At 35.8% G+C, this 144179-nt stretch overlaps 3 protein-coding genes across 3 annotated transcripts; 2 read left to right on the top strand and 1 right to left on the bottom strand.

Annotated features, from left to right (window-relative positions):
• Positions 1-29719: 29719 nt before the first annotated feature.
• Positions 29720-30768, bottom strand: LOC140744280 (aspartate aminotransferase, mitochondrial-like). The gene has a single exon (XM_073075835.1). The coding sequence runs from the start codon at positions 30294-30296 to the stop codon at positions 30036-30038; it is 261 nt and encodes an 86-aa protein (XP_072931936.1). The 5' UTR covers positions 30297-30768; the 3' UTR covers positions 29720-30035.
• A 23824-nt stretch (positions 30769-54592) lies between these two features.
• On the top strand, positions 54593-124554 carry LOC140744279 (uncharacterized). Its single transcript, XM_073075834.1, has 6 exons — positions 54593-54935; positions 93677-93843; positions 95925-96108; positions 99720-99859; positions 115101-115320; positions 123467-124554. Exons 1-6 carry the CDS (start codon positions 54905-54907, stop codon positions 123547-123549), a joined length of 825 nt encoding a protein of 274 aa, XP_072931935.1. The 5' UTR covers positions 54593-54904; the 3' UTR covers positions 123550-124554.
• LOC140744278 (uncharacterized) lies at positions 109600-112230 on the top strand. The gene is made up of 2 exons (XM_073075833.1): positions 109600-110435; positions 111283-112230. The coding sequence occupies exons 1-2, from the start codon at positions 109845-109847 to the stop codon at positions 111325-111327; spliced, it is 636 nt and encodes a 211-aa protein (XP_072931934.1). The 5' UTR covers positions 109600-109844; the 3' UTR covers positions 111328-112230.
• Positions 124555-144179: the final 19625 nt, after the last annotated feature.

Genomic DNA, 144179 nt, shown 5'->3' with positions numbered 1-144179 from the left:
TTCGATTACCTATAGGTTCATTTCATAGAAAAGAGTATGCAAGAAACAATACAAGATACTATTAGATATACAATAAACCTCCAACGCACTACAACATCCTCCAAAAAGATTATTTCAGACAGGAACCCGAAAGAAGTAACGATGTCATTCATAAGATTCCTTTAGAAGCTGGGAAGACAGTAACTTCTCTGAACATCACAAAGACAAATGGTTGTTGTTGACAAACGATCCTACTTGATTGATTTCGGGATGGTGTATATTTTTTTGATAAATAGATATGGAGGTTCTTATCGTACACAAATTCCTACGTTTCGAATCTTTTTTGAAAAGTGAATTCATTTGAAGCGAAAGTGTCATGGTTATCGCTTGTCATCAACTTTTTTAATGGGTTCCAGACCTATATCTAAAGTAGGGTCCCTTTTTTTTGTTTACGAGGGGGAACCTTCAAAAAGTACCCAGTGTCGTAGGAGGGACACGGAGTTATATGGAATTCTTACCGCACTAAAACCCCCCCGGTGGCCGTCCTCAGCGTTGCCAAGAGGACTCCGGGATCTCCTACGGAACGCAACCGGAGTCCTCTGAACGCGTTGCCCCTTCGGGCTCCTCCTAGGCGAGCTTCAGGAATCACCACACCGTCTGGTGTTTACGACGGTATGCGACCACACGGTATGCGGTAAGGTCCCTATTACTAAGTCTATCAAAGAGTACTGTCTCTTGTATCGTAATAAATAAACTTAATTTTCAACAGTGCTTAGTGTACTATGGTCCCTATAATAACAATTCTAGAAATAAGTAAAAGTTAAAAATAAAGAAGGGTTTGGTTTACTCAATTTAAAGGTTCTTTGGTAAAATTTTGCTCCATTAACCACGCATTTATTAAATCCAATTAAATCAAATAAGACAAAACGAACAATCTTTTAACGTTTTCGTCGAAATTGTAATGTAGGTTTGCTTAATCAAGATTTCAGTCGTATGTTTCATGTTAATAACATGAATTTGATTTGACCTGTAATTAAAATATGCTTCGCGATGCGCAAATATTCTTCTCATCGTAAATTACTTCAAACGTCCCGAATAATTTCCCATTGGAATTAACTTAACTGCAAAACAAAGATAATAGATACGAGGAAGTTATTATTAAATCAACAATAACATTAGAAGGTAATTTTCCATTGGTACATCCTCTCTTTGAACCTACTCGTAATTCTATATATCTACCCGATTGTGGATCGTAATGTTCTTCGAGCATGTATACGAATGTATGTACCTGTACAAGTATGCCTCATTATTTCGCACGCTTTGCAGCCCAATTGACGAAACTGAGAATAGGAAGTAAGAAAGATAATTGTATTATGTGCTCACAGTCTTTGCTGACGTCACAGTGCTAACGTCAATCCTCTTAATGCCCGATTTCCGTAAAATTTGAGTACATAAGCAAAAAGAAACAGGAGTAATTTCAATGTTTATTTCTGCGTTTTACCAGTAGTCGGACCAATTAACAAACATGTTTGTAACGGACCAATGATTGAGATAATGAATAAACACGGAGAATCTGGATATTGTAGCCATTAAACACGAAAAACACAATATTGTTAACGCAACATCTAATTTTATATTTCGGCAAAAGTACTTTATCACTTTTATTTATTCTCTCCACATCTGTGTTTATGTACAAATTAATTATTTAGGATTTGACTGCTAGGCCTTGTGTTGTAATTAATATTTTGTAGAATCAAGCAACAATTTCACGACTTTTTGTAGCGTTGGTCACTTTATTGGATTTTTCTTTTGATTTTAGTTAAATAATTAGTTATTGGTAATTCTATGTTTCGATTGTTTGAAAGTTACCCGTCACGTGGTCGTAAACTGCCTACTAAAAAGTTAGTTTAAGACATTAATGACATTAGAACGGCATGTGTCAAAATGGGCCTATTAAATTGTGACGACTATAATCATCAGTAGGATAATATATCTATGACTATAATACATATATTGTGAAAACCTACTGACAGACGTCATCGGAAGGCAGTGTCCACTTACTATTAAGTGGACTATACGATCGTTTCCTACTTTAATCTTATAGAAAAAAGGAAAATCCTATCGTATTGCAGACTTTAGAACTGATGGATATATAGGATAGAGCATGCAGTCCACCTGATGGTAAGTGGCTGCTGCCGCCCATGGAAATCTGTAATCAACCCCAGCTAGGATTAGATATTCCTACCTGAGGTCGGCCACAGATGCGCCGCTACTCCTGAGGACTAGGCTGTATCGCCTCGAAAAAGTCTGTCTCCCTTACCACACCCTTCAAACCGGAACACAGCAGCGCCTAACACTGCTGTTATTAGGTAGATATAGGTGTGGCGGTGGTGCCGCCGGAGTCGAACCACAAAGGGTTCTACCACCTTCAAACTAACACATCCTATGTTATCATGTTATCTGAGACATTCCAAATTAGTCCTCAGTTGTAGCAAGTTGCTCGTAGCAACACATTTGTGGCCGTACTTCAGATAGGACTCTAATCTTATTTGCTTACTAACAGAAATGGGCAGCAGTAGCCACTTATCACAATGCACTGCATCCTTGTCTCGACATCTCCTAAAAAAATAAAAAATGTCTGGTAGTGTAAAAGGAAGGGTTCACCCGTTACCTGTCACTGAAATTCACACACACAAAATTACAATACAATACAATACAATACAAAAAAGCTTTATTGCACACCAACTAATACATGAATAATATACAGAAACATAATGAAAAATACAACCGGCGGTCTTATCACTTAAAAGCGATCTCTTCCAGACAACCATAAAGTTGTTGAAAGAAAACATTTAAAAAGTAAGAAATACAGGGTACGGGTGTACAATGTAATACATACCGACTCGAAATTATCTTTGAACATATCAGCAGCTAGTGTAGAAGGTAAAGAAAGTAAGATAGAGATAGTGGTAATACACAGAATAGGATAGAAGGATAGAATAAACACATACAAATAATCATAAATGTAAAATTAGTAAGTAATTAGTAATTAGTAGTTCCATGTCTATGCTTTAGAGAGATACTGTTCCAGCATAATATCTAGATTATCTAGCCTAAGTGATAGTCAACTACCGAGAACTACTAAGTGCCGAACTCTTGAGACGCCAAATTACTGTTATTAGCGAGCGCCTCCGATCGCCAATTCAAAGACAATTGCGGCGAAGTTAGAACTGATTCTTATGTTCTATTAGTAACTAGTCAATTCTTCAGATTTTTTAAATAGATTGTTAAGACTCCGTACCAAAGGGTTAAAACAGAATCCTATTAATACGCCTCTGGTGTCTGTCCGTTTGTCACGGGGCTTTATCTGTTGAACCGTAATAGATAGACAGTTTACATTTTCACAGTGCATTTAGTTCTACTACTACGATAAGAATAACTAAGGGGTAAAGAAAAAATAATGTTGTTGGTACGGAACCCTCCGTGTGCGGGTTCGACACGCTCGGTATTAATAATCAATCTTTTAAGTTTCTTGACGAATAACAACGCGTCGATTGCCAATATTAGGTGGATTTATCACTCCTATGAATGTATTAGTCATTAGAAAATTAGTCTAATATAAATGCCACTCCGATCATTAGGGAATCCTTTTCATTACAAACAAACTGACACTTTCTTAGCACTTTATATTAAAAAATATTATTATCAAGGTTACTGTTATCTTCTGAAGTTATGTTCAAGAAACTAATTTAAAGTTTGAAGGGCGACGTTATTTATTCGCTTGCAAGTGGCTCCCTCTACTAATTTCCATTGAGTACATGACTGCTCCTCTCGCCTAATTTTGTGTATCCAAGCTCAAGTTTAAATTAACTAGCAATTTGACTTCGTCTCAGAGAATGTTCGAGATAATTCGCAGTAACTTTGGAAGGAAGGTTGATTCATGAACATGAGTGATCTGATGGTTTGTAACACGAGGTTTGGGATTTTAATGTGCTACTGTTAACGATATGTTATTTATTATTTGACTAGCGCTTGTTATTAAAAATATATCTTTTCGATATTTTAAATGTATCTACAAATTGGATAGATAAATCCTAACTAATATTGTAAATGCGTATGAGAGCTTGTTTCTTAACTACATTTTCTAAACTAATTACTAATTAGATTCTTTAAATGTAAACACGTTGTCAGGGATACGTTCAGACATAATTTAAATAAGTTAATGGTTTTTAAGCTCATATAAATATTTTTAACAATATCTGTATAACAACATATTTTTAAATATTTTGTCTGTTTTTCTTTTCACGGTAAACTCAAAATTTGTTGAATCAATTTTACTCGAAGATAGATAATTTTACCACGAGTGATACATATCTACTTTTACTCTAAAATATCTAGGGTTCCTTTGCAAGAATGGATAAATAACGAAACCCCTCGAAGCAGACGGAGCCGCGCGTATAAGTTTGTAGCTCATAAATTATTTCGTAAAGTGAATATTTAAACGGATACAAACAAATGTTCCCGGTCGTGTTGCGGATATCCTTGTGACGTCAAACGGATTCGGGAGGGATGATCCGTTTGTAAGTTAAATGGTTTAATGTAACGAGCTTTTGCTTGTGGTTCCGCAGGTTGTTTTTACGAATTAAAAGTAATAAACGCATATGCAGTCCATTTTATGAAAAGTGACTACTGAGTACTGCCGTCCATGGACATCTGTAACCTCAGATAAAATTAGATTCCTACCAGCTTCGCCCATGCGCCATGCATCTCTAATCGTTCCCAGATAAGATTGCAGTCCTACTTGTGGTCGGCCACACATTCGACGCTACCTATGAGGACTAAGCTGGAATGCCTCAGAAAAGTATATCTCTCTTACCACACCCTTTAAACCAGAACGCAGCAGCGCTTAACACTGCTGTTATTAAGCAGAACTAGGTGTAACGATGGCTGTCCCTGTAGTCCCGGGACTAGACTATTCTAGCCCTATGGCTACGGTATCACCTGCCTTTCGTAAGAGGCGACTAAAAGGAGGCTTCCGGGGTTGCAGGCGGCAAGATTGGGAGGTCGAGCCGTCCGGTAAGTAACTCCGGGAAGGACGGCGGTGTGTGTGGTCGCATACCGTCGTAAATACCAGATGGTGTGGCGAGTCCTGAAGCTCATCTGAGTGGAGCCAGTGGAGAAGGGGCAACGCGATCAGAGGACTCCGGTTGCGTTCCGTAGGAGATCCCGGAGTCCTCTTGGCAACGTAGAGGACGGCCACCGGGGGGTTTTAGTGCGGTAAGAATCCCACGTAACCCTGTGTCGCTACCACGGCACTGGATACCTTTTGAAGGTTCCCCCCTCGTAAACAAAAAAAAAAGGTGTAACGATGGTGAGTTTGGAGCCGAACCAACAAAGGGTTTTTCCATCATTGACTGTTATTTAAAAATAATAATAATTGAATCGTACGCTAGTTCACCTCTTAACACAAAAATGTTTCAATGTTATTGAATTCATTAATAACGTGGTCGTTACAAGAATTAGTAGGTAAAATGTAGTGAGAATAAATTTATTACGCCTGTCTTTTATGTGGAAATAGTGCCTACAGAAGACAAATAGTGGCAAGGAAAATGTGAACGCAAGCACTATACGTAATTCGGTCATCTGTTTCGTATCTGGCGTAGGGCGTGTTTAGACTTACTATTACGAATACCGTAAATAATTTAATACACGTATACATGTGAGGGTTATTTAGCTAACACCGCGTATCTACCGTGTGTTTTATGCTGTGTGCTTGTGTGAGCTACTGTGCTAAGCAGTGATAGGTTAGTGGTAGAAACTCGGCTCAATTAGGGCATCAGTTCAAACTCCAGACGTTTTTTGACGTGACAACGTCTTAAATTAGGTTGCGGCTGGGAGTCACTTATGAAAAAGTGTAACGCCCGGTAACGTTACGATGAGTCACCGAACGAGAGAGAGGCCCGCCGAATGCCTTGCGTCTCTCTCCCACTCAACTATGATCGGTCTGCCGCGCGCGCAGCACACTCTGCGTTTGAACGCCAGACCGAGCAGCCCCGCCTGCTCGCGCTCTAAGTGTTCGCTAACCCAGATTTTTTGTCTGGCCTTTCGGCCGGTTCTCGACTACTCGATTTTTATCGGTAGCGGTCCGTGCTTTGTTTATTGCCAATTTATTGGGAATAAACAAAACTCACGTCCCGACGCGTTTGAGTTGGTGGATACCTAACGGTGCCAACGAAACCAGCTAGCGTTGACCCGGTGCGCTTCTCAGACCTCTCGGTCTGAGAGAAACCGGCAGACCCGATCCCACTGCACTTGGGCTATCCCAAGGGTGACGGTAGCAGTTACTTTCCCTTAGGGGTAATTGCATTTCCCTCCCCCTCCCCGCTAGCTCCCTGCCTCGGCAGGGAGGCATCCCCGGTTACCATGGCCTACATGGTAACGGATAGGTTTTTCGAGGCTCTGTCCTCCCTCTTGAGCAAGGAGCTCAACCGCCCCATTGACGCTGTCAAACTCCGCTCCCTTTGCGAGCCCTTAAAGTCCGTAACGGATCCCCTGTCCGTTACTGATTCACCCGCATCCCCTGATGCCACCCCGAGACACGAGATGGACTTCGATGCCATCTCGCTCAAACGCCCCGCCTCCTCCGACGAATCGTCGGAGCACACCCTCATCACCGCCCCCTCCTCCGACGACGACCAGGGTTTCACCCCTGTCAAGTCGAGGAAGACCAAGAAACGACCGGTGAAACGCGTCGCTAAGGCGACAAGTGAAACCTCTTCCGAGGCCTCTTTCGAAGCCACCCCAGCCCCAGCGGCCCCCGCTCTGGCCCCCGTGCCAAAAGCCTCCACTCTGGCCCCCGTGCCAAAAACCTCCACCGAGCCCCAGAGCTCAACCCCCGCGGCTAAGCCCGCCAAGCCAGCCACGCGCTGCGAACCGGCACTTGCCAAGTGCAAACCGCCCCCACACATTTTCTTCAGAGATAAGTCGAAATGGTCCGACTTCTCTAAAACCCTAGTGGAAAAACAGATCCACTACACCAAGGCACGTAACCTTCGCGACTCTATTCGCGTTTCATGCCCCACCACCGAGGACTTCAGGAGCCTCATTAGGCTCCTAACTCACCTTCAACTCCCGTACCACACGTACGCTTTAGAAGAGGACCGCAAAATCAAAGCGGTCCTTAGGGGTCTCCCCTATGAGCTCCCCACCGACGAAATCCTAACGGATCTAGTCAACCAAGGGTTCCCCGTAGAAGGTGTACACAAGCTGTACAACCGCAAAGGGGTGAAATACCCTCTAGCCCTGGCCATTCTAGCCAAAACTCCGTCCTCCAAGGACATCTTCAAGGAGAAGGAGCTCACAATCTGTGGCCTTTCTGAGATCAAGGTGGAACCACCTAACAAGCGTGGCTACCCTGCCCAGTGCCACCGCTGCCAGCTTTACGGCCATGCAGCGGCGAACTGCACTGCCCCCCCAAGGTGCGTCAAGTGCCTAGAACCCCACGCCACACGTGAGTGCAAGAGAACTCGTGAAGACGAGTCCCCTCCTGCCTGCGTGCTATGCACCACTTCAGGGCACCCGGCTAACTACCGTGGCTGCCCTAAAGCCCCCCGTCCCGCTCAAAAGAAGGTTGCTAAAAAGCAGCCCTCGAAAGCAGGCCCACCTCCGGTCAACTCGACCAATTTCCCGCGGCTAGGGGCCTCCAAAACCCCAACCGCTCCCATGAGTTGGAGGAAAGTCGCACCCGCGACCGCCCCACCAACCCCGACCCCTAAGGCCACTCCCACTCCCCGTCCCACCCAAGACGCATCGGTTAGGGAACATATCATGTTCCTTAAGGACTGCGTTAAGGGCGTGAACCTCGACGAGATCATACTCGTCTCGCAAAAGATGCGTAACGCCAGCCAGGCGGAGCGCATCGCAATCTACTCTGAACACCTAGCGTTGTTCAAGTCCATTCAATGAGTAACGTTCATACTCAACCCCTTCATCCCGGTCGTCAAAAACCTAAAGGCGTCTCGCTTATCTCCTTCAATGCACGAGGTCTTAAGCCTTGCATTCCCGAACTCAAAGAGTTCGTCCGCAACAGGGATATCGACCTGTTGCTTGTTCAGGAAACTTTCCTCAAGCCCTCCCTTAAAGGCGTAAGTCTCCCCTCTTACGCACTTGTACGTAATGACAGAGCCGACGACCGTCGTGGCGGAGGCACTGCCATCTACTACAAGAGATCCTTCCATTGCACCCCTCTGGAAACACCCAAACTCACCAATTTGGAAGCCACCATATGCAAATTAGGCATGACAGGACACCCGTCCCTGATCATAGCCTCAATTTACCTCCCCGCCAATAAAGCCCCTCTCCAAAGCGACTTGGAGGCCCTCCTCTCGCTCGGAGACTCTGTCGTACTATTTGGAGATTTCAACTGCAAACATACCGTTTGGAACAGTCGGCTGACTAACACCAACGGTAAGAAACTCTTAACCATTTCCCGCGCACTGGACTTTGATATCTTCTCTCCAACAGCGCCAACCCACTACCCCGATCGGGAAGACCAAGAACCCGACGTGCTGGATTTCGCCCTCCTTAAAGGCGTCGCGCTCAATACAAGAGCGATCGAAACACTGGACGATCTGGGCTCAGACCATCGTCCAGTCTCTCTACAGTTAGGTCCCTATGATCCAACTCCCCATACCTCCTCGAAAACCTTCACTAATTGGGAAGGGTACGAGAAATCTCTCACCTCGGCCATAGAGGCCCCCGATTCACCGTATACTATTCCCCCAGACTACCTTGTTAGCTCGGAGAAAATAGACAGTACGGTGAACTCATTCACCCAGCTAGTTCAGACTTCGCTTCATGACAACGCGAAGGTGGTAGAGGTCCCGAACCGCAAACTATCTCGCGAGGTCAGGAAGCTAATCCAAACTAAAAACGCAGCCCTCAGATGGGCCGCCAAGTATCCCACCCCTGTCCTTAGGAGGCGCGCTAACGCCCTCCAAAGGAAAGTCAGATCCCGGCTAGCCGAACTGAGGGACTCCAACTGGAACTCTCTCATGGAGGATATCCAACCTTCTCATAAGGCATTCTACAAAATCGCTAGACGATTTCGTACCGAAGCCTTCTCAAGCACTCCCCCTCTCACGCGTCCCGACGGCAGCATAGCCTTCGAAGACGCTGAAAAGGCCGAGTGCTTCGCAGATAGCATCGCTGCGCAGTGCTCCCCCAGCACTCAACCGTGCGACCCTATCCACATTCACAAGGTGGAGGAGGAGGTCCTTAAAAAGATCTCTCTCCCTGTCACCTCTGCTCCCATTAAAATCACTACAGACGAGGTCCGGACCGTCATCCGCGGTTTGAAACCTCGTAAAGCCCCAGGTCCGGATGGTATCTCCAACCTGGCGCTCAAACACTTCCCCGAGCAGGCACTGACCCTTCTGGTCATTATCTTCAATGCCTGCCTCGATCTCAGCTTCTTTCCAACAGCCTGGAAGACAGCAACAGTTATCGGTATTCCCAAGCCTGGGAAACCGAAACATATTCCCTCCAACCACCGCCCCATTAGCCTCCTCAATGCAATGGGCAAGGTTTTCGAACGGGTGATCCTCGTTCACATAAGAGGGCACCTCTTCCCAATAGATGCTCCCCCACTCATCATTCCTCACCAATTTGGCTTTCGCCTCCAGCACTCGTGCCCCCAACAAGTCCACCGCATTGTCGAGTACATCACAAGCGGGTTTTATCCAAGACGTAACAAGACACTAGCAGTCTTCTTCGACGTCGCCAAGGCTTTTGACAAAGTCTGGCATGGAGGACTGGTATACAAGCTATACCATTCTGGTCTCCCTGATCGCCTAGTCCGCATCGTGGCTTCCTACCTTCAGGACAGAACCTTCCGCTACAGGCACGAAGGTATCCTCTCTCCCCCACGCCCCGTAACAGCCGGAGTCCCTCAAGGCTCAGTGCTCGCTCCTACATTATTCATATCGTACTCCAACGATATTCCTATCCCCAAAAATGGGGTGCAGCTCTCACTCTTCGCCGATGACACCGCCCTTTACATCCAAGGGCAAAAGGAGTCATCTGTCCTCGCCAAACTCCAACGCTCGGTCAACGAGTTAGGAGATTGGTTTAGGAAATGGCGCATCGAAGTCAATGCGGAGAAAAGCTCCGCAATGCGCTTCGACCACAAACGCAGGCGCTTAAACAACCTGCCCTCCGTCAAATTACTTGGGGCCCCCATTCCATGGAGGCCCACAGTAAAATACCTAGGAGTTACCCTTGACCCGGGCCTCACCTTTAGACCCCACGTCTCTAAGGTCACCCATACCGCCCGCTCTTACATGAGCCGCCTCAACGCCATGATTGGCAGACACAGCAAGTTGTCAGCCAGGAATAAGCGAACGCTGTATAAGGTTTGCATTCGACCGGTGTTAACATACGCCTCTCCAGTCTTCGCTCACGCGAATCCCACCATCCTAGACAAACTCCAGGTCATACAAAATCTCTTTTGTCGTCGGGCACTTAATGCCCCCTGGTATGTCAGAAACGCTGACCTCCACCGCGACCTGGAGCTCGCTCCAATACAACAAGTCCTCAGACAATTCTCTGAAGCGTTCTTCGACCGCTCAGAAAACCATTCCAACCCCTTAATCAAGGGTGCAGCGGACTATGCTGCCCCTCTTCCTACCCGTTACAATTGCCGTCGGCCAAGAAATATCTTGACCGACGCTCCTAACAAACTCTCCACCGATGTGGAGAATCTTCTGGCCGCCCACAGGGGCGTACAACTCTCCATAGAGAATCGTCTTCCCGACGATTCTAATCTTATTCATGATACGTTGACACCTTCAGTGTCATCTATCCAGCGGTAGCTCTCTAGGGAGCGCCGCTAGCGCCTCTCGCTCCGCAAACGAGAGGTCGCTATCCGATGTCGGCTGTACGGTCCCCTTGGACGAATGCCTTAAAGGAGTTTTTAGTGGGATGGTCCTCCCTTCAGGAGGACCTTTCAGTCAGCCCCACACGACGCAGGCACCGGCCGTCGCGGCCTGTAAGTGCTTGGACGCATTTTTTGCTCCTCCCTCTCCGTAGAGGGTCAGCCCTTTTTCCACCTACATCTGGGCGCCAAAAAAAAAAAAAAAAAAAAAAGCGCGCAGCACTAGAGAATTAGGCGCATTGAATCGGCGCATGCTTGTGTCTCTGTCTTTGTCTTTCTCGAACGTTCTTGGCGTTGGAAAAACAAGAAAGCGTCACAATACAAGTTCACACGTGTGGTTAAAGTATCGTCAGCTGTGTCTGTAGTGAAAATATTTATATTCATATCAATAAATATTCTACCGAGAAAAAGACGTTGTCACGTAAAATCTTCGCCCGTAAAACCGACTTTACAGGCAACCATTTTTTTTTCGAAATTATGAACCTATTAAAAATAATTAACACTTGATATAACCTCGTGAGGAAATCTAAACACACCTGAGAGCCAAAAGATGTTATTAAAGGAGTATGAACTGCGTATTTGTCTGATCTTTCTCATTCTGAGAGGAGACACGTGCTCAACAGTAGGACAGTAACGAGTTGGCTACTACGACTAGCTATTCTGGGAAATACGAGCTCGAATTCGATCATGGGTGTTCTGTAATGCTTGAAATTATGATAAATAAATTCATGTTTCGATAACAATTAAAAAAACACCGTATGTGTAATGTCAGAAATCCTCATATTCAGCACCGTTATTAATAAATTTATTAATACAAATATAACCTATCAAAGATAAAATGTTGACTATAAGAGATATAGTGAAATGAATGTCGAGCTTTGGCTGGGAAAACATTGGATTGATTGGATAGTGTAACGGGCTGTCATGCCATTTTTAAACTGAAAAGTGCATCGCCACTGGTGCTGTCAACTTTGACTTAAACGCATTTGACAGTTCAGCGTGGACGAGCTGTAGAGGCCAAAAAAACTTTAGAATCAGCCCAGATTTGGATTTGGATGTATGAATGATTTGTTAAACTTTATTTGATACTTCAGCGCAGAAACGAAAAAATCGGAATGAAGGCCAACGCTCCCAAATCCGGTGTGGTATATCAACTTTACTCGTCAACGTAACGACAACAGACGGGTCGCTGAAAAGGATGGAGTGTAGTTATTAAATTTCAATTTTAAGCTTTATGCATCTGGGCGATAAGAGGATTTTGATACCCGCTCCAATTTTTCGATATTCACATCTGGGCATAGCGTAAAAACGTCCCCTCCGGATTACAATGTCAATGTAAACAAGATCAGTGGAAATATTTTTCGTGCTACACAAATGGTAGTCGCTCCATCATTTCGCTCCATCTTCGCTTCGCATGCTAACATTTATTTCATTTCATTGTTTTGTTATTTTATGCGCGAAAGAATTTCCGTTTGTATTGTGTTATGAAGGGACGTTTCACTCGCAGGAATTATTGTTTGTCAGGCATATTTGGGATGAAAGGACGACGTTGCTGAAATTGAATAATATTTAATTAAGAGGGCTACGAATATTATTTTTGTTTTATTTTGCAATTAAAGCGAAATTTGATTTGCGAAATTGTCTCAAAAAAAAATAATTATAAAGTGAAACGAGTGTGGGCCGGCCGGGGAGGCTTCACCTATATTTGTAGCATGACGAAGTTCTTGAGTTTCGCTGAAAGGTAATGCGAGCTGACTTATATCTTATAAGAGTAGTGTTAACTTCACATAGAATCCTTGGTCTATATGGAGATGATTACAATTGTCTATGGGTGGTAGCGATCACTTACCATTAGACTACATTAATGTGCAACTTTAATCGTATGAAAAAAATCTTAATCATTTTACGTGCCAGAATAAACATTTAAATATTCGATTAAGCAAGTTGTGTTCAACCATTTTCAATACAAAGAAAACGTCGTTTTGAATTAATCCACTTAATATAAAAGCTATTGAAAGTTAATAGCCCTATCCTATTTATAGCCTTAGCTATTCATAACCACTTTTCAAAGTTATTATTACTTTATCAATTATAAATCTAATTTATCTGCGACAATGAGCTGATAGGAAGTTAATTGATTACCCCTCTTAATTAGTATGTCGTCTTCACGCTCACGTAATTGGCTCGTTTTAATTATCGTCTAATTCCTGTTTTACGATTAAATTTTTGCTGACGCTACGACAAAATAATGGGAAAAGGAGAACCATATTTCTTATAGTCACAATAATAAATAACAAAGTTAATTACTAAAACTACAGGGGGAGATCATCTTGTATATGTATGTGGTCTCTATTTAATTAACTGTGAACTTATAACCTATTTCCAGGTTATTATCCTAATTAATAATAGCGGGGATATTGTTTTTTAGATTTCATCTATTGACTTATTGGTACAAGTTATATAAAAGTTTATGTATGTCTCATTCCATATCATTTTTTTGTACTACTTTTAGTTGTATCAAACTTCCTCACTATTACCATTATTAAAGCAAGCATCTATTGGAGATGACATCTGCAATGTTGAAAGTAAAATTATTTTACATTATTGTACGGCGTTGTTCTCCGTTCTGAATGAGAAATGATTAGAAGTCTATCACCCGTTGAGTAGGTACGGATCGGTAGACTTTACATAACTTTGAGATTGATTTAGTAACTGTAAGCCATGAATTTTTTATAATTTATTTTGACACAGCAAGTGATGATAAAGTAATATAAATCAATAAACTCACGCTATGTATTATAATCAAAGAATAGGTATATAATTATAGAATAAGGAATAAGGGAAAATTAGATCAACACCAAACCCTAAGGGTCTACCAGCAACGTTCCATTAAGTCCATTACGTGAATTATCTTTTTGCGGATTCGTTCGCACACAATAGCGAGAGATATTTCCAACAATCGTATGAATATTCGGAATAATTGGAGAATTGTGTGTAGGGAATTATTTCCGGAATATGTTTGAGCGAGCAATTTATTTTAAATCTGGAGGACTATTCTGGAAATTACGAAATCGAACTCGAGACGTATTAATATTGACTGATTTGAGGACGACTGTAATTGAAGTAAATGACTTCATATGTTGAAAAAGATTAATCACAACTTGCAAGAAGTTTATTCCCTACATAATTCCCTATGCGTATAATAACAGAATTCTTGATATACTCTGAAAAGTCAAAAAATACTGGTTCCCTTTTTCAAGATAACGATTCTACAAACTTGGGTGTACATTTTTAACTCAACTCTTCTTTGGAGTATAAAAAAATTGCTCTCTCTGATTTTTGCACGCTAAGCATAAATACGCATATTTTTAACATTTCAAAAAGTTATCTCATGGTCTTATGTGCCCTATTGGATCCAAAATATGATTTATTCAAAAGCTGTTTCGAGATCATAAAATGATCTTGTAGAATAGGACTCCTTATAGAGAAATGTGGTTCGTTGAAGTTTAATTCTGTTGTGTTGTGTACACAAATTATTATTACACAGACATATTACTACGGTCCTTTCAACTTATGTATGACTTATATATTTGATCGATTAATAAATTTGAACTGTTTTGTATTTTCAGTATTAAAATATGAAGTTTTGAATGGGATACCTATGTAAGGGTAAGAAAATATTAACCAACAAATGTTTAAGATGTAAAGCGTAAAAAAAAGAAAAAGTGTATGAAAGGGATTAATATACATAACGGCGCGAGCTATTATTTTCAATTAATTTTAGTTAATTTTGAGTTGAAGCTATTTAATCTTATTTTATGATTTCCATTCAAATTACTTTATTAACAATTATTTTAGTAGACTATATTTTTGGAGCGGGTAACTCCGGATGGGGTTGCAAGTGTCGCCTTTTTGTTATAAGAACTATGATTATTGTTTCGTTTTTGAGAGTGAGTTGACAATTGACGTTGATGGCGTGTGGACTTGTAAATCCATCGGCTCCGAATTTATTATTTTCTTGTGTGCTTCTTTGTTGGAACCGAAAGCAGTTGGTGCACTATGAAGGAACGCCATCTGGCATTTCTATATCGGTCAGACGCGAGGCTCGGCGATCTGACATCAGAAGCGGGACGCCCAGGAGCTCCACAGCGTAGTGAGAGTGACAGTTGGAAAATTTTATTTGAAATGCAGAAAAAGCAAATGATGGAATTCGTTCGTGTAATTAGAGAACCAAGCTCTTATAATTCTAAGGTCACATTTGGTGCACGGAAGCGACGCACGCGTCTGGTGTAATATAGTGGATTTAATCTTTGCAAGAGAAGCCATTATCGGGTATTCATGTTATTATTACAATGAGTAAAGCCCTCAAAGGATCTTCGACCTCATGGTTAGCACAAAATAGCTTTAATGAAATAACTTGGCCTCAGTTGGGAGACCTATTTTTGGCAGGTTTTGTTAAAACTCCGGCAGCCTTTGTGTAGATTGTGTATTGAGACCCCTACGGAAGGAGAATGCATGTCCTCGTATGCCACTCGTTTTCTTAGTACACTAATGAGTTAGTGGCGATCTTTAGCGGTGGAACAAATTGCCATTGCTGTTACTATAGCACATGCTTCCAAATTGACACAACTAACTTGCCTAGTGAAGAAACCACGAATGTATCACGCTAGAAGATGATAAAGTTGTGGCAAGATGGGCCACGTTTCTGCTGAAATTTCTGCGTTTTTAATAAAAGCAAAAGAGATGTAATAACTAATCCCCGTTCTGAGTTTTTAGGTAATCGTACGCCACAACAAACTATGGAAGCAGTAGCCACTAAGAGACCCCTTATCTGCTATTCCTGCGGTGAAAAGGGTCACATGGTGACACACTGCCCGAGGAAGGTCGATTCCGGTGCTGAATGATCCTTACTTAAAGAAAGTGTAGCTAACATATTCTCAGGTAAACGACAAAATACCAGAGTTATTAGGAGTGGTATTTAAGGACCCGCGTGGCGGGGCGGTCACCATACCGGTCTGAGGCGCGGAGGGCCCCGGGTTCGATCCCCGGCCAGACGGATGTCTAAGTGATAAATTTAGGTTTCTGGTCTGGGTGAATCTATGTTTGTCACTGTGTGAGTCCATGGCACCCGCGAAACAGGTAGTAAGCTGATGTTGGGTTGTGAGTGTAGAAGGCGTTTTATTTTTTTTCATTTATTTATTCAAATGTTAACTGTAACTTGCAATTATTAACGACAGTAGTGTTACAGGGCATTGCGTTTATCTAGTTGTTTCACGTTGTACCTAACCTGTGTATTTCACATGATATTATGATAGGTAGAGATTTACTCTCATTGGGGATTTCCTTTGAAGTATGTCAACTTATTCTGAAGATACGACGACTATACCGACTTAGCCCTGAAGAGCGGCAAATGGCCCTAAATAAAATTAACGAACTATTGGACTCCGGTATTTTACGAGAAAGCTGAAGAATGGTTCTCGAGTCCTATTCTATTAGTTAGGAATAACTTATAATTTAAAAATAAAACTAAAAAAAATACACTTATAGTTAAACTAACAGGTAATGATTTTTGCAATCTAGTTACGAACTTTTATCTCAATAATAATTAACGCCATCTAGCGATTCGGTGGTGAACTTTGTGGATCGATAACAGCATCACTTGGTTAATTAGTTGTGATTTAGTCCGCACCGCGTTGCTGCGGCGCCACTTACCTCGAACACTGCTACGAAAATAATGTATTATCATAGGACCTTGATAGTTGTTCAAAATTTTGAATTGAACTTACTTAGAAATGGGTGGGTATCGGGTTCTGAGATTCCGTTACATGCATTCATACCTAGATACATGCAGGTAAAGCTGATAAAAGCGTAGTAAAAAGGGTGAGTGTTCATTATTTCATGTCCCTGAATATGGCGAGCGAGTACCACCAGATTCTCGTTCATAAAGACTCTATTGAGCGTATTGCTTTCGTTATACCTGATGGATAGTTCGAATATCTCTCCATGTCTTCTGGTTTACGTAAGGCTCCTTAATAGAGCCATTCGCTGTAATTTACATTGATTGTGTTATTGTCCCGGCTTGTACTGTAGAAGAAGCTTCTGACAGGCTTCAGTAAGTTTTAAAAGCTCTAACAGAAAATAGTTTATCATTGAATTCAAAACAAAAATGCTGGTTTATGAATCTAGGGTTGAATTTTTAGGATACGCTTCATATTTGAGATTGTACCCAGTTTCTTTCAAAAGACAGGCCATTTATATAGGTGAACAGGAAAAGGCAAATGTAATTGGACACCCAACGTTGAAAACAATAGGAAAGAAATATGAGTGATAGCCTAGTGGTTGATAAACTCGGCCTCTTGATCGAGAGGTCCGAGGTTTGAATCCCGGGCACGCACCTCTGATTTTTCGAAGTTATGTGCGTATTGGAATTTGATTATCACTTGCTTAAGCGATGGGAAATATTGTGAGGAAACCTGCATACCTGAGAAATCTTTCCAAGTGTAAACTTGATAAGCGCGGTGCATTGTGACCTGGTCCTTCTCGTTCTGGGAGGAGACTCGTGCAGTGGGACAGTGACGGGTTAATGATGATGATGGTGAGAAAAAAAAAAATTAAAATATTAACAGACAAACCGGTCGTATCGATTTTATTTTTTTGATGTCGATAAATCAATCGAACTGCACACAGATGTGAGTGCCGATGGGTACGGAGCCGTTGTTCTCAGTCACCAGACAAAACAACAATCTAGCAATTGGTTACAAGCAAAACAGAACAAGATTCTTAAAATAAAATCAATAATAATGAAGTTAGAGGTAAATGCCAGATTTTCATGTTCCAACAGAATTAGATATTGGCCTGGAATTATCTACTGACAGAGAATCAGGATGCACCGATAACGGCGATGGTATGTTATAGAATATTGCCTCCTATTTAGGCAAGACCCGTATCTGAATTAATCGTATGATGTAAGTATTCTTGCTGTGTGGTATTTTTAGCGAACGAAACTTTAATGAGAAGTGTAACTTAAGTGGGGTGGTGCGGGAAGCCTGTGTGGCGAAGAAGCCTGTGTGGCATAAAAGCCTGTGTGGCGTAGATGCCTGTGTGGCGTAGAAGCCTGTGTGGCATAGTAGCCTGTGTGGCATAGTAGCCTGTGTGGCATAGTAGCCTTTGTGGCAGAGTAGCCTGTGTGGCATAGCAGCATGTGTAGCGTAGTAGCCTGTGTGTCATAATAGCCTGTGTGGCAGAGTAGCCTGTGTGGCATAGCAGCTTGTGTAGCGTAGTAGCCTGTGTGGCATAGTAGTCTATGTGGCAAAGTAGAATGAATGGTATAGTGACCTGTTTGGTATAGTGGCCTGTGTGGTATAGTAGCTTGTGTGGCACAGTAGCCTGTGTGGCACAGTAGCCTGTGTGGCACAGTAGCCTGTGTGTCGTAGTAGCCTATGTGGCAAAGGAGTATGTATGACACAGTGGTTCTGAATATATATCGGGTGAGTATGAGTTGTAATCGTAACCACTTAGTATTTTGTGAATTTGTACAGTTCATAGTAAGGGGTAAGACTCTTGTCACGTAAGTTTATACGAGATTAATACCCAGTATGTACTTTGTTTATAATTTGCTCTCTGCGTTAATTTAGTAAAGGGTCAGTATGGCCGAGTGTATCGAGGTACGCAGTGTGGTATTGTTTGTTTTCAAAAGGCATCGAAGAAGCACACACGAGGACGTGTGATGATGCAGGACGGCCGTAACGGCGCGAGCTATTATTTTCAATTAATTTTAGTTAATTTTGAGTTGAAGCTATTTAATCTTATTTTATGATTTCCATTCAAATTACTTTATTAACAATTATTTTAGTAGACTATATTTTTGGAGCGGGTAACTCCGGATGGGGTTGCAAGTGTCGCCTTTTTGTTATAAGAACTATGATTATTGTTTCGTTTTTGAGAGTGAGTTGACAATTGACGTTGATGGCGTGTGGACTTGTAAATCCATCGGCTCCGAATTTATTATTTTCTTGTGTGCTTCTTTGTTGGAACCGAAAGCAGTTGGTGCACTATGAAGGAACGCCATCTGGCATTTCTATATCGGTCAGACGCGAGGCTCGGCGATCTGACATACATATAGAAATGACGACATTGTTTATAGTCCTATAAACAATGTCGTCATTTCTGCAAATAAGTATTGCAAAATTGAAATAAAACTTACTACTCTGAGTGAGTACACACTATTTGAAGTTGATATCCCCTTTGTTCTTATTAGTTCATAATTTTCGCGATCAATATTCACTAATCAAAACGAAGAGCTTTAATTTATGTTCAAAATCGATAAATAATTTACGTTCCTCCAATTTCCACCAGAGTACCCACATCCGTAAATTAAATAAACACTCTTGCCCCTAAGGGTTCGAAACAGGGCGACGTTCCATCAAGCCCATTACGCTCATTCTCTTTTTATTGAGTGCGAACCAATTCTCGTTCAGATATTTTCAACGCTCGTATGAATTTTCCAACATTATTGAGTTGCTTAAAGCAGTTATTTGACTAGTATATTTGAGCTGGAAATTTATATGTCACGAGCTTTTTTCGAACGAGATTTTTTGGATTAAACAAAACTTTTTGAAGAGGACTAGTAACATACGTCGGCCCTTGTATAACTCCCTATATTTGCATATAAGGCTCGTGTGATTCAGCTCAGTGATTTCCACGATTATACGAAATAGAAACAAGCAAACTGAAATAAGAGCAAATTAAAAACGGCGAAGGAAATAAATCATAAGGAAATCTGGCGAATTAAAAAAAAATTGTCAAAGTTAAGTATATGAAATCGAGCCAAACGCATTTGGCCTGCGCATAACTAATGACGGTGTTAACCTTCTTATCAGCAATGGGACATAATTATTGGTGATGTTGATACAATTGAAAGTCAAAACAATCAAAAGCCAAAAAAATAAAACGCTAATGCAACTTATATAAAATATACATTAAATGGAATCATAATCATCAAGCATCATAAATTAGTGGAAATGTGGGAGTTCAGGTTGAAGAGGATTTCAAGTGAGACTCATAAATAGTAAGACATTTAAATTGTGAGTTTTGATCTGATCTGAGTACTTATGTAAGTGCCTTGTGTAGTGTACTTATAACAAAGAGATTAATTATATGATGCTACAGTTATTAAAGAGCTTTGCAGTAGAAAACGATGTTAATATTATATTCATTTTGCCGCCTCTTCTGCATAAAGAAACACTTAACAAAGTGGTGTTAGGTTACTGATGTTAAAAACATTTAGTAAAGAATCTAATTTACTATTACTAAATTAAATATTTTGATTTTTGGTTAAAAGTATCAAGATAAAAAAAATCAATTCCAAATATAAATTTGAGATGCTCAGATATCTCCATGACTTTATAAGCTGGAGAGGAGAAAATGTATAAAGGTCTTAGAACCCTCTGTAGTTCCAATCTGGCGGCGCCACAACCACACGTATACTGTCACCTATTCTGTCTAATAACAGCAATATTGAAGGGTGTGATAAAGGGACATACTTTTCCGAGGCATTCCAGCTTAGTCTTCAGAGGTAGCAGTGCATCTGCGGTAGACCTCAGCTAATCAGAAATTTTAATATGTCTGGGGTTGATAATCTGTAATATCCATGGGTGGCAGTAACCAGTTACATGAAATGGACTGCATGCTCGTCTGCTACTTCTACATTATAAGAATACTTTGCGTAACTTCCTTGGTATTACTCACTGGTAGTTTTTTTTATAAAAAAATACGATTGTAACAAATTCGTCTCTACACCAGTAGCTCATCATAGCTCTGTATTTCATTTTCAATTTTTCTTCCTTTTCACCCAAAGTGAGAGGAAATTGAATGTTCGTGATGGACCGGACCGTGATCACGGCCAGTCAATTTTGAAACGGAATCAAAATATATTTTATTTCTTCGCAGAAAAATCTTCATTATGTCTTATTCGAGGAAGTTCATAAAATGGCAACAAAGCAACTTGTTAAGATGTTTGTAAGTTTGTTACAATTTTATGAGACCAAGAATATTTTAGAAATACTTTAATAAAATAACAAGTTTTAACTATTTCAATCAATGTCCAAAGAATAATGTGATACAATAATATGTTCGTGTGGTATATAAATAAAGTATCAAATCAGATTCATAAATCATATTCAGAGTAATACAAATAAATTATCTTTCGATAAAAATACAATTTAAATATAAAAATTAAAATGGCACACAATAGAAGTAAAAATATCTAGAAGCTTCAAAGTCGTTTATGGATCAATGTATATATTTAGTAATGTCCTTGAAATGCCAGTATGTGTCAAAATGCCCCATAAATTTTATTTAGATGCGCAAACCACTCTGTAGATGCCACAAACCTAAGCATTCATACGGATCATCATAAAACACGCTTTGCTGTATCAAATTATCGTTTTACCGTCCACAATCGAGGTAAGTCCTTAAAAAATCGTCGCATTTCCATTTATATTAGAAAATATACTTAGTAATGTCAGTCGTACACTAGCACCGAATAAATGGCACGACATTCAGAGTCGCATTTGTCAGGAGACCCTTGGCGGGCTGTGAAATTGTGCTCATATTGTAAGGGCTAATCCTCGAGGAGAATTCATCAGGTTCAAACCGGCCGTTATCAACGCGACCCGCACTAGCGACATCTATCACCATTACCTTTTTGTCCGGGAAGTTTTTGACAACGTACGTGTGAAAGGTTTTAAGCAAGGTTTACGGGATTTACGAGTTCGTAATTCAAAATTTTAGTTTTTTGTAGAGCTTATGATGTGAAATGAAATCGAAATACAGATATTATTTAGAAAAGATTACTAAGATTTTTATGTTTAGATTATAAAAATATTTTTGCTTGCAAAAATTAGCTATCAAAACATTAAATTATGACTAATTCATTGATGACATAATAAATTAATTATATTCTATGCTTATTTAGTTATTTCCGCTAGGTAACGAAAATTCTGAGTTAAGCTTGGGCACCCTGCTAACTAATCATTCAGGTAAGATCTTCAGTATGCGATTACAATTTCATAGCATCTAGCGCATGACGTTAAATTTATAAAAGGAGCACATAACATAAAATTGTCTTCATTCAGAGATAGGGGCTTAGATTCGAAAAAATAAAATTTATCAGCGGTACCTTGCCGAGTTAATGAGCCGACATTGTGGTGATAATTTCGGCGGCCCGGTGTTTAATGTTACGACGTAGTGAAAGGGAAAAATATGGCCACCATGTTTTTTGGGATTTGCCTCAGAAATGTTGCGGGTGACCCAAAAAATTATGTCACCTCAAGAGAGAAATTGACGCTTTTTTACTTATGTATTTTTTTAATTATCGTTATTAGTATAAACAAATATTTTTGGGAATTGACTCAAGTCCTACTTATGCGATGGTGGTTACGACGGCTAGTGAATATGTGAAATATTACATTAATCGGTAGTTCTACAAGTCACGAAGAAATACATCTTAAAATTTATTCATTGGTATTTTCGTAAATGGTTAATGATATTTATGCATATATTCAAAACATATTTATGACAAAATTAAATTGCGCTCTCTGAAAACTACTTGTAAGAAGAGTTTAGCTTGGGTGAAATTTTTTATTGGTACAATTGTACCACTCTTACATTGATCTGTTTTCTTTGGGATTAACTACTTAGTAACTATTGGCGCCGATTCTATTATTTGAGGTTAATTTCACACTAAAATCCGAAAATTTCTGACAAAGATAAAGGCTTTCGACGTCGTCATTAAACCTCATTTGCAGTAGAAGACCCGTTTAGATCGATCTGTAGCCCACTAGCATCGTAAACGTCACTTGATAAGGCGGCGCTCGTAAAAAAGCCCTAAGTCGAGCTCTGGAGTTAGGGGACTTTCGGAAAACCCTACTAACATTTACGAACTGCGCACTCACATACAATTCTATTAGCCATAGATATACGCATCTACTAAGGCGTTAAGAACATTACTTTTTCACGTTTTCCACAATATATTCCAGTAAGTGTCGTATAAAAAGGTATAAAAGCCACTTAAGTCCCGCTCTATACAAACTCAACGGTATAAAAAGTTCCGAATTGTAGTAACTTTTCAGTTGAATAAAATTATGTTGCCATTTGTTCTCACTAACTACTCTTTATGGCACGCATTAATAGCCCGGCTTCGTCTGCAAATGATCGCAGACAAGACTAGATTTTTTTATACCTAAAGCCTAAATTACATACTTCTGTACCCTTAGTATGAGATTTTACGTTTTCACAATCAGCGACCCCAGCGAACTGTATCAGAATTGATTGGAAATGTATGGGAAAAATAAATATAAAAATAGTCATTTTTGTAAAAACGTAAAAACTCATACTAAGAGTACTGTCTCTTTGGTTAAAATAGGTAGAGTACCCTAAACTTCCTTTCTGTTCGACTACAGGTTTTCATGAAATAAGCCTTTGAAATGATCGTTTTAGAAAAGCATTATTTCGCGTGCCAAAATTATCTAGTTTTGCGAATTACATACAATGAAAATGACCACTTAGTAGCCGCGCGGTCCGTCCCATTTCTTGTACCTGGGTATTTTCAACCGGCATTTAGTTATATGAAACTAAAAGAATAGGTAACAGTATAGAGCTCAGTTACTTACAATAGATTTATTTGTAAAAGGATTCTATTAATTAGGTAATTTTTGAATGACCCACTCATTTATAATTTTGGTTCCTACGTTAAAAGTTATGGCATCATTTAATACCATATGTGTACCGATAAAAAAAATGGAAAATCCGTCTATAATTTATAAAACATACGATACTAAGATCCCTATGTCTAAGGTCCATATTTTCTTTTTCAAAAAATTTCCAGAATACCTACTTTAGCATCAATCTTAACACTTACTCTATGATAATATGATTAAAACATCCATCATTAACCGAGCACATAGATTAGTAAAGATTACATACTCCTAACACGAAAATATATACTGTTTTGACAATTGAAATTGTCACTGTCATCTATTTTCGTGTTTGAAAAATATTTAAAAGTAGTAGTTTTTAGATCATTTACGAATAAAACGACATTTCTCCGCACTTTTTCTTCGATTTCGTTTTTTGCACCAATTAACTGCACATGTCGGCATTGTTCCGCGTAAATTACACCATGAGAGCCATTGAATCTGATACATTTGTCATCCGTTTAAGCCATTGAATGGCTTCCTTCAATTACAAGGCGGTGAGATATCTATGACCGTCGCTACCTTTCACAAATATTCGTAACCATTTATTTAACTCAGTCAAGTTCAGTTTCCAAAATAACACAAAATAAACTGCGGTGTTGTGTGTGTCGGGCACATTCGGCCCACAACTAGGGTTGCCACCTTTTTTTTCTACAGATAAAGTATATTGATTATTTATTATAGGTGAGAAAAAAAAAACTACATAGTATCAAAATAAAGTACACTTTATTTTTCTCTATTAATATATTTTAAGTTAAGGGATGTCGCGCTGGCGAGTGACGACATCGATTCAGCACCAATCGATAAATGTCGTTTAAAGAAAAAATACTTACGACTAAACTTTTAAGTCAAATCATGCGAAATAAAGTATTTTCGTGTACTTTATTGTTCTCATTTATAATAGAGTACAATTACCTAAAATAACGTACAATACTTTATTATAAAGTACGGATGGCAACCCTAACCACAACACGGAAAAGGTCGGCCACCCGCGGGGCATGTTATCGTTGTACGAGTAATTATAGAAAAACTTCCGCTTTCTGCACTTTTTCAGATTCCTTTAAGTGCCTTCTGGCAGTGGTAAGAATAACTTTTAACTGATATCTTCCGATATATTTTGATCGGATATTAGGTGCATTGTAAGGTATTTAGGTACGTCATAATTGATTTTCGTTTACTACTTTTACTAGTAACTCCAAATGAAGATGGGAAAATTCTTTATTTGAGTAAAAAGATACATACGAGCAATGTGTAATCTTAGACAAACTGATTCTTGTAGGCCACATTTCAAAAGATTAAATAACTTTACCAGCCCTGTATATACTAGAATGTGCAATATTTGTTAAGGCAAACAGTCAAATGTTTACAATTAAATCTCGAGCACGCCATGCACATAAACTTACTAGTATAGATGCCTACACTCGCTTACTCAGAAAAAGTTTTTTCGGAATGGTCGCGAATGTATTCAATAAAATTCCGTTAGAAATACGAACATTGTCAGATATTTTCGTATTTAAACAAAAGTTTCGAACATAGCTTGTAGAGAAATGTTTCTACACAGTTAATGAATATCTTAATGACAAGTAATACACGCAACACATATATCTGACTTATTAAATAGCGCAAAATGTTTAAATTTAAATTATTTTTCATTGTTATCATAATTTGTAAGTAAGTAAGTTGTAAGTGTTTGTAATTGTGGTGTTTGTTTGTAATCATTTGACATAAACTTGTAATTATTGTTGTAATTTTAATTAGATTAGAAATTTTGTTATCATTTGTAAGCCAATATTTGGTACAGTAAGCGTTGTTCCCAAAATGCAAACATCCAATATTGTAATCCTTACTAATAAATGATTATAGGTATAGGAAACGGGCGTGCAGCCGGTCTAATATTAAGTGGTCACTGCTGCCCATGGAAATTTATTCCCAATTTCATATAGAAGGAGTGCTACTAAATATCTATCACAAATCGAAAAATAAAAATTCTCAGGACATCCTTCAAATTCGAACTTAGTAACGCTATACAAAAAAGTTCACAAAAATATAATATATGTTTTAAAAGTATATCACATGCGAACGTCAAATAACTCTATCCTCTGATTACATCAGATATTTTGAATGCAGTTGAACCTAAATATAGAACCTAATTTTGCTTAGAATGATCCACCGAATCACAACGCAATGTATTAAGAGGTGTGGTTCCAAGAGGCATTTCTCTCGGCTCTCATTAGCCTTCTCTGCATTATCAAGTAAATGTGTGCGATTTAGGAAGTTTATCACGTTCCACAACTTGGCGTCAGTTTTCAAGGGCTAATTAGGTATAAGGGTTAATTATATAAAACAGACATACAAGTATTTATCATGATTTTTCATTTTACCAAATTTCTTTAAGTATTTTTTTATTCCGCGTATAATTGGTTTTTACACGTTTTTAAGTGCCCTTCATAATAATTAAATATTTTAGAAGTCTATGTTATCGTATTGGCAATATAATGCTTCTAAAAGTCAAATATTGTAGCACTTAAAGTTTGTTTAATACGGCAGCTCGTATAGTTTAGCACAGTACAAACTATTCGATCGACAAAGTTTAGATGAAACGCATTAAAAATTCTGGGAGTAGGGTGCTTAATTTCAAACGATTTGTTTAAAATAAAAGCGTGTGCATAAAACGCATAGATATATTTGTTTGTTAGCCGGCACGTGCCTGTCAAGTACACATCTAATTTAAAAAAAACAAGACATCTTTAGTATGACTTTTATTCCTTGAGTTGGATTTAATACTATATTTATTAAGCGCATTATGAAAAATATACTTAGGATTGTTAATTTTAATTTCTGTTTATAAATTTATTAGCATTAATAAAAGTTTGAACTTCATAACATGCACATTATTGCACATACCTTCTAATAAATATTTTCTGTTCCTCTGACGAAACATTTTATAATCTCATATTTTTATTCATTTCATAATGTAAATTTTTCTCATTTGCCTAAGATCGTCAAGGTCCTTTTATTAAGATGATTTAAATTTGAAGCTTGTGAGTTCCAGCAACTTTTATAGGATAAAGCTTGGCTTTCCAACTGAATTATGAAACTGACGTCGGTAATTGTAATGATATTATTATATAGCGAGTTAATTTTTGTACGCGCGTGGGCCGCGCGTGGAGGCCTAAACATGGACAGGAAATTTATCCTCACAGTGAAACACCAATCAATTTCAGATAATATTTATTTTTCTATTTGAATTTAGATTTACAAAATCGCCAAAGACCACACAAAATCGAGGTTTTGTGTTTGCTTTAATTAAAGCAATCGATCGTATAATAGTAATTATTATTAGCACGAATTCGGGATGGAAATCCAAGAGAACTTTACTCAGACCCTTACAATTATCTTGTAGCATGTTGGTTCCCAAACGTCTAGAACACTGCCCTCGCTAAAATCCTCTTAGAGCAATAGGGTTAGGTGGGAAACTACTCGTATAATAAGGCGCTAGGGGCACGCACGATTTATAAGGTCGACGTGCTTTAAGCCGGCAAAGCTCAAATTCATTCCCTCCAAAGGTTAACACCATTGAATACATAGGTAGAGAAATCACAGTAGATACAAGATGTATTTAGTGGAACTAAGGCCGTGAGATCTTTATTTCTTATTTGGCTGCAATGAAAACATAAAATGCATTTTCTATCAGGTGGGTTTGGGCCCGTATCCAGATCAGTTCCGCATGAGTCCGCTAACGTCCTATCATTAAATACATTTAACGTAATATTTGAGTTACACACTTGCGGACATAAGCCCGCGTGACAAGAAAGATGCCCTGACGGATCTTAGTATACTTAGTATACATACTTCACGGAGTGTATATTAGTCCTTATAAAATGTATCTATTTCTGTCCAACAACAGCAGTGTTAGGCGCTGCAGTGTTCAGGAGGCAGTGCGTTTTGAAAGGTGTGGTAAGGGAGATATACTTTTACGAGGCATTCCAGCTTAGTCCTCAGGGGTAGCGCCATTGGTGGCCGACCTCAGGTAGTTATATCTAATCCTATCTGGGGTTGATTACAGATGTTCATGGGCGGCAGTAGCCACGTACTATCAGTGGACTGCATGCTCGTCTGCTACTCCTATATTATAAAAAAATGTTTAATTGGAAGTTTAAAAGCTTAACTGCCACAATTACACATCAAGAAGTTACCAAAAATATTACACCTATGTATTATTATACACAGAAAACTAGAATATGATATAAAATGTTCATTTCAGTTCATTCATTTTATATCATTATCTAGTTTTCAGAGTTAGAATAAAAATCATGTTAAAATTATTTGGATGAATACTACAAATCATATATACATATGACAAATTACGAAAACAATAAATTAAAAACATTTTATAATATTCTTATCTAAAGTCTTGTTGAGTTCTAACCATTTATCAAGTTAATAAACCTTCAAAAGATAGACCAGGTACCGCTGGCGCGCCGTGTCGACGATGTGTCACTGTCGTGCAGAGTCACTGTGACGGTAAGAACTTATGGAGCGTTTTTCTTCCGCATCAGCTGCGGACGCGGAATCGCAATACTCGAAAAAATATGTAGGTAAATGACAGGTGCATTTTTCATATTTGGTTGCGGCGTGTACGGTTGTCTGTTTTTTTGTCTGTAATGGAGGGCAAATTGTATAATTACTACAAAAACAAAATCCCGACTGTTTAAGAATAGCAATGGGACAATCAGTTGATGATGATCATTACATTTTTTATAACATTAACTGATGATAAATAGACATGGTATCCTGGACATGAAAATATGTATTCATATAAACGGTTCTACTACTTAAAAATACATACATACATACATACGGCTACAATTGCGTAATACGCACGCAGTCCTGATGGTACGAGTAACTACCATACCTACTCCTGCCCATGAACATCTTTCTATATTCAGATAAGAGGTTCTCTCTTCAAATTCATCTTACCACTAGAAAAGAGTGCAGTTTCCAGTAATTAATTCCCCCTATTAGTGATCACACAGGAACGCAGTCGTTGTCCCATAACCTTACCGGCTACGTTAAACTGCTTTCGCGTGAGCTTAAAATTAAACAGTTATTTCACATTTTTTTTACAACATAGGAGTAACAGACGACCATGCAGTCCACCTGCCATCAGCCCATGGACATCTGTAATCAACCCCAGGTAAGATTACATATTCCTACCTGACGTGAGCCACAGATACGCCGCTACCCCTGAAGGCTAAGCTGGAACTTGGAAACGTATGTCTTACCACTTTTTACCAAATACGCTTCAAACCAGAACCCAACAGTACTTAACGTTGCTGTTATGAGGCAGAAATAGGTGTGGCGGTGGATCCGCCGGAGTCGAACAACAAAGGGTTCTACCACCTTCAATAACTACTTCAATTCCATTTTCGTTCTATATACGTAATTGGTTACTTCTCCGATTGTTTGAAATAATCAATCCAATTCCAAAAATAAAGGGAGAGATTCTAATATAACAGTCTCGCTTCTTAAGATAAACGTGCAGATTGTTATACTTTATAAGAAAAGAATTTTAAAATTCCAAGCGATACTCTAACAAAGAAGTGTTCTTCACTAAACGGGTTCCTTCCACCCGGCGACTATCACCTTATTTAAAATGCTATTTCCGTGTGGCGCTCACTCGATAACCGCTCCGTTGCCGTCAATGTCCGCAGTACGTGACTTTGCTAGAGACAGTAGTAGTCCTTCGCATTTTTCATGGGAATAGATTTTACTCGAAACTGCACTCTTTTCTAGTGGTAGCGTGCATTTGAAGGTTGAAACTCTTAATATAGAAAGATGTTCATGGACATAAGTAGCCACTTACATCAGGACTGCATGTTTACTCTTGGAGCTGTTTAGTAAGATGCATTTGAAAGGAGTAGAACTGTTTATATGAATACATATTTTCATGTCCAGGATACCATGTCTATTTACCATCAAGTTATGGGAGCTGGGCGTCGAGGAAATAATTGCAGTCTATTTCGCGAACAAATTAGATTTTTATTTAAATTTAACACAAATTTTACACAAGTTTTAACAAAAATGAAATTAAAAAAATAAATTGATGGGATAGGTCGAGTCACTTTCCGCGATGGAGGTGAACTGATTCCATGGTGGACGGCCACCTGTACGTGGGACGGCCACCCGCGCGTGGGACGGCCACCTGCGCGCCTCGTCAGCGTTGGCCGTTCCGCGAAGGCCCGATGCAGCGCAAGCACGATGCAGCGTGAGAACGGTGTAGGGCTGGCGCGATGCAGCCTTAACGTGTAGGGCTGTCCCTTACACGTAACTTCTCCCGCCCCAGCTGAGCAACTATTTGCCTACGTTTAGTGCAAATATTGCGGCCTTCTTGTCCTCTCGATTGAGGTCGGTGAAGCAGAAGCGATCTGGTCGGCGATGTGTCGCCAGGAGTTCTTCTTGCCGGCGCCCTCGATGCCGGCGCGCAGCTGCGTGCGCATCGCGATGATGCGGTCCACTATCAGCTCCACGTCCGGTAACCACTGCTTCCTGAGGTCAGGCGCGGTGAGGATCTCCTGCACGAGACATGCGCCGTGCAGCGGCGGGCTGGAGTACATGGTGTGCACCATTATTAATGAATTTCGGGTCGACGCCGGTGGGTTTGCGGGCACACGCGTGAAGCAGGATTTTTCGGGGGTTTTGGAGATATCTTAGTTGCCCCACATGGGCGTGGGCATCCAGATCTCCTTTTTCCTCGCATAATGCTTCGTGATGAATTCTAGGCGTAGACGGAGGGTGCCAATGCGGGACAATGTAGTACTAGCTCCATCTCGTACTTGCACATCGTATTTCGGATGTAGCGAGCTGAGCAGGGTTCCCCGACGTCCGGATCTCGTTCAATGGTTCGGTTTCCCGTTTAATAGCGATAGTCCGAAACACGCACAAACCGGGAACTTTCGATTGCGCCAGTTATGGGTTCTGCGCCACTTATGGGTTCCTCGTTTAATTGCGATAGTCCGAAACACGCACAAACCGGGAACTTTCGACTGCGCCAGTTATGGGAGCTGGGCGTCGAGGAAATAATTGCAGTCTATTTCGCGAACAAATTAGATTTTTATTTAAATTTAACACAAATTTTACACAAGTTTTAACAAAAATGAAATTAAAAAAATAAATTGATGGGATAGGTCGAGTCACTTTCCGCGATGGAGGTGAACTGATTCCATGGTGGACGGCCACCTGTACGTGGGACGGCCACCCGCGCGTGGGACGGCCACCTGCGCGCCTCGTCAGCGTTGGCCGTTCCGCGAAGGCCCGATGCAGCGCAAGCACGATGCAGCGTGAGAACGGTGTAGGGCTGGCGCGATGCAGCCTTAACGTGTAGGGCTGTCCCTTACACGTAACTATCAGGACTGCATGTTTGCTACTTTAATGTTATTAAAACTGTAATGATCATCATCAACTGATTGTTCCATTGCTATTTTTTAATAGTCTGTTTTTTTGTTTCTGCAGTTATTATGGTAACCATAAAAAGTTTTAAAACATTTCATTTTTCGAACTTCCATGTATGCAACTTTATTTGCGATTTTCTTCACCGCATAATCAAGTTCTGATTAATTTCTACTACGTACATAACTGTGAAAAATTAAAAGTCCGATGAAGCACATAACCCGAATTTTGTACTTTAATCGAGAGACTGAACTTCAAACCAACCTAGTGATAACTAGTTCACGGGAAAAGATTTGACTCAAGAAAAACAGCATCAACGTAGTGCCGTAAGTTGTTGAGCTATGCGTCGATATAAATATAAATTTGATAGTCAATAAGATTTTCATTATACGCTACGAACAAGCGCTTTCTTCAATTTATTGGGTTTAGTTCGGCGGCAGTCTCCAGGGTACCATTCGGGAACATTTCGTGGACTCACCCTAGCATGTTTACGATCGTCGATGTTTCTGCTGGTCTAGTGTGGTTACGTCCATTTGCAAAGGGTTTGTTTATGATGCAAGTAACTGCGAGAGTAATTGTTTGTGTCTTTACCAGCTGTTCCTTTACTTTTCTTGCGGTCACTTAAAGCTTGGGTAACAATAAAATCGATAAGAATGTTAAAGGCAAATAAGGTATTCTAATATAGGTAAGCAAATAGTGGTTTTTACCTATTTAGATATGTGTACCTAGTGCTACTGCTGTAGTGCCATATTTATTTTTAACAATTAATGGCAAAATGTAATAATAGTACGAGTTTAGCATACAAACGGAGTCATTAGAAATAAAATATGTATTACTTAGGAATATTAGTTTGAAAGGTTTGAAGGTTTAAAAGCTATTCAATGATAACAATAACGACCTACATCTTAATTTGTCCGATGTACTACAACACCCGCATTTAACTACTAGCGGTCACCAATCCAATTCCCGACCGGGCTCTACATTACTTTGTAAATCAGCACCGATCTACCCGAGCGGGGTTACACGCGCTTCGTGTGTTATATGTAGGTCAGATAATAATCCGGTCATTGGGAATAAATGATAACGAATATTTACGGACTCCGAAGGTTTATTAAAACGCTACAATTTATTTACGCAAATGTTTATTTTGTGACTAATGACTTTTCGGTCGAATCTGCATGAATAATTACGGATATAATTTCGTCTCTTTTCAAATAGGTATCATCAAGCCTTATGGGTGATTTATGGGCAACATTTCTACGGCTGCTAACGATATGACGAAAAACGAAGCGTGATTTGGTAAAAAAATCGTAAATGATATTCGTGATTGATTTTTAATTTAACCAAGTATAACATTTTATAGATTAAATTTATTATTCGGAAATGCAGAGTTTTCTTGCGGCTTCTGTAACTGATCTTAAAAGTTAATCAAAGTCAAACAGAGATAGGTTGGATAGATGACCGCTAAATATCATGTACTTACCCTTTAGTGTGTTGAAGGCCATCTTTAACTGTAAATTCTGCTGTAGAATTTAAACAAAGATTAACGACAGGTCAAAGGATACCAGTCGTTAATCTTATGTCAATAACCTTAACCGCCCTCGACTTATTTTGATTGGGGTAACGTGTGTATCATTCAGGCCTCCCCGGGTTATGTACCCATGGCCGTGCTCGGCGGTTGGACATCATAAAGTGTGATTGAAGCCACAGAAGCATAAACTGATGTTTGTAGGCAAAGAAACATAAAGTTATGATTGTAACCATAGAAGCATAAACTGATCGCTTGTCCTGTGAGAAAATCCCATAAAGGAAACTTTATACAGTGAATCTGATTGAAATCTCTTTTACCATTTTGATCTGCTTCATTTCCTACATTGTATAATTATATTTCTGATCAGTTTTTTAATTCAATGAAAAACTACAGTGAAAAATTCGAAATAACTACATCGAATTTATGACAATTAAAATTGTAAGGTTAAAAATGATTATGAAATAATTTGAACAATTTTAGTTTTAATTAGGCTTTCCATAATCAAAAGCTTAGGGAGCCTACAAGGATTATCTGGATTACCTGATTAGCAATTACGTACCTTACTCGTTAGAAGTTGGAACCCGAATATTGTTTCACATGGTTAAAATTTATTAATTAATTAAATTCCTATCCCCAAGTTCAAGACTAGGATCATTTGATATTTAGATTTTTATTTGTGATTTTATTTACTTTTATCTTGTATGATACAATTTATTGAAATGATTTTAAGAAGAAAACGTATATAAGTGATTACTCTATTTTAATACGTAATTCATTACAATCATCATAATGATTTCCATTGTAAATTACCAATTACCAATTGTCTATGGGCGAAAGTAGCCATTTGCCATCATGTGGACTGTATGCTCGTCTGCTAGTTCTATATTATAAAAATTTAGCATAATGACATTGTTCAATTGTTCCTTTGAATGTTTTTATTAAGGTTGGAGAATATTTTATTTTAAGAGATAAAAACTTGTACGTGATAAGAATTTGCTTGAAACACCTTTGGGCTTTACCTAAGACCAGCAGAAAGTGGCGGTTAAAAGCTAGTTATAAATTAAGATTCGCGTCGCAAGGTTCGATAGAAGGCTATATTTCGCGAGTCCCTGAACCGAGCTTGATCTCGATCGGTGTAATGGTGGCGGATAAGTTCCTTTTCTTATTTTGTAATGTAAATCCCTTCGTTCGCTTTAAAGATCTTAGTCGAAATCTTCCCTTTCATCCAGATTTAATGTCACGTGACATAATTATATAAAAGAAAATGATAAGACTAAATCAATAAATCGATTTTGCCAAGGTATCTCGTTTTCGAATTTCTAGTAAGATATAGGTCTTTTTTCAGAATGAACAGGAGAGTTTAGGCTATGACTTTGGTATAACTGCCCAGCCATAAGCGGCACTACAAGCGGCGCGATTTTGGCTCCTTTAAATTTATTCCGTGTCCTATCGCCCGTCGCTCGTCCAGTACATACTTATATACTTTTCAACACATTTGTATAATAAGTTCACCGCCATACCAATTTCTACTTAATAATAGCAGTGTTAAGCGCTGTGTTATGGTTTGAAAGGTGTGATGGTAAAAGAGACATATTTTTCAGAGGCGTTCCAGCTTAGTTCCCGGAGGTAGCGGCGCATCTGTGGCTGACCTCAGGTAGGAATCTAATCCTATCTGTCACTTACCATCACTGCGGTGGACTGCATGGTCGTCTGCTACTTCTATATTATAAAAAAGTGCATAAAGACACAGTTCAATTGTAAACGTTACATTTAAAATGTTACTTGTATTATTACGTTAATAATCATACTTTATAGGAATATTGCCTTAATAATAAGAAAGATAAAAGTACCGTTAGGTTAGTCTGTCTCCATTAATTCATAGGATGGGTTTAATAGGCCAACGACAAACACTTGTCTTTTGTTAGACTCCTCAAGCCAGGAATATTAAATGTTTCTTTGATCTAAATCTATTTTGGAAGCTTATATTCATTATTATTATATTACTAGATTTATATTATGTCTAATAATTGTCTATTTAACGTGTTTAATTCGCTTTAATTTTGTTTACATTTAATAAATTCTCATAGTTGTCTAAATTCAAAATGATTTATAATAGTAATTTATTGGGAGAACTGTTTTGTGGTGCAATTTAAAGTAAAACCAGGTTCATTGAATCATCAGGTATCCTGATAGGCTTTTTTACGGCTCAGTCAATTATGCATATGCCACGTGAAGAATTCTGGGTTCGATTTACGGCCTGACAAATATTATCTTTAATAACATTTTAATAAAAATTTGGATTTTTGTTTTCGGTCAAACCTACCTACGGTATATCTACACTGATTTTACGGAACCGTAAGTAATCTGCCTGAAGAGACTGTGATAGCACCCAAAACTGTTCGTTGATGTGTTATGATATTTTGTACTGCTATGTTATTCATGTTATGTAAGTTTTCATACATAAGGTAAGGCATATTTTGACCCAAAGAAATCCAACAGCACCAATGATATGATATTGCAAGAATAGCCAGTCCTTTAAGGTCCACTTGGAAATAGGTACACGCTAAAAACTCACAGGTACATGGAAAGGGCTGGGCACTGAAGCCATTACGTGGTCATTTCTCACAGTGACCCGTTAAATTCTTACGATTCAGCGTGTCCTATGGAATGTCTCTGTAGAGTGTTTTTTCTTTAACCGCACTTTCTCGTAGGTAAAGTGCCCGCTGGAGACTGCCAACTGATTCGAAGGCTCTGAAAATAAATCCGAAAAGGAAATGAACCAAAATCCTTTATTATTGACTGCTTAAAAAAGAATGTTCTCTGTTGATGGATTGAGTGGTTTTTTACGTAGTTACACCTTAACTAACAATTATTCAATGATATGATTATCAATTAGTGAAATACATGAATTTAGACAATTATCAATTAGAAATACATAAATTTGTCTAGAAAAATTACTAAATCTTTGAACAATTATAGACAAAAACTGGTTAAGGTTCTCTCATATTTTTAAACATTTATTTTTTATCAGTAGCGGGCGATAAACAAACTATTTAAACGAAAATAAACTCGTTTAATTCCCGACTAGGATTTTTTAACCAAATGATTTAGTTTTAATCTTTAATAAATTTCAGTTTTCGCTCCTTATAGTGTCGGATTTCCATCCACGCACAGTAACACACATAAAAAAGCACCCTGTACATCGCGAGCAAACTTCATTTATTCCTTCGCTCCTTGCGCGTATATATTTCAACGGAAACGTTTTTCGTAGTGTCACTTTATTGCCCATCAAAGCTCGTACACACAATTCAATTATACGTTACGCGTCCAGACAGTCGTTTGTGCTGCCACATTGCGCTATAATTTTCATAGCTTATATTGTGCTAATGCATTGCTTATTATTACATAAAGCATTGACGATTCACTGATAATAAACCATATAACAAGCCAATAAGCTAGCCTTGAGCCTTAGATCTAGATAAGTTGAGCTTTAACACAGACATTTATAACAAGTTGGAAATTTTATTTATTTTCCTATCGTTGGTTGGATAAATTCCTCTTTATGTTACATATCTGATATAGATCTCAACTGGGTGGGGATTAAATTGCGCAAGGAATTTACCCCCCTTTATGTCACACCAACGTCTTACCGTGCCCAATATTACTTTATATCACGGCGTGCGTAAATGGACGTTTTACGCACGCTTCGCGTGCGCAAAACCCCCATTTCCGACCCCGTAATATAAAATTTTATACAACACGCGGACGAAAAATGTTTTTCTGACTCGTGTGATTGCAGTCCTCGCCTGCGGCTCGGCCTGCAAACTCACACTTGTCAGAAAAAAATTTTTCGTCCTCGTATTGTAATGTACTATTATTAAAACACCAGTATGGCGCCTATATGCATTTCAGTGCCTGTTTTGTATGAGAAAATAATTAATTTTCGTGAATTAGTTATGCAGGTCTAATTTTCAGATGTCCATAATGTACCCATTTTAGTCATACGGCTAGGCACGGGTCTCCGCTGAGAATAAGGAGGGCTATGTCATAATCCACCTATCATGTCTTGTAGAAGATTTCACTTAATTATGACTTAAGCATGTTTACTCACGGAATTCATGTTTTTATCTCCAATAAATTATTTATAATATTTTTGTATCTGTACATTCTGGGTTTTTCTTACGAAAAATAAAGAATAAAAATGTAGACTAATTAAAATATTTTCTCGTGAAATTTTTAAAATCTTCTTTACGTTTAAACCAAAACGAAGAATATATTACGCAGAGTTTAAAGCTTCGGTCACCTTGTCTGGAGGTCTTGCAAACAAACCGACGCAATTAACCTTTATTGATGAACTTATACGATAAAATATGCGCATAGAAATTTAACACCTACTTATAAGAAGATAAATGATAGACAAGTGGTACTAATTGAGTCGTCTTAAATTAAGAGTTTCATTTGAATCCTAGCTATGATGACTGTTTTTAGTAAATATTAATAGATTCATATCAAACCCGATCTAAAATATAGCCTATGGTTACTCCTACAATTTAGACGACTCAAGGAAAACTCTTATGTTGAAATTAGGTACTCAAGTCCTTTGGGCACAAGGGCGTGCTGAAAAATGAGTCATACAGAAATTTTCATGAAAGACATTATCCAACCTAGCCGGGTAAAAATCGTGAGGAGACCTACATAATTTAAAGGTGGTAGAACCCTTTGTAGTTCGACTCCGGCGGAACCACCGCCACACCTATTTATTCCTAATATCAGCAGTGTTAGGCGCTGCTGTGATCCGTTTTGAATGGTGTGATAAGGGAGACATACTTTTCCGAGACGTTCCAGCTTAGTCCTCAGGGGTAGCAGCGCATTTGTGGCCGACCTCAGGTAGGAATATCTAATCCTATCTGGGGTTGATTACAGTTGTCCATTGGCGGCAGTAGCCACTTCCCATCAGGTGGACTGCATGATCGTCTGCTACTCCTATATTATAAAATAATAAAAATAGATGCTGGAGAATTTCTAACAGAAATTGAAAAGTTCGTGAAGTAGACCGAAAAACCCCTGGTTAGGATGGTAGATGAATTCGTCATAATCTGAGAAGAATTTGGTACCCAGCAACTGTCCTATTACTGTCAATGTGAGGTGGCAGTAACCACTCACCTTGATGTCACCTACATCCATTACATAAAACATTATTCTGAGAATATATGACAGTAGGTACCACATAATTACTGTTACATTAAAGTATAATATTAGTAAGACACAAAAATTTAAAACGTTTTCCATTTTCATTTGGAAACACATTCAACAACGACTATTATCTGACGTGGAACCTGTTATAAAACATTTTAAAATTTCATACGGCAGTCCCGAGACACATGCATTTAACGCTATTTTTCACAATTAAATATGACGTCAGTTGCCATCCGCGCTGTTTAATTTGTGAGCACAATGTTATTTATATTTATGTTCTACATTGTGTTTTATGCGAAATATCTATGGATAAGTAAAATTTGCGTGTTGTATAACAGCACACACAGCACGCATATATAATTACTTATATATTGTTATAATTAACAAATTTTGCCCTAGTTGGTAACATTATGTAGCTTTGGGTACAGACAAAATCTGCACAAACATGTTCTTTTTGGGCTGACGTTGTCTAGATTAAGTAAAATTTATGCTAAAATAGTTAATACAGTTATGGCAAATAGCCGCCCACAATGTCACTCGTGAAAGAATACAAAAATAGTCAAAATCTTCACATTATTCCCATTACTATCGTAATAAAAAAATATTAAACTTACTTGATGGCAACACAAAGGAACACTCCTTAATAGTACGCGGCTACCATAGATATCTGTAATCGATTTTCAACAGATAATTTATTTGATTATGTTATGCTTCGTTCTAGAACCAAATTATTTGATATCGGAAAGGCGTTCATATAAACGAAAACTTTCCATATAAACATAATTATTTTATGACTTTGCCCTGAAAAGCAAAAAGATTTTGTTTTAGGACTTTCTTCTTATTTATCTCCCGGAGATGTCCCGCGGGAGACCTTAAGGTGTCGGAATATTGCTAAGGCTCTCAGGCAACACTCTTTAGGATGTGTTTAGAAGTACGTACTTATCTATTTCCTTATATTTTATAGAAAGGTTTATTTATGATATTGACAAGTACGCGGATAGGTTTTTGACCTTTCTGTTTCGACAACACCTACATATTTCTGCTTAATAACAGTGGTGTTAAGCACTGCTATTATTAAGCAGGTTGAAGGGTGTGGTGAGGGGGAAACACTTACCCGAGATGCTCTAACTTAGTCCTCAGGGATAGGACGTGTCTGTAGTAAACCTCAGGTAGAAACCTAATGTTATCTGGAGTTGATTATAGATGGTCATGTAGGCAATAGCCAATTACCATTAGTTGGACAGCATGCCCGTTTGCTTCATATTATAAAAATGTCAGTCAACTGATTCACTTGATTATTGCTTGCATAGGTAAAGAAGTAAGAAACCTCAAAACACATATTCCTTTAAGAAAAATACAAGACGCAGACAGTAAAAAGATACGACAGAGACAAAGATTCATGTTTATAAGGATTTTATCCTGGAAATCCCGCAGAGGAAAGCCTCAGAATACGAAGCTTTCAATCCGAACACAGAACGCTGTCAAAATGAAACATCTAGATATGTGATCAAGAAAACTAAGATAATATTTTCTTCGTTTCCGAAAGTATTTTAGCAAAATAACCAAAACAATTGTATTTAAATGGGAGAAAAGATCAATGGTTTAATGATTTCTAAGTATCAGCTACAGAAGATTTTTATAAAATAGATGTAAGAACATCAACATTATCATGTTCAGTCAACTCCAGAAGTAGATGGGCAGATTAAAACTTAAAAAATACATATATACCCACACGTTCATAAGCATCTATGGCCAACCTCAGGTACGAATCTAATCTTATCTGGGGTTGATTACAGATGTCCATGGGCGGCAGTAGGCACTTACCATCAGGTGGACTGCATGCTCGTCTGCTACTCCTACGAGTATATTATAAAAAAATCTGAGTGTTCTTTTTGACAAACCCAACCGTTTATAATTATCAAATTTCAAATTCAAAATTCTTTGTTTACTGGAACCTAGAATGCAGGTATTACATAGATATTATGTGTATACTGGACTGTATCCAGTGTGATCTACCTGCATGAGGTTTCCAAAATCGATACTGGTTATACATTTTTGAATAAATATTTATGTGATCCTTTTTAATTTGTTTTCCTGCTACTAGTGTCATTAATTTTGTCAATTGATACACCGAACCAAAAAGTAGGCTTATGATAGTGGTAATTGGTCACTAGCCGCAATTGATGGAATATCCTTCGTGTGAAATCCGTCATAATATATAATAAAATAATTATATACAGTGTACACAGAGACTAACATTTTGTTTATTGTTATGCGATAAATGTAAAATAAATTCATATAAGGATTGTATTTTCATATAAGTTTATTCAGATTTAAAGTTTTTAAAAGGTTTAATGTTACATAATACATTATATCATTATCAACTTTTTATCAATCGGTAAAATTGTAATTATTGTAAAAACAGAATCCCGAGTGTTTGAAGATTTTGACTATAATTTTAATAATTTAGACGAATTTAACGAGACCTCATATGTTTAAATCTATAAAGCCGTTTGCGCGTAGGACATATTAAATGATACATACGTTCGTAAAACATTACCCTCCATAGTCTAGTAAAGAAATATTTTTCTATCTGACAATTATTTCACTCTTGAATTGAAAAAATCTTCTAGATACTTAAATACATTGAACACTGAATTCATTAATAACTTACACACCTAAGTACATACAATACCTAGATTCGTTATCATATCGTACATACGCGATACTAAACGGTTGATGGATGCTGTGATATGACGCCACAAATAACGAGCACAGTATTGTCGGCGCGCATCCTATCGGATTCAGCCAATTATCCAAAGTAGAACTCGTTGGCTCATCGCCGGTGTTTTGTGTGATTGTTGCACATGCGAATGTTCACACGTTTCGATAGTGTGCTGTATTTAGATTTAACTTTATTTGAAAGTATCAACGCAACAAATTGGCACTTTTTTGGTTTCCAATTATAATATTGCTTGCTATATAAGAGTTTTAAATGGTTATTAACTAGTTGTTATTCCTTTTTAAGTGTCTTTGAAGGATGAATTTTCAAAAATCCTTTACTTCTGATACTTTTTGTGTAAGACAGTTAATGCCAGAATGTCAATTTAATGGAATAGTAATGTCTATCCTCGTTTATATTTTAATATCGTTATATATTCCGTAGACCATTATTTTTATAAGTTTATAAATAACTATATTAAGCGGATTTGTAAATAACTTACATAACTACACACAATATATAGATTCGTTATCATACCTTTTACTTAAATATAAACAGCAAACATTTATATACCCGATACTAAACGGTTGATGGATGCTGTGATATGACGCCCCAAATAACGAGCACAGTATTGTCGGCGCGCATCCTATCGGATTCAGCCAATTATCCAAAGTAGAACTCGTTGGCTCATCGCCGGTGTTTTGTGTGATTGTTGCACATGCGAATGTTCACACGTTTCGATATTACAGTTATCCAGATATAACGTTTTGAATTTCGATATTAAAATACTGTGTCCAGATTTAACTTTATGTCAACGAATCGACGCAACAAATTGGCAGATTTTTTGGTTTCCAATTAAAATGTTGTTTGTTGTATACCGTATTAATAGTTATTGAATAAATTAATCCGTCTTTAATGATTTTTATAAATTATTTACATCTTATTTTCTATAGGTTAGTTAATGATAGAATGTCAATGAAATGAAATGGTAATGAAATATTGGATATGTTCAACCTCGTTTATATTTTAATATTGTTACGTATTCCGTAATCGTAATTTTTTATAAGTTTGAAACGAAGAAATCCACATACATTTCGTATTTTTTCAAAATCAAAGTTTCTATGTGGCTAATAAAAATATTCATTTGGTTCTTTCACTATATCCGCTGTATCATCAAGCTGCGTTTTTGCATTACCATCTTCGTTGAATTGGTTTCTGTTCATTTCAACAAGTGTTTTGATAAATCTATAGTAATGGACGATGCGATCGTAATTCTTAGTTAAATTTCTAATGTGCTTCTTTTTATACTCTTTGTACAATTCATCGGCTTTGTATAAATCGTACATTTTCGTAAAATCAATTTCCCGCGGCTTAGTTCGTTCAATATACTTAACTGACGAATTCAATGAAATATTAGTATCTGAAAGATAAACATCATTTTAATGTTAATTGATTTAATAAAAAACAGCGTACTATATTTTTTCAGTTCAAAAAATAATTCTGTCTACACTAGCGTGTATCAAATTGCAAGTGGTTTTGACATTTTAAAACGCGTTTCAATTTAATTACAAATAATTACCTTTTCTTGATAACATTGTCATGCTAATAAGAAAACGTATTCGAAAAATTTATAAGTTGCTTAAAATCTTGTAGCCATTTCGAAATTTTTTACCAGATTAATAAAAAAAAATCTGACGTCGGATCGAAACTTTTTCAAATTGTATCCATAATTTACATATTCGCACGCATGCTCAAATTTAACTTGAACTTTTTACTCACATGGTTTTATGTCTATAGCGTAATGCGCCTCAATGTCCTCAGGATCCAAATCTGCATACTGATTTACAACAAAAAAGGTCGTGTTATCCTTCGCGACTTCATTAAGCTTCGTAACTTTATTCAAATTTTTGACAAAGTTTTTATAGCGACTCCGCTCGTCGCTTATATTTTTGTATGCTTTATTGTATTTCTCTTTGAATGTTTCGAACATTTTAGTCGAATTATCATTAGTGTGAATAAGAGAGTTTTCTAGTATGCAAGTTACAGTAACTAAATATAATACTGTCAGTACAAAATGTTTTATTTGCGACCCATATTGTAAATAAATAGTTCTCTTCATAACGTTAGATAAAAAGTGTATGAGTCTGTTTGAACGTTATTTACGAGATAATCGAAAATAATTTACCACTTTACCTTCGTTATTGTCAAATCACACAGAATGTAATCAATTTCTCGCGTGAAATAATGTGCGTTATCAACTGTTTAAGTGTCTAAGAATTTACTCGTTTCGATATTAAATCTTCCTTTATCCGACATTGAATCGGGACAAAAGGAGAGATTTCGACAAAGTTCTTGGCCTAACGAGGATAATTTACATTACAAAATAAGAAAAGGAACTTCCTCGACACGGAATTACAACGGTTGGGATCAGGCGCGATTCAGCGGAGGCGTCGCGAAATATAGCCTCCTTCTATCGAACGTTGCGCAGCGAACCTTAATTTATCACTAGCTTTTATCCGCCACTTTCTGCCGCTCTTGAGTAACACTGCCAATAGAATGATCGTCTCTGATTTTCACGACTGCATTTCAAATTGATGTTGTAAGATTTTTAATGAGTTTATTAAATAATGCATTTACATAGTTAAGTATATACGATTTGGCTTTAATTTAAATTTTAAATACTGTAAATTAAAAAAGAACAACATTTTGGTACAATAAAGGATCTTATCGTAAGCCTTTAAAAATAACAATCGTAATAAAATATGACATTTTTGAAATTACCTACTATTGAAATGATCTAAGAATCTGAACTGACCTAATCTTTGAATAAATCTAAGCCACCAAGCATAAACATAATAATATGTAAAAGTGTGAACACGAGTGAACATCAAATGATAAGAAAATTATGGAGCACTTTGTTTTATGTTTTTTCTCAATAATCAGCTTACATACGATCGCATTATCCGTTAAAATGTAGTCAAGCACCATAATACGTGACTTTTTCGCAGGAAATTCGAGCGTCAGTATTAGGCGCTTGTCTGACAGTGAACATGTAAGCGATAATATTTTTTCGTTACGATATTATACAAAATACTTTCTCTCTATACTTACTAAACATAAAAAATCTTATTTAAAGAACGAGCTTCAAATTTTCAGATTATAATATCTGAATTATTTAATCTGATATTACTCAACGATTCTTCTTGACTTCAATGAAGATTAGTTGTACCTAATTCCGATATTGTGTCTAGTAGTGAAAAGGTAATTTTTACAAAGCGGTGTAGCAAGCAAGCAAGCATTTAAATACAGCCAGTTCAAATACGAGTAACGTGTTTTGTATACTATTTTTCTTATTACACTTGAAACATTTCAATAACCTAGATGACATGTTTATGCCCTAAATTGGTCGAACTTTACATCGTTTCTTTTTTAACATGCTTTTATTAGCTTGGGTTGTACGTTTGTATGTATGTATGTATGTATGTACGTAACAGTAACGGAATCTTTGAGCCCGATTTCTATCCACTTTGAACGTTGAGCTTAATTCAAAATTTTAAAGAATTATCAAAAACCGATGACAATACACGATTTTAATAATTTTGTACTATTGTCCTTATCAACATCTTCAGGATTAACGATTTTCGAGGTGAGATTTTTCAAGCACCTTCAGCAAAGTTAATCGCAAGTTTAGATTTTAAATAATTATTGCTTTTTAGTTTCAATAGGCGTAACTGTTATAGCGTGATTTTTAGTTTAGAAAATAATAATGTGATTTCCCTATAACTAAAATGTTCTGCACCATATCCATAATGCCCTCTTGTAGAATGATTTTTAGGATTCCGTACTCAAAGGTTAAAACGAAACCCTCTGCGGTCTGTTCGTGTGTCATTGGGCTTTATCTCTTAAATCGTAATAGATAGACTCTTGATTTTTTTACAAACGATGCATAATGGTGGTCGCTATAACAACAAATACTAAAAATGAATAAATAATTATAGTTCAAAAAACTAAAAAATACATAGTATAATTGTGGAAAAAGTGTGGGGTGCTTTTCGAACCTGATAAATGGAGCACCTCACGCCTTTTCCACAATTATACTATTTCCTGTTCCTTAATTGATTCTTAGATTGAAAATTATTTTCTATTTTTTAGATGATTTTATCATAAAAGCGTGTTTTTTAGTTTTTTGAACTATAATTATTTATTAATTCTAAATTTTTTTTGGCTAGCTATAACTAGTCATGGTCTTATCTTTACTCGCTCTCCGAAATTCGTACACTATACGACAAGTGCTAAACTCTACCAAAGTAAATTGATATTGAGCAGGAATATTGTAAATTTTCTACCCGGTTAAGAACGTGCGCCGTGTCAGCAGTGTCAATATATAGGACGTGCGACGGCAAGATCTACACTGACGGTAATCTTGTTATGAACTGTTGTAAAAAGGAGAATGCCCATTCTTGGTACTGATTTTTCTCATGCGTCAAAATGAAAGTAATATTAAAATTATATTTTGATTTTTTTACATAATTTGTCGATCAGAATAGTTTCTTTGAACGGGGGATTCCATTTAAGATAAAATAAGACGAAATGTTGATTGTTGTTCTTAAAAATTAAAATGGCGGAATTTTATACTCGGAATTCAATAAGATCTATTAGTGTTTTGATTAATGATTTTTCTCATGCATCAAAATGAAAGTAATATTAAAATTATTTTTTGATTTTTTTACTATGTCGATGAGAATAGTTTCTTTGAACAAGGGGATTCCTTTTAAGAAAAAATAAGACGAAATGTTGATTGTTGTTCTTAAAAATTAAAATGGCGGTATTTTATACTCGGAATTCATTATTTTAGGTTTTTAGGATTATTTTAGGTTTACCTTTAAAAGTAAATGGAATATGTTAGTCGAACTACATTATAGATACCTACTATCAGTTAAAACCGACCATCAATCTATCGTCGGATATTTTCGATTTTGAGGTTATGTAACATTTCGGTAAATAACTTCAGAACCCGGGTGCTGATCTAAAAAATAATTATTGGTGGTAGTATTTGGTTAATTATACATCGTCCACAACAGGTTTCAATTTGATGCAACTCTGGACGGCGGTCCATACTTTCATGGGCATTGTCCTTTGTAAAAATAATGTTATGATAGTGGCGCTGTTACTGTGTCGTGGGTCCATTAAGTTCTTAGACTTGAAGTAGTAGTTTTTTTTAATATATTTGAGCCTAACGATAAAGCAGACGTGCTACCTGATGGAAAGTAGTCAACATCGCCTATGAACATTTTGCAACACCAGAGGAGTCGCCAATGCATCGCCGGCTTTGAAGGAGAGCTCTTTTTGCACCTTTTTTTAGGAGCCCCATGTCATAGCGCTCTGGGAATACTTCAGGAGGAAGTTCATTCCACATCTTGCACTTTCATGGCAAGAACGTCCGTGCAAACCGAACTATGGAGGACCGCCACGGGTCCAGTTGGTGTGGATTTCTTCATTCCGCGAGTGGTGCGATGGAGGAATGGTGAGGAAGAGTAGTAGTTGAAAAACGGCTCTTCTTAGAATCGGAGGGGCTTAGGTCATAGTGCGCGCTGGCCAAGTGTGAATCGGGGGACTTTGTATACCCTTAGGACCTTTTTTCTTAAGAACTCTCAGGCGTGTTCATTTTCTCACGATGTTTTCCTTTTCCGTTTCTAAAAGTGACAATCGGTTTTGAATATTCACATAACTTAGAAATTGGTACGTGCTTGGGATTCGAACCTCGGACCATCCCAATCAGAGGACCAGTTTCCAACCACTAAGCTTTAACTGCTTGTGATTATTGAAAATATTCGCTAAAATTATTTGAATGTATTTAACAGATATTTGAATCTAATTCAGTTTATTAGTTCAAATGATTTGTTGCAATCCTAAAATTAACTATTTGGAAAATTCATTATTCAATTAGGTTAGCAACGAAACAAAATTTCCTATCAAATAGTAAAGTTAATTTGAAATAATATTCATGTTGCAATGTATTCACTTTTTTGCTTATGAAACGAAGCTCGTACCTTTTAACAAAGAACTTTGATATACCAAAAAATGAAAAAAGTATATATATAGAAAAAGTAAAGAAAAAACCATACAGACGAATATGATAGTAACACTATCTTTTTCGAAGTCAGTAAAGAAACAATAATAATTCAAGCGGCTATAACCAACTACAAAAAACCTCACGATATAAGTAGGTAAATGTAATAGGTTCAGTTTGTGAAGAATTCTAGAAAGTGTTACTGGAAATAGACGAAGGGCTGTCGATAAATTCAAGTGCGCGGCTGTTCCTAGCGTGTAATGAAAAATCCTATCGACTATCGAATTTATCTCGACGTCAGTGCACGGTGCCGTAACAACTTATCAACACCCGTGAAGAAGATTGCAGTTTTTTGTTATTATTTATACGATTACAAAAAAATAAATATTGGAAAATGTTATTTCAATGGACTTAAGAAGTATGAATATATAAAACATGTGAATAGTTAATATAAGAATGAAAATCTGGTAATATCTCATTTACCTTTTTTAATAAACCAAAATACTAAACATTCAAGTATTACGACTAACTTTATTTTACTGTTTTAAGTATATGTAATGTGTGAAGAATTCTAGAAAGATTTACTCGGAATAGACGAAGGGCTGTCGATAAATTCTAGTGCGCGGCTGTTCCTAGCGTGTAATGAAAAATCCTATCGACTATCGAATTTATCTCAACGTCAGTTCACGGTGCCGGAACAACTTATCAACACCCGTGAAGGAGATTGCAGTTTTTTTGTTATTATTCATGCACTATCCTGTCTTTGTTTTCTACGATTTCAAAAAACATATTTAAATGTGTAGTTCTAGAAAAATTAAGCAGTACGAATATGTAAAACAAGTGAATTATTTATTGAGCTTCTTAAATGAAATAAAATAATAAACATTTAAGAATTACGACCGACTTTGTCCCCTGCTATAAGTACATGTATTGTGTCCATGTGAAGAAGTCTAGAAAGTGTTACTGGAAATAGACGAAGGGCTGTCGATAAATTCAAGTGCGCGGCTGTTCCTAGCGTGTAATGAAAAATCCTATCGACTATCGAATTTATCTCAACGTCAGTGCACGGTGCCGTAACAACTTATCAACACCCGTAAGATTGTAGTGGATGTAGAAAATTGCAGTTTTTCTTGTATTATATTTCTGGATAATAAATGTTTCTGACCAAACACAGTTGATGTTTATATTTCACATTCATTGTGATTATTACGATTTTGTTAGCGTATCACTATGAGGATTGATGGAAAATAGGAAACGTTAAACACGTTAAATATATACACACAATTATTTACTACTCTAGTAGATATGTGAGGTTAAGGTAATCAACTAAACGCAAAGTTGTGATAGAATTACTTATAATCATATTCATTTGATTCAAGGATAAAAAAGGATTTCTGGAAATACGTTACTTACCGTATCTTGCTTCATAAGTATAAACGTAACGAAATACTATGTTGCACTTGGATACTAAATTACAATGTAGGACGCCATTCTTCTAAAATAAGGGAATTGATATCGAGTAGAATAAAATAACGTTACTACGATAAACAATTGAAGAGGGGCTAATCGCTTAGTTCAAAACTAACAGGATATTGGGCACTTTAACTTTAGCGTCACCAAGTTACATTAAGTTAGACAACCGAAGCTGCCTATATTTATGACAACTTCCGTGGTTGGATCTAAACAAAGTTCTGAACAAGCTAATCCCTTTGAAATACCCCTCATCTCAACGGAACTTGCAATGATTTAGTCCGAATTGAATATTTGTACTTAAATTTAGAAGCCAACTTTTGTATATTGTAATATATTGTGTTATTCATAATAATGGCTGAGACACTATACGACTGGTTTTAATATGAAAATTTGGTATACTTTAAAATATTTACAGTATTAAGGATTCTTTTCATAACATTAATAATATTAATCATTAAATTTACAAGCTAACAAAACGTATATAATATAAATTAGACTAGTGCTGAATAATTTGTTTTTCTAGAAATACACCTACTATTATAATAATTATCCACCTACATTAAGAATCCTTATGAAATACTCAACCTGAAATGTATCGATAAATTCTGTTATCTCAATAAAATGCCAAATAAATGAGTAAACTTTTTCGTTGTTATTATTATGATATTAATTTTTATAATGGTATCACGTATCAAAGACATTAAGTAGTGACGATACTTTAGGCTCGCCCGGTCTCTTCACCAGAGTCTGAAGATCCTTATCAATTTTGGTCGTATGTTCTATTGCAATACTTTGTCTCTCCTCGTCTGTCATATCCGCATATTGATTGGGCTGAACTTTATGAGGCCCGTGGGCATTAATATTGTTTATAGTTTTGAGTGTTTCCATAAAATTGATATACCGTATTCGGTATTCGCCTTCGTTCTTATGTGTTTTACCATATTTTTCGTTGTACTGTTTAAAAAGTTCAGGGCCATCGCGAAGATTGTAGATGATAGGTGCATACTCTTGTTCTATTGTTTTTTGTGATACTCCGATTGTAAGCAAGAAGAATAGAACTAAATTTACAATTAAAACCAGTCTACACATTTTCTAATTATGTTTCTGCAAGGCTGATTTGTTTTACTCGACCGGCTTGAACGACGGGCGTATTAGAAATTACATCTGGATACCGTAAAGGTTATTAGATTTCAGATTCAATTGATTAGAAGTTATCTTCGAAGACCGTAAAAGCAATTTAAGTGCACTGTAAAATTAATTTAATCCTATATTAGAGGGATATAACTGATTGATTTTGGAAAGGTATTCAAAATGGATGTAAGGTTTTATAAATAATATTTCACATAAAATCTGTAAAATTTTCGCGTGTAAGGTTTAAAATATTTACCGATAAATTACCTTCTCTTTATACCTATTTTCTTTAAGATATTTATATAAACCTTTTATTTTGTTATTTTTTTATTTTTTTATAACTTATCTAAAATTGCTCAAATCGACTGCCTGTATAAATTCCATACACGTGAATAAAAAAGTGAAACTGATCAAAATGTGAGCCAATCGGAATCGTATTCACCTCACGCACGCAATAATTCTGAGCGCGTAAAATTTACACCCCACGCGTTATAGTTACGATGTAGTGTAAAATTTTATATCCCTCTTATATCATAAAATTACCGAACGAGGGTTGTTGAATATTTTTAAAATTCTATGAATATTGATATACGAGTAAGACTAGTAAAAAAGCGTAAATATATTTACGTGTAAAAAGAAAATGAGTTTTTAAAATTTGCGTTGTGAATATTTCCACCTTTTCAATTTCATGTACTAAAATTGTGTCAAAACTAACTTTAGCGATTATAAAACTTTTGGCGACTCGAGTGAATGCAACGAAAGGAGATGTTTCATTTTCGGCCATCTCATGTACACTATATCTAAAAAACACGTATAATTTGTATAATTGAAGAAAAATACACATATATTTTGATAACCTAAAGTATTCCTGTTTAAAAACATTTAAAGTAAGCATTCCTCATTGAAATATTAAATATGGCGGAATATTGTCAATGTCAACTTTTTAAAATTGTCGATGTCGGTCAGGGAACCTATGTGTACCCCACACATAGGTTACTATACTCTTTGGATGTCGGTAATTCTGTATTTCGCTGTTTTTGTCGTAAAGTTATTGTTACCTTAGTACTTTACAACCTGGCTTTTGTTTTGGGTATCCCGTCATTATTTCTGAATTTAAATAATTATTTATAATAATTATAACAAAACCACCTTTTAAATAGTATCTGGTTTTATAGATGTAAGTGACATGTCAAATTAATAAAGAAGAAGTTGTCAATTTGATATGTGTAAAAGTGGATATATACATATTATATAATAGTGAACACTAATGTAAACGTTAAATAAATATGTACTGATGAGAAGATCCCATTTCAATCCTGAATATGGTTCTGCTCTGTGCTGCTTACGATTTTGGACTGATTCTACCTTACTTGTTTACCCAGCTTATGTGTTATGGACTCTTGTGATTTTCGTGCGATCGCTGTGGATTGTGTTGACAAGGATTCAATATCATCAGGTAAAATATACATCAGTAACTAACTGATGAAATTATATATTGTAAATTATAAATTGAATTAATCGTGAAGTAATCGTTAATAATTTTAAACTAGAGAAGCTAATCTTTTTACATTTGTCTTTTTCTAGATAATTATAATAGCAAGAGAAGGACATTCTTGGGATGACAAAATAATCAGTTATTATTGCAACTGCATCGCTGGGCAACGAACCGTACTGGTAGGTAGCTGCGCTCACATTATGACCATTGTTTGAAGTTTGGGCTGAGCTGAACAGGATATTACAGAAGCTGCTACATGATTGGATCAAAATATTGATAAGGGAAGATATTGAAAATGAATAAATAATGTATCTAAGTGAACAATAAATAAAATATTATATAAATGTGTACTTAAAGTTGTTTTATTTACACACTTAAATGTTTTAACTAAAATAAATTGGTATAGAAATACATATTTTGGTACGTTTGTGTTACGTCAGGATTTATGAAAGTAAATATAATTAATGTTTATCAAATATAGGCATTTTTTCTCAATACATACAATACAATATTTATATATCTACGCCCATTCGCGTAAAAAATATGTTAAAAAAATGTATAAAAAGTATATAAAAGTATATAATGTATATAGTAAGTTAAAAGAGAATGACAGATGACATTATTACGGTAATCACTACCGCCATGATGTTTTTCCACTGTTGTGTTGCAAGTTTAAGTGTAAATTATTGTTTTTCAACAATTAAACGAACATGATTTGAAGAAAATGAAACCCTACGAATTGTTTTTTGCATGTTTTCTTAGTTTTTAGTATAATGTACAAAAGGTGGCCGGGAGCCCATACATTTTGAAACATCTCCTTTGAATTTTAGGTTTTGACTACTTTCTCATCTACAACATTTTTGATTAATTGCAATTTAGATCCGAAATAGAACTTAATTAGATATTATTTAAGATAATATAGGACATGGGAATAACAGAGGGAGAAGCTATGTAAACTCTAGTCATTAGTGCAAAGAGAAATCATGTATTAACACTAACCAAGTATCTAAATTGTAAAATAGTAAAATTATAGAACACCATACTTATTGCCAAGCCTAAACCCTATAGGAAAAGCTTACCTTCCCGATATACAATATACATTAGAGTCGTTGAACTTGTCAGGGGACAAACATCCGACAAGCGGGTAATGTAATTTATTCCTCATGCGTCATACTTTGAACCCGAGCCTTCAAACTTTCCCCACGTTACTCAAATTTCATATGTGTCAAATAACAAAAAGTTAGCTCGTCACAACTGTCTATCAGAAACAATAAATAACTTTGAGAAGCGCTTTTAAAGTTTTTGCTTACACCTTTGAAGGTAGGTAATAAATTTTCTATTGTTCTTTTGTAAAAGTTCAGTGTGTCATATTAAAATAAAGTTTATATGTGTTGTATGTCATTTAAAGCTACATTTTCAGGATTATTTTCCTTATAACAAACAGTTAGACGCTTTTCATGCTTACAGCTCCTAACACTGGTTCCTTGTTTCATAAAATAAATAAAATCCATAGATGAATAGTTTGATGAACATTTAAACCAAAAACATATCTAAATTCATCAGTTAGGTCATCAGTGATTGGAGATCGAACCAGGAAACCACTGTGTTCCAAACCGGTATGGTAATGGCTCCGCCACGAAGGTTCTCATGCTCATTTTTTTAGTTAAGAGATATTTCCCGCCAGCCTAGATAGTCTGATGCCAGCAGTCATGCTCCGCCAGTCCCGGTCCGGACCGTGAATATGCAATATGCAAGAAATTTCAAATACTTCTAGAGTAATTCGGGTTCGTCTTGGATCATCTTTGATTTGTAAAAGGTTACTAGTTTTTTTTTATGTATTGCTGCAGTTGCTATTTTACACCAGCAATGTTACATAAGCAATGATGGCTTAGTTTCGAATCCCAAATACCTCTGATTTTCCAAAGTTGTGTGGGTATAAAATTAATTATCACTTTTTCAAACGATGGACGATCATCATTCTTCGGCGTGAGAGATCTACCAAGCTACACTTAGCCAGCAAGGTGGACTATGGTGGAAATTCCGCTTATTCTGGGACTACACCCGTGCCTACCATTAGAACAGTAATGGTTTGACTACGACTTCATTATAATCGTGAGATTGTTTTAAAACGGATCTCCAAACCTATCCCACTATAGCTATTCTATTGCTAAGATTTCTTACGTCAAAAAGTGAGCTCTTTGCAAGTGTCTATCAGAAACAGTAAATAACTTGGAGCACGGACGCTACTACAAGTTTTGTGTTAATACCAAAGAACTTCAGAAAGTAACCAATAAATTTACTGAAGTGTTGCTTTGAAGTGGAAGTCAGTTTTCCTTATTGTTAAAGGAAAGCTTTCTGCTGTATGGCGTCTTTATCTGATAGTTTTCTTTACAATTTTGATATAACGTTTCACAATATATTTTACATGCATGCATGTTTTCTATTCTAACACAGTCACTTCATTGTTAAAATCAATCTGATCTGAACTTACCTGTTCTATAATTTTATAATGACGAAATTTAGCTCTCAGCAACGGTCTATTAAAAGTTATAAGTAGTTTGGTGCATGAATGATTTTACAAAGGAAAATGTTTTCATTAAAGTTCATTAGAAAGTTATAAATAATAAATATGATCTAGTTACAATTTTAACAAGGCAGTGATAGCCTAGTGGTTAAGAAACTCGGCCTCTCGATGGAGGGGTCCGAGGTTCAAATCCAAGGCACGCACCTCTGATTTTTCGAAATTATGTGCGTAATAGAAATTTATTATCACTTGCTAAAACGGTGAAGGAAACCATCGTGAGGAAACCTGATATATTCATTAAAAAAAATCTCAAAGGTATGTGTAGTCTACCAATACACATTTGGCCAGCGCGGTGGACTATGACATAATCCTTCTCATTCTGAGATGAGACCCGTGACCAGCAGTGTGAAAGTAATGGGTCGATGATGATGAACAACTTTTTTTAGCTTTATTAACATGCATTTTATTAATATTTGTATCGTTACAATCATTAATGACATATTATCTTAAATTAGTATTCATTTTAACATACATTTTAATGGTACCTTTGTGAAATTAAAACTTTCTCTACTTCATTAAAATTTCATAGTTGTTACTCTGTTCAAACTTACTTTACTCAGTAACAAAAAGTTGCTTTGTTTATCAACGCAATAAGTAACTTTAAACATGGGCGCATTTTCAAGTTTTATATTTACACCCAAGTATCTTACAAGGTGAGTAATAAATTCTGTTAAGTGTTCCTTGATAAAGAAAGTTCCGTGTGCTTTCATATTTCTAAGCTTTTCTTTGCTTTTTGACGCCATCAGCAATGATTTTGATTGCATTCGCATCGATTACAAATGCTTTATTTTAATTACTTTATATGTATTTTTCCTTTACCTTTATATTTTTTACATTACTGTTTAATTTCAGAGAAAAGGACTAGGAGAATTTTTTGTACAAGAATGCCACTGAGTAGTCAATTTTGACAAATTTTTGATAATGTTAGTGATACGCACTTAATAAGTCATATTAACTTTTATAAAGAAGTATAGTACGCACGCTATATCTGTCTAATCATTTATTATGTTTTTCATATTGTGAAAATATTTTTTGAGTGACATAATATGCATTTTGCGTTCTTTTAAACGCTGTACGCTTCGTCTCTATAGACCAAATTGAATATAGCAACATACAATATTATAAAGATCATTAATTTACAACTTTTCACTTACCGATTCGATCTTAACAATCGCGATCCTATTTTATCAATTGTCGAAGTTTAAAAACTTAATCCACTTAAGGACCCTTTCGGGTGCTTCGTTGTGCGCATGACGTCAGGCCAGCGGGAAAATCAAGGACACAACGCAGTGAGTCTCGGGACGCGTCGGACGCCTGCTCGAGCCCATTCGATAATGGAATACGGACGCGTTCGGTGACTTGTAAACAACAACGTCAGAATTAAAATTTGAATTTCGAACCGATTTGAAATTCTAAAATTGAAGTGTGTTTTTTAAACGATGTAAAGTGCCAGGAATATGTGTAAAGACGACTATTGCAGTGAATTTGTAAAGTGAAAATTTAAAATGATAAAATAATACATAAGTGCCCAGGAATTTGGATATAGCAATATTATGTAATTTTCTACCTAATCTGCAAGCATCACTATGAAGCTACTAATACTAATATTAATATGCGGTAAGTGCGTTAAAGTTTTCTTAACAACCAAGTAAATTAAATTAGCGCCGATAAGTAAATGGAGCAAATTTTTTACAACTATACCTACTATACTTTAAAATTAGCACAGACAATATCTTATGACGTAAAAAGGGAGATAACAGCAAATAAAATGGTGTGGTTCCAATTTTAATCATATGTTACGACTCTCTATGTAGAGATAATGTTTTATAACTTGACTGAGCTGCGTAATACTCTTTAAAACTTTATTTGTAACTACTTTTGTTACTAGTCCATCATGTGTTGTGCTTAATTAAAGTGATACTGACTTACAGACTACCTACAGCTTTTACTCGTAGATCTAATAGCATAAAATTTCGGAAGGGTTTCTTTTGTAAAAGAAGATGAATTGACCAAATAAAATTGAACAATTTAACTAATCCCATTCAAATTTTGCATGGGATAATGTAGTGTGTGCTTTATGCTTTTTAACCCTACTTAGCCTCGTAGATCAATTAAACCCTCTATATTATAAAATCGAATTAAACAAATGAACCTGCTACTGTACTTAATTTACTTCGGAACATTTTAATTTACCCATTTAAATTATCGGTGCGCAATTAATAGATTCAGTTATTTTGTATATGTATACCTACTATTACCATTACCATTATATATAAGATTGGAGTAGCAAACGTGCATGAAGCCCACCTGATTGTATAATTACCATGGTAATACATGAGTGTACTACAGAGATCACACACGAAGTCGATCAAATATACATATGTTGCCACTCCCAAGAACTAACGCCCGTTATTAATAATCAATCTATCCAATATTTTGCATGCCAAAGATCAACATTTGATAGTTTTCATTCTAACAAATTTAAATTTAGCTTTGATCAAACATTATCAAAGTGAAAAAACAGTTGATATAAGTGAAGAAGACGAACTTAATTTATAGCAAGTAAGAAATTTTACGCAAATAATGCTATTTATCTTAATCGACTTTTTTCTCTGGTGTCTGCGGTAGACAGCGAAGGAAATGAGGCTATATTGAGTGAAAACAATTTATTTGCAAAAGAGGACAACCTTTTGAGCGCAATCTAAATATGTAAAAAGAATATTAGGAATAGTTCCGTTATAAATATGAGAACTTTCTATTTCACAGACAAAAGTAAGTGGCATTTTGTATTCCATATCAAATATTCAAACATTGTCGAGAAACTTAGGAATAGTTTCATATTCAAAATAAGAAATTCATAATCTAACAGCCGGATAAACTAAGGTTAATATTTTGTATTGGAAATAAGATTTATATAGATACACAGAATACCTATTTTGTAGCACATTCCTATGTCATTAAAGCAAAGAGATGCCTGTAATCTCTGGGTAATTACTGCAGGAAGATATCAATTACTTATCCCAAGGATTTGTGTCATACATTGAGAGGCCGTTTATCATTTGTGTATAGATGACATCTGTCAATAGGCTGCACATAGGACTCTCAGGAAGTTTACGGTAGGTAATATCGTAAGTTTCTCACAAATGCGTCGCTACTGCTCAGGACTAGCCTGGATTACCGCATGGTTTACATCGCCCTTAACGCCGATTATCAATGTCAAAAGAAATAGATGTGTTACTACCGTGTAAAAGGATTTGTAGATGAAAGAGCTTCTATAAATTTATCAATATTTTCATAATTTTCATTCAATTCATCATCATCATCAAAATCATCATCAACATTATACCTATTGTTAATATGGATTTACGTGTTATCTGATACTTAAAAAAAGTATAAACCGTAGCCATGTGGTCTACATACCAGATATTTTTTCCCAGTATTCTCAAAAGTTTATGAAGTCTACTTATCAATACAGGACAGAGGATCACCTCACGCGCGTCGTTGCGTACAAGATACGTTATCGTTTTTTTATTTTTTATAATATAGGAGTAGCAGACGAGCATGCAGGCCACCTGATGGTAAGTGGTTACTGCCGCCTATGGACATCTGTAATCAACCCCAGATACGATTAGATATTACTATCTGATTTCTGCCATAGATGCGCCGCTACCCCTGAAGACTAAGCTGCAACGCCTCAGAAAAGTATGTCTCCCTTACCACGCCCTTCAAACTGGAACACAGCAGCCGAGCGCCTAACACTGCTGTTATTAGGCAGAAATAGACGTGGCGGTGGTGCCACCGGAGTCGAACCACAAAGGGTTCTACAACCTTCTAACCATACCACATACCATACGTTTAGTGCTTACCACATAACATTTATTTTAATACGCAAAAAATACAGTTGGTATAGACGTAAATTAAATTATTTCTAAATTAGTGAAATAAAACAATGACTTTCATGTTTCTCACAAAAAGTAATTGTTCTTTATTGTATTGTTGCCAATCTTCAAGTCTCAAAATGATAGTCGGTGAAGATAATGAGATAAATTACTACGTAAAAGTTCGTCGGTACGACAAACTGCTTTGATTGTAAGATATTTCTTGGAACGAAATGTGTATATTTTACTCGAGAAGTGTGACTTTGGCGAATTCCCACGTGTTTGTTTGATTTCAGTAATCTCCACAAATTAGTATTTCATGGTAAATTTCAGAATAAGTACCAGTTTTTAGGTTTACTTTCACGGTAACGTGTTTCAAAACCGTAATTTAAAGTGTTTATCTGATATTATATACTGTTCGTCTCAGTTGTGTATCACACTTAGTATGTATTTTTACGTTATTACAGAAATGTTTGTTTTGGTATTTGTTTACGTATTGCCCATACATTACCAATCAGCGCCCCTGCTGATTATATCAGAACTGATTGGAAATATATGGGCAATACGTAAACAAAAACAAAAACAGATATTTTTGTCAAAACGTAAAATTATTAATCATAAATAATATGTTAGAGGGCCCGTGGGTTTTTTCAAATAACACCTTAAAACATCTCAATTAATCGCACATTGAATATTCCTTTGAGAAATGAAAACCTAATCTACACTAGCAGATAAATATTTAATACGCTGAGAATTCTTTTACAGTGTCAGATAATATTTTATCTGTCTAAATTTCGAGACGCCTCGAGTAGTTTCAGAACTGCTATCTAGCTGACAGGGGTACTAAAATAAATTGATTCTATCTGAGCAAAGCTCATACTACTCTCATTTAGTTGTCGAGTGTTGTTGACGTATTTTGTAATTTGTTGTTGAGTGTTGAGTATCAGTTGACCTTTAAGATTTCTTTTAAAATAATCCAATAAACAAGAGGCATATCTTTAAAATAAAGGGAGAGACAATTTAAATAATTCAGATTTCACCTGATCGATAGTGTAGACTAATTTAATGTTATGAGAATTATATAATTTCTAACATAAAACAAACGTTAATACAGCTGTAATTTATTTAAAATAATTGGATAATAACCTGGATTATATATTACAAATAGTTACATTACATAATATTACGAGTACCTATATTCAGATTTGTAATTTAGATTTAAATCTTCAAATAATGACTGACTAGCAGAGTATTCGGTTTTGATGCTGGTTTTGGAGCATTATCATATACTGTACTATACCTTAACCTAATTGTTCATAATATATAGGCTTTGTAGGCATCATTCAACGCGCACTGTAATGTTCGGTTGCTGCCGTAAATATGGAATTTAGTACTGTGCCTGCAATATCTGTAGGTACTGCAGAAATATGTTCATTACCTGATACTACTGAGTATAGGTATCAGTTAATACGTAGGCTGTTATTAGAAAGGAAGAAGTAAGCACTTCTTAATATTTAGACATTTCCACTTAGTTCGCTTTAGTTACATTACACGCGATTTTAATATGTCAGCGAGCGTCAGTGAGATATTCGTAGATCTCAAGATCATCCAATATAGCACTTGTTATTTGATCTGTATAGATTTCAGACGTGATTAAAACTTTTCGTTGTTTCGCTTTTCAAACTAAGTTTGTCAATTCTGATATTGATATAATAGTTACTATTCTTGGGATTAGTTGGATTAAATCATGTCGCTCCAATAAATTTGTCTGACGATTACATGTTACAATAATAATCAAAATCTTCATACAAAATTTACTTTGACGAATTAATTACTAAAATAGTTTGAATTTTTGATTCAATGTTTTTAGATCTTTTGCAGATCTAATGCAGCTTTTAAATATTTATTTTTTTTACAATGCTTAATTATTATGCTTAATCAGAAAATTGTTGAAGAGTACCATCAAGGTTTCATGTAATTTAGAAGTTTTACTATTTGCCTGTGATATTTGACCTATATGGTGGAATTTTTAAATCGAAAGGATGAGAGAACTAATTTTCCGTATTGGTCAAAGATTTTAAATTGAATGTCTTTTTGTGTCTCAATTAGTTTTTAATAATCAGCATTTATTTAAGATGCTTGTGAAATAAATTAAAACCTACCAGTATCTGCTTGGACTTCTCGGTTTCCTTCATATCCTCCTCTGAACCAATCTTATCTGGAGTCACGTGTTAATCTTCAATATGTTCAGTATTAGTAATAGTTTCCCAGGTGTGGTACCCATATGGATCGACAAAGTCACGTGACCCATTTCCTTTATCTAAATTTCTAAATCTAATGTTATCTAAATTAAACATTGAAAAACCAGCTTCAGATTTCGTTCAAAATGGCTAGTTATTTATCTGTCTACGATCTGAAACGTGTTCGGAATTTCTAATAATGCTTTTCGCTTGTCAAAGTTACTTTTATAAAAACTTGGTTATTCTGTTGGTACCGTGATGGCGATTGCTGTTCTTGATATTAATATAAATCTTCTTTATTATTTATTTGCGTCTGAGGCTAAAATTTTATTTGAAATTTCAAAATTTGGAATTAATGCTGGTAAGGTTGCGATAGGATACGAAAGCGTGCCCGTAGCTTCGTCAGTTGGCATAAATATGAACACTGTGATGTTCTAGCCGGAAGGACTCCGCTATAACCAAGTTTCGCCTTAATACGAATAGATAGACTGGCATCTATGATGAATTTACTCGCGAAAAAAATGAAGGAGGGGAATGACCTTAATGAACTATTGAAAGAATCCTCATAATTTTGTTCTTGTTTAGAAATCCTTATAAAAAATGACGCACCCAAATTTGTAAAAATTATACTCATCAAAATTTAATGCCATGGCTTCCCCTATTTAAGTTCAATAACCGTAACTAAATTTGGGGTTCGGAATTAATGTACATCAGCATAAACTACCTTTATAGGGAGAGTCTAATATTCAATATGAAGGGTTCTTGCTTATACATGACTAGGTTAGTTACCCCTCACCCTCCGATGTCGCCCTCTTGTTAACGGCTCAATTGATCCAATCACCTCCACAGTTCTGTGCTACGATATGACAATGTACCATTGTTTATTGATGATTGTTTCTTGATTAGTTCTTTGTTGTGTTTAGTTTACTACTGAACTTGTTTGCCTATGATATGCATAATTACATGCAGATGTTCTGTTGTGGAGTAAATGTAACTTTGTCATAGGTATAATTTTGAGATTGGTGTTGAGCCGTGTAGCAACGGTTTGTCATGAATTGGTTACATGTAAGACATGCTGAGCCAAGCAAACATCTTTATGATGGATTAAGATATTCGTTTTGAAATCGGGGTATTTGTAAACCCTTCTTTGTTTGGGAAAATGTACCTACAACAAGGTATGAGGCTATGCGTTATTTTTATCTAAGAACCTTCTTCGAAAGGCGAAAGGATAGAACCGCGTGATAACTATCGATAGTCATTCGTCTAGATTGTCATACGTAGAGACGTTTAGCGACAAGAGTGACTTGGTGAAACCACCAAGAATTTCACAGTTACCAAAATAGATAAAAAAAATAGCTCTATGGGACAAACATAAACTTATGGAATAGAAAACAAATAATAAAACTATATGAGAAAGACTGGTTGCTGTAGTTTTTAATGCACGTAGACAGGTAGAATATAAAGTAATAGTAGAGTTGTTGTTCTACGTGTATGCAAATTTTGACTGACCCAAAAAAAAGAAGGTGACGGAGAATATTTTAGGTAGTAAATTAGCCAAGTTTTACAGTGTTTATTGTATACTAGCTACGTATTTCTATTTTTTGGAATCCAATATATTTTGTGATTTTGTAAACTACGTTGCCATCCCTGTTATCTAGATTTATATATCCCATCTCTACTATTATCATTCCATACCATATAAACAAAAATATAGCAGCGCCTAATGCTGCTCTTATAAGAAAGACACGTGGTTGATAGTATTGTGTTCAGTACCCTTACCATGAGTTTTGCGTTTTTATAAAAATAACTGTTTTGGTATTTGTTTACGTATTTGCACTTGTATTTCTATTCAGCGCCCCTAGCGGACTGTATCAGAACTGATTGGAAATGTATGGGAAATACGTAAACATATACAAAAACAGTCATTTTTGTAAATATGTAAAAACTCATTCTTAGGGTACAGATGGAAAAGTTTTGCAATACTATTTGATTGCAGTTATATTCGTAAAAAATGTACTTATTTTACTTTTGCTACTTGCAGGTGCATTCCAATATTCATCTACAAAATATAGGTCTCAAAATTTGAAATTCCTGTCTAATAATATTCCTAGATATCTATGCGTTTTACGTTCAAAACCATTTCATATATCTGAAGTGTCTCCATTGGGAAAATATACAATACGATAAAATATTGAAACGGCCTCAGCTGCAGTTATTTATAAGAATGTCGGTTATATTTTCGGTTCACTGAGCTTTATTAATGGAAACGATTTGCTCCAAAAACATTGTATCTATCCAATGCAAGAATCTTAATTGGTAAAATAAAGTTAATTACATTTACTTTAATAATGGATACATTACAGGTCTTTATAGAATAAAGAGATTTGAATAGTTTTCGCTTTAATTAAAAATATATAATTGCATATCTCATTAACGGAGACTGAAATAACTTCATGGTAAATGTAAATGATAAAATGGTAAATGGTTGGTAAACCTTTGTTGTTTTTTGTAAGGTTTATCCCGAAAAGTTTAAACAAAAGTTGCTTAAGAATTTCATAATTTATCTACATAATTTATCTACAGATTTTATGTTTATTAATCGAAATTATTCGTGTGAAAATAAAGTGTACTTAAGCCACTTAAACTTATATAGTGATGATTAAGCTTAACGTTATATAAGCTATTCGTTATATACAGGACATTTAGTTTTATTTTTCAAAATTTAAACGTTATATTATACCGTTATATTTGAAATTTGTTACAGCATTAGTTATCATCATCGACCCATTAGTATCTTACAGCTGATCACGTGTATCGTTACAGAATGTGCGGGATTAGAGCAAATTTCTGGCCAAGTGCAATATAATCATATCATTAATATTATATTAGTTTGCTCGTCTATTTATATATACTATTTTAAGATTTTCAGGTCGCTGGTTTATAAGCAAATGATAATTTTGTATCCTTGTGTGCTAGTGATAATAGTGCAGGTGAAAAAGTATATAAATACCGATGAGTGGTGCCGTCTGCTCCCCTTGGTCGACCGTGATGCAGCACACATACACACACTCGCGTCCTCGGTATATGTCCTCCCGAGATAAATATGATAAATACACCGTCCCGTGACGAGATCCGAATAATGACTGTATGTTTATAATGTCGTATGTTGTGACAGAAACGTCAAAATTTTAAATTTTAAATTTTGAATTTATTTATTTATTATTATTATTCAGCCAGTCCGAAATACTGAATAACTGTATACTCTGATTCATAATTAGGTGTCCAAAACGTAAACAAAGGTGTTGACCTATCAAGAAAATACGTTAGAAATGGTAGTTTTTATTTTTGTCGATATTTAAGTAATACAACAATAATAAAATAATAATCTAAATAAATTAAGATTAATTCACATTTTCTAATATTTATATCACCTCAATTTCGTTCCATACAGTAATAATAATAAAAAACAAAATTATGCTAGAAAATTAAAATGTGATAATGGTAACACAATCGGAATCCAAAATATTTCTTGTGCTGTCATTTTTAAGTTTCGTAACTGATATTATTCATTTTCGTGATTGTGATCAAACTCTAATGTTTTCTCGTTTACATAATGTTTTTGTTAAATTGTGTATATTTGTTAAATTTTCGTTTTTTGTTGAGTTTGTTAAAGTTTGTGTTTCTTCTTAATTTTGACAGTGACATTTCTTTGTTTACATTTTGGACACCTAATTATGAATCAGACTAAAGATAACCTAACTACCAAAACAGTCAAAGTTAAATTTTATACATACAAAACGTAATTAACAAGGTTGCTTCTTTGAGAGCGTTAATTAATGGGTATAAAATGTTGCGTCACACATTTGGTTGTGGTTTTGTTTCATATGAACAGCTTTGTTGTTTGGCCAACCTTGTTGACCTTTTAATTGGCGTAATAAATTACATTATGTAACTATTCAATAGGAAATTGAATTTTGTAAAATGTTCCGTAAACTTTTATTTTTAAGTGTTAAAAATCATTTTGAATATGATTCGTAACTTTAACAAAAGAGGAGTTAGGTACTATCTTCAGCTGTTTTTTTATAATATAAGAGTAGCAGGCGAGCATACAGTCCACCTAACGGTAAGTGGCTACTGCCGCCCATGGGCATGTGTGATCAACCCCAGATAGGATTTGATATTCCTACCGGAGGTTGGCCATAGATGCGCCGCTATCCCTGAGGACTAAGCTGGAACGCCTCGGAAAAGTCTGTCTCCCTTACCACACCCTTCAAACCGGAACACAGCAGCGCCTAACACTGCTGTTATTAGGTAGAAATAGGTGTGACGGTGGTGCCGCCGGAGTCGACCACAAAGGGTTCTGCCACCTTCGTAATTATTATCTTTTTTATGACACGTATACAAATAAGATGGATTTAATCTATATAAGTGAATAGAAGAATTCATTTGATTATAATTCGCTTTTATTATAAATTACATAAGTGGGCTGTTTCGGTTTAATTTCGCCAATAATTCGCTAAATTGTATAAAGCTCACTGTACCACATTTAAAAGATTAGATAGTTCGTATCGGCAAACATTTACTACGTATTACATAAACTTTAATTAGACCAGCTTACCTTTTGTGCCGATATTACATTGGTTTAGGTTTCATTTTGTATATGACTTGTTATTAAGAACACTCATCTATATTTATAGTGCGTAGTTCTTTATAAGACTGGAATAGCAAACGTGCATGTAGTCTACCTGATGGTAAGAGGTAACTTCTGCCCATACTATCAATCCCAGGTAAGATTAGATTCCTACCTGAGGTTGGCGATAGATGCATTGCTACGCGTAAGGACTAAATAGGAAATACCTCGAATCCATATTATCCATAATATCCTCCATAATATCCATAAGTATCAACGCAGAACACAGCAGCGCTCAAGACTGCTGTTATTACGCAGAAATTGGTGTCACGGTAATTGTTGTTACAAAGTTGTTATAATCTAAAATAAGTTGGAACTTTTCGTATCAGTAAGTAAGACCACAGAAATGCTTGATAGTTGCTAAGTACAAGATAGAAATAATATACTTACTATAAACATGATTTAAGAAGATTTATTAGGAGAATTAAGGAAGATTTTCAGCAGATTAAATGCGTTAGCACTATGAACACGATATTAGTGAGTGAGTTCGATTTTGCATACAATTTGGTCGTTAGCTTTGAAGCTTATCTAAATCTACAATGCCTGAAGCTGTGAACGTAGATTAAAACAGGGAGTGCATATTGGGTTGTTTTAATGGGTATTGCATAAGCTTTTAGTTACTACGCGCCTGCTTTATATTATCAGATTAATATCCGCTATATTTTATTTACGATTTAATTTGATACTTATGGTCTAAACCTATTGAGCCCATTATTAATATTCAATCCAATATATGCTACCAATGATCAAAATTTGATAATTATTAGAAAATTTAGAATTATTTTCTTAAAAAATGTTAAACTTTCGTAGGTACAAATTTAACTGATAGATTCATTAATAGTAGAAGGTAGTATGCAGAAATTGTCACAATTAAATCTTTAGTAGTAAAATTAGATTGATTGTTTCACGATATTATATTTATGAAGGACGTAAGACAGCCAAGCGTCGTTAAACGGCAAGTTTTAATAATATTTTATATCGAGAAGTATTCAATAGGTATTCAATTATCATTTCCTCCTAGTACGTAATATTCAACTGGATCGTTTGTGGTTTATAACTGATAGATGGATATGATTTGATTGTATGCTAATGACTGGATTAGTACCTCTATACATTACATTTATGCAAAACAACTGTTTGCCAAAAGTGAATAATTCATTTCATAAGTTCGAAAGTTCGATTGGAGTTAATTAGAAAATTAATTAAATGCTTGTTAAAATAATGTTGATTGATAGACTCTAAAATATAAGTTTATATGGATACTGAAAGATAACAAAAATAACAGTAGATTAGAATATGGCAGTCATAGCCTAGTGGTTAAGAAACTCGGCCTCTCGATCGGGGGTCCGAGGTTCAAATCCCAGGCACGCACCTCTGATTTTTCAGGTTATGGCGTATTAGAAATTAATTATCACTTGCTAAAACGGTGAATGAAAACATCGTGATGAAACCTGCATACCTAAGAGATTTATAAAAAAAATCTCAAAGGTATGTGAAGTCTACCAATACGCACTTGGCCAGCGCGATGGACTATGACCTAATCCTTCTCATTATGAGAGGAGACCCGTGCCCAGCAGTGGGACAGTAATGGGTTGCTGATGATGATGATGAACAGTAGATTATGTATAACGCAAAAAAATATTATGTTCCTAACAATATTTTTACTGAAAAGTCGTAAGTAAATTTAATTAATGTTTAACACGATACTTTCACGTGGTTTCAAACATTCATTTCTAAATTAATAAATTCATTCATTAAAATTATTAAATTAAACATACTCGTATGAATACGAATTTCATCTAAGTAAAGTAATATCATAACTTCATACGATCTCAAAGGCTTACGAAGTTAATATCGGGAAGTTTTCAATAGTAGCATTAAATATGCTTTCATTAGACCGTTTCGTTGCAGTAACAGTATGTTAGTCAGATTAGTATGTTATCTAAACGAATATAGTAGTCGCTTCGCGGGATTGGGTTTAAATTAAATTGGAGTTTGGTTCTGTTAAATTAACCTTTAGTATTCATACGCTTACCTATACCTACCTATATTAAGTAGTAGGATTACCTACTTGTTTTCTAAAAGTGACAAGGTTTTGTGTGATGGTAATCAAAAGCTTTATATGGATTTGTTGAAATTCCTATTTTTTGATTGTATTGTCATATTTAAAAACAATAGATCATTACTAGAGATGCGCCGAATATTCGTTTGGTATTCGACGTATTCGGCATCTTTTTTGCTATTTGTATTCGGCCGAATTATTCGGTTTTGGTGCGGAATATGTTAGGTTCGAGTATTTCTATTTTCTTGTGTACACGACATGGTACAGGACTAAAACACAAAACTTGTTATGCAAGATTTATGTTATATTATTAATCAAAATCAAATCCTATGAAGAATGTGTTGAATAAAGCTAATTATATAATGCTATTAAACTTCAAATCGACATTTATTTAGATACCTCAAGTCAATACATTTATTACTTAATCTATAGTTAGATAGTCAACATTTATTTTAAACCTTAAATCAGTATTTATTTTTAAAACTCAAATCAACATTTTAAGTAATGAACTAATAATAAGTGAATGAAGAGTTAATGAACACACATAACTGGTAAAGAAATGGTAAACCGAATAATTCGGCCGAATATTCTGTTCGGTAAAGGTTAAACCGAATATTATTCGGTATTCGGTTATTCGGTGAAACCACTATTCGGCGCATCTCTAATCATTACTCGTTATAGTGACCACTGGATTCAGCCCATTACTAAAAACAATAGTAGGTAAGTATTCTACTTGACAATATGCAATTGCCCGTATCCGTACCCGTATATTATAAAATCTCAATACCGCGATATTATTTCCAAATATTAATCTTGTATTATTTTGAAATTTTTATTTTTCGAATCTAGTAAACCTATACAAAAAGACGCCTAACGCAACATAGTAAAGAAAAAGTTTTAAATATACAGAAAAAAATATATAATACATTTAACAAAATAATAAGATATTTCAATTTGTAGGTCGACTCGTCTAAAATTCATATAAATTTGATTAACCAATTTAATTCGGTATTGCAGTTTATTACTTAAGGTCATTTTAAAAGTAAAAATCATATTAAAAAATGAGTTATTTCAAGCAGAAACATGTGTGGTTTATAACTGTAAATTAATTAATTGCATCCCACATGCATGTCTTCACAGTAACCTGTAGCAACATATATATTTACTACAAAATATTTTCCAAAACAAGAATATATTACTTCTCCCGACGTTAACACACGTTTAACCCATATTTATATCTAACGCACACTAATACATAAAGAAGTTTTATATAATGCGGTGAGGTATATACTTATGTACAAGACGTTGGAGTCTTTGGAGGTTACGAGATATTATGTTGCTAACTCTGAGTAGGTAACGTCCCTCCGTCGTCGACTTACATATCAAAATCGATGTTTGTTTGCTTATTCTATCAAAACAATATTCCCATAAAACCCCAGAATAGGAAAGATCCATTATTCCAATAAAGGTTACCACGAGCAAAACTTTTAAGAAATCGTTTGTTCAAGTTCAATCAACGAAACGATTGCTTCCGATATGAGCTTCCACACAATGGCGGATTACTTTCTATACTAACATTTATATATAAGCTTACCCTTCGCTTTGGGCAAATAAAGACAACACAGACAATTGGGTCATCGGAATTGCCGAATCCTCCAATAGGATACCAAATATTTGATCACAGATATTGTTTAATTAAACTCAACAATGACACGCTCCGGTCCAAATTGTAGGATCGAGAGGTATTATATATTAATGTAAGGGTTATTGGTAATGTAATTACAGAGCGGAACATTTTAATCCTGTAAGCCCGCAACTCAGACGACATCCATCGAGTTCGTTAACGTCTTAAAATTAATTTCCACTTAAAGTCGTCAATTGTCGGAGAAATTAAACAAAGTTTGCTCCGTAATACGGAATGTTGGCAGAGCGCCCGCTGTATTTTCTGTTTATGCCGTAGGTATCACATTCGGAAACAATGTGCTCGTGAAAAAAGGTGGATGGAGCGAATGATAAATTGTGGATTCTGACGGCGCTGGCTTACGCGATCCACGGAGCTAAAATTGCCGTTATTATTAAGCGAGGTTAATTAATTATTTATGAAAGACACTTTGTTGCGCTGAATATTCTATAAACACTTACCCGGAAGTGATCTGCTGAATTTAAATGAATGAACTTGTTTCGGTTGCTTTGTGTCAAGGTTTTGAATAAATGTAATAATCCTTATCAATTACGTTGAAGTCCTTTTGAGTTATTAAGTAATTCATTTCTAATGCTTATGAAATTATACAGAAAATGGAATGTATATTTTTTATCTATTTTTTGCGTTTGTTCGTACAAAGGTGTGGTCGTAGTCGTTGGCTGTCTTATATATGAGACGACCATCTTATTCCTTAAGACTGAACACGCATCAGCTGCAGGTAGAATTCTTGATCTACCAAAATGGTTTGCAGCGAGCAGTCTTGCAAAGTAGCATACTATTTTATATAATGCATGTGTTACACTTTTATACAAATTAATATGCTACCGACCTATGCTTCCGTCAAATTGGTCTAATTTGGTCTAATTGGTGCGAATAAATTGGTCATTAAAAAATTACTTCAACAAATGTAACAAAAAGCTATAGCAATAAATTTCCCAAACATGACGCCGTTATACGCTGTTATAACAGTTTTTATAACTGCTATTTATAACCGCTATTGCATTACACGACTCATTAACTATGAACTTTAATACAAACTTAAAGATTCATGACTTGAGAATAAGCTGGCAGCATCCAGCGAAGCGAGCTTCATTTGTATTGATAGTTGTGCGCTACTTTATCCAAGTTTGTATTGTATTAATAATTTTAATAAAGTAAAGACGGACTCGGATGCAATCTACCGATACATAATTGGTTTTATTGCACGAAGTAAATGGAAATACTATCCATGTTTTATTATATACCTATACGAGTAGTAGCTTGCGTGCAGTTCATCTGATGGTAAGTGGCTACTGGCGCCCCTGGACATCTGTAATCAATTATAGATAAGAACCTACCTGAAGTCGGCCACAAATGCACCGCTAACCCTGAGGATAAAATGGAATGCCTCGAAAAGATATGTCGACCTTACCACTCCCTTCAAACCATAACACAGCAGCGCTTAACACTGCTGTTATTAGGCAGAAAGCGGTGTGGCGGTGATGCCGGGGTCTAACCACAGAGGGTTTCCGGAAATAATACGTGTCTTATATGAAGTGGTAACAGATGCGACACTTAACACAAAAATATAACATCATTAAAAACAAAAATAAAATCATTGAAAAATAAATGAAAACTATCTACAAATATTGTGCTTCATTAATTCAATTGTGACCAATAACCTCTTAAAATGATTCTGTCACTTACGAGTAACTCTGTACCCTTAGTATGAGTTCTAACTTTTTTACAAAAATGGCTGTTTTTGTATTTGTCTACGTATTTGCCCATACATTTCCAATCAGCACCCCTAACGAACTGTATCAGTGCCCTTACCATGAGTTTTTACGTTTTGACAAATATCACTGCTTTGGTATTTGTTTACGTATTGGCCCATACTATTTCCAAGTTATGATATAATCCGCAACGTAAAAACTCATATTAAGGGTACAGAACTGATTAGAAATCTATGGGAAATACGTGAACAAATACAAAAAAAACATTTTTGTAAAAAAGTAAAAACTTATACTAAGGGTACTGAACCATTTCAAACGTTAACGTCCATAAAAACACCGACATACGGAATGAGATCCATTCCCTAATCAAACAAACCTACTCACACATAGAACGTCCCTAATCTGTAAGAGCTATCTACTTATCGTTCCATTAGGCCGAATTGTCAATCTCATACGTCACGACCTCAATCAAGTCTAAGAGGTCAGGTAGTCGTGTGTTATTTTACAAGCATTGGACCAATTAGTGAAATGTATGCCAGAGCTCAACCATTCATAAGGTAATGTACGATAGTGTGGTAAGGGAGAGGTACTTGTCCGAGACATACCAAGACTAAGTAGTCTTTAGGGGTAGCAACGCATCTGTGGTTACGTAGTAACTATTTATTAAGCTGTGTCTGTGGCAAACCTCAGGTAGAAATTTACTCTTATCTAAGGTTGATTAAGGATATCCACGGGCGTAAGTAACCAAATAAACACAAAAAAAGAAACACTAATTAACACGGTCAACTATAGTCGCATGTTATTTTACAAGGATCAGACCAATTAGTGAAATGTATGCCAGAACCTATGGCCAGAACTTAACAATTGATTTGGTGTCGTTAACAGTCTATAGCTTAAATTCCTCTTGGTTCAGGCTATAGTCTGCTGAGCTGACCAAGCTCGGATTGGTAGAGTTTACATACCTTTGAGAACTTTTTTAAAAACTTTATCTTTATCTTAATTAATATCTGATGTGCTTACACTTCGAAAAATTAATGGCCTAGAATTCGAACTTCGGAAGCCCATTTTTAAACCACCACACTATCGCTGTTGTTCGTGCCAAGCATGTATCTATTAAACACAAATACCTAAATACTGATCAATACCTACCGCACCCTTGCTTTGAAATCTCACTGCGTAGGTAACCTAAAGTTGGAAACTATGAAACGGTCTAATTTCGGCGATAGAACTAGAAATTTATGCGTCGTTTCGTTTTAATGAGATAAGCTCGTTCCAACTTTACAGCTCTAACTATTCAGATTGCTTATTAAGCGTTAGTTTGTGAAGAAGATAGCTAGAGCTGGGTATTCTTTTTTTTTTTTTTTTTTTTATATTTGAACCTGACGATAAAGCAGACGTGCTACCTGATGGAAAGTAGTCAACGTCGCCTATGGACATTTGCAACACCAGAGGAGTCGCCAATGCATCGCCGGCTTTGAAGGAGAGCTCTTTTTGCACCTTTTTTGAAGAGCCCCATGTCATAGCGCTCCGGGAATACCTCAGAAGGAAGTTCATTCCACATTTTGCACGTCCGTGGCAAGAACGTCCGCGCAAATCGATATTCCGAGCGCTTATAAAATTCTTTATTCTTTATTTTACCCATAGAAAAGTATAGATATCTCAAAGCCTTGTAATTGAAGGAAGCCATTAAATGGCTTAAACGGTTGACAATTCTGTCAGCCAATTAATGGCTGTCATGGTGTAATTTACGCCGATCATGCGCAGTAAGGTGGTGCATCAAACACGAAATCGAAAAAAAAGTGCGGAGAAATATCGTTTCATTCGTAAATGATCTAAAAACTACATTTTATTAATATTTTTCAAACACGAAAATAGATGACAGTGACAATTTCAATTGTCAAAACTGGTTGCATTTTCTTGTTAGGAGTGAGTAATCTTTACTAATCTATAATTTACCGGACAACGTATCCACAACTGTATTATTATTCATATAAGATGTAATGTGTTAAAATCGCCATAACACCGACTATAAATCTATAGCAGCATTTTTATTATATAGAAGTACAAACGAGGTTGCATTCCACTTGATAGTAAACGGTTACTGCTGCCCATGGACATCTGTGATCAACCGCAGATTAGATTAGATTCCTACCTAAGATTGGCCACAAACGCGTTTGTACCTCTGAGGAATAAGTTGTAACGACTCGGATAAGCATAAGCTAAGTATAAGATAAGTATAACCCTTCAAAGCTGAACCCAGCAGCGCTTAACACTACTGTTATAAGGCAGTAAGTATGGCTTAGGTGCCTCCGGATTCCAACCACAAATAGTTTACCACTTCCAAATTACAAAATTACTTCGTAGATGTACAGCGATCGGAATAATACGATACACCTATACTTGAGTTTACGAAATTTCCTTACATTTGCTAACTAACTAAGAGACACTAATATATCTGGCAATTCGCGCATGATCGATTTCACATAGAACTTCCGTTCTATTATTGAGCAGTACCCTTAGTATGAGTTTTTACGTTTTGATAAAAATGACTGTTTTTTTTTGTTTACGTATTTCCCATATATCTCCAATCAGTTCTGATACAATCCACTAGGGGCGCTGATTAGAAATGTATGGGTAAATATGTAAACAAATACCAAAATAGTCATTTATGTAAAAACGTAAGAACTTATACTAAGGGTACAGGTTTCTATAGATAGCAGTAGTACTATTCTGTAAAATATAAACACGAATTCGAAACTCAATACGTTGCGATATCGATTTCTCTAATACAATCAAAATGATTAACCTTATGTTTCGAAAATAGCGGAAAAATAAAAATTATAAAAAATATTACATTTAATGTATTTAATAAATTTAATATTTTCAGTACCTACTTGTGTTTTCCCTTTCATTTTATTTATTTTAAGCCGAGGGGTCTTCTGTGTTCATTATATAATATAAATAATAAATCGCAAGTAAGTATAGTCAGTAAACATTGTATGATGACAAATTTACTAGAACACAACACTTCATCACGTTGTTAAATGTTCGTTCACGCGTTAAATTTTCATGTCATTTCAAAGACGCGTAAAATTGGCTTCAACGCAAATTCACCCCATAACTTGACTTAGTCGCACCCAGTGACTTATGGAGATTTTGTTTTACAGCGAACAAACAACTCCAACTTTAAATAAAGGGGACCTAAATTCAACAACAATTAAAGACAATTTATGTTCGCTTGGCTCGTAATTTTTCTTTGCCCGCAAATGGGGCGTTGTCGAGTACCTAGTTACGAACTTCAGCCAAAAGGAAGGCTATGACCTAATGGACCCACCATTAGCATACCAAGTGGTGACAGTCTACATTTTTATTAAGTGTTATTTTTATAGCTGCTAATTTAAGAAACTTCAGAAATGGTGTCGAATGTGTAACTTTATTAAGGCGGAAATAGTTTTACTGTTATTAATATTGTACCTAACGAGATTTCTCTTTAAATAAACATGCGTTTCTAAAACTTTTCAAACATTTAAAAATCAGCAGGAGTAATATTGTTTGTTGTTATTTTTTTTTTCTAATTGTGTTCTAGCTTTACCGGCTCAGTTCAGCGCGTACAAGGGAGGGTTAGTTTATTTAAGCAATTGACTTGACTCACCTGTGAAAAATGCTACGTATGAAAAGTATCAAAACTATCTCAAAAATTATCCAATTACCAGTACAAAGCAAACTACGAATTTTCGTCCGCTACTTATTATTAATCTGAACCTAATATCTAACTAACACAGTTGAAAAATATCTAGTGTCAGTCAGTATCCATATCCAGTAAAATCTGAGATAACAGTGCGAAAATTAGATTTATTTTAACAGGACTTCTACTTGACGGTAACATGGAGTAGCATAAGATAGTTTTATCATAACATCTACGTAAATTGCAAGCGCTCGCGAGTACTCTTAGAATCGCGAGTACAAGATTTCAAATATAAATCCTTTCTAAGTGCTTTTAACAGGAAAGTAGCGTTTACGCAAACGCTATAACCGTTCTACAACGGTCGAGACGTTATATTTGCCAGAATAAACGGCCATCATTACTATCGGTCGATGCGCACGAAAATTCTTTCATATCTATTCACTCGTTCGATCCCAGTTTGAATGGTGCAGTGAGGGCAGTGAAAATAATCGACGTAGTAAAGCACAATCGGTGACTGGACGGCTGCCAAGGCTTCGGCGACGTGGTTTCCTATATGCGTTACGCTCCAACGGAATTAACAATTTACCCTGTAATCGCCTGGGAGATTGCCTGTCAATGATCCCTTTAATATAACGACGACGTCGGGAGAATATTTTTGTTTTATTTTTCAAAATTTATAAAAGTTTTATAATTAACAAGTGGAACAGCTAGAAACCCGTTTTACGATACAACTTCATTAAACGATTCATCATATCATATTTTTTTAACCGACTAAAAAAGGAGGTTATCAATTCGGCCGGTTTTTTTTCTTTTTTTTTATGTATATACTCCGTCGTTAGTGAACCGATTTTAATAATTTTTTTATTGTGTAGATACAATCTCGAAGTTGGTCCCATTTAAATATGGTTAGGATCCATCGATGGGTTCTGGAGAAAATGAGGGGAACTCCTCCACACATGTAAATATAACAGCCATAACTTCGCCGTTTATGAACCTATTTTAATGCCTTTAAAAATATGACATTATAGACAAGAACCGTGGTATATTCGTATGATATTCTTAGTTGTAGGAATATACCTTGTCCAACAGTGGTATTTCAAAGTAAACAAATAAATTCTTTATAATATAGATGTGTTATATGAACCAGTTGACCCTCCGTCATTGAGGTCATAGTGACACATAAGAAAGGAGATTGACAATTTGGCATAATATAGATAAGTGACCAATTTGACTACATTGGAGGATACGTGCTCCAATTTGATTTAATGTTTACTTTGGTATTTTGAAGCTAGCTAGCCCAGAGACTTAAATTGTGGCCAGTCATGGTCTCAGGTTCAAGTTTCAGGCACGTCTGACTTTTCAACGTTGATACAATGTGATATGCGAAGAACATTGTGACAAAATCTACATACCAGAGAGTCATACAAAAATGTTTGTAAGGTATGCAAAGTCTACAAATCCTCCAAAACGGCTTTACCGATATTCACTAAATTTTATATGCATATTCCGTAGGTCTGAAAATCGGCTACTATCTATTTTTCATACCCCTAAGTGATAAGGGATGTTGACTCGTAACATTTTTTATTTATATGGCAACACAAAGTTTGCCGGGTCAGCTAGTTACATATAACATTTAGATATTTGCCTGGCCGGGTAACGAACCTGGACCCCTCTGCAAGCCAGACAATTGACAGCTAATTATGACATCACTTGTGACTACAGGCTTATATACATAAGGCGTTTAACTTAGTCCTCCCAGGTGTGAGGAGTGAGATGCCCTTTGGGGTGGCAATGAATTTGTGATCGCCTACAAATACTATAGGTATTGCTATAACTACTGAACAGGTGGTCAGCATGCTCGTTAGCAATCCAATTACATAAAAAAGCATTGAAGCTAACTTTAATGAACTAAGAACAATTTGTTACAAAGGCCTTTGTAACACAAAAGGCTTTGTAAGCCTCAAACGCCCCGATCAAGTCAAAACAAAGTGTGAACGCTCTATAAGTTTTCCTGTTCCGAACAACTGTATTGTGGAAATCAAACAAATTGTACGCAATAATATGAACATTTCTGTAAATCAGACTGGAACAGAGGAGGGGGAAACCTAGTCAGTTTGAGGTAGAGAAGATGGTTAAAGATGATGGTTAGTTCGAGTGAGGTGAAACCCTTACATATTTCTGCTTTATAATAGCAATGTTAAGGTACTGTTTTTAACTTGAATGGGTTAGGAGGACATATACGAGTTATACCAAGTTAGTCATCAGGGGTAGCAAAGCATTTGTGACCGACCTTAGGTAGTAGATTCCTATCTTATTTAAGATTTAACGATTGCTTGTAGATGCCAGTAAGGAAGCTAATTTCGTCTAATTTTAATAAATCTAAGCTAATTTTAATTAATTAAAGTCATCGATATCGTCGTCATCGTCGATCGTCTATTACTTTACCTAATGTTGCTCGTGTGTTACCCTAAGCGGCAATGACACTTACCATGAGGTCTACGAAATACTCATTTGAATCTAATCCATTGATACTCAATTGAAAGCTATTCTATACCATGCGGACTAGAAACCCATTCAAAGATCCATAACGAAAAACACTATTATTTGTGTTCCGAAATTATGGGTTCTAAAACCTATGGCGTTAGGTTGCAACTTTATTTATAAGCCATGCATAGTTTTATGGTGAGTGGAAAAGTTATTTGACAGTTGCTTTATGTTCCGGTTTACTGTAGCATCGGTACATACGACTGGTCATTTATACCCGTGAAATATTTACGAGGGGGTTTGCCCAAATCTATAAAGATAGCGCCACCGTACCTTTCTACATAAAATTCGTAATATCACAAAGTAGGTGGTTCTTAAGACGGTATTTGGGGTGTTACTTAGTGTTATAAAATTGAAGGTGCCTTGAGCCAGCTATTTTTTTAATAATACAAGAATAGCAGACGAGCATGTAGTCCATCTGATGGTATGTGGCTACTGCTGCCCATGTACATCTGTGATCAAACCCAAATAAGATTACATTCCTGACCTGAGATTAGAGCTAAGATCGGCCACAGATGCGCCGCTACCCCTGTCGACTAATCTAGAATGCCTCAGATAGGTACAAGTATGTCTCCCTTATAACAGAGCTTAACACAGACGTGTAGCAGTAGTAACGCCTGCATCGAACCAATAAGGGCTCTACCACCTAAAAACTAATGCTATTTTTTACCACTACCTTTTATCAGATGCTATTACTTAGTATCGGTTTTATGCTACGCTTCGCTCATTAATGAAGGTAAGGCATTATGCAGTCCCTAAAACCGCATACATACATATAGTACCTTAAGTCCTAACGCTCAGAGCTCTCACTATAAAGGTAATTTACGATACGGTTTTCATCAATACATCAAACATTGCCCCAGGATTCACAGGACCGGTCATTTCTCAGAAAGGTCGGCACGCATCGCCGACTCAATATTCATGAGCGGTCACTACTAGGCAGTCAACTGCGGCCATTTCATGATTTTATTTATGTCCTTAAATGTTCGGGAAATTTTCACTTTTATTATTGATACGAGTATTCAGAATAAAAAACATACAAAGGAGCAAGTTACTTAAGTTGGCAATTATATAAATCCAAGGTTGATTTCTCAAATAAGAAAAGATAGATTTATCCTTTTGAACAAGGTTTTAGAAGCCTAATTTTATCGATTTGCGTAGGATACACAGATTATGTACGTAAACGATACAGTAAAATGCTATAAAATGTAGCCTTTGCTATAATCACAATTAAGACGAATCAGACGACACCTTAAAATCTGTTAAGCCGTTTTGGCTTCAGGGTATGCCAAAGAATGACACAAACATACATACGCTCGAAAAACATTGTCATCCGCAGTCTAATAGTGGCAAAATACAAAAATTAATATTTAAAGAAATACTAAAATAAAATAAAGGTCAATGAGTTCCTAAATTTAACAAAAAATAAGTTTAAAAATTAAATGCAGTGCACGTATTTGTAAAGCATTAAATATTTATCAACTGAACTGAAATTACCTTTTTAAATACTATTGCAGGATTTATTGATAACTTATTTTAATTAACTACTAAATTAGCTTAACATTCTCTAATATTTATTCCCTACGCAATACGCGAATATACAAAAAATAGGTATTTTGTGAATCCTAAAGTGGCGAACCTTTATAGATATTAAACGTGTGCCGAGGTCAGAACAGTAATTATCACTACAAAGCAATTTATTTTCATACGGAGCGACGTTGTTTTGTGCAGCCTGGGGAGAGTAAACTAAGGAAGGTGTTTGACTAGTTGCGCGATAGAGGCAATATCTTTGGCGAATGTAAAAGCTTTTACTGTAATTATTCGTCTGAAGTAGGTTTTGTTGAAGAAATGTTAATATAATTTTAATGGGACGCAACTTAAAGATGGTACAATCTTACCTGAGTCTGGTGGTATTTACTTTTGCCTATATCTTTTTCTGACTAATAATTTATTTATTTATTTATTAAATCATATTCACTAACTTTACAGGAATGCCTAATTCGTTAGTAAATGTAGTCAAATGTGTTAGTATACATATACTATTCATTATTTATAATATTCATTCATTCATTCATTCATTATCATTAAAAAAAAGTTTAATCGTTTTAACATTTGTCAATATTAAGATATAAATGAAATTAATATAAGCCAATATAAGTTCAATCAAATTATTAGTAAAATTATTATTATTTCTTCACAGTCCAAATAAAATGTAAAAGTTATCAAATTATGTCAAACAAGTATATCGAGAACCTTACAAATTCAGGTTAATAAATAATACATTAAAAAAGAAAATATTGAAATAATCTGACGTTGATATTAAATAATTATGAAATAATTAATATCAACGTCAAGTGCTGATGTATTTTACTTTGAAGAGTGAAGTCTATTTAAGACACGATTTTTAAGGCTGTCGAACCACAATAACAGTGTTTAGTTCAGGTTCAGTTGTAGTTCAGGTTTGAAGGGTAAAGGTATCCTCGGACATACTTATCCGAGGCCTTACAACTTCGTCCTCAGGAGTAGTATAACGCATCTGTGCCCGACTTCATTTAGGACTCTAAGCTTATGTGGGATTGATTACAAATGTCTATGGGCGGCAGGAGCCACTTACCGTCAGGTGGAATTCATACTCGTTTGTTACTTGTATATAAAATTAAAGTGACTTAGTTTGTATTTCGATATTTTAAGGAATATTGTTACTAGCATACCGCATACTCCTTCTTAGTGAGACAATTTAGTAAGAAACAAGGTCATATAAAAGTGCCGAGTGACAGTTACTGGGTTCTGGCGTACAGCCAACGGCGGTGGTAATTGTACCTTACGAAATAGTCTCAGAATAATAAGTTTGATTTCTCACAAGGTATAAATGTGTGAGTTTAAGCTGTGTATTTTCTATTGTGGTTTTCTGTGGAGTGCTCTTTAAGAAGAAAGCGGATTATATAGCAGTTCGCCTATTCGGTTATTCTAGCTGCCTTTAAAAGTCTCTTAAATGCAGTAAAGTTTTACAGTTAAAGATTAAAGAGTTAGGAATGATGGTAAGAGTAAAGAAATTAAATTGTCAAATGCGGGTATTAACTAAAAGTGGGCGTATAAAAGGGCACTGTAGATCGTCTACTGGGTAGTTATTTTCCGATCTTTGTAAAGGACGTTACTCTGCCAGATTTATGCTCATTTGTGTTTAATTGTTTTTCTGTTAATTTATTTTGGAAAGTTAATGTTCTCGGCTTATAATATGTTGGTTTTGTAAATAATTTCCTGACGATATGCCTACCAAAATAATAATATACTTAACTAGGAAAAATGTTTACAGGTAAAATTGGGCATACATTCCACAATAATATACTTTTGTATTTTTTCGCTAGTTTTATGAAGATTCGCATAATGTTTTGTCAGTGAAATTGTAAACACACTAAACGTTATTTGTAGATTGTAACTATAACAAACAACAACATAACAACGCCACGACAATAGCAAACAACAACAAAGTAAGAAAGTTAAGCACCTCTGGGTGCAGGAGCTGGATATTTTTTTCTATATTACTTGACAGAAGTAGAACAACATTTTTTTTATAATATAGGAGTAGCAGACGAGCATGCAATCCACCTGATGGTAAGTGGTTACTGCCGCCCATGGACATCTGTAATGAACCCCAGATAGGATTAAATATTCCTACCTGAGGTAGGCCCCAGATGCGCCGCTACCCCTGAGGACTAAGCTGGAACGCCCCGAAAAAGTATGTCTCCCTTACCACACCCTTCAAAACGAAACACAGTAACGCTTGACATTGCTGTTATAACAAGAAGTGGGTGTGGCGGTGATGCCGCCGCAGTCGAACCACAAAGGGTTCTACCACCTTCGACTAGACAAAAATAGAACAACAATACTAAGTAAGTGACAATTGCCAACTATGAACAAACGTAACCAACTCCAAATTGGAGTCTTGTCTGAGATCGAGTAGATTGCTTGCTTATTCTGATGACGAATCTTAAATGCTTCGTATAAGTTTTTTTATAATATAGGAACAGCAGACGAGCTTGTAGTCCTCCTGATGATAAGAAGTTGCTGCCGCCGGAAATATGTGATCAATCCCAGATAAGGTTACATTCTTACTTGAGGTCAGACACAGATGCTACATCTTTGAGGACTGCTGGAACGCATTGGAAAAGAATTTTCCCTTACCAGACCTTCTTCTACTAACTTTAAAACTGGATGAATAACTATTACCAGGTAGTATACAGTAATTGTTTGGCGTCAAATGCATATTAGCCATTGTAAAAAGGCAAAACATCTTTGAATTTTGACTAGTTGTCCCGTTGGAAATGAGTTTGCTCAAAAGCTATCAATGTGACAAGGTGTAATTGTCGCCGCCTGGCGTTACGCCAATTTTCTAGAAATTGTCCCTTTTCTATGCGTCCTTGTTGTTTTCGTTACTTAAGATAATAGATCGTTGTATATACAGAAAAAATGTTTTAAGTGCTTATATTTTTATTTATATATGCTTCTTTCGTGGTATTTTAAAAGGTACGTACTACGAGCATATTTAAATGTGAGAGATATTTTTCAAAGTTAAATGGCTAAAACTATAGTCCTTAAAAATACAACTACATTTACTTAAATTTTGAAGTTACAAAAATAATATGAATATTGGTCAAAGAATTATCGTGGTAGAATTTCTTTCATAATTGTCTTTCATATCACTTCATATATATGTATAGAAAGCAATACAAAATGCAGTGAAGGGTCTAAAGATTTATAAATACTAGTGGAACCACTCAAACCAAAAAGAATATCCGTTTGGCCGCTAAGATTTATGGCCGGTTTGTCACATATGTTGCAATCGACCGTAACCGCAATATGCTGCTAGTTTATATTTTTGCTTTGGAAAACCTAGTCAACTGCTATTGTTAAGAATTTTTATATATTTGTTTTAGAAATATCAGATTTGGAATATTGATGAAAGTACGGTTATTGGTTGAGAAAAGTTTTTGTACTTAGTGTTAACCAAAAAATAAATTACACAATTACATATTTACATTAGGTTGTCTAAATATGTAAAATTACTAAAAGGATATAAATTAGAAAAACTAATAATAAGGACCTTTCGTGGTTTACCAACTGTAACACAGATTCTGTTTAGAAAAGGCATCGATTTTAAGTCAATCATCTATTTGGAGTTGTCAAGATGTGCATTGACATTAACCAATTATCGTGAGGTGAACTATGCTTTATTGATTTTATCCTGTGAATAGGTAAGCAATAGTCTTAAATGTGTATTTACTTAGGTAGTAATGAAATAAATAGATTTTTAACCGACAGTTAACAATACAATTAAAAATTTCCCGTCCTATATAGTGAAAAACTTAGTAAAAACGTTTAGCAACTCTATTTAATTACACCGTTTTATCTTTCCCTTGGCATCATCAGTAAAAACGGCATAATTACCTAATAGGTACAGTATACAGACAGGTAATTAATTGTAACCGTAGACTTCTAATTAGGTCAATTCGAAACTTATTAAGGCTGAAGCCACGTAGTTAATTATAAATTTCTGTTTTTTGTTCCAAATTATACTGATATGCGAAACTCATTACTGGTAAAATGTTCAAATTTTAATGTGACAGAAATTTAATTAGGGAAGTGTAATATTTCATTGCCCACGCCTTATTTAGTTTAAACTTGGGAATACCTGTCGGAATCGTATGTATATTTGTATATGTAAAGATTGAATGAAGCCATGAAGTAAATTCGGGAGCATAACTTATACATTTACAAAAAAGTAACAAAAATAAAACTGACTTGAAATAGCAGTACAAAAGGATAAAAAAAACAATAATTTGAATTATTATCCAAGTTTGGTTAGGCCCACAAGCCTGTAATCCATTTCGAATAAAAGAGAAATTTGAGTTCGATTCAGAAACAATTAAGTGATTTGATGGTATAAGTAACCTTGTTATTCCAGTATTGAAGGAAAACGGCAAAAGAAAAATCATTGTCAATCACATCTCATGAAATGGAACCCACGTGTAATATAAAGTAAAAAAGAATAACCGAAATAATTTTGATCTTTAGTAACTAAAACATTGATTATTAATAAAACGTGATAGGAAATATGGTTAAAATATATATTGTGGTAACTAATGAAATATTAGTTACTTAACCTTTACTTCTCAGAAATTTGAATAAACGCAGTCGGGCATATTTAACTTGTGAATAATACGGTTACATTTATTTCCGTGATAAATTTGAATGTTTAACCATACAAGCGTACTTATCATTCGTGTGTTTCCACTTCCAATTACACGATTGTCGCGAAACATTCGATAAGCTTAACCGGCCCCCCTGGGACCCGATGCCCACACGATACGTGGCACGCAATTGTGTGGTATTTTCCAGCAAATTAGATTAATGTCCACCCTAGCAATAACCTAAATTAGTTCTAGGAATAATATCATCACTCATTGTTGTGGCCTAGGGCTGAGTGCGTTGTCATGTTGTCAGATCATGTAGATTGTAGGTACATGTTTTGTGTGTTTTAGATTTAATAGTTAATGTAATAATTATTAATCCATTATCTTAATTTCGGGTATTCGTCGCTGAATTATTTGAAATGTCCCTTGCTGGGCATCTTTTTCTCAATAAAGAAGTGCCTGGAATTATACAGGTTTGCAGTAATGCGAATTGGTGGAGATTGGTATTGATAGATATTCGATGTTCCTATTTATACCTCATTCAATTAGGTTAAACCACAACTATCTAAAATGATAACAAACGTTACTGACAGTTTAAGTTGCCTCTTGAAGCAGGAAAACTCTGGTGTTTTTTTTATTTTTTTATTTATTTGGGTTAACAAACAGTAAACAACAAAAATTACATTTGAATAACAATTACAAACAACTGTACTATGTCGTTAACCAACACCGTTAACCACGGGTTTCCGGATTGTATTAGAAATCTTGGATTTGTACCCGGTCCTTTAGCGTGCACGGCTGGGACCACTGGGATATTAACGGCATGCGTCAGTTTAATATTAAAGTAGTAATTACAAAACAAGTCTTAGTGTACAAACCGAAATATACGGTTACACAAATCATAAATTTTACGAAACTTACGATCATGTTTAAAACAACAAATAAGATGAACTGTTTCCTGAAATATTCAGTGCAAAGTAACTCAAACAAATTACTAGCTAGAGCCCACCCCATAATTATTATTCAACCTTTATCCGGGCCAAATCGAGTAAATTTGTTCCGAAATTACTTTTATTAAAAGCATTTCTTTCCATCCGCCGAACCAAAGTGCTAAAGTAGAGTAAATGGACTGGAATTTCCGTTTGAGGAATAAATTATCTCGAGGTATTACGCAAATATGTATTTTGAAAAGATTACTGAAAGTGATTGCAGTAAATATTTAAGTTTCGAAACAATTCGCTAGAAATTTTGGCGATGAATTAAAATCTGGGATATTTTTAAGTTTATTGTCTTATGGTATAAGTTGTAGATGAGGTTTGGTTGTATGGTAGGTATAATAGAAGGCCATACTTTTCTAAAAAAATCGTGAAACATTGCGTAATAGAAATTTACGGAAAATTAGATACATTAGTTTTATTTTTTTTATTACCAACTCAACTTTTAAAGATAGATAGGTACGAGTATAAGACTTTATAAAAGTTGCGTTTAATATAAAAAATCAGAAGTATTGAAATTCACAAACCAAAGTTCCAAAAATCGTTAGAAATTCAATTTCGAGTGACGACAAAGTTTTGCGATGGCTTCCGGAGTTTTAATTACTACGCAACCTTACTGATCTCAGCCGGTATTGTCATTTTAAAAGTACTTCCTAAAATCTAAAGTACCACCGTTAAATCTTTCTGGAGTTTCCTAAGTGAAGATGGAATAAATAAGCCGATATTTTGCTTTATAGAGCTAAGTGAGGCTTTTACTGAAATTCAAAATTTCGTCCAAAGACCCTTTACAACTTAGCTGTTTTATTATGTACTGTTTAATGCTCCTTCTAAAAGTTAGCCCAACTTTAAGATATAAGTTATCAACAGAAATTTTAGAGTAATTCATCGTTAATAACTTTCACCTACAGTTACTTTAAATGAAGGCAGCTAAAAAGTGAATTTTCGTCAAATTTGGGGATACGTAATGTTGGCTTTTATGGATTCGTAAGCTTGAAAGGTATTAAAATTTTTATCATTGCGTATGTAAACATTTCAGCTTAGTTCTAAATACAACATAGTATATAACAACATAAACATTTTTACTGTGCGGCTGAAGCACAGATTAATAAATAGTTACTACGTCATCTGAAGTTAGTAGCAACGGCGAACGTAGCGCATGACATTTCTTTATATACACTTAATGCATACAGAATCTATCGGGATTAATCAGTTTGGCTATTCGTTAGGGCAGCAAATATTGTCCCTGTAGTTCCGGGACTAGAATAGGGCTACGGTGTCCCCTGCCTGTCGTAGGAGGCGACTAAAAGGGGGCTTCCGGGGTTGCGGGCGGCAGGAGTGGGAGCTCGAACCATCCAGCAAGCGACCCCGGGAAGGGCGGCGGTATGTGTGGTCGCATACCGTTGTAAACATTACATGGTGTGGGAGGAGCGAAAACTGCTCCCCCAGGATAGAGTCCGTTGGGCATCGCGCTTGGAGGGCTCCGGTTGTGTTCCGTTGGAGATCCCGGAGTCCTCCAACAAGCGTTGAGGACGGCCACCGGGGGGTTTTAGTGCGGTAAAAATCCCACATAACCTGGCGTCGCTCCCACGTCGTCGGGTACCTTTTGAAGGTTTCCACCTCGAGAAAAAAAAGGGCAGCAAATATGCTTTGTTTACTTAAGCGCATCTCTCTTGCAGTTCAGCAACGTTTGGCGCAGTCAGGCGTTGGATAAGTAACCCAGTATGAATGTAGCAGTATATCCAACGCGTTTAAAGGTTTCAAGTTTAGTACTCGTAGAATCCTTTGTGATTCGATTTCAGTGGTATCACCTCACCTACTGCCTGATAACAGCTGTATTAAGCGCTGCTTTGTTTCGGGTCGTAAGGTGCACAAGGGGGTACAGGAAATATATTTACCCGTGGCGTTTCAACTTAGTTTTCAGGGATAGCAACATCGGCCCGTACAATTTATGCTCTATATTGCTACATCCATTTGGTTGCTCCATGACTCCTGTGGCATATACAAACATTTGCAATTACATTTACTTAGCATTTCTAAAATGGTGTATATTACCGAAGACTATTAGATTAAATGAGATTGTTCCACAATCTACTAAGTGCTATACCTAATCATTTATATCACTTCACGGCATATTAACTTAGCATTTAACAGTTCGCCAAACCATACAGGCTTGTATTAGTACCGTTATAGGTTGAGTCTTGCGGAATTAATTAGCAATCAAATCAATAGCAATATAGGCTTTGATCTTAGTCAGTGACGAATTAAGCTAATGATCGCTCAAATTCGTATGCATATTACCGATTATTGTATACGTGCAGCAATATTGTTCGGTGTTTAGTTAGCGATCTATGCATTGTTTGTAAGCCAGGCATGTCTAATGAAAGCTACAACACAATAACTGTACTGTACGATACGACGTCACATCGTGCCATATTATGACGTGGTGTCGAAATATATTTTTTCAGCGATCGTGAAATATGGCGACACGACATCACATTGTATGACGCGCGGCACGACGATGTGCGAATTGGTGATGCAATGTTGCGTTATTTTTTATCAGTGATTTTATTACTCATGATGGGATGAAATTGGTTAAAATGGATTAAGTTCTTTTTTGTATTTTTGGCTCATCTTCTTGACTATGTCAGCAAGAGATACGGAGGTATGGACCGCTCTAGACTCTAGTTAATTAAATATACAAAATACTTAAAGTAAAGGCACAAAATACTTGGTATACCGATTTGTTACCATCTTCACTGATGGATATCAATTAAAAAAAAATGTAGGAATGCGTCACTAATTTTCACGACACGACATCCTGCGACGTGTTAAGATACGTCGTTTAATCGTATGTATAGATATTAATCCTATATATTCATTGTGTGCCGAGCATGATATTCACATTGAGAAATCCAGAAATTCACATTTTGATCTATTTTAGTCCTAGAGACAATAATCTAAATATAACCTGTTGGGGGAGAAACTGTTATATGAGATTCTCATTGAAACCCCGGCGACGGCGTTCATACGAAGCTTTAGTATTTCAAGTGGGATGGAGCAGTATCAGGATACTTGATACACGGGTCTCTTGTAATATTCAGGTTTCTCTCCAGAATACGGGTCTTAATCCTCACATAACAACAATGATATAACAACAATAAAAATATAAAAACAAATACTAAAAATAAAAAAGCAATTTAATAAAATTTAATTTCAATTAAATCGGGATCGCCATACAGGAAATTGCTATTATTCGGCGTACAATTAATACATAAAATATGTGTTCGAAAATTTAAGGAATTGGAAACCCTGATTTATATTGAAGTTAATGAACCCGCTCAATTTCTGGTGAGGTACAAATACATACTTGATTGAATTGATAGAATTACTAAAAATACAAAAGTGATTGGCCACTTATTTCCTTTGCTTCACTGTATTTATTCCCGAATATAAGGTCTTAAATCTACCAATATTATTTTATATAACAACAAAAGCGTTTTTTCAATTAACACAAAGAATGGAATGTTCTCCGGAAATAATTTATTTAATAACGTAGGTACTAATTCCGGACATTATGACGTAATAACAGAATTATCTCGTTTCTTCATTATCTTGTCACGGACCTCACTACAACGCCACCTACATTCCCAATTACTTACTTACACTTGTCTGACATGCAAGCGACAACCAACGAGCGATTTTCATTTTTAATAATTCCTAATTTTATTATTATTGTTCCTATCATATTCAATATTGTTTTTTTTTAATTCTCAATCATTTTATTTAATGTTTTTGTACGTAGTTGCTTTCAGAATGTAGTTTACACCTGTAATTGAGGTGACACTTAGATTTAAGTTCAATGTGATATGTCAAGACAATGTGTAAGTATTCACTTTGTTGGTGTAACCCAATGATAAATAAATAAATAAGTTCTTTAAACTAACGGCGGAGGGTAATGTTTTTCAAACGTGTAATGTGTACCTATGTATGTCTCATTTTTGGCACACTCTAAAGCCCAAACGGCTAGACAAATCCTAACATACCGTTATAGTTGGATTTCTTTAAATTGTTGTTTGTGGCAGTATGTTTAAGCGGTCGGGTTTTTATTTTTTTTTCTAATATATACTAATGATTTTTAATATTGAAGTAACAGACGTCATATTGAAGGAACAGTAGATATTTGTTATATCTAACTATCAGGTAATCAAAACAAACAAAGGACATTTGTAACTAACGTATACGATCATGAGGTTGTGAAACTTGAAACCTCAGTTGTTGAGGTCAGAAATGTCTTATAAAGTATATCCATTGTGTATATGCCTTAACAGTACCTATTTTCTTATTGCTCAACAAACCTTATGTCTAAATTACCGTTCCAGTTACGCTCATGTAAGAAGGGGAAGGCTCCATTCTTCTTGTGAAAACATGCGTAAACACTCACATAAACATGCGTAATCTTATTGGTAACACATATATATTTATTACGATAGAACTTGTACTTTTTGCGAAAATTTCTTACATTAAGATGTTATGCAAAAGTACAATAGATAGTTTCTATATTACTAATCCATTCATAGTAGTGTTGCCTGATTACACCTAAAAAACTATTTTATATAATAAAAGGTTCAATAACAACTCCGTTCTTTATTTTATCTGACCATCCTTTCTATGACACTTTATTCTCTTAACAACACAATATCCTTAATTCTTTTTATATAGTTTCCCCCTAAATTGCTGCTCACCAGTAATTAAGGGTCTATGCCTTATTAGCAAAAAATAATTTAAGAAGTATTGTAACGAAAATATACACCAGAAGGATAGAAGCCTTAGTGGTTCGACTCCAGAAGCACCATTGCAGTCCTCAAGGCAGTGCTATGATCCGGTTTGAAGGGTACGGTACGAAAGACATGCTTATCCAAGGCGTTTCAACGTAGTATTCAGGGGTAGCGGCGCATTCGTGGCCGATTTCAGGTAGGAATCTAATTCTGTCTGGGGTTGATTACAGATGATCATAGGCGGGGCTAGCCATTTACCATCAGGTTCATTTCATGTTCGTCTACTACTCTTATATTATACAAAATTTGGACTGCATTCTCACTTGCTATTAATTTAATAAAAAAACAAAATGGCGAACGCTTTACCATACGGGTGCTCATAATGTTTCGTTACTAATCAAATCAGGCAGTCAAGTGGTCTGTGGGTAGCACTTAAGGGCCCTATTAGAGCATAAAATGTAAGTAGAGGAAATACCTAATTGAGCATACTTAATCTGATATTAAGTAGTCAGTTCCAATTTGTAAACGCTGTAATAAGTCAACTGGAAATGTACTCGATTAAGGAAGATGTTTTGATAATTAAGGGACGTAATATATGAGCAACTATTCATGTTAACGTCAGTCGCTGATTATCGCCACCAATCGTCAATAACTCCGGTTGACTGTCGGTGCCTATTGTTAGTGACTGTTGGCGATTACGTCGACATGGAAAGTCGCTAGTATGTTACCGCCCTAAGTTAGATTGCCTCGAGCGTCAGTGGGATCTGATAGCCATCACTGTGAGAGTTGGTTCTGTTATGCACGTGCTACATAATAAATGGTCACATGATATAATGCTTATGCAAATTTATTGTAGCTAGACTCGGTACCTTACGCTTTCAACTGTATGTTAGTCCTATATACTCAATTCATATGTAATTGACATACCTGTGATGTATACTCGTACAAATAAAAACATTAATTTTGTTTTTGACATCAGAGGACTAATGAAATGGACTCCACAAATTCAAACTTGCATTTGTTTATTAATATATGGAGTTTTTTATTTATACAACTACTACAATCAACATGAATTCGTATTAATCATAAAATCTGTTATTAAGAATTTTCTTTTAAATTAGACATTTACAGTTACAGTTTCAGACAACTTACTTATCATGCGCAGAAATGTAATTAAAAATACATGTTAAGCCTCTTAAACGGTGTTATAAAACAAACATTACAAATTAACGTATAGCGGACATTTATAAAAAATGTTTTAAAAATTATTGTTTCTCGAAAAATTATAATATATTATTAGATCAGACTGACTTACTAGTAACATAACAATCCACTACTACTTTTAATTTTACAACATTGTTATCCAGTTATAACAAACATATTACGAATTTACATCAACATCATATATATCATATTATTAATTGAAAAAGATCTTTACCGTTATAATTTACTTATTATGCGCTCAAAGACGTAATTAAAAATACATGTTAAGCCTCTTAGACGGTGTTATAAAACAAACATTACAAATTAACGTAGAGCGGAGGTTTAAACATATTAACTATTCGTTTGTCGAGACCTCTAGACCTTCGCAAACATTTGCTTCCTTCGTTTATTATGTTTACTTTGCACATATTTTGTATCTAATACCAGTTAGCGAGTAAATTGCTCATTTATAATTGCTTTTCGAAAGTTTGTATCTACAAATCCAAGTTATATTAACATTTCAGAGTTTACGATTAAGAAAATAAAAAAATGGGGAACAGTTTTCAGTGAGTGTGATGAAAAGTATTTATTTCGTTTATGTCTACGGGAGTAGGTACTTAATATTTATATTAGTAACAATATTTTTCATATACTACTACTACGACTACTACTACGGGATCAGAATAAACTACTAATAATATTACTATACCTACTTTTTCATTTTATTACATTGTTATATCGATTTATAACAAATGTTTTTGACAATATTGTTTCTCGAAAAATTATAGTAATACATTACTAGGTCAGAATGACTTACTAGTAACATAACAATCCACTACTACTTTTAATTTTACAACATTGTTATCCAGTTATAACAAACATATTACGAATTAACATCAACATCATATATATCATATTATTCATTTAAAATTAGATCTTTACCGTTATAATTTACTTATTATGCGTTCAAAGACGTAATTAAAAATACATGTTAAGCCTCTTAGACGGTGTTATAAAACAAACGTTACAAATTAACGTAGAGCGGAGGTTTAAACATATTAACTATTCGTTTGTCGAGACCTCTAGACCTTCGCAAACATTTGCTTCCTTCGTTTATTATGTTTACTTTGCACATATTTTGTATCTAATATCAGTTAGAGAGTAAATTGCTCATTTATAATTGCTTTTCGAAAGTTTGTATCTACAAATCCAAGTTATACTAACATTTCAGAGTTTACGATTAAGAAAATAAGAAATGGGGAACAGTTTTCATCAAATTCAGTGAGTGTGATGAAAAATACTTATGTCCCGTATATCTACGAAAGTACTTGCGAAAGTATTACCTAAATCTGTAACAATATTTTTTATAATACGATTAGATTACAATGATCATAATAACATTACTATACTTACTTTTATTACAACGTTTTCCCTATTTATAACGAACATATTACATTACATTTATTCACATTCATAATTTTATTAGTAAGGTACAATATTTTTCTTATGCTATTACTATCAGAATAATCCACAAAGAACATAACAACCCAATACTACTTTTAATTATATAACACTAGTTTTTGGCCGCGGCCTCGCCCGCGTTTAAAAGAAAATAATATGACATACTTACATACATAAAACTGAAAATTCGTACTTTCATTGGAATGGCAGTGGTGCCATCTGGCGAAAATTGGTCGTATCAACTCTGAAACCTTCCATCCTCATGGATGACTTTGCTAAAGATCATCACTCGATCAAATGCATAGTTTACGATTTAATTCTTACTAACTAATCGATCTTAGATTACGATTAATCTTACGATTAATCGATCTTAGATCGCCATGCCTCGGAAATCCCACGGGAAGTATCCCGTGGGATTTCCGAGATAAAAACTATGTCCTTCTCGGGTCTCAGACTATCTTTGTACAAAATTTCATTAAAATCGGTTCAGTGGTTTAGGCGTGAAAAGAGACAACCAGACAGACAGAGTTACTTTCGGATTTATACTATTAGTAAGGATAAGGATAAGGACTAGTAAGGATTGTTATCTACTTCTGTTATAACAAACATATTACGAAATAACATTAGCATCATTAATGTTGTTTACTGTGCTTAGTAGGTACATCTAACAGTAGGTACTATATTTATATATTATTAAATTGATGCTTAATTTCCCCGGTTACGAGATTACGCGGACGGTTATGAGATTAGCGGCGCCCATTTAAAATCTCTTCGCAATTACGTCCGTATGGTTTCCAAAAGGTTTGAAAATACATTTTCTATTTCGCATTCAAAAGGACCTTAGAGGCCGCACAAACTGTCATTTATATTGTGCAATATCATTGAGCGTTTAGGGTTATTATTGGAATTGCGCAATGATTGACTGAAAGTTTCAGCGACTTTAATTAGTAGGGTCAGTATTGTGCAATATATTTACTATTCTCAATCAAAACTATTCTCCGACTGAATACGAAAGCAATGTGCGGTTCGTACTATTGTGCAATATAATTTCTCGTTTGGATTTAAGGCGCCTTTCAATCTTATTGTACAATATATTGTACAATGTTATTGTAGGTCTAGGGGCCGCCTTACACTTATAATTATTTTAATGGTACCTACTGTTATTCATTATTATTATTACATCTAACAGTAGGTATAGTCCGCGTAAAACTGCTAGTCCGCTCTGAATATAGAAATGAATCGAGTCGCCATAGCCAATTGTATGAATACAACTGGTCGCAACTTCTTCAGAGCGGACTAGCAGTTTGGCGCGGAGTATACTATATTTAAAATTGATGCTTAATTTCCCTGGTTACGAGATTACGCGGACGGTAATGAGATTAGCGGCGCCCATTTAAAATCTCTTCGCAATTACGTCCGTGTGGTTTCCGAAATGTTTGAAAATACATTTTCTATTTCGCATTCAAAAGGACCTTACACTTGTACTAATTTTAATAGTACTATTATTATGAACGCGTTATTTGCATAACTTGTTATTGTTGTAAGTATGAATAAATTGACAATAATTATCTGACGTTACTTATATTACCTATATTCCGAATGTTTGTGATGAAGGATGACATTTGTTATTCTTTCACGCAAAGACAGTTCAAAGGTTATGTATAAAATAGAATAGACCACAGACCTACAAACAGGTCTGTGGTATAGAGTTGTAGAGTTTTAGGTCGCTGGTTGATCCGAAATATAATTTGGGATCCTTGTGCGCTAGTGACGATAGTGTAGGTGAATAAATGTATAAATACCGTAGAGTGGTGCGGTGCTCCCTTCGGCGACCGGTCGACCGTGATGCACACACACTCGCGACTCCCAAATGCGTCCCCAGGACCCCCGTAATATACTATATATAATTATATACGTCCCGTGACGAAATCCGAATACCGACTGTCCGTACTATGTGTGTTATGACAGAAACGTCAACCTTTTAAATTTTGAATTTACTCCTTTTACTTATAATCAGTATTTCGACCAGTTCTAAATACTGAACAGAGTATAATCTCACTTTTGTAATTCGTCATCTTATAATGGAGGTCCACGAAGGTCTTGTCGAGATCATTTCTCGTTTGGAAGTCAAGTATTTGTAATTAAGTGAAAGAACTTGAAAAAATCTGTACATGTTTTGATTAATATACCGAAACCTTAAACACCGTCAATTTACTCAAAGTAACAGGGGGAAATAGTTCAAACTACTCACATATTTTCCATTTAAGTTACTACGATGTATGTCATACTCTGCAGTCTGTTTTGTCCGTTCGGTTTTTGCCAAACGGAATCATAAAATTTTAAACGAAAACAACAACCGTTGCTGATTTATGAACAATAAATATTTTAATCCGTTAAATTATTTATCGTTGTCACCGTTTACGAAGAAATAACTTTTTTAAACTTACGTAAGTTGTGAGAGCGGATAAATTCACTGCAATATTTATTTATAGTACCTATCATATTATTTTAAGATCGTTTAAGAATCATAAAGCTACATTGGGGTCATGTTATATTGCATTCGTAATGTGTAAAGCCTCGGCCACAAGTCAGTGTCTAGCGACATGTTCTATTATTAAAACTATATGTTTGATTTTAATCAACTCACCGATAAGAAGTTGTTCTTTATGGTGTCTACGATAATGCCGCTTTAACGACTCTGGTGTCTACCCAATACAAAAAGAAGCTAGTCTTAGCTTCTTTATTATGGGCGCATCGCGTTTTGGCGGTTGCATTCATAAATAATGCATCACATTTTGACGAGTTGATGCTCTCGGTCGAGGTATCGAAAATTCGCGTTTTAGTCACTCCATTAATATTACATCGAGCGTTCGAAAGTAGCGACCGGCGCTTAAATCTATGCGGGGGCGTTTATTAGCTGCATCTTATTCTGCCACACGTATTTCTGCCTAATAACAGCAGTGTTGTGTGCTGCTGTGTTCTGATTTGAACGGAAACATAATTTTCCGAGACATTTCAACTTAGTCCTCAGTGGTATCGACTCATCTGTGGCCGGCTCAGATAGAAATGTAATCTTATCTGGAGTAGATTAGCCACTTACCTTCAGGTGGACTGAATGCTCGTCTGCTACTCGTATATTAAAAAAAACCATAGTATGTGTTAAATGCGTAGTTCTAAAAGAAGTATTCTACCATCTATCATAACAAGTTATTTGTTCCAGCAATAACCACAGCATACAAGATCTCGAACCTGAAGGTGCCGCTCTACGCGGATCCGCGGAGGGCGGCTGAGCTCAGCTGCCACTTCCAGATGGACGACGAGAAACTCCATTCAGTCAAGTGGTACAGGGAAATGAACGAGATCTTCCGATATACTCCGGGTCAAGAAGTAAGTTTTGATAAAATTGAAACTGTAAATGATTTGCTGTCTTAAAAAAGAAACTAGAACTCATCATGGTTCGGATGCGGTGATATCACTTTTATCCTTTATATATATCCAATTTGGTCCTTTGTTAAGATTGAATAAACCAAATTGCAGTCCACCAGATGGTTAATGGTAACCGTCCATGCATATGCAACTCTATATAAAACAGGGGTACTACTTGAAGACACACAGGGCAAAACACGATCACAAAACGGCAATAATGTTTTGTGGTCCAGGACTGTCGCGAGCTGTTGCTGTGATAGCCGCTGATTGTCACGAATTGCCACTGCCCGCTGTCGCCGTCTGTCGTTGGCGACTCCTAGCGACAGTTGGCGACCGTCAGTAGCGCTCATCAGCATGGCTGCCACTCGTAAAACACGAGCTTACTTTTTATATATTATTTGTATAATAATATGTAATTTCCATTAAGTATAATGTTATTATTTATTAGGTTTTAGATTTAAGCCACACGTCGGTTAACTCCTTTGATCTCAGCTTTCACCTTGCGACGTAAAACACGTCTGAGTGTATGATATTTGCACACGTGACTCCAAACCACGTCACGTAACGCAATGTTTGTGCTGTTGTCAAGAAAATGTATTCAGCTCTGAGTTTGCTGTGTACTTGTGTTGTTGTGTATACTATAGTTGTGATTGAATTTGAATTTGTGAATTTTATATGATATTGAAGTAGGAAATGAGTGTAGTCTACTTAATGGTTAGTGGCTACTGCTGCCCACGGAAATCTGTGGTCAACCTTAGATAAGATTAGAATCGAACCTGAGGTCGGCCACAGATGCGTTGCTCCGCTGAATACTAAGTTGGAATGCCTCGGATGAGTACGTCTCCCTTACCACACTTTTCAAACTGGAAAACAGCCTTGCGTAAAACTACTGTTATTAGACTAAAATAGTTGAAGTGGTGGTATCCCGGGAGTCGAACCATAGAGAGTTTTATCACCTTCAAAAGCTTAATAGCTAGTAGCTTAGAATAATCTTTCTTCGAATATATTATAGACCTTAACTATATTTAAGTCAGAACTTAGTTCACATTACTTACATAGTAGCCGATTTCATTACCTTTCATTCTTGTCCAAGTATGACGTACAGTATACATACTTATGTTACTACGTATGGTATTTGCACGTGACCTAGCACCGTCACGTATCGTAGCGCGATGTTTATCCCGTTCCCGAGAAAACGTATTATATTCCAGCGTAGTGATGGATATTCCTTTTTACTGTTAAGTACATTCATTTTTCATGTTTTTGTGCCTTAGGCGTGTTAATCAATCAGTTGTAATCGTTAGACGGTTTCGAGTACATGAAAATTTCTATATACTGATCTTTGTCTATTAAAAGATGTGTATTTAACTAAAGTAGATATTACGGCGCCCCTGCAGACAATCTTCCTTTAGCAACGGCTGTCGACGATTTAGTAGCTTAAAAGCTAGGTGCAGCTATCAAACGTTACATGTAAAATGTTTTAGTGTTGGTCGCAATTGTTGTAGCACACTTGATGCAGCGACCGAATGTGAAAAACGCAATGTAACAAATGAAACACGCGGAACGAGCATTTTTGGTACCAAGACTGAAACTTATTTAGTTTTGTATGTAATCGATAAAACGCGAATCGCCGTTGTTAAAAATAATTAGTCCGTTATGGCCATGATAGCGTTATAATGTAGGATTTATTTATGACCCATTCTTAGGAACAGGAGTCCAGCTATACAAATTTGTTTAAATTATTTAAATAACTCACTGCGAGGCATAAGACTTCTCAAATTCGTGGAATCCAATAGTACGTGCCATAACGTTGCTTCAATACAGATAATTAGATAGATACGGATACAAGTAGAAGGAAGTCGCCAGATTACAATCGAATGATAACAATTGAAACTGACGACTTAACGAAGAGCAGCCACTAGCAATGAATCAAACAGCTCTCAACGTTGTTTAAGTTTCTAGATCAGTTATGATCTTCACAATCTAGTCGACTATGCGGGCTTCGAGCTAGATTCGCTCTAATGACACTTAATCTTTTGCAGCCAGACATTCGCCTGTTCAACATATCAGGCATAGTGGTGCAGGGGGGAGAGTGTCAAGTGGATTCGTGCATGGTGCGGGTGATGCCGCATCCTGTGGCAACGAGAGCAGGGTATACGTGCGAAGTGTCCACTGAAGGGCCGAAGTTCGAGATAGTTCGAGAGACGAAGCAGATGACCGTTGTTGGTAAGATTGCTCCATTATGACTTTTTAAATAAAGTAGCAAGGGTAGCAAATTTTATACAAATTTTATGTTATAGCAATACTCGTAATTGTGGTGTTATTCATAAACAAAATATATATCTAATAGTTTGCCTAACGAAAATCATCACTTTGACAATTTCATCGTACTAGACATTGTCAAATTTCAATCTTTGGTAGGTAAAATTTGGATAGATAAGGTTGATAGGCAAAAATTAGTAGGTAAAATATGTACAGGTATGTAATACAAATGTATCAGATTGCTCAGAGTCTTCATAATTATATAGCGCAGGATCTAAATATCTAATAGTTTGGGATCACACAACATTTCAGCGATTAATGTTTCGGAGAAAAATAATATTTTAGAAATGCAATTGAGACATAAATGCGCCACGTAACAAAATAAAAACAAAAATATCACAAATAATCTATGAAAGTGAAACCTTCAGTACCAGGGCAACATAAATCTATGAAGCATAGACCGATAAGCAAAGCCCCAAATGGGTCAACGTATGAACGTAGTTCCTAAGTAAACGTATGTTTGTTGCCGAATCCGCTTACAAATATCAGGTATTGTGTAAAGTTTGGGCTAGTTATTGTGTAATATTGTATTAATCTTATGTTGGAATTTCAGTAACGATGTCTTTGGAAGGTAAAGTAAACATAAATAGACATAAATATTAATAACGGTTAGATATATCGACTATTCCTTAAAAATTGGTAACAAAACAACTTATTCCAAAATGTCGGCGTTATTGTTAAAGTCAGCCGTTCTCTATAATGTTTGACAAGTTATTTCAACTAGAATAGTAATCACTGTAACAAGTTTTAATTGGCCGTATCTAACTTATATCTTGTTTAAATATATTTTGTACTAGCAGTGTCCCGCTGTTTTACTCGCGTCACAGATTAATAAATAATTACTACGTACTCGCGTTTAAAAATACTTCATCAACAAAAATCTTTTATGCGGAACCCTAATATATATTTTTGATGTGAAACATCTATAGCCGCACGTAAAACCGATTTCTGGCGTGGCGACGCTACGCTATACGATGGTATATATATACAGTCTATATGCAGTAGTGTGTACGGTGTGGCGACGCGTCGCCATGCGCAAAAATCGTAATATTTTATTTTATCATTATGACATATTTAGTTCCTCATCACAATATGTTCTTTTCTGCATATTCCTTTTACAAAATAATGTCGATGTTTCACATCTGCCAGGCGTCCCGTGACGGCTCACATTTTTTTTAATAAAAGTCAAAATCCGTCCGGCCGTTTAGGAGATTGGCCGTAACAGAGAGATGAAAAAAATAATATTTTTAATACATATATCTACCGTATGTACTTTCATGCATATAGTGAAAAACTCTTATTTTGACATTACAAACAGATACTTAAATTTGATTTATGTGTACAGATCTAAACTTTCCATGAGAACTACTCGTACTTTCGTAAGTAATTATGGTGAATGCAATGATTTAGGATAGGATAAAGGATTCTTGGTTCTTGCGATCTATCTTATCGTCTATCACAACTGTAGAAATATAAATAAACAGATGGATAGATTTTCGATGGGCACAAAATTAAAGTGGAAACAGATTAATAAACTAAAAGCCATCTAGTATGACAGTTTGCTTAGATCTCAATCCAGTTTAATGTTTATTTTCAAAAACTTTAACAGTTTCAGCTCCTTCAAGGCGATTAAGTGAGATCGCTCCACTCTGGAAAAACTCATTTGGTGGCTAAATGAGTTTACCAGAGTAAAGCTCAGTCTTAGAACTAAGCTATTAAGCAACAACTGAAAGTGCTATAACGACTTAGTCCTGCGTGCCTTTGACAAACGTTTGTTGGGACTCGAATTGACATTAAATCCTAGCTTTGTATGGTTTTGCTCTGAAATTCCTTTCTTCAATCCTTTGATGTTATGTACCTTTGATATATTTTACTGTAAAGTTTAACTGAATAGTCGTAACAATTTGGTAAGTTTAGAATTTGATTCTCAGACATATACTTTCAGTTATCAGAGAGATTTTGTTTAGACATAAATTATCACCAAAATAAAGTTGATAGTGTTAGAGCTACAACTCTCCTATTGTCCTACCTGAACAGGCTGAAATTTCACCACAAGCCCAGCGCCACACCACTTTAATGCAATCATAATCAAAAGTCTACAGTGTAATGAACATAGACTTTAGCATTTTTAGGCATTGGTACCTATCGAGGTACCAAACAAAATACCCAGGTACCCAAGTAAAATCTTGGTATCTTTACAGATGAATAAAATAATCCAAAGTCCAAATACAATGTTGAAATAAACAAGTAAACACAAATGTCCAAATAAACACAAACATTTAGTCCGCCAGAAGCACCATTATAATCTTCACACTGTGAAACATGTTTTCCAGTTCTTAGCAACAATGTAGTCGCCTTTGAGTTAGTGCGAAATTTATAGCAAGACTTAAAACGTCACCTTTACAAAGTTAAGTTATTCAAACAACATTTTCACCTCCTCCTTCCCAAAACTTTGTAGTGCAAATTCGCGGAGAAAATTTTACCTTTTGATGATAACGAGTTTATGGCGGTTACTCATATTTGAAACATTAATGGGCACATACTTTACGGGTGCCTTACGATGGTTTGCTGCGGCAATATATTGTACGTTTTTGTACAAGAGAAATCTTATCAAAGAAATAAGGCCACATACTTTTTGCATAGTAACGTTCACCGCAATTTTCAAGAAAATCGCATCATTTGATAATGTTTTCGGCTTGCAATGTCGCATTGTATTACATAGTCTTCTTCATACGCCGGATACCACACGTTTTCTTTATCGATGCCAACTTAACGCCAGATACAGATACTAGCGAACAATCGGTTAGTAACTCTTTGAACAATGACAAGTATGTAAAAACCGCGCGCGATGGCAGACGAAAGGACGGACGACCATCGTGGCGAGTGCCGAGTCCACACGAGTGAGTTATTTACGTACTCGCGTTTATTCGTATGTACTCGGCGAGTTTCTAACCTTCGAAAAAATTATGACGTATTTTTTTTACTTTTATAATATAGGAGTAGCAGACGACCATGTAGTCCACCTGATGGTAAGTGGCTACTGCCGCCCATGGACACCTGTAATCAATCCCAGATAGTATTAGATATTCCTACCTGAGGTCAGCCACAGATGCGCCGCCCTTGAGGACTAAGCTGGAACGCCCCGGAAAAGTATATCTACCCCTACCACACCCTTCAAAACGGAACACAGCAGCGCCTAACACTACTGTGATTAGGCAGAAATAGGTGTGGCGGTGGTGCTGCCGGAGTCGAACCACAAAGGGTTCTACCACCTTTAAAATTATTATAATTAAGTATTGATGTATGTAGAATGATTGTCAAACATGAACGAAATTGCCACGTGAACATCGCGATTTCGTGTATAATGTATAATTATGACAAAAACGTGTAATACGTGAACATATGACCAAAATTTTATTCAAAAATCTCCCCAATCTCTAAGACTATTACCAACTTACCGCACCTAGTCCTAATTCGAAATTATCGTGAGGTATTCAAATCTGTTTTCCTTCCAGCGATGCCGGACAAGGACCCAATTATAGTTGGGGCCCCCGAAACAGTGAAGCCTGGGGAGCAAATCCTTCTCAACTGTACATCGGCGCTCTCCCTCCCACCCGCTGAAATTAATTGGTACGTCGACGGCGAACTACAAAAGGTTTGTAACATCTCAAGAGTCTTCTGCCTTTACTTTAATCCACTTAAATCTAGATTCAATGTTCTGTGGAACTGGTATCTGTATTGTTATTCTATAAAATATCAATACAAATTCAAAATTTGATAAATCTTAGACTTGATTGCTTTAAAGGGTTGAAATTGTAAGAGGTGGTTTCGTGTTTCGAAAACGATAAAACTCGAAGTTCAGTACCCTTAGTATGAGTTTTTTAGTTTTTTACAAAAATGACTGTTTTGGTATTTGTTTACGTATTTGCCCATACATTCCAATCAGCGCCCCTAGCGGATTGTATCAGAACTGATTGGAATAGTCTGGGAAATACGTAAACAAAAACAGTAATTTTTGTAAAATCTCATACTAAGGTTACAGAATGTTTTGCTAAGTTTCATGTCTGTTTGACAAATTAGAACTCACAACAACAGCTCAACATTTTTTTTAATATAAAGGTAAACGACCATGCAATCTATCTGGTATAAAGCGATCACACCCATGGATATCTGTAATCAACCACAGATAAGATTAGAGTCCTACAAGAGGTCGCACAGATGTTGACACATCTCCACACTCGAAAGTGCATCGACACAGCCTTTCAAGTAATACGAATTAATATTTCACTTTGAATTCAGCTTTCTAGATTATAGACTGATTTTACAGAATAGCACTTCAGATTCCCAATCTGTGCTGACTAGTACAATTATTGTGATTGAATGCTAAATTATGTTAAGTGGAAATTCAATTGATCAATGCACTACTAAGTATGCAAAGGGCGCCTAAATGTAATAAGCTCATATACCAATCATTATGTTTCATAAGTAAATATAATAATGTACTCTATGTACGCAACATATACGTAATAGCAACATATACGTAATAGTTAACTAATCATTTTAGGGTCCCGTACCCAAAGGGCAACAAGTGATTAATTAAAAAAATCAAAAACCCGACTGCACCAAAAAGGCTGAAGTAGAATTTCCAAAAGCAGTGAAATAGGAATTTCGTTATTTTTATCCAGAAAGCCACATACGAAGTTTCATAGTAGGTGGCTGCTTCAAAAACAAAAGATGTTCAAACAGTATTATCCTATTTTATCCTCGTAGTGCTCATTTACGCTATATAAAGAACTTAAAAGATGTGTAAAATTCCAGCACGCTTAAGTTCAGCGGTTTCCCTTTGCGTTGATCTCTGGTACAGCAACTCACTCATTTAGTCAGACAGTCATCTCGATGTGTATATACGAGTATATATGTACTAGCTGACCCGGCAAACGTTGTGTTGCCAAATAAATAAAAAAACGTTAAGGGTGTACAACCCTTATCACTTAGGGGTAAAAATATAGATAGTAGCCGATTCTCAGACCTACTGAATATGTATAAAAAATTAGGTGAAAATCGGTGAAGCCGTTTCGGAGGAGTACGGTAACTAACATGAGAATTTTATATATAAGATATATTATATAATGCATGTGTAATCTCCTCTTATTTTCCTGTATTTTGACACCCTACTCGATAGGTTTGGTTAACTTTTTTTATAACGTGTTACTACTCGTATTTCGCAAAAAAATCCACCATTTACGGTCTATAAAATATATAACTTCAGTAAATCAAAGTTTCGGTCATTATTTTACCTCGTTAGAGGTATAATTTCATTATTTTTATCTAATAAACCGGATGCAAAATTTCATAGTGTTTGCTTCAAAATTGACGATTGTTCAAATGAACTTTAAACCCTTATTTTACCATCTACGGGGTAGATTTTTCGGAGGGCGATAAATAAGTGCGTCCTTGTTCCTATCCAGAAAGCCAAATATAAAGTTTTATAGTAGTTGCTTCAAAATTAAAGGATTTCAAAAAAACTGTTTTCCCCTATTTTACCCTCTTTAGGGGAGAATTTCCAAAAGGCCTTTCTTAGTACTTATTCACGCTACATAGAGAACCTATATGCAAAATTTCAGAAGTGTAAGATCCTTGGTTTAGGCTGTACGCTGATTTCTGAAAAATGAAAAAAACATTTAGTTAGTCAGTCAGTCAGTCACCTTGCTGTTTTATATATATACAAATATGTTTTTATAATCTCCGTTTAATTTCTTTTCATTTGATACCCTACTCGATAAGTTCGGTTAACTTTTTTTTTTAAATGTGTTACTATTTCGCGCCAAAAATCCGCCATTTTGTTTTTTTTTTACTAACACCTATCTAAGGACACTCGGGTCATTGAGACAAATATAATGACACCTAAACTGTTGAAATTCATCCAGCCGTTTGTTAGATCGGATCAAATAAAGAAAGACAAACATACAAGATACGCGCGAAAAACATAACCTTTCCTTGGCAGTCGGGTAAAAACGGAACTAAGTAATACTAAGCCTTCGCTGTCTGTCCGTTTATCAGTCTGTCACAGGGCGCTATCTCTTGAACCGTAATAGATAGATACTTGTTTTTTTTTTATTTTAGGAAAATTATGCTATTTAATAATAACAATAAGGAATTCTTCTTCAAAACCGGGGAAACATTATTCGCGCTGTAGAGAATGTCCATACGTAAAAGAAAATACTTTTCATAAGTTTCAATAACCACTTTGCCACTATTTATAGGTACTTGGAAATGCTCGCAAGTATAACTAGCTTATAGGAAAAAATGATTGGATGTTAGAAATACGAATAGAAATACTGACACGAATGTTTTTAGTGAAAACTATCCTAAACTGGGATTATTTTGAAACAGGCAAACAGAAAAATAAAAGAAAATAATTTCGGTATTACTATTCATTAAATTATTGGCGTCGATTTTATTCCTAAAGGAAAGTAAGTACTGTAGCAATGGAAATTTCCTGCTTCTTGTTTGTTTGTGCTCGTTCTTGTTATCAACGCTTTATTTCTGGATAAAGTTATTAATGTTTTTGTTGTTAATGTTATTGTGTTTTTATCACATACGCACACTGATACACATACGTACACACACAGGCAAACGACAGTGTCAAAGATTATTTTTCATTAGTTTGATTTAAAAAATATCGGCCATTATATATTATTTTTTTATTTTGTGAAAAATTAATAAATAATTCATGCGCATGTAATTTATTCGATTAATTAATTATTTTACTGAAAGTTAAAATTCGTAGTATTGCAAATATGACCAGTGGCCACGGGCCCACTAACATTTTATGATTAATACGAAATGCAACACAAATTAAAATTCTATACTAATTAAGTTTGCAACTTAATTTGTTTTAGCCGAGACACCCAACCTTTTTACTTACGAAAATTCTTCATGAAGGTAACTTCTTTCGGCTGTAGACCGTACTATACAACGAGATACACATACATACAGTATGTCCGAGAAACATTACTCTCCGCAGTCAAGAAACCGCAGTTTGGTTCGATTCCGGGGGCTCCACCGCCGCACTTATTTCTGCCTCATAACAACAGCGTTAAACGCTGCTGTGTTCTGGTTTGAAGGTTGTGATACGGGAGACATACTTTTCCGAGGCGTTCCAACTCAGTCCTTAGGGATAGCGGCGCATCTGTGGCTGACCTCAGGTGGGAATATCTAATCCTATCTGTGGTTGATTGCAGATGTCCATGGGCGGCAGTAACCACTAACCACCAGGAAGACTGCATGCTCGTCTGCTACTCCTATATAATATAAAAAATCTATCTCGTATTTTTGGATTCAACTCTAAACTTACACAACTTTGGCATGACAAGTCTTTGGGCATAATAAATTACGCAAAGCTACAAATTAGTACAGAAAATCCAGTTTGGCCGTACGAAAGCTTTACCACTGGTCCAGAATAAATAAGTTTTCGCTTAAACCGTCTAATGTTTGCACGTAAAAGCGTCCTGTCGCTAGTTTTCGGGAATAACAAGGTTTTAAATGTAAATGACGTTTCGTGATGTGAATTATAACAGTTTTATTTGTTTGCAAACATTTAATGATGTGAAAGTTATTAGGTTAATATTATTTCTTACAAAAGATAGAACTCGTATTGATTTGACTGGTTCATTCTTACGAGGCGTTCTAATTCATTCCTAAGGATAGGAACGCATCTGTGGTCGATATCACTGTCATATTGAACTGTAATAGATTGATTATAGATGTCCATAACCGCCAGTTACCCCTTAAACTCAGGTGAACACAATGCTCGTTTGCTCCTTCTATGATAAATACGTAATATTCATAAAATAATGGCTTCATCGCATTTAAAATTCCAAAATTTCTAATTTTTAATTTGTGCTATCACACGCTATCATTGTCGTCACCTAATTTCTGTCCTGCTGGGAACGGGTTTCCTCTAAGAGTGAGAGTAGTCCATAATGCACCACGCCAAATGCACATTAGTAGACATCACACACCCTTGATAACTTCTTAAAATAATTCTTAAGAGTGTACATTCGTCACAATGTTTCCCTTCACCGTTTAAGCAAGTGATAATTAATATGTAATACTCACAATGCTCTAAAAACAAAAGTTTGCAAAAACCAGATGTCCTAAGCTCACCAGAGTTTCTAAGTTCTAAGATTCGAATCTCGAATTAAGAGGCCCAGTTTCTATCTACTAGGATATCACTACTTGAAATCTCACCCCGGTATCTCTGCATTTATTTTATTTGAATAACCACCCCATTGTTAAGAGACTTAACAGAGCACTTCTAAATCTTCGCTAATGGTTTTTGAAATGGCTTATATATTTCGTTAATTTCTCTTTATTCTCCATTTCAACTTAATTTATTCATATATTATTTGAGAGTTAGCTGTATTTTGTAGTATTCACCTTTCTGTGTTATAATTGCATTGTTACGCGATGCTGTGTTTTAGTTTGAAGTGAGAATTTCTCGCATATACATATTGGTAAATCTCACTTCAATCTCATTTTTTTAAAGGGATAAGGCATCCTCCCTTCAATCCTATAATTACAAAATTCATTTCAACTTTCTACTATAGATTACAGACACATGTATAATGTAGCCACTCTCGGCAGAAATCCGCTTCAATTTTGTGTTGATTACAGATGTTATTAAGGTCTACTTAAGACTGTGACTGTGACTACTTCACCTTGAGTGAAATACTTACTAATTAACTACATGATTAAAAAATCGTAATGAAATATTGTCTTCAGTAGATAGTATTTACTACTACATTTTTATAAAAATAAATCCTTATCCTTACCATTCCTTATCCTTACTATTAATATTATAAATCCGAAAGTAACTCTGTCCGTCTGTCTGTCTCTTCTTCACGCCTAAACCACTAAACCGATTTTTATGAAATTTTGTACAAAGATAGTCTGTGACCTGAGAAAGGACATGGGATATTTTTATCCCGGAAATCCCACGGGAACTAGGGATGGCGATCTATGATCGATTAATCGGAGAATCGATCTTTTGGACCAAAAAGTCGATTATTTTATTCGATATAAGTAAGGATTGAATCGTAAACTATGCATTTGATCAAGTGATGATCTTTAGCAAAGTTGTTGTCCATGAGCCCACAAAGGTTTAAGAGTTGGTACGACTAATCTTCGCCAGATGGCGCCACTGTCATTCCAATGAAGGTACGAATTTTCAGTTTTATGTATGTTAGTGTGTGATATTATTGTCTTTTAAACGCTGGCTAAGCCGCGGGCAAAAACTAGTCATATTATCATCATAAAATAATGTCTTCAGTTCTAAAATTACTTGTGAAACGTCTTTTATCTATAGCTTTCAGACTTTATGACAACTGAGTTCAACTACCCGAAAGACCCCGAACTTCTTCATTAACCCTTTGTATAAACTCTTGTACCCTTTGTATTAACTCCACAATTCCATCGAAGCAACTATCGAAGTAACTATTTCTATAATATATTTAACACTAATTTTATAGTCATAACTTTACAAGTATCCATTCTTTAGGTCATGGATCCCATTAAAAGTCACAAAGACAAATATAGGGACACCCATACATAATTGTTTAGATATATTTCTATATGTCCGAAGATCAAACTCAGAACCGTCTAAGAAATACTTGTATGGTGATACTATACCTACCTGGGTAATCTAAAATGTCACTGTATTTCATGTGTATCGCTTAACACTGATGTTACTGGGCAAAAAAGTTGCGAGTCGAATTACAATGGGACTTCTATGCATTTAAAAATTCAGTTAAAACCGCTTTAGTTATTTCCGACGAAGCGACGGTATTATACAAAAAAAACTTTCTTAAAACCTTAATTAAAGTTGCTTAATTTTCCCATATCCTGTATTCTTTGAACCTCTTTGAGGTTTTAATGACTTTCTAGATTAATGAAAGGACTAAACTAGCAATTATGTTGCCATTTTATTATTTCAAAATAAATTAATCGATTTTTTATTAGTTCAATTTTGAATCCTAAACATTAGAGTAGGAACAACATAATTATTTAATATTGTCATTTACCTACTTTATATTTTTGTTCATAATTTCAAAATAACTGTGTAAAATATATTAAAAATCATAACAAACCAATACATCCATTTTGTATAACTACATAACATGTGTTTTAAATATATTTGATTTCTTAAACACATACGAACAATACTCAACAAATTTTATATATTTAACACACGATTTATTTATTTTACTATTGTTATTGTTAGCAGATTCTTGTTGTAAACCAAGCCAACTTGGTTTATAATTATTTTATCATAAATGCACTATCATTCTCTTAATGTAATTGCTTTCTTAGCCGTCGGTGGCTATTCAATTACAGCACAAGAAGAATACCCCTTTCCTTATATATAGCTTTCGACAGGTTATTTCAAAAGGAACAATCTATTAAAGTAATATTGTTAACAAGAGAAAAATATATATAAAGTCGGTACATGTCAATCTTAAGGTGAAGGTTGAACAATGATAATTGATAATGAAAAAATAGTAATTAAGTAAGCAAGCATTTATGATATTATAATATATTTAATATTTTTTTTTGTAGAAAAATGACAAAATATTTTTTGGAAATATATTAAACCAGACAAACAGACACATAAACAAAAATGTTTTTTTGGGTTTAGAGTTAATATCTAGAACCTTACAAATTAGTAATAGTATACGTAGATAATACATCTATCTACAAATGTTTATAACTTTTATGGCGTACGCAAAGATAAGTATAAATATCTCACCGCACTGTAATTGAAGGAAGCCATTAAATGGCTTAAACGGCTGACAATTTTGTCAGTCATTTAATGGCTGTCATGGTGTAATTTACGCTTTACAATGCCGACATTAAAGTGGTAAAGTGGTGCAAAAACACGAAATCGAAGAAAAAGTGCGGAGAAATATTGTTTCATTCAAACACGAAAGTGACAATTTCAATTGTCAAAACTGGTGCCATTTTCTTGTTAGGAGTGAGTAATCTTTACTAATCTATGGGCGCACGTGATACCTACTTAGGTATATAACATGCGTTTAAAAAGACAATTACCGCTTCGAAAAAAGAACCGCGAAAAAACATAACTCGTAACATGTTCAAAACCCCTTACATTAACAAATGCCGACAAACCGGATCCTACTCAGCACATTGCGGCAACCCTGCATTACGTGAAGAGCTCCGCCACTTTTTAATTGCTCTGAAAAGATCCTTAAAGCACGTTCATTTTGAACGAGTGGCATTATTCTGGTGTACGTACAATGTATGCTTCGTGTTGAGATGGTGAAACTACAATGGTTCGACCATCAGCGATTATTCAGCGGTAGAACAGTTTTGCTATGTTAACTTGTAAGGTAAATTAATTTTGATCAGGCGTTCCGTCTTACACCCGTTATTAATAATAAACAATCTGTCAAATTTACTTATCAAAGATCGAAATTTGACAACGTCTCGTATAAAGAAATTTCCAAACACCGATCTTTGATAGGAGTCAGTCATTCAGTCAACTGGGACGTCATACCCTCCGGGACTCTCATATGCTAAGGCAATGTTAACATAAGGGCGGTGGGCATGGAATTTCGGGTCTCGAGTATACCCTCTTTGCCCGGGCAGATTCTCAGGTGGTAAATACCCCCCGGATTTTTGATATTTATTCATAATAATATAATGTTGTTTAAAACATTATATAATATATCATCCCACTGTTGAGTGGGTGATTCGGTACGGTCGGCCTCTTGATGGTCGGAGGTCGCCAGTCCAGGGAGTTCCCGTGGTAGCGGGCGCCCCCCAGGTGGTCGATCGTGTAGGGGCGCGAACCCCTTTAAATGGGAGTGTGGTCCGGCCTCCGCCCGCTCATACATTGAGCGTGCGAGGCGGCAAACTCCTCGACCGTCTCGATCTTAAGGTCGCGCCTCACCACGTCGTTCCTGACGTAGCGTCCCGCCCCCACGATTACTCGCAAGGCCAGGTTCAGCTGCGCCTGGAGACGCTCGACCTGGATACCAACGCGTACCATGCCGGTGCCGCGTAGGTAAGTCGTGAACGAATATAGGTCTTGTAGATCCCTAGTTTCTTCCTTAGCGGTAACCTGGATGTAAGTAACGGTCGGAGCATCGCTCGCGTCACTCGGGCCTGGCGGATCGCTTGTTCAAAGATAGAAGTGATTTACTATAGCTATAACTAACATCTTGCTTATGCTGTGGATGGCGCTGTTTGCTTTATCTATCGTACTATAATTCCAAAAATTAGACTTCAGAAAATATTTTTGTTATTAGTCGATATGCCTTTACCCATAAATTATTTCCTTCAGCAACTTTCTACCTAGAAGTTTTTTGTTTCCCCTACACTAAAGAGATACTTTACTTTTATGTATCCAATAAAAACTTCAAACTTTATGGATACCTAATAAAGTAGTAAGTTTCAGCACTTACAGTATTTGGAAGAACGATACAAAAGGTGCCCGGTTCTGACATACAAAAGTTTTAACTAGGGATGATCTAAGATCGATTAATCGAAGAATCGATCTTTTGGACCAGAACATTTGATAATTTTAATCGATCTCAAGAAATAGATCGATTCAGTGAATCGATCTTTCATTCTAGAAAATCGAAAGTCGATCTTTTTGGAATTGATCGAACATTAACAAATGTGATGTAAACATTTTTTCCCCTTTACAGCTGAAAAGATTGAAGATCGATTTTTAGAGAATCGTTTCTTTGGACTTTCATTTTTATGAATCGATTATCACACTTCGATTCAATTCGCTTCGAGAATCAATGTTTTTTGGAAAGAATCCCCATCCCTAGATGTAATCTACTTCTTACATTATGAAATGTAAAAACTTTACATAAGGAAAACAACAAGGAACTCCTCACTTTAATCCTTCTGCTCAGCTCTACTCGCTTTCTTTCAACGTAAAACAGATGCTACCTTTAACATAATGAGTTATAAGCTCAGATTTTTTTTAATTCACGGGGAGAAAGTAAGTTGTATTGTAAATCTTCTTTTCATTAGAAGAAAGTTGTAAAAAAGAAACAAGTACAAATAATCCTAATAAATCATTAAAATACTAGAAATGTATAAATAATACGTCATACATCAAATAGCTATCAGGCACATATCGACGGTAGCAAAGAACAAACGGCTATCAACAAGTAGTGATTTTGTAGATAGACGTTTGTTCCTTGCTGCCGTCGATACGATGAATAAAAATAACTAATATAACTATAAAAATAAGAAAAGTTTATTTATGTGAAACATTTAATGCAGCGGAAGACTGGCTGCTGGCGTGACATCATACATACTCGTATATATAAAGAAAAGTTACAACATCTGTAGGCGACGCACTATTTGCTTATTTATATTATTATTTTAGCGCAGAAGGTTTTAATGTATTTTTCTTTTAATACGTTCTTATGTATATTGTTTTTTCTATGTCATTCCTTCCTTCAAACGTTGTCATTAAATTTTCATCGGTTCTTCTGGCTTTTTCTATTAATGTTCCTCAAATTCCACTAAACCCTACTTTTCTACATGCCTATCACCTATAAAACTGGTCCTTCGAGCCGGATCTTACCACGACTATGTTTCATACTCCGCCTGGTGATAAAAAGGAACTTAGTGACCGCTTGGAAAGTGAGCATGTGGGGAACAATAATAGCGGACAAAGGGTTTGTACAAATGAAATGGTAAGCTCACAAATCCCTTCGCAACAAAATTTACCGATGCCATCAAATGTAAAATTAGAAGTTAAACGAGAGAAGATCGCCTCGGCGTACGCGTCATCTATGTCAACGTCGTTTTCAAACGTAAGGCGCAAGCAGCTTGAGTTGGCTGCAGCTGAAGCCAAGGCGAAGATCCAGCTTGATTTAATTGAGAAGAAACTAGAATATGATTTAGCTGCGAATGATTACGAATCTGAAATTCATGCGCCACATAGCATACATTCATCAAGATGTCGTTCGAATGCTAGCCGAGGTCATGATTGTAGCAGTAAATCACTGGTGAACGAGTGGATGGAGCAAAACGAGGTGCAGCAGTCGCCTATTCTACAAGCGGCAGCGACAGCGACGGAGGCAGCGCGGATACCTACAGTATACCCAATTCGTGCACAGGCTCAGGGCCCTCCTGTCGACAGCATACTGCAGCTCGCGCACACATTGAAGGACATTATGGTAACTTCATCTACTCAACAGGAGGAACGTTTACTCACACGATTATCTACACCGCGTGAACTACCCAGCTTTGCTGGTGACTATATTGAGTGGTTGCACTTTAAAAGTGCATACGAGGAATCTACTCGTGTATGCCATTTTAGCGACTCTGAGAACTTGTGGCGTCTGAGAAGAGCCCTTAAAGGTGAAGCTAGGGAGACAGTAACGGAGCTGCTCATAGGTAACACTTCACCAGATGTTATTATGGAGGCATTACAATTGAGGTATGGCAATGCTGATATTATTATTCAACATCTCATCTCTCAAGTTAAGAAGCTCTCACCGCTACAAAATAATTATCAACACGACATAATAACATTTTCAATTAAAATAAGTAATTGTGTTGCAACCATACAGAGTTTACACAAACTTGACTATCTTCGTAGCCCAGAATTGTTAGCATCAATATTAACTAAGCTACCTAATATATTGTTAAGCAAATATACTGATTACGCTTACACAAGAATGTCGTCCGATATGCCCAAAATCCAGCTCTTAGCCGCATTTCTGAAGAGGGAGGCTGAGATGGTTTCGGTTGTTGGAGTATCACAAGTGCGAGAGTTTAGAAAACAACCTTTATCTTTAGAAACGCAACCAAATAAAAGGTTTGAAGATAAACCTCGTCTTAGTGGCTACAATCGACCTGTATTTGCTACGGCCACGCGGGCTGAGAATCCTTGTAAACTTTGTAACTTTTGTAAAAAATCTATTCATTTGTTACCAGACTGTCGAGCGTTTAAAAGGGCTATGAGGAGAGATCTATGGAGATATGTCAAGTCTAATAATCTATGCTATTGTTGTTTACTAGATAGACACGAACGTAGTAGTTGCACCGCTGCCGTGTGCAATATAAATAATTGTGGACTCCCTCATCATCACTTGTTGCACTACAATAAGCCTAGCGCCACGCAAACAACATCAGCTGCGGAGCGGGAGGAAGAGCCGTCACCATCACAAAATGGTCAATGTGGACCATCGTCAACATTGGGCGAAACAGTGACTCACTCCCTCGTCCCCGCTACGCAAAGTACAGTATTACTTAAAATAGTTAAGGTAAATTTACGTGGGCCTAAAGGTATTGTAAGTACTTATGCTTTATTAGATGATGGCGCTTCTATTTCTATGATAGATAAGGGGTTAGTGCAGGAGTTAGGTCTTACGTCATCACAGAGTAGTTCTATTAAATTTATCGATGCCTTTGGTGTTGAAGTATTTCAATCGGACGCTCCGAAAATATGTACTAATATTAGTGGCTTTTATGAGAATCAATGTTATGATGTAACTTTGAGGCAGGTTGAAAAATTAAATTTACCTAAACATAACTTGTCACCTATTAATGATATTAAATGTGGTCATTTGTTACCTATAAAAGATATTGTTTGTAAAGAATGCATAGTGCCTCGCCTGCTAATAGGGGAAGATAATTATTTTCTAATTGCGCCGTTACAAATTCGTCACGGTAACAAACAGGAACCTTATGCTACGAGATGCCGTTTGGGGTGGTGTATTCATGGTTGCCTTGGTCTCACTCACTCTTCCGTGAACGCACACACATTTCATCTCGCTCATTCCGAGGTGCACGAACATTCAACAGTTATTAATGAACTTAATGATTTAATTAAAAAATCCTTTGAGTTAGATTCCATTGGAGTATCGAACTTACGACGTGAGAATACGGCACATTTGAGAGCGGTACGTATACTAGATGAAACTGCACGTCAAATAGGTAAGCAATGGGAGGTAGGTTTACCCTTCGTCAAGGATGAATTCAAATAAATCTTATATATAAAATTCTCGTGTCACAATGTTAGTTACCGTACTCCTCCGAAACGACTCTTTTTCACAACATTTTATATGCATTTTCAGTAGGTCTTAAAATCGGCTACTATCTATTTTTCATACCTCTAAGTGATTAGGGTTGTTCACCCTTAATATTTTTTATTCATATGGCAACACAACGTTTGCCGGGTCAACTAGTATCTGTAAAAATGTCTAATCACTGTGTCACTAATGAATATTTAAGGAAATAAAAGTTTATCAAATCATTTCCATGTGACCATGAAACTATTAATCGGTAGTAATTGTACTAAACCGCGATTAGTCGTATAATTGTTACTAATTTGTGTATGTTACAATAAAATTGTTTGACCACATTGTTATCGATGGATTAATCGTCATTATGCGTACTAAAATAGCAATAAATCTAAATATATGTATATAACTCAAAGGTGACTGACTGACATATTGATCTATCAACGCACAACCCAAACCACTGGACGGATCGGCCTGAAATTTGGCAGGCAGGTAGATGTTATGACCTAGGCATCCGCTAAGAAAGGATTTTGATCAATTCTACCCCCAAGGGGATAAAATGGGGGATGAAAATATTACTTCGTAACGCGAGCGAAGCCGCGGGCAAAAGTTCGTCTAATATAATTTTAAAAGTAAAAATAATAGGCTTAGGTACTATTTATTGTAACAATATGAAGGATTTCCGTTACTTATATTATTTTATAATTACTTATTATCCTATTAAAGTAAGCACAAAGACAAGAATACAAGAATTGTAAACAAATTAAATATGGTTTTGTTGGCCGGACTTGAACTCGAAAATATTTGCCGCCAGCAATCGCATTTTGTTTTAATTATATTTTTGCATTGTAATAAGACAACGAGCAGCCTAAACATAAAAATACGTATACAGATGAGCATTGTGATAGAAGTTTTGGAAATATCCCATGAAGTGTATTCATCATCAACCCATTCCTGTTCCAGAATGAAAAGGAATAGGCCATAGTCCACCGCGCTGGCCAAATGCGTATTGGTAGACTTCATGTACCTTTGAGATTTTTTTTATATTTTATAAATCTGTTTTAGGTATGCAGGTTTCCTCACGATGTTTTCCTTCGCCGTTTAAGCAAGTGATAATAAATTTTTAATACGCATATAATTTTTGAAAAATCAGAGGTGCATGCCTGGGATTTGAACCTCGGACCCCTCGATCGAGAGGCCGAGTTGCTTAACCACTAGGCTGCTATCACTGCTTTTATAAAGGGTATTGTAAAACTGTAACTCACCCTCCTCGCCATCTCCATCATCGTAGTATTCGCGGAAGAATTAAGTTCCATCCACACCACCCGGATTTATAGCCGTCCTCCACGGTTCGGTTTACATTGTTTTTACCACGAAACTGCAAAATATTAAATGAACTTCCTGCTGAGGTATTCCTGGAGCGCTATAAAGATATGTAAAAAAGATCTTTGACAAAGCTGGCGATGCATTAGCGACTTCTATAAGGCTAATAACGGGCTAAAGCGAACTTAACTTTTATATTTCTTTTTTGTTTTTGTTAGACCGGCAATAGTGTAAAATTGTCAAATATCTAACTATAATTCAAGAGGTATATACATGTGACCCAAGATTAGACGGACAGACATTGGTGGCTTTAATAGTGTCCCGTTTTAGCCGCTGGGCACAGAACCCCAAAGTAACGAATTCAATATATGTACATGCAATTATTCATCCATTAACTGAAAACAGTTCCACATTAAATTATACGAGATGGATCGCTCTTTATAGCGGTTAGCGGTTATCCCATTATCGAAGTATCATTCAGATAATAACTTCATTATACGTCAGTAATTCACGCACGAGTAGCTACGTCTAAATGTTTCGTAATTAATAAAACATGTAATGTTTCACTACATTTTAAATTAAATTTTATGCGACATATTTTTAAATTCTGTAAGTGAAAAAATATTGTAGTATTGTGAAACAAAAATTTACTATTAAACTTAAAACTAAACATATATTTGGCAGAACATAGAATTAATAATCAGAAGTTGATGACGATAATTACACCATATTATGTTTGTGTATTTGTTGGAGTTTACTTCTTAAGAAACGATTTGAGTTATAAGGCCCGGTACGGAAATTTTATGAGTAAAATCAAGTGTAACACGAAAAGTTGAGGCGTAACGTAGAAAGAGACAAACATATATATCTGTAGGATTGAACGTGTAAAAGAATGAGATGGAATACATTACACAGCGTATCTCATTCTCGGGGTCTCCTCTTTGCGCGATACTTCGTAGTCTCACTGTATAGTTCACTACCTCCAGTCTGAGAGTTGAATGTGTGCGTATGTTTGTACGTGTGTGTTGCGCGCCTGCGTATTACGAAGTTCTGCCACAACTTGTGTACTGCTGCCGAGTACAGGGTATGCATGCTGTATAATAAATGCATATAGTAGCATCTATTGTATACATCTATATACAACGTACATAAACAGCAACCTAACCATCAAGTTTTAATGTTTTTATTATTATTATTATTTATATTATTTTGTAACATACTTTATGTAATACGCATTATTGAAGTAATATAAATAATCCAAATAATTACAGATATATGTTTGTTTCTCTTATCATTTTAGCAGATACGTTCATTTACCCATTTTTTCTATTCGATATATATCATAATTATCGTTCGTAAGGAGTAAACTCCAATCGTGCGTCGTAGCTGACACACACACACTTTTTTTTTTTGTGTGTCCATTACAACACTAGGATCAGAAAAAAATCAGATAAGATTGATGACGACAATAACACAGCATTTTTCTTCCAGCCTGAACCCTGGCAGCGTACAGAGCTAGGTCCACCAAGAGACGGCGGCTTGCGGGCATCATGGCGTGTACTCCGGTACACCATGCCGACCACCGCGAGCGGGTCGCTGCGTATCCGCTGCGAGTCTATCCTTGTAGTAGAACCACCAGTAGAGAGAGAAACCACGTCCATTATAACTGTGTTCTCGCATACGGAGAACTCGAAGTTTGTATCTACTAAAGGTATGTATAATTAAAGTGATGATAACTATTGATGCAATATTTGATGTTGTGACTGTTAATAGCAAAAAATCAACAGAAATATAAAAACTAATTGATCTCTTTATGTATTCATTTTTTTTTCTAATATAGAAAGAAATTAGCACGCAGTCCATCTAATGGTAGGTAATTAGCCATTGCCATTCGTAGATACCTTTACTGAACTCTAAATTGGATTAGTGTTTTATATCGACTACAATGGGTTGCTACCCTTTAGGTCTAATTTGGAATGTATGTTTTCACGCCCGTTATTAATAATCAATCTATCGAAATATTTTTACTGACGATTTAAGCCAAAGATTGAAATTTGACAATTACTTAAATGCAGAAATTGTTAAATGTCGATATTTGGTTGGCAAAACATTCGATAGATTTATTCATAACGAGCTTTAATGTATCTAACCTAACCTAACCACACCCTTTACACCAGAACACACTTAACACTGTTTAATGATCAAACGATAAATAGCATAACTTTGTAATGAACGCAACTTTATTGTTATTGTATATCAGATTTCGCGATTCCAAATTGTTATTGAAGTTATTACGCTCCAATACAGATTCCGCGAAGTCGTGAGTATTAGGGAATAATCCTTCTTCTGTGGTAAGCGATTTGTTTCGATCAAACGGCTTCATCTGAACAAATATTGTTCTAGTTTCGAAGGTTCACAAAAACGACGCTTTGTACATTTAGCCTTACACTAGGCTACCTTGTGGCGTGGGTGCGATGGACACAAACTTAGTCGAATACACAAACGCTCAGATCCAGAACAGAAAACTAAATATATCTGTCTGGCCGGGGATCGAACCCTCCACACAGACCAGTATGACAGCTTCGCCACGCGTGTCGTAAGGGTAGTAGGAACCCATTATGGTTCGACACCAGAGACACTGCCTCACCTATGTCTGCCTAATAACAGCAGTGTTATGCGCTGCTGTGTTCCACTTTGAAGAGCGTAGTAAAGGCGACAAACTTATCCGAGGCATTCTAACTTAGTCCTCAGGAGTAGCAACGCGTCTGTGGTCAACCTCAGTTAGGATTTTAATCTTATCTGAGGTTATAACAGATGTCCATGAGCGGCAAGAGCCACACACCACCGGGTGGACTGCATGCTCGTATACAACTTCAATATTATATTATAAAAAAGTTAGTAACTAAATGTTCAAACTTAGAAAATGTGAACATCAAATTATACTGATAAACGAAACATTTTGATAAGTGAGCGCTGAAAACCATTTCCGTAATGCACTATTCTGAATAGAATCTGAATTTAATATCGCTAAACGTAATTCGTACTCGGATATAAGCATAATCCATTTAAACTGATTAAAGATGGACAAACTGCAATTTTGTGACTAAAAAATAACGCTTTCCACGTTCATAATCCAAGCCTGGTATTTTTTTTATGATATAGGAGTACCAGACGAGCATGCAGTCTACCTGATGGTAAGTGGCTACTGCCGCCCATGGACACCTGTAATCAACTCCAGATAGGATTAAACCCCTACCTGAGGTCAGCCACAAAAACGCCGTTACTCCTAAGGAATAAGCTGGAACGCCTCGGAAAAGTATTTCTCCCTTACCACACCCATCAAACCAGAACACAGCAGTGCTTAACAATGCTGTTAATAGGTAGAAATAGGTGTGGCGGTGGTGCTGCCGGAGTCGAGTCACAAAGAGTTCTAGCGCCTGTAAAATTTATTCATGTGTAGGGTTGTATTTATACCTACAAACTACATCGAAAACTCACACCTAAGTCAAAAATTTAATTTCTCTCGATATTTGCCATTTGAATTCGAACCCGGTCTCGTCTTCGTTACAGATAGATATAGTTACCGCTGCGCAACGCCATTCGTCGGTACGACCTAGATTTTCTGATTATATTAATTTTATGAAGGCACCTATACCTAGATTATAGATTACAAGAACTCATATAGTATTGAATCAGTTGAAGTGGGTATGCAATCCATTAATATTATTAGGTCTGTAACCTATAGATATCTCTGCAACGAACATACATGCAAAATTGGTCCGTTTTTTTAAAAGCGGTCATAATTTTTTCAGTCACTCCAAAACAAGTATCACTTAAAAAAACAGAGGCTTGTGCCTATTCGAATCTGCACCCCCAATACTTCTCACAGTACAGAACAAAGGTTTTGGACAAAACGCTATTTTAACGCCAGTGCTACCAAAAAGTAATTCAATTACACCGTTGTATCCGTGTTGATACACGTCAACAATGGAATTCAATTGGACAGTTTGGCAGTTTTTTTAGGGTTCCGTACCCATAAGGTAAAAAAAGAACCCTCTTACTAAGCTTTGTCTGTCGAATATGATATGATAAGTCTTGTATCTTAATAGATAAACACATGACGTTTCTACAGAATGTGTATAAGGGTGGTTGCTATAACAACAAATACAAAAAAAATGAAAATAAAAACGTGTCCCTATATAGAAAACCGCTATTTTTCCGCGTTTTTCGCTTTATATAATAATAATATTGCTAATAAGTAAACAGCTGAAAAGGAGAATGCCCATTCTTGGTACTGATTTTTCTCATGCGTCAAAATGAAGGTAATATTAAAATTATTTTTTGATTTTTTTACATAATTTGTCGATCAGAATAGTTTCTTTGAACAGGGGATTTCATTTAAGATATAATAAGACGAAATGTTGACTGTTGTTCTTAAAAATTAAAATGGCGGTATTTTATACTCGGAATTCAATACGATCTATTAGTGTTTTGACTAATGATTTTTCTCATGTGTCAAAATGAAAGTAATATTAAAATTACTTTTTGTTTTTTTTACATAGTTTGTCGATCAGAATAGTTTCTTTGAACAGAGGATCCCATTTAAGATAAAATAAGACGAAAAGTTGATTGTTGTTCTTAAAAATTAAAATGGCGGTATAATATACTCGGAATTCGTTATTTTAGGTTTTTAGGATTATTTTAGGTTTTTTTACCTACTACCTTTAAAAGTAAATGGGATATGTTAATCGAACTATATTATAGGTGCCTACTATCAGTTAAAACCGACCATCAAACTATCGTCGTATATTTTCGATTTTGAGGTTATGTAACATTTCGGTAAATAACTTCCGAATCCGGGTGCTGATCTAAAAAATAATTATTGGTGGTAGTATTTGGTTAATTATACATCGTCCACAACAAGTTTCAATTTGATGCAACTCTGGACGGCGGTCCATACTTTCATGGGCATAGTCCTTTCACAATGCATTTACTTCTATAGCTACTACATAGATTAGTAAAGATTACTCACTCTTAACTTGAAAATGTGCCCAGTTTTGAGAATTGAAATACTTGCGTAAAAAAGTTTTGCCACGTCTCCGTGCTAAAATATCCCTAAAATATTTGAAATAATTATTTATTTATTGTGTAAATTCATGTAAATTACGCAGTATTAGTTATTTATTCGTAAATTTTCTCTAAAAATGTTTTTATTTGTCAAGAATTCAAAAAAAGAACTTACGATAATAAGCCATTTGTCGCTTCATTCAATTTCAAGGCGGCGAAGTATCTTTACTAATTTATGAGCTACTATGATAACAGACTGAAAATAAAAAATAAAAATTTGGTGCTACAGAACCATCTGTTTGCAACTTGAATCAACTCACACTTTGCCAATTTTTCATACAAAATGCTATATTTTGTTCACACTACATAGAACTGTGTAAAACTATTTGATTAGATTGCTTCAAATGGTGGTACTCAGATAGATGCGTCACGGGCAGACGGTTATTGCATTAGGAAATTGTTGCAGTTGTATTTTATCGTTGAAAGCACGTACGGGACAGGTGATTTAAAGATAAACGCTTCGTATAGAATATTTTTATGAAATTGAAATACATAAAAAATCGAAGAAATGTGGTTTGACACAAGCTTTTATTGCTTGTTAGTAAAATAAGAACTAACTGTTAAAATAATTATTCCAATAGGAAGAAAAGATTTATAAATAACTTAACTTTGTAATTAACGCAACTTTATTGTTATTGTGTATCAGATTTCGCGATTCCGATTTATGATTGAAGTTATCAAGCTCCAATACAGATTCGGCGAATTAAATGTATTAGGGAATAATCTTTTTTATGTGGTAAGCGGTTTTATTTGAACAAACGGCTTCATCTAAATAAATGTTGTACTAATTCCGAAGGTTTAAAAACACACTTTTAACACTCACAGCCCCACACTAGAAAATGTTATGTCATGGGTGCGATGGACACAAACATAGACAAATACACACAAATCCGGAATCTAAATTGATCATTTACATATCTGTCTGGCCGGGGATCGAACCCAGAACCCGGATTAGATTGCTTCAAATGGTGGTACTCAGATAGATGCGTCACGGTTAGTCGGTTATTGTATTAGGAAATTGTTGCACTTGTATTTTATCGTTGAAAGCACGTACGGAACAGATGATTTGAAGATAAACGCTTCGTGTTGTATATTTTTATAAAATTCAAGTATATAAATAATAAAACCATCTTTTAATACAGCTTTTATTGCTTGTTAAAACAAAATAAGAACTAAAACGTTAAAACAACAATTCCGATTGGGAGTAAGCCTTTTTATACTAAAACCTTTTTATACTTGCAATAAAATAAAAAAGGTGTAATTAAAGGCAGACACTGGGACTGGTGAAAGTAAATAAAAGCTTGTGAAAAGCTTGTAAAAATGAGCATGCAGACTTCTGACGGAGATATCAGTAAATAAATCCAATTAGGTAATCCTCAAAACATTGATAGGCTATTGGTTTGAAACTCGATCTGTCAGTTGAGTTTAAATCTCAGGCACCTCTGATTTTCAAAGTCGTTTGCCTCAATTTAACGTTTCACCGGTTCCTTCAGGAAACACTATTAAGAAACCATCATACTGATCAATTTAAAAAATAAATCCACGGTTTGCACTACGGGAGTGCCGGCAGAAGTAATAACCTAAACTGAACAATAAAATATAAAAAAATAAAAATTAAAGTATTTCCATATTTTTCTAACTGACGCCGGATGACATCTAGACTTTTGCAATTGACTTTGCTGTCTTACGAATTTTCGATCAGGCCATGTGTCGTGACGCGAGTTTAACATTTTTTACCCATCACAAAAAGTGCACAACGCCGCTAAAGAAGTTTTCATGTACTACTCGTATGTGAAGTCTACCAATTTGCACTTGCCCAGCGCCTTCGATATTGACCTAATGCTTATTATTCTGAGACGAGACGTGCCCAGCAGTAAAACTGTAATGGCCTACCCAATACTGATTAATTATGGTAATGTATTGATGACCCGCGTGGCGAAGCGGTCACCATATCGGTCTGACGCGCAAAGGGTTCGATCCCCGGCCAGACAGACATCTGAATGATGAATCTGTTCTGGGTCTGGGTGTTTGTGTATTCGTCTGTGTGTGTGTGTGTGCGTCTGTCTGTGTGTGACCATGGTAACCACGCCACAGGGAATCCTGTAGTGTTGTATAGAAAACGCCTTTAAATTTATAATGAAAACGTTCTTCGCCTCTTACTCGTCATATCTACATTTCTGTCTTAGTTATGACAGTAATAATTACGCTATTGTACCGTGGAGGATGTAGGAAGGAATAATTACTAGCAGCTATGCGAGTATCTGTGACCTACTTCAGATCTCCAATCGTTTATTTATGCTTCGTTCCAGATGTTAACAGGGAACAAGATTCGCATTAGTCAGATTGCAAACTGTTAGCTATTTTATTACTTTAAAATATTTTGACGATCCGCGTTGTGGAGGAGTCCCATCTAACACGCAGGGGGTTTCGGGTTCGATCCTAGGCAAGACAAATAAGTAAATATGAATAAAGTTTTCTTTCTGTGTCTGGGTGTTTGTGTTGCCGTCTTCATGTGTGTTCATGACATCCACGACACAAGAGTAACATGAGTGTAACATGTAGTGTGAAAGCGTTATTTATTTATTCATCGTTAATAATAACTTATTGAAATGATTATGGTTCGTACGAATAACAAGGACACTATCAATGAAGGAGTTATAGGATAATATAAACGAACTTGCAGGATTAATCACGATATATTACTTGGAATCTGTACACTACATTAAACATACACTTGACAGACAGACTGATCAAATCAAAGAGTGACACATAGATATATTTAAAAGTAAATTAATTTACATTGACTTTATATATGTATCTTCAACAATCAACCTAAAGACGATATCGATTTCAAAAGGAATTAGCCTAACGAAAGAATAATTTGACATGGGACTCTTCAAGAAGGGTGCAAAAAGAGCTCTCCTTCAAAGCCGGCGATGCTTTGCCGATTCCTCTGGTATTGCAAATGTTTACAGGTGACGGTGGTCGTCCGTCTAACTAACGACAAGGCAGACGGGCCACCTGGTGGAAAGCAGTCACATATAAAACATGTAAAAAATGTCAGCGTATTTTTGAAGACAAATACGTATTTCAGCGATTGTTTGGTCCTGGCGACCTTTTTTTTCTTCAGTGTCATCACATTATATTTTCGCTGATATACGAGTATAGGTACATATTTCACAGACTTTTTGATAATAATGACCTTATTTTTAGCTGATAAATATACATTTCAGAGATTTCTTTGCCTATATACCACCTATCCGGCAGTGTACGTTTTAAAGGCAAATTACGAGATTTTATCTGTTTACGAGAAATAAACCTACACTTGGCAACCCTGCCCTATGGCATTGCTTTAAATAAAACACTTTGATGTTTTTTTAGGGTTCTGTACCCAAAGGGTAAAACGGAACCCTATTTCTAAGACTTCGCTGTATGTCCGTCTGTCACAGGGCTATATCTCCGGAACCGTAATTAATAGACATATGACATTTTTACAGATAATAATGCATAACGGTGGCCGCTATAACAAATACTAAGAATAAAATAAAGTTGAATAATAAAGGGGGGTCATACAACAGACCGGTATTATCCGGCAATTTTCGATCTTACAGTCAAAACGTACTAGGAAGACGGATGAAATTTTTACAATCCGTTTACTACTATAACTGGTTTTATAATAAATACAAATAAAAACCATAAAACATATTTTAATATAGTTAATATAATTTTATTATACGTTGTTTACGTATCATTTATCATCACCCAACGCCATTTATTTTTGTGTCATATAACTAAGTATTGTTGAAAATAATAAAATGAATAAAAATAATGATCTGCGCATTTACCGCTAAAAAAACCCCATTCGTCATAGCGCCACGGTTCCAAGGTATCCCGCTCACCATTGGTAAAAGTGTGGGGATCCTGGGAGTTGACATATCGTGTGACGTGCAGTCCCGGGGTCATTTGGATGTTAAGGCGAAGTTGGCATCAAGAAAACTGGGCGTCTTGAACAGAGCGAAGCGGTACTTCAGCGCGGGGCAACTCCTTCTGCTTTACAAGGCGCAAGTGAGACCCCACATGGAGTACTGCTCACATCTCTGGGCAGGGGCGCCCCAATACCAACTTAACCCACTTGACTCCGTGCAGAAACGCGCGGTCCGAATCGTCAACGACCCGGTGATCTCCGATCGGTTAGAACCTTTGAGTTTGCGGAGGGACATAGGTTCCCTCTGTGTGTTCTACCGGCTTTACAATGGTGGGTGTTCCGAGGAACTGTTTGACCTGGTGCCTACGTCACCATTCCTCCATCGCACCACTCGCCGAACGATGAAGTTCCATCCACACCAACTGGACTCGTGGCGGTCCTCCACGGTTCGGTTTGCACGGACGTTCTTGCCGCGGACGTGTAAGATGTGGAATGAACTTCCTCCTGAGGTATTCCCGGAGCGCTATGACATGGGGCTCTTCAAAAAAGGTGCAAAAAGAGCTCTCATACAAAGCCGGCGATGCATTGGCGACTCCTCTGGTGTTGCAAATGTCCATAGGCGGCGTTGACTACTTTCCATCAGGTAGCACGTCTGCCTAATCGTTAGGTTATAGGATAAAAAAAAAAAAAAAAAAAATGAACATTTGGTGGTACGGAAGCCTCCATGTGCGAGTTTGACTCGTACTTAGCAATTTATTTTATGATATAATCGTTCTAACCATCTAACAGTCTTCTTTTGTTTCAGGTATTAGCGAGGGACATAGTAAAAGTGGGACAAGAGTTACGATCTGGACGCTTATAATAATATTAATGTGTTTGAGCTTATGAGGATCGTTTGGTGAACTGTCTCGTGATACTAGTATAAGTGTAGATATCCAGATTGGCCTGATAACACAAGTGTAACGAACTGAATATTATAAAACGCTCGATAGTAATAATCATTCTGTCTAATTGTGGGTTACTAAGGATCGAAAGTTAATTCCGTCTTCAAACAAATTGTCATTTTTTATCTTTCACAGGCACTAATTGGATGGATTGGTTATTAATAATGATCGTGAATATGTATTGTATATATGTTATACGCGCCAATAAAGAATGTAACTGAAAATGTCCATATTTTGTAAAAAAATTTAGTCGTTTAAATAAATTTGAAGTTTTTAATAATTTAGCGATATTACATTTCTTTGGATTTTTATTTTATGTTTCAATTTCGTGTTAACTCTCTGTCAACTCTCTAAATTATAAAGTGTACAGAAAGTTTTATATGAAATAAAACGTAAAAATATTAAAGTAAATTGTGTGTCGAGTAAAATATATTATGTGTTGCAATTAAAGGCATATAGTTTCAATTCTAATCCAAATACGAATGAACGAAAATTATTAACAAAATAAACGAGATTTATTCGCAATTAATTTGACGTTTACAAACGTTATTAATCTCGTTTTGTCAAAAGCGTAATGTGTCATTTTCAATTTAATTCTTTAATGGCGTGGCTTAAATTATTATATTACGGATCAAATCATTTATCTAAATTATCATCATGAATTTAATTCAATGTGTAAACATTCTTTATTTTTTGTATATTAAAAAGGTTGTTTATGTATGTCGAATGTATAAAGTAATATTAATTTATGATACGAGGGTGTACCTGGGCTGAATAGATAAGGTTGTAAATTCTTATTAAACGTGATATGAGACACAGAACTCTACATGTAAACTGATTGTACATTATAAACGTATACTGTAGAGACGTATGTAGAGTTTGGTGTCTGATTTCACTGTTTCTATATATGTAATTTTTTATGATTTGTGTATAAATACTTTTATACAAACTGTCTTTTTTATTTTCTTTTAAAAACTGATGTTATTTAAAGGCATTATTTTAATGGTAGTAAGAACAGTGTTAAAAGGTTTTATTTCACCATATATCGAAGTGCATTAAGTATTATTTTAGAAATTTATTTTATCCATTTTTATACAATTAAAAATTGATTTAACTACTATCCATTTATCCTTGACATAAAGACTAATTATGATTAATGAGATAAATATGTAATATAATTGTATTATAAAATTAATATAATATTTTAAGAATAAATACGAACTGCTAAAAAAATTATGAGATGCAGCTCAGTGAAATGAGTTCATTTAGAAATATTAACCTAATGGCACTACGTTCGCCCAATACCAAGGTAGATAACGTTAAGAGGTCATTTATATAGACGCCGACTTACACCGCCGAAAGTTTAAAAAAGGCCTGTTTTTGCTACACTTCAAAAATATTCGGGTGGAACGTTTTACTATTAAAATTTAACATTTTAGAAATCTCAATATACTTCCGTAAAAAAAATCTGGGTAAAATCAAATTAAGTTATTTAAGTCGGCGCTGAAAACCGGCGTCCTTATAAACGCACCTTTAAAGCATACAAGCAATCAGTGGGGAGTGAAACACGAGATGAGTGGTATTGTTTTGCAGCGGCCTTTAAAAAATGTCGTGCATTTTCCCCGTATTTTCGTCACAATGTACCCCGCTAGCGAAACGAATCTAGCCCCTATTATGAGGTAATAAGGGGTACTATCGCTTGCGAAGATCTGGCCTACTTTTTTATCTGTTTTACTACAGGTCAGGAATCCACAGCTATCTATAAGGACCCTGTTACACTGCGATTGAGTAGTGCTAGTTATGTCGTCTGTTCAACCGATACTTTTTAAAAAAATCACGCGAATCACAAAATGTAACTCGCACAGAAAACGTCTAAATATGATCCTGTATATTATAAGTTAATAATATTTTAAAGGTCGATTCAATACAAACAGATGTAAAATACACTATATTTATATCGATAATCGATTTGGTACGCAATTAACGGATCGGCTTAAAATAATGAAAGATACAAATATTAAGCGAAAGAGAGTTTCACAATGATCTCCAGTATTACTCTGTAAGATACTCTCTAATAAAAATGCGAATATCGATACATCAGAATGGAATGCTCTGAAATGACTGAAATTATAGCAAATGATTATAATCCACTGGCATACCATATAATGTAATCTGTCAAGTCGTTTGGGATACGGAGCGTGCCAAAGAATGACACATGCATAAATACGTTTAAAATAACATTACCCTCCACAGTCAGTTAAAAACTTTGGAGAACAAAAATCGATTTTACAGAATAGCACTGCAGAAATAGTAGTTAGCAATCATTCAGTAATCAAATATATTTTACATTATAAATATTATTATTAAATACGTTTTCTTTATTAAAGCAAGAATATAGCTTATCGCATACTCGTTCGCAGTGAAACAGTAGCAAAAATAAGTTCATCCGATTTCGGTGGGTAAACTACAAACGGGACTGGATAATCTATTTTACTTTGACTTCGAATTCCTGTGAAATGGCATCAGATACAAGTCTATCGCAACCACAACTACAAACAGTACGTTGGATGTTACATGTTGGTTTCAATAGAGGACGCAATTTTATTTTTGGATGTCAATCAAATAGTTTTGCTTGATAGAGCGTGAAAACCATTTTCATCCCCTTTTTCAAAATGGCGGCCGGGGAACGAGAGTTGTAACCTTACATACTTGAATTTAGCTTCATACAAACTCCTCCTCTTGACCCCTTTTTCAAAATGGTGTCCCAGCGACAAGAGTGACTCCGCAAACTTGGATATAGCTTTGGATATACCCGATGGGGGGGGGATGGAGCTTTTATTTTTTGACATACAAAAAATAAAATTGTGTCCTCTGATTTTTGTACACTGAGAACCAAAACTTGCAACATTTCGATGTCTTCACCAATGAACATGTTAGCTTTTCTGAACGTTAATTAGTTTTAACTATAAATAGGCATTAATATATGGCTGTGTTTCACTTAAGGCAACGTCAATTCTTTGCACGGAATCATCTTTTGAAATTAATTATTGTAATGTACATATTGGTATCGATGTTTTGTTTTGTTTATTGTAAAGTTTAAATGGAATACGTAATAAAATTATGATACCGTAAACATATGTTTATTTTTATTTATTAACCTGAAAAAAAATTTCAGTACACCAAATGTACCTAAATAAGTAAATAGTTTTGATGAGTAATTCTAATTTAATTGAAGTAGAAGTGAATTATTCATCCACACACTAGGGCACGTAGGGTATTTTTCCGGAGATTTAGTAATTAAAATATAAATAGTCTTATTATAATTTGTGGTATTTATTTCGCCATATAGGTCTCAGGTTGATAATAATTAACTGAACGGGAAGTAATGCAGCCTATGCTACTCCTACAATTTAGACAAATCTAATAACATCTCTACTGTTAAATCCGTCAACTAGTCAAATGTAACGCTTATTTCCTAGGATTTCCTTATTTTTTGATGTTTTGTTATAACCAACTACAAGGCCATAAAAATTGCTAGTATACTAGTATACTAGTGTACAGACCACCTGCCTATTCAAAAGAAGCGTGAGCCACCTCACGTCACGCGGAGAAAGCGTAATGAGTCATTAAAAACTGAAAGTCTACCAATTAGTGTTAGTCTACAAGTGAAAGTTCCTACATTCGTATAACAAGTAGTTCTATGCAGTTTTTTGTACAACTGGCTGCAATCCAGTGGCAGATTTACATTTGCCGCCAGTAAGCTATTCAAATTTTGCCGCCCTTACCGACCTTTACGACATTTCGATACGAATATGGGCCAATAAAAATAACAATATGGATTGGAGGGCCGCAAAATAAGAAATTATTATGATACTACTTTTTTCCCGCGGCTTCGCCCGCGTTTAAAAGAAAATAATATGACATACTAACATACACAAAACAGAAAATTCGTTCCTTCATTGGAATGACAGTGGGGCCATCTGGCGAAAATTGGTCGTACCAACTCTGAAACCTTCGTGGGCTCATGGACAAAAACTTTGCTAAAGATCATCACTTGATCAAATGCATAGTTAACGATTCAATCCTTACTAATATCGATTAAAATAATCGATTTTTTTGGTCCACAAATCGATTCTTTTGGTCCTTTTGGTCCCATTTTTTTGGTCCAAAAAATCGATTCTCCGATTAATCGATCTTAGATCGCCATCCCTAGTTCCCGTAGGATTTTCGGGATAAAAACTGTCTTATGTCCTTTCTCGGGTCTCAGGCAATCTTTGTACAAAATTTCATTAAAATCGGTTCAGTGGTTTAGGCGTGAAGAAGAGACAACCAGACAGACAGACAGACTGAGTTACTTTCGGATTTATAATATTAGTAAGGATTCATTTTTTCCTTCTATGCAAATAAGTCAGTAAAAATGTTAGGGAAATGAGGCGTAAATTTGCCGTCTTCAAAATCTGCCGCCCGACGCGTCAGCCAATTTAGCGTATTAGTTCTTTATTCCTGATTAAACTACTGGGCATGGTTTTCCTTAACTGAGGTCTTAGAACATTCGCATGCTACTCCAATGTCAATGGATAGAGCTAAGTACGGATTAGTACCGAACTCGTGCCGTTAACTTTGGTTGTAAATCGACCTCATGATACTTCCATATTTATACGTACAATTATATCAAGTTATACCTTTATATAATATTTTGAATAACATTTATTTAATCTGATAAGTAAATATGAGTAGCTGGATAATTCAAATATCGAGTATTGATATACTTGAAAAGCATTTATTTTTTATTTTAGTTCTATAAAAACCTTGCGGAATGTTGTGTGCTATATATTTACTATGTGAGATTATTAATGAAAGCAATCCTAGGTTCCTAGTGAGGCTGACCCCGATCTCGATAGATTAACCGCCACACGTCTGAGAATACTAAATGTGTATATGTACATTGCTTCTAATGTGTTCGGCCATTTTTATTTTATTTTTGTATCGTGGGTATTAGGATTGAAAATCCATGTTCTAGAATAAGAACTTAACGCTATAATTGTACCTAAATTCATATCTATTTAGATTTGCATAAAAATAGATTTATTTAAATATTTTGGACTTTCAAATTCCTTTTACAATTCCTTTCAAACAATTTTTCAGTTATTTTTTGTTAAGAAAGACTAAACCGGTTTTAACATAATAACGTGACAACGCGGATATATAACGTAAAATATAGAACCTTTAGATAAATGAAAGAGAAAATATTTTCGATTCATGCGTTATTATTAAAAATCCGAGCACATGAATAGAAACTTACAGTCTTGCTCATTTTCTATAAAATCGGTTATAAAATGTGCATTTCTTTACTTCCTTATCTCAGTGTCAACAATAAAGCGAGCAAACTACTCTATGTTCCGAGCGGAGCTGGCCTCAATATCGAGAGATTAATCGTTAGATGCCTGAGAGAACAAATCACATACCCGATAGCTGTTGCCATACTTATGTGATCACTTATGAAGTGGAAAATTGATACGGACGATCTATTTTTTTCTTTGAAAAATAACATGTTTAATATCTAGCTTTGTTTTAGTGTTAGGAATTTTATTTGAACGGCGTTCATTATGGCACTTCTCACAGAGCTATTTGGAGAATTAAATCTAACCGAACGACGAACTGTAGTTTACTTAGATATTTGGATACTTTAGTTTCATCCATTCTTTATACATGTCCTGCTCATAGAAGGCATACAGTTTTTATATTTAACTTTGAAAACGTTAAGCTAATCACACCTTTGGTAGACTTCATGGTTATACCGAGTACAACAAACGCCATTTTGTAGCACTACCCCGAAAATGCGTTTCAGAATTACTTTGCGTTTAAGAATACTCGTAATTGAGACCTCATCTTTTTTACTCAGTACACGATAAGAATGTTCGGTTACTATAAAATATTTTTCAGACCTTGGAGTTATTTTTTTTCTTATCTCTATGTCAACAATATAATGAGCAAACTACTCTATGTACCGAGCGGAGCCGACCTCAATATCGAGAGATTAATCGTTTGACGCCTGAGAGACTAATCACATAGCCTATAGCTGTACTATATATGTGATTAGATGTTTATTTTTTTCTTTTATATACTTAATAGAGAAAAGTAAGTGAGTAAATTTTCTATTATGTGACATATTAAATTAGGTTATATAATGTTTTTATCGCGTACCTACTTTTCGTTTAGCTTATGTGTTAAAGTTTCAAGGATTAGTGAAATTTGTTACAATAAATTATAATTCTAAGTAAAGGATGATCAAAAAAGTAATTATTGCTTTTTAAAATTATCGTATTTAAAACAATTATGTGATATTGTCAGTTCCAGCCGATTTCTAGGGATTTGACTTCCTTCCCAGAGTTGCGTCTTATGTCCTTTGAAAATTTCTCATATTATGTAACTAGCTAACCAATTTAAAATATAAATTATCATCAACTATCTGAGATGGACTCAGGAACATACAATTGAAATATATATTTAAAATAGTTTATTTTTATTAACAGCCGACACAAAGAAAGAATAATAGCTTGCCGGGTAAACTTCTATACGAAGACTGCTAAAAGTTTTAACAGAAGGGGAAACCCATTACCACCTTAAAGTTAGCCTATATTTCATTTCATTAGGTACTCTCAAGGGATCTAAAAGACGTATAAATCTCGGCATAGTATTGCAGATTGTAAATATTAAGTAACTTTTAATTAAAGGTTCATGGGTATATTCGATTTACCAAAGTAAAGGTATTAGCACAGTATAAGGATCTATATAGATATTTGTACCGTGGTATTTTTAGTATACAACATTCAAAATTCCTTATAAGGATCACTAATAATGAGCACCATAGGCACACACAAAGCCGAATATAGAAATCTACCTATTTCTACCTAATAACAGCAGTGTTAGGCGCTGCTGTGTTCCGGTTTGAAGGGTGTGGTAAGGGAGACAGACTTTTCCGAGGCGTTCCAGCTTAGTCCTCAGGGGTAGCGGCGCATCTGTGGCCGACCTCAGGTAGGAATATCTAATCCTATCTGGGGTTGATTACAGATGTCCATGGGCGGCAGTAGCCACTTACCATCAGGTGGACTGCATGCTCGTCTGCTACTCATATATTATAAAAAAAAAAATCTAAATTCACCACATTTCAGATGTTTGTTTTCGACGGAACACTGAACGTATCCCTGACTGAGGTTCAAACATACATTACGTTACGGCGTTGCGTATTACGTTACGTCTCATAGTGACGCTTTAGGACGTCGTGTCGTGTTTTTTACTATGCATGTGACTACGACACGACTGGTCGTCGTAATGTGTTACAATGCGACGTCGTGCCTGGTATAGTATGTTCCTTATACCTAAGATATAATACTATATGAGATATAATAATATTTGATTACCATACTATTATGATAATATTTCAAATGTATAAATTATGACGCTACAAAATTATTTGGTTTCAATTTAATCTGTGAACTAATCACAATACTAAATATTAAGCGAGTAATTTGGAAATGTCTGTTTATCTTAAAAACAACTTTTGCAAAATTCGGCAAACGAAGGCACTGCAGAGCTCTCTCCGAAATCAGTTTAGTCAAATCAGAATGAAGATTGCTAATTGAATTATTATAGCAGCCATTTCCATTTCTGGGCTCTAGAACGACCGCCCGATGTTAAAAAAAATGAAATCGTAACGTTTTATAGGCAATCAGTGAAATAAAGTGAACAAATTGGATTTGAATTAACATGAGATTTAGATTTTTGATCCAGATAATGAATTTTATTTTTTTAGTCTACATTGTATGTATAGCTGACGTAGCTATTGTCCGCAGACAGAAATATATTTGCTGTCAGATGAATGCATCTAATAAGAAGGTGTCTGAATTGAATTCCTTATATAACGTCCTGTTCATGCAGTATAATAGATGTGGTAGTCGCCTAGAAAAAAAACGTTTTCTACACTCACAGTCCCACACTAGGATTCGCTATGTAGTGTCATGGACACACAGAGAAGAATTCGCAAGCAGCCAGACCTAAAAAAGAAATCTAAATTCATCAGTTAGACCTCAGGCTGGATGGAAATCGAACCCCGAACCCACTCAGACCGGTTACCGGCGATTACCATCCATCCAGTTACACGCGTCGTCAATAAAGGAGAATAGAATTATTTTCCATTTTCCTGTGGACTTTATAGAGGGTGACTAAGGAATTAAATCCAGAAGATGAGTTGTAAAATGTTCTTGCGAAACTCATCTACTGTGGTCATCAGTGCATAGCGAAGCGCGGTGCCTGCGATAAAACCTTACATTTTAGGAGACGACTGCATTCAGTGGAAGCAAGGCTGATAATTGAATATCAAAGTTTTTAATCAGTAATTCGGTACCTACTTGTAACTTTTTTAGGTTTCCGTACCCAAAGGCGCCTATAACTAAGTCTTCGCTGTCCGTACGTCTGTTCACCTGTCCGTCTACCATAGGGTTCTATCTCTTGAATTGTAATAGATAGACACTTTTTTTCAAAATATGTGTAATGGTGGCCGCATAGATTAGTAAAGATACTTCGCCGCCTTGAAATTGAATGAAGCCACAAGCGGCTTATTAGTAAGATCTTTTTTGAATTCTTGACAATAAATAAATAAATATTTCAAATATTTTAGGGACATTTTAGCACGGAGACGTGGCAAAACTTTTTTACGCAACTATTTAAATTCTCAAAACTGGGTACATTTTCTTGTTAGGAGTGAGTAATCTTTACTAATCTATGGGTGGTCGTTATAACAACAACTAAACATTCTTACAAATAAATGGGAGTCGCCATACGAGACACCACTATTTTTCGCTTTATCTTTTGAACCGTAATAGGTAGACAGTTCATATTTTCAAAATACATTTACTTATATGGCTGCAATGATAACAAATAATAAAAATAAAAAAAAATCGTAGTATGGAGCCCTCCGTGTGCAAATTCGACTCGCACTTGGCCAATTTTCTTTTTTTTATATTATAGGAGTAGCCGACGAGCATGCAGTCCACCTGATGGTAAGTGCCTACTGCCGCCCATGGACATCTGTAATCCCAGATAGGATTTTCCTACCTGAAATCGGCCACAGATGCGCCGCTACCCCTGAGGACTAAGCTGGAACGCCTCCGAAAATTATGTGTCCACCCCATCCACACCCATCAAATCGGAACACAGCAGCGCCTAACACTTCCGTTATTAGGCAGAACCACAAAGGGTTCTACCACCTTCAAAAATGTCTGCTCCTAGATAAACTATGGTACTATATCTCAGTAAAACGACCTAAAATACTACTAGGTACACTAATGTATCAGGTTTCCAAGCTTTCAGTTTTGAAACTTGAGAGATCTTGTGATTTCACAAATGTATTTGATTACCAGAAAATCAGATTGCTTAACTAAATCTGATTCGTCAAACTTTGTGAAATTCTTTATTTTATAACCTTACACTAACAGACGTTTGTATATCTATTCGTTAACCAAATATACGAGCTGTGCCCTGTGGTTTCACTCGCGTTTCCAACTGTTAATGTTCTGTACACTTCATGGGTTTTAATGTATTTCCTGCGGCCTCCTAATTATTTTTCTAAAATAAAGGTAGCCTAAGTTACTCCTTATAACATCAACTAACACCCAATGAAAGTCCGGTCAAAATCACTGCAGCCGTTTTGGAGATTAGCCGGAGCAAACATGCAGACAGACATACATACAAAAAATGTATTTTCGTCACAAGTAGGTACTGTATACACTTTCATTATGCATTTCATAAAAAACCTTGTTTCAACATTACAAACAAATAATACGATTATAATTATATATATAGATTGAAACGAAACATTAGCAAAGCGAAATCCTAAAGGATTTAGACTGTATGTTTTGCCGGTATATCACAAAGAGGATAAAATATTTGTACAAATATTTCAACGAATATGTATTAGGAAGATTGGAGCTGCCTAGACTTTGAATAAACATATCATTTTATGAGTAATACTGAAGTTGCTTTATAGGATTACATTATTATTGTAGAACCTAATGTTTGGTCTAGACTAGGTTATGTTTATAGATATTATTATTATTGGAATATTTATCTTCTCTTTTCATTATTCCTTGATGTATTTTACCCACTTTGGCGGGTAATGTTACAATATTTTACAATGAACCTTTACTTATAACATAATATATTGGCTTTCTCATACAGTAAACTAAATGGTGTAGCTAACTATAATCCTAAGATTGTAATCGTATGTGGTAGAGCGCTGTCCGTGTATTGTTTTCATGTAAAATGTGTAAATATGCAAATTGAACGACGATGTCTTTGGGTAAGCGTGCCTGAAAGACTTGAAATGAAAAATTTAATACTGTCATAATAATATATAAGTATTCCTAAAATATACTACGAGTACCTTCTATTCTTATTCGAAGAAAATATTTTCTGCTTACTCAATTGTTATTGAAAATTCATAGAAATTTATTTACAAAATATTTAATCGTCGAAATAATATTCAAATATATACAATATGAAGATTATAGCGATTTAGAAATATTACTTACAGCGTAAAATTAAATTTGATACAAGTCTTAGTTTATCGATACTTAGAAGGATTCTCTGAAATTTTTGCCTGAATATTTCTTTACTTATGAAAATTGTAATCCATTTGATGTCCATAGATTGGAGGTGGGTTAAATAGTATTTTGCTGCTAATATAACATAGTAAGCATATTCATCATTTTTGTAGCATTGCATGCTGTCCACCTGGTGTTAAATGGCTACTGCCCATGGACATCTATAATCAATCGCAGGTAAGATAAGATTCCTACCTGAGGTCGGCCACAGATGCGCAGCTACCCTAGAGGACAAAGCTGGAACGCCTCTGAAAACTATATCTCCCTTACCACACCTTTAAAACCATGGCACAGCAGCGCATTACACTGCTGTTATTAGGTAGAAATAGTTATGGCAGTGTTGGCACCAGAGTAAAACCACAAAGGATTCTACCGCCTTTCTTAAGTATATTATTTCTGTTTAAAAACAAACATGTAAAAAAGTTATGTAAGCTCTTAAAATCAATGAAGAAAACATTACAAGAGTAAAACGAATTATAGAATCAATTTAACTGTGTTTAAAGGGATGCGGATTTCCCCCTCGGCGCCTTACCCCTAACTAATCCTTTCAAATACATATGACCTATCTATATTAGTCTGCGAATTTTGTTGAGCTAATTATCAGATGGGATATTTTTTTAAACTGCAATTTCCGTATTTAGTTAATGACATAAGTATTTTTTTATTAATGGTATATCAAAAACAAAAAGAAAACTGTTTACACCACATAATTATGTAAAAATCCGTGAAGTCGTTTGAGCTGCATGGTGTGCTAAAGAAAGACATTTCTCAGTCAGATAAAAATATTAAACATTTGTTTTTCCAAACATTTCTTAACCAATATTTTTGGTAGCCTTTCAAAAGCTTCGCGTTAGTTTCCTTTACGTTTAGCATTTAAGATTGTACTCCAGTCACTCCGAGTCTATAAGGCAATCCATTGTCGAGTGTCAGCGAAGATGGCCGCCTGAATATGTATGGACTGGGATCGGAATGAAAAATCGATTCCCAGGGATTATTCAAGAGCTCGCCTCATTAACACGGAGATTAGGTGCGCGATTTATTACCAACAAGCTAATTTACGAATTTATACAATTTGGTATCTCACTTCACGGAGTTAATGTCCAAGTTAATTATAATACAAAGGCTTATTGTAATGTTATGTGACCTACTTTGATTATGATAATATGTATTATTGATAACGGATGATAGTTAAGATGTACCTACCTAATCTATCAATATTTGTTTAATTAATTTTTCAAAAAATAGTCTTAGTCGCAATTATTACAATTTTAAAATATTCTAAGATACAAATGTAAAATCTTATCAATATTAAAATTTTGACTAACATTAGGTATATATCAGGGATTTCAATGAAAATTTAAAATAATGAATTAATTTTTCGATGTATATACATTGTGCATAAGCAAGGTTAGGTTAGTACACACTTATATACCACCTTACTGGGTGGCATATGAGTGTGTATTCCGCTCAATCTCCTTAAAATACACGCAGAATGAAAGCAGAGCGGGTACTACATACAATAGTTATAAACTACACCAGTTATAAGCAGAATTTACAAAACGAAGGATGTAAAATAATACTGATCAGTAGAACACGAGAGTGTATGTGCGCGTATGTGCGAACGCGGATGCATTCGTTCATGCATGCGTGTACAATGCATCCTATTTACAAATCCCATACAAACGTAAAGCTTCATTAAGTATCCCGTAAATCCGACCGCTTAAGCGAAATTTATTCCTCCCATGCACATCAAAACTCGCGGCGAGTTCCCGTCAATATTACATCAAAATTTTGGTTGAAATCGAGTAAACTTTGAGGAAAACTGACGAGCCGCGAGATTAAATGCGTTCTTTGGAATGACGGTTCTGCTCTGATACACAGGAAATTTCTCGAAGTGCCGATTAAATCTCGCTGGGAAACGGCAGCCAGAATTTTTAAATTAAAACTCGTTACACTTAAAAATTCCGGCTTCAAATTTTATTTCAAAGCGTGACAAAAATAAATGTAATTAGGAAATCTTATTTAAGTTGTCATTTGATGCGTGGGATTCATAATTATGGTATACTGCATTTTAAAGCTATTCTGCTATGCTATTCTGTATAATTTCGTCTCCTATCTCATAAAAAAAGTTTTCATTTTTCTTTAAAAAAGTTTCTATCCACAGGGTGCGCATTTATGTAGTTTACCAATGAATTATAGAACAAAGTTAATAGGGTATGTAAAAATAGAGTATGGGTAGGATATGTAAAACAATAAGTTATTTATCACATGACTTATAATAAAATACATCATGGAGAGCAACAATATGTATGATAATTAAAAACGAAAAAGAAAGATATGTAATAAGTATGCAAAGACAAAAATCGTAAAAAAATACACTTATAAAGCTTTGTTATTTACACTCACGGCTCATTGTAATTTTACTGTCCTTTTAACAGTAAAATGCAAACTAGTGCAAGTATAAATCCTTACTAATATTATAAATCCGAAAGTAGCTCTGTCTGTCTGTCTGTCTGTATGTCTCTTCTTCACGCCTAAACGACTGAACCGATTTTGATGAAATTTTGTACAAAGATAGTCTGAGACCCGAGAAAGGACATATGATAGTTTTTATCCCGGAAATCCCACGGAAACTAGGGATGGTGATCTAAGATCGATTAACCGGAGAATCGATCTTTTGGATCAAAAAGATGATTATTTTTATCGATATTAGTAAGGATTGAATCGTAAATTATGCATTTTATCAAGTGACGATCTTTAGCAAAATTGTTGCCCATGAACCCGCGTTTCAGAAGTTTCAGAGTTGGTACGACCAATATTCGCCAGATGGTGCCACTGTCATTCCAATGAAGGTTCGAATTTTCAGTTTGATGTATGTTAGTATGTCACATTATTTTGTTTTAAACGCGGCTGAAGCCGCGGGCAAAAACTAGTATAAAATATACGCAACATACGCAACATACGTTGCGTATATTACCTATATATGTGAATTCCTACAAATAGACATCGTAAGCACAAAATTAACACGTAAGTGTGATAAGGACCGACGAAAACCGTCGAAAATTTTATATTCATAAACCTTAATTATTTACATTCGCGTCTTATTCCGTTGCGACGACACGTTAAGGCCTTCGAGAAGACGTTACATCGCAAACGTGGGTCCCGGGTGGCGTCGTGTAATTTACTCGTCGTCTCGGATCATAATATCGAATTCCCGATACAAATGACGCGCAGTTCCGTCGAAACGTGCCAAAATGGCCAAATTAAAACGGGGTACACTTTGTACAATGTAAATAAAAGCGGTTAACATAACGAATTGCGTGTTTAGTACGTTTTATTGGTACATAGGCGTTTCTTTTCTTAAGTATTACGTAGACCAAAGTAATATACAAATGTGTATATTTACTGCGTATAGATAAATCCCGCGACTTGAGTAGATCGTAAGTTACGATTCGTAACTGATGCCCAAAGCAATGTCAAGCCCGGTTAAGAGTTGGATGGGTGACCACTAATGACTTTTCAACGCTTTCCTGCTATTTATCAACAATACTTTACGCCGTTTGTTTGTCATTTAATTGAGGTTTTATGGAAGGTTTGAAAATATCCGACTTCTTCAATCTGTTCGGAACAACGCGATGGAGGTTTTCTAGGCCTTTTAGCGATTTCGCGTATTAGTGGCTAACAATCAGTCGAACCTGACTAATGGATAAAAATGAGATGATTGTCCTATAGTCTATATCTAATACTCTTAGTATGCATTCCTTGATAACACAGCCTTCTAAACAGGTCACTTAAATACAGTATGATAACGCTAATTTTAAACCGCGCTTTTGAACATTTTCTCCTAGTATTAGGAACAGTATAGCCTCCTGGCGCCTTTCCAGCTTTTGGCTTGTCAGCAAGCCCAAGTGCAGCTGATTTCAATCTCACTTTAAAATGAAGGGAATTAATCGTGCCCATTGGTTGTAACACAATTTCAAGTCTATAAAATGTATCAAGATGTAAATGTAATAACATCAGACAGTGATTTATACTTTCACCCAATTGTAGGAGGTAATGTTTCTTGAGTATATGTATCTATGTATGTACATATGTGGGTGTTTATTAGTATTTATGTCTCATTCTTGATAATTAACACAAACAATTTCATGGATTTTAATATATAGACTATAGACTGTCGTTGGATTCGTCTAAATTGTGGGCGTGACTTAGGCTACTATACTCTTAAGGAGTCGGGTTTTTGTTTTCATAATAATTTTCGTGTCTGAAATTATTATTTCTCTCATTTATGACTGTGCTCAGGTAGACCGAACTCATATCAATTTCTCGGGCGTTGATTGTCGTCCATGGGCGGCAGTAGGCACTTACCATCACGTTGACTACAAGCTCCTTTGCTTCGTCTATACTATAAAAAACTAAGTACCTAAAACTAACTTCCAAAGGATCGCCTCTAATATATCGACAGTCGGCCAGCAAGAGCCTTTGCGTCCTTGAATTCCATCATTAGTAATTCTGTCACGTAGCGCTTCTAGTCTTTGGCCAACGAATATTTGCTTCTCTATATATGTGGACGTTGAAACTCATGGTCAAAATATAAGATTTTAAGACCCGCTGTCATCATCAAGTTTAGAGTCTTAAATAATCTATGCTCTAACACAGAAAATTTCAATGGGAATGTATTTAGACTTATTAATGGTTAAGTATAACTATTCATAAATAAAGTAGAATCTTTACCTACTGTTGATCATCATTGTTAACCTATTACTGTCCCATTGCTGAACACGAGTTTCGTATCATTCTGTTAGACAATAAGTAGACTTTGCAAATCATTGAGAAGTTTTCCTTCACCGTTTATGCAAGTGATAATTAATTTGTAATACGCACAGGATTGTGAGAAATCATCGTCTCTAAGATTTGAATGTCGACTCCCAGTACAGCCAAATCTAACCATTAGGCTTCGACAGATTATTGTTATCATACATCACAAAATTACATATGTAATAAAAACACGAAGAAATTACAGTTTTCTTCTTAAATGCAATTTAATACTATATCTTGCAACAAAACAAGGACGCCATATTATTTATGTATAAACATGTATGTACGTATGAAACATTTACACGTTTAAGAGTTTAAATTGTACAATAACGGAGCACGTCCTCGTAGAAATAAGGTTTACATGCTGTTTCTATTTCTCGAGATGGGAGCTCGGATACATACACTTGAAATAATGTTATGCGCTCTGGACGTACTCGTACCATAAAGGTACGTTCTCTCCCATTCGCTGTATATTTTGTTGAAAATCTTCTAAATATTGAGAACCAGTGCAGATAGTTTTAGGGTTATTACAATCTTTTATTTAATGTCTTGTTTGTATGTGAGTGAAGTATTGTGATTAAATTTTAAATCAGTTAATCCCAACCGATTAAGATTTTGGATATACGTTTGGTTTGGATGACAATGAATTATTAGTTTAGTAACGTTATATATTGGACGACATTAATAATGACGATAATAATTATTATTACCGTCATTATTTTGATAGAAGTTGAAAACTTATCTTCAATATGGTTATATGACATTTAATTTAGGACTTTGAAGTATCTCATTACTAATATGAGAAGCATATAGGAAGTTATACTTGTTTAGTCTATTTGATAACAAAATAAAAAAAGACTTTATGTATCAAGACGCAAGAAATAAAACTATAACAAGATAAAAATATACAAAATATGAATATAAAATATACAAAAAAGAAGTTAAACTTCAAAAACTGACTTGAATCTAACTTATTCTTTTGAATCTGCTAACCTACAAACCGCATCAACCCTTCCTGCAACGTTTCAAAACAGTTAATTTAATGAACTAAAGTTACAGAAACAATTACGTAGAGCCTCCGTAAAGGTTTATAATGGTCCTCGTACGGGGTGCCAAGGCTCGTTAAAATATTCTCTACAAAAATAGAGTAGAGTCGCGTGCCTAAAGTGCTTCCTTCCGCTTGACACAAGAAATGGCTTTGCGTTTTTCTTTCGTACAGACTCGAGATGTTTCGTAATTAAAAAACTTTAACCACGATAAGGAGAGGTTGCATTAAGTTTTACGTACTTCGTCGGAACTAATAAGTTAAATGTAGTTAGAATTTATATACTCCATGGGAGTAGAATTTAGAAACATGCAAGTCCTCGCGCTTTCTTGGTCTTAACCCATCTTTTTAACTTTTTTTGCGAGGGGGAAACCTTCAAAAGGTACCCCATGCCGTTGAGCGACACGAGGTTATGTGGGACTCTTACCGCAGTAAAATCCCTCCGGTGGCCGTCCTCGGCGCTGCGTAGAGGAGTCCAGGATTTCCAAAGCAACGCAACCGGAGCCCTCTTAGCGCGTTGCCCCGTCGGGCTCCGCCCAGGTGAGCTTGACGCTCGCCACACCGTTTGGTGTGTACGACGGTGTCCTATTCTACGCCCGGAACTACAGGGACGGATCTTAACCGATCTACAATCTTATGTGACGTAAACGTTAGTTGAGAGTTGAATGGGTGACCGCTGGTAGCTCATTTCATGCGCGCTAAGATGCTTCGGAGGATAGCTGCACTGTTAAGACTTTGGTCCAGATTGGTATCACTGGATAACAGTAGATAAACCTTGTCAGGGGACTTATGGATATTTTGAAATATTCGACATTGATTCGACATGGGTTGGCTATCGAATCGTGTCATTTTTTACCTGAGCAAAAATTTGAAACGTAGTAGAACCAGTAGGTATGTGTCGACCGACACAAATTTTGCAATTCTTTGTATGGGTGCGGATGCCGACTAAGTTTCATAGGAGTCAGTCCAGTATTTATCTTCAGTAGTGGCAACACATCTGTAATCACCGTCAGGTAAAATTCCTGTTCTATGACGACCCGCGTAGCGGAGCGGCCACCATACCGGTCTGACGCGCAAAGGGTCCCGGGTTCGATCCCCGGCCAGACAGATATCTAAATGATTTAATTTCTGTTTCTGGATCTGGGTGTTTGTGTATTTGTCTATGTGTGTGTACATGGCACCCACGACACAGGAAATCCTAGTTTGGGGCTGTGAGTGTAGAAAGCGTTATAATACGGAGTCGGTTACACATGTGCAGCATCTACGGGTGACAGCGACGACTTACCATCAGGTGACTGCAAGCTCGTTTTCTATAACATTCTTATACAAAAAATACTCATATTATTGAACACAGAAAAAATATACCTTCATACTCGAGTAAATATTTTATTGGAAGTTGGCGTACTACGAGTAGCATTTACGTTGTCGTAAAGATCTGACAAGTTATAGTAGTTCGGAGTTTTCTAAGTCACGGGAAGAGGGTGAAATGGAATAAGTAAATTGCCTTCAAAGAAGTAGTGAATAAAGTGTGTTTATACGTAAGTGTTCTTTGATAGTTGAGCGCTGAGCGAGGATTTGAAAGCTTATACGGTATCTAGTACATTACTTACTTTAAATTTGTAAATTATCGAACACAATATACTCGTAATACTGTTACATACTTTTTACGAGTATGTAAGTAGTCGATACATCTGAGTTCCAAGTAAAATATCCTAAATGCGACTGGCCATAGATGCGTAGCTACCCTCGAGGGTGGAGTTGAAATTTGTTGTGTAATCTTTGAATAAAGTCTGATCACAATTGTCATTACCCTGTAATAGCCTATTTATAATAAACAATTTTGCCTTATACTAACATTATTAACGCTACTGTATTCAAGTTTGTAGGCGCTACGGGCAAGACATTTATACAAAGCAAAATTAAAGGATCGAAATTTGAAAATATCTAGCAGGCAGATAAATATCTTAAATATATTTGGTTGTAAAACGGGCGTGTATGTAAATTACTCCTAATATAACATGAAACATTTTATATTATTTAAATGTGTGCAGAATAAGGCTACCATGGGAAAGTATCCCATGGTAGCTATTCAGTCTCATAACAGCAGTGTTAAGCCTGCCTTGTTCTGGTTTGAAGGGTGTGGTAAGGGAGATATACATTTCCAAGGCGTTCCAGCTTAGTCCTCAGGGGTAGCGGCGCATGTTGTTGACCTCTGGTAGGAATATCTAATTCTATCTGGGGAGATTACAGATGTCCATGGGTGGCAGTAGCCACTTACTATCAGATGGAATGCGTGTTAGTCAGCTACACCTATATTATAAAAAAAAAAACATTTATACACGGCTGTCCCATAGTAGCTTTATTCTGCACCCAACTCTTTCATGTAAATAGGATTAACGATCCAAAATCTCCCGCCAGCCCGAGGACTGTCATCTCATTTATGCAGATTGACTTCAAAAAGTTTTCACAGCTACGCCGCTGTCTTAACTGACTTTACACTTCGACCACTCGAAAATTAAAAGCCTTGATTGGCATTATTCAAAATTCTTCTTCCGATGGCAGAAAAAGAAATAATTGGTTTAAAGTGTAATTGTTTTAAAAATGAACAATTAAATAATTGTTTTGCATATTATAACATTACAAATAATAACAATAGGTTATCGTATATTAATATTTAGGGCTATGACTAATATAATTTCAAGTTAAATGAAATCGTAATTGTCGTAACCCTATATTTAGGGCTATGACTATTAAGATTTTATTTGTAAAACTCAGGTTCATCATTTTGTTCTGAAATAAATGTTACTTTATGTCGAGAACATTAACGGGAACAATACGAGTAGGTAGGAACATTTAAGGTCGGGCCACACAAAACGCGTAGTTTACGCGCAACAATGCGTTAGAGTTAGAGTTAGTTAGAGATTTGTTTTGTAGTGAATTAGTAGTAAGCAAGTAGTATGTCGTTCGTCGTCATTGGTAGACTTTAGACACCTTTGAGAACTTTTTTTAAAAAACAAGCATGTAGCCGCACAATGTTTTTCATGCAACGTTAATGGAACTGATAACTAATTTCAAATAAGCACGTTGCTGTTGTGTAACATGTTGTTGTTGTGTAACATTGTTTTATTCGAAAAATCAGAGGTGCATGCTTCCCGATTAAAAGGTTGAGTTTCAACCACTAGGTAGTCACTGCTTTTTAGGCTGGCATTGTTTTGTACGAGTACTACTAACTCAGTACAACACTACTCGACGCTGTAGTGCAACGTCAGGAATTGTCTCTGTAGTACCGGGATCAGAATAGGGCTACAGTATCCCCTGCCTGTCGTAGGGGGCGACTAAAAGGGGGCTTCCGGGGTTGCGCGCGGCCATAGTGGTAGTTCGAACCGTCCAGCAAGCGACCCCGGGAAGGACGGCGGTATGTGTGGTCGCATATTGTCGTAAACACCAGACGGTGTGGAGAGCGCCTGGTCTCACCTGGGCGGAGCCTCATGGGGCAACACGTTCAGAGGAGTCCGGTTGCGTTCCGTTGGAGATCCCAAAGTCCTCTTCGCAGCACTGAGGACGGCCACCGAGGGGGTTTAGTGCGGTAAAAATCCCACATAACCCCGTGTCGCTCCCACGACACTGGGTACCATTTAAAGGTTTCCCCCTCGTTAAAAAAAATCTACTCTAACGCAATGTTTCGCGTAACGCTTTCTGTGTGGCCTTTAGAACCACTGTACATAAACTCAGTTCCTCAACAAAACACACCTAATTACATCTACGGCGTAACATACGCGCTGTGAATTTAATCCTGTTCGCTGTTTGTTTAACTGATTGTTGTTTTTTTGTTTGAAACGTTTAAATTCTCCTAGATTATGTAGATTACGTTTCAGTGTATGAGTGGTGTATGAACATTTAGCAGGATTAGCATTTCAAAATCATGAGATTTTTTATCTTTAAAAAAGCCGCATTGAGCGTACAGTCCACCCAATGGTAAGTGGCTAATAATATCCATGTACATATGGATCCACATAAGACGAAATCGGCCATATTTACGTGCGTTGTTAC

The sequence above is a fragment of the Epargyreus clarus genome, unplaced genomic scaffold (genome assembly GCF_041222505.1).
Source record: "Epargyreus clarus isolate Ecla_fem2 unplaced genomic scaffold, WU_Ecla_fem_2.2 ptg000008l, whole genome shotgun sequence".
In the NCBI taxonomy this organism is placed as follows: domain Eukaryota; kingdom Metazoa; phylum Arthropoda; class Insecta; order Lepidoptera; family Hesperiidae; genus Epargyreus; species Epargyreus clarus.
This window is presented reverse-complemented; position numbering and strand designations above follow the sequence as displayed.

Coding starts and splice junctions, on each gene's coding strand:
- LOC140744280 (XM_073075835.1), bottom strand. CDS start 30,296: ATGGTGCACACCATGTACTCCAGCCCGCCGCTGCACGGCGCATGTCTC.
- LOC140744279 (XM_073075834.1), top strand. CDS start 54,905: ATGAAGCTACTAATACTAATATTAATATGCG. Junction 96,109..99,719: donor GAAGCAGATGACCGTTGTTG/GTAAGATTGCTC, acceptor TTTTCCTTCCAG/CGATGCCGGACAAGGACCCA. Junction 115,321..123,466: donor GAAGTTTGTATCTACTAAAG/GTATGTATAATT, acceptor CTTTTGTTTCAG/GTATTAGCGAGGGACATAGT.
- LOC140744278 (XM_073075833.1), top strand. CDS start 109,845: ATGTTTCATACTCCGCCTGGTGATAAAAAGGAACTTAGTGACCGCTTG. Junction 110,436..111,282: donor ACACATTGAAGGACATTATG/GTAACTTCATCT, acceptor GTTGTTTACTAG/ATAGACACGAACGTAGTAGT.